This window comes from Leptonotus elevatus, chromosome 15, assembly GCF_054856555.1.
Source record: "Leptonotus elevatus isolate MCC_2025b chromosome 15, RoL_Lele_1.0, whole genome shotgun sequence".
Lineage (NCBI taxonomy): Eukaryota > Metazoa > Chordata > Actinopteri > Syngnathiformes > Syngnathidae > Leptonotus > Leptonotus elevatus.
Genome location: NC_141253.1, coordinates 6808839 through 6924549, shown reverse-complemented (window position 1 = coordinate 6924549; position 115711 = coordinate 6808839). Strand labels below are relative to the sequence as shown.

Below are 115711 nucleotides of genomic sequence, written 5' to 3'. Positions count from 1 at the left end.
CTAAAATACATATTTCTAGTAAACATCTTTTCCACTTTAATGTTAACAAGATTATGAAAATTTACAAAAAATATTGGATTGTACATCTAGAACAGATATAACAATTTTGATAAATCGTGAGTTAACTATTGAAGACATGCGATTAATTATGATTACAATTTTTAATCGCCTGACACCCCTAATATATATATATATATATATATATATATATATATATATATATATATATATATATAAATATATATAAATATATATATATATACACACGTGTTGAGAATTTTAATCTAAAATGGCTGTTGTGATATAAAAAAAATCACTCACTCCCTCACAAATCTGCACACACTTCAAAAGATAAAAAAGCAAGCATGCTGAATCCTTACATTGACAGCTTTCAAAGAAAAAAAAAGTTTTAGCATTATAAACATCCATGCAGCAATATTAATAAATAATGGCAGCAAATAATGAAGTGGTTTAAACTTAACTTTTGAAGAGCTTCCCAATAGTGGGCAGCCTCGGGTGCCTCCGGGTGGGTGCTAAGAGGCGTCTGTCAAACTCATTTAAATGGATATTTGACCAAAATAAAAGCCCTTTTCCAACTCAGTCCTTTTCAATTCGGCTCTCGAAAAGTCTCTTTCTGTCTTCTCCATTACCTCGCACAATGCCTAGGGTGCAACCAGTTTTATAAGACTAATAGCAGCCAGGATATTGAGCAGCTCAGCAGCGGGACCTGAGGACAAGCACATCATCTGGGGACCAGCAGTGTCATTATTTCGACCAAGTCCAACAGTGTAATATGAGGATGTTTAATTCGAGTCACAGTTTTCTTTGGTCAGAGGAAGCAGGTAAAAAAAAAAGAAAAGAAAGAAAAAGACAAAAAAAGACAAAAAAATAACCAATAACATCCACCATTTATCCAGAGCAGGAACCCATGCACACATAATTGCTTCACGTTTTTTAAATGGCAACCCAGGATTGCCAGGGTCAGTCAGTCAGTTTTATATGATAGTTTTATATACACATTCCTGTTCTGTCACAACACGTTGTAAACACATGTTTTTAAAGGTGCAATATGAGTGTATTAAGTGAACAATTAAGGGTCTGGAGTTCACCCGTTAAGTGCTTTAAATGATCAGGTATGATTTGATATGGTTGGCCGCAATTTACAAGTGAATTTTGCCCTTAGAGCTTCTGTTAACTAATTCACTCCCAGCAATTTTTACTGAAGCAACCACCTTCGCTCTCAGCTGTTTTACTGGATTTTGACTGATTTTGCAAGGTCCACAGAATATTCTGTTCTATTGCTATAAAAAAACATGGACCAAAATAAATATTTTGTATCTGTTTCCATTTTGCAGCAATTAGCATTACATATAGCTATAGCTTTCATCATTATTGAAAACACTGTCAAGAAGAGCTTGTTGCAACATGGCCATGGCTGATCTCTTATACTCTGCTGCCTGTTTCTTGTAATAACTAATGCTTTAAGCGACCTCTTCATGTCAGAAGCTGCATCAAAGCCCTCTAGTTCAGTGTGCTCTAGCATTAAAAAATATATATATTTATTTTTTATTTTTGGGGAGTCAAGGACAAAGTATTAAAAAACGTATTTATATGTTTTTGGGTTTGAATGAGTTAAAGCCTCACATCACGTTAGAATTTGACCTGGGAAAAAAACGCCAAAGAAACTACAAATAAGAGATGAATGAGCAGACAAACCAACCAACCTGCACAAATAGATGAAGCACAATATTCCGCGTTACTTTCATTTGCGTACACGAAAACAATGGCTTATTCTTTAGCTCAACGTGGATAAAAAAACTTTTAAATAACCTTGTCCTCTCAATACACATCCACCTTGGTATACAATTGATTTTGCTAACAAGTGTTACAGAAATCTGGCATTCCCCCCCCCCCCCCCCCCCCAGACAGATCGAACATTCATTTTGGATCCTGGAACCCAACAATTTCAAGGATGAGGTATCTTTAAGTGTCAAACTATCGAGCTGCAATTTTCCGCGGGCTGTTGTGAAAAGGTCAAACATGAGCTGAATGTTGGGGCTAGTGTTTTAATAAAGATCACCTGCTGCTCAAGCTCAACAAGACTTGCTAAAAAGAGATGAATTGAGGACTAGAAAGCTTTACACAAATCACAGTAATCTACACATCACATGAAATACCGCATTGCACCCTGATGTCTTTTTCTTTAGGCAGCATAGCCAATCTGGGCATGGATGTGTTTTCAGACAATGCATTATTGCCAAATCATTTATTATTTTTAGCATCAACAAAGTACAAGCAGCAAAAACCTTGGACGTGACTCCCATCTGGGGACAGTTGTAGCCGACGGATGAGTTAAGACAAGTGAGCTGTAAAGGAGTTGACACTCTGACAATAGCTGCTAACTGTACGTCCCCAATGGAGCCAAGATTAGATCGAAGGATTTAGGACACAAGTCAATTTAAGGTAATAAACGCTTTACAATCCAATGATGAAAGCCCTCCAAATCCCCGACTCAAAGATAAGAATGGAGACTTGGCACACATTGTATTTTGCGATCTATTTTCAGTCTTTCCATCTAAATAAAAGATCTGTTTGGCCCAAAAGGCTGTCATGTTTCTGGAAGACGATTACAATATATAGATGGCAGAAAAACTTTGGTTTGAATTCTTTATGATCATTTTCTCAACAACAGACAATACACCACTGAGCCCTGGAAATAACTCGGATCTGTTTCAAAAGTCTGAAATGCTTAAAGTAACATTAATATGATAGCGGGAGATCATGTATAAGAGCGTAAAGAATGCAAATAATCTGCGTTATCTGGTTCGACATTGGCCGTGACGTTTGAGGGTCCTTTTCAAGGAAAGCAACTATTAGCTAACAAAATACATACAACCTTCATTTAGGGAAGAAGCACGATGGAGCACAGACAATGACAGAGTGCTGCAATTCAAAGTAGTGCTCCCGGGACAAAGATGAATGTTAGCCCGTTTTGGTGAGATGATCATGGATTAACAGTCTGAAGCGACAAAGTTATGGATGGCTTCGCTGGGCGGGTTCGGACAGTTCAAGTCTGGTGTCTGTTGGTCACACAGATAAGTAGGCAAGGGTTTGTTAGGTTAGTTGGAGTTGGTTCGGCAATGGTTTATCACGTAACTCATTTGCTCCCCAAAACGTATAAAAACGTTCTATTTTTTATATTGCCAGGGTCCCAAAAACGTATTTATATGTTTTTGATTGTGTTTTTTTTTTTTCTATGCTAGAGCATACAGAATGCTTTGTGTTTTCAACAGGTTTGTGATAAATGATGAAACTTAGCTATATTCACATGCTTAGCTCTTCCTTTTTGGACATTTTTAGTTAATTTCTATAACTAATTCTTCATCCACCTTTCATCTCTTTTTCTGACAACTTAATTTTTTTGACTCTTTTTAAATAAATATATATTATATATATATATATATATATATATACATATATATATATATTATATATATATATATATATATATATATATATATATATTATATATATATATATATATATATATACATATATATATATATATATATATATATATATAATATATATATATAATATATATATATATATATATACATATATATTTTTTTAAACCTAAATCAATTAATTTAAAGAATATTTTATCTATAAAACAAAAAATAAATATGTAAAAAAAAAACACACACACACAGGGAGCCACATGAGAGGGACTTTTGGAGTCACATGTGGCTCCAGAGCTGCAGGTTGAAGACCCCTGGTTCAGTCGAGCTGACTTTGTTGGTTGACAAAGACTGGACAGTGGGACAGTAGGTAGGTTGGTATGCTTTTGTGTAGCCAGTCAAAGTATGTTAATGCTGTGTTGATTATGGATGTTTATTCATCAAGATGAATAGGAATCAGATAGGGTAAGGTGGAATTCAAGGGGTCCTTTGGGTTTTGCTGAGGTAAGATCGGTCGCTTAGATAAGAAATTAGGCAGATATTGTTCAATGAACATGGAGGGATCTAAGCGTCCTTCACCGTGGACTAAATGTTTATCTCCCACGTAACTACTTTTGAGAGTCACTTCCCTCGGCAAGACCAATTCAACCACTCACTCTGCCTCTAGTGACTTACATGCACGCAGTCTCTCTCTACGCCTCTTTAAGTTAATGAAGTTGCAAATGTCAGGCACAATTGCATCCTGAGTCGCTTTGTGCAGATGCGATGGGATTACTTTCATTACAAATAAAACTGCGACTTCATATTTGGCCCATGGTTCTACTGTCGAAGAGGGGTATAACCAGGTAAGGTGTGAATTAGGACTTTTTAGGTAAAAGAGCAGGACATGCAGTAAACACACTACTGGGCCCCTGAAGGGTCAATGTTGCTCGTGTTATTCTACTGTTGCCGTTTGGTCTCTGGATAAACGTCCTAAGCGGCTCGGAAGCAAGGTTATGGAAATATTTAAAGAACAACTTAAGAAAACACAAATTACTAAAGCTGTTAAAACTTAGCGAGTTATGTTTTCTAAGAATGTGACAGTGATGGAAACGTATTGGTTTTCAGCATGATAAAACAGTAAAGGAGCAAAAACATTTTTATGGCACAAAGTAATTTCATCAGACACTGTTGAAGGGTTGAGCACTTAAAAGAACAGTCATAAGTTAAAAGTTTGACGCTGCCATAATATATCTTGTTTGAAATAAATATTACAAACCACCCTCACTAAAGAAAAAGCAGACATTATCACATGACTTTTACCTTTTATTTCCAAGTTCCTTGCCATCTCCATACACTTCTTTGACCATTTGCCTCTTCTTGGGAATTCTGTTATGAGAATCTATTAAGAATGCAGAGCAAAATCAAGTAGAGCTGATCCAAGACGAGCAACCAATGTGTTGACCGAGGAACTGCAAGGCAATCTGAGGATATATCTCAAATTCATACATCGGTCCAACTTCAGACACTTTCATCAGCAGTAACAATACAAGTGGCTTCTCTTAGACGTTACAGTTCCCTGAAAAGGTCGAACTGAAGAGGCTAACAAGTAGAAAAGTGACCAAGTATTGGTATGCGGCAATAGAGACTTTGCTGAGCCATCAAGTCCACCAGGCAAGCGGCAGAGGACCTCTAGGTGGTTTTGGATCCCACTTCTACCAACCCTGACTTAACCAAGTTTCAACAGTCAATCCTTAACTTCAGTAAAAATGTGAAGCCAATGTGAAAACGCTGTGTGGACTCCCGTCTTTTCAGCAGGGTCAGAGTTTGTTTGGCATGTTCACATTATGCGTGGAAAAATGCTGATTTAATTGCTTACCTGAGCCAGTAAGTGCGCTGACAAAGCCAGAAAATGGAGTTCAAATCTCAAAGATAACAGGATGTTTTTTTTTTTAATGGACTTGATCTTCACTTTGCCTTCAAAACACTTTTTAACCATGTAGGTCACTGCATCTTATTCATACTTGCAGCTATTATTAGCATGCATTAACATGCCACTTGCATAAACAGGGAAAGTGATATAACTGACACTTTTACCTGTTTGAATTCTTAAATATGGGTGAAAACAGCAGAATATTCCACAAACTTTAGCTATACTTAAAGTGTGTGCTTGTGCTGTATGTGCTTTTCTAATAAAGAACTATGTCTCAATTCCATGCTTAAATCTCTTACTAAACTCCAATAGTGTCATACTTAGGGATTCCTCCATAGTGGCAAACAATTAGCGAGTTTGAAAAGAAGCTGCATAGGTCTCCTTATCAAAGCTGGTGCAGCTCTACGGGCAGATAAAGGCCAAAAATAATCAAATAAGTGCCTTTTCTTTGTATTGGCCAGATGAAGTGCTTGCTGAATTTTTGGCCCACATGCCACATTGCCTCAAGGGAAGTCTCTTGCTGATCTGAAGAGAAAAGCAAAGCAAAAACCTGAACCATTTATCAGCACAGAGCCGGATTAGAACTGCCTCGCCTAACAAATCTAGCAGTCATCCAATAGATGGCTTCATTTGCAACCTGCTCAACCTAGCCATGATAAACATACAGTATATGGGGAAACATTTATGTGTACATTCATTTTTTTGTGCAAGTTTTTTTAAGTAGACTTGCTAACTTTCTTTCATTCTGAGCCCAAACATATAATATACTGTACTATTTAAAATAAATAAATAAATACAGCCACATATACAGTGCACTGGAAAATAAAGCCTTTCACTGCTGTTGAATAAACTGTTTCAATGGTGGAGACTTCTCATACAATAGTTATTATTGCCCTCGTACTTTTCAGCTCACCTTTTTTAACTGATGGGTGGCTTTTCATTTCTTACAATAGCAATGCTTGGAATTGGGTCAAGAACTCAGGGACGCATGGGAGACAATCTTATTCTTAAAAAAAAAAACTGCCCAGAAATGAAAAGCCTTGAAGCATTGTGAGAGACAATAGTAAAATAATAATAATGTAATGGTGAGAATATGCGTATTTCCACAAGCATAGTACACAGAAAACTAAAATCAATTACCGGTAATAGTTTATATAGAAAGTGAAATCTAACCATAAAATAACAGCATGAGGGTATCTCTTGTGTACAGTTGTTCTAAGATATCTGATGTGAACATATAGTATGATGTGAAATTCCTCTCAGGATTCAGTTTTCGAGCAGACAATTTGAAAGTGAAAAAAATCCCTCCATCTTGACTAAAGCCTGTTTCACCGGAGAAAAAGGGAAAAAGCTCAAAATATTGACTGTTGATGATTGACAGACGCTCAAAATTCATTGATGCGTCCACCTCTAGTAGTGTTTGTGGCCTTAACTGATAAATTAAAAAAATGTAATTGAAAGGCATGGTTACACAGAAATTGGTCCAATATTTGTTTACAACTGCTTGCTGAAGAACCATCAATTAATGTGATGTATCAGTGTAAAATGGTCAACAATAATCTCATGATAGTTTAATTTAATAAAAATATATTTTGGGAGTTGTAAAAACAGGAAAATGCCAGTTGCTGGCAGACAGACAGCACCACATCTGTGTTTTAGGGTCTCTTTATGGCTTGTCTATAAGAGAATTTATTGCTGATCATCTTATGGCTCTATGGGGTCTTAAACAGGCTATCTTTCGGAACATTTACTCTTTTATGATCTTATACTCTGCCTGAGGTTGTTGAGGAAAAGTCAGAAAAAGATTTCTGCACCCCGGTTTCACTGCATAGTTGGTCACCAGTGCCATCTTAGACCCAAACACCCGGAGGACAGACAATGAATGGATTGTCTTGCGGGGTTTTATCCCCAACATCACAGTAGAAGTTAATGATATTTAGGTTTAAAGGCAAGAAGACGTTCTTCCATCTTAGTCTACAGCTAAATTAAGGGCAATGAAGAAACCAACCTGTGGTTCGGTTATTTGAACACGTTCCAGCTGCTTGATATAAATAAGGACAGCAAGCAGCCTTAACAACAATTAAAGACAGTCTGCGCCACACAAAAGCCTTTAGTTTGGGTTGGCATAAAGAATGAAAACTCACTTCAAAGCTGGGCAATGACAATAATCATTCAACTTTATTAACAGTTTGGATCAGGAACAGAACTACAAGGCCACGCAAGCACTGATGGTAAGTATAAAATTAAAATATAGAAAGGTATGTTGTGGAAGTGACAGATGTGAATACCTAATATCCTTCATGGAAGGAGCTTCACAACTTTTGGATAAATTCCAACGCAAGTACTTGCAAAAGAACAAATTTATTTGATACTGGGGGGGTTGAACTGTGGACATGATCCATCATCGGCTGCTGAGTCGCTTTCGAAAGTAGGCGGTCAAACTAAATACTTCATCTTCAGCAGGTGACTGTGGGCAATCTGACTCTCAAATTAAGATGAACAAAAAAAAGCTCAAACAGACTCCAGCTGCATAATTTCCTGGAAATTGATGAGTGTTCTCGGTTAGCAGACGTCTTCAGGAAGTGGGAGGCTGGAAAACCTTTGACGAGGCAAGCATAGCACGTACTTTTGCCATTAGATCCTAAACACAGACGAACAGAAACAAAACAAGGTTTAGCTCAGTGAGGAAAATGTCTCCAATAGCCTTGGCATGGTTATTTATAATGAGGGCAAAATAATGATGTGTGCCTTCTGGGGCTGGCTTGGACCCTCTTACGCATCTTTCCATTGTAAAAGTATCTGCTCTGCTTAAAACTGCTCTCCTCTATTGATGCTTTCCAACTGCTGGTTTGTCAATCTATTTGCTGTTGTCGCAACATTTGAAAATTTGAAGATACAAGATGATGCAAGAAATTAGAAAAATGACCATTCATGCTAACGTGCTAGCTTACCCTGTTGCTGTGCCTTAGCCTTGGACGCTGCACTCCGCAGTCTTCATTTTTCTGCAGTGGTCCATTTTCTTGCTGCACTCATATCTTTCTAACCTTAACCAACAACTACGTGTCGAGAAGAAAATATAAATGGTGCTCCTCCCTTGTATTTTGTCTCTTCTCTGGACAAAGCTTTGCGCAAGCTAACTGGGCTTTTACCAAAATGGATGTAAAGGGCAGAAACACTCATATTACAAACGTGCGAAGCACTTCACACGCCAATGAGAGACATGTTTTTACAGATGTTGCATGGCAAGGGAGCCCATTTCTTCTATTGTAATGTACTTCCTGCCTTTTTTGAGGCACACACAAACATGAATTATGTTCCCAAACCCTTTTATAGATGGCTAACACATCCATGGCAGTCAAAGACTGGCTTTAGTTTGCGCTTTCATTTCCCTTCCTCCGGGGATGCGCTAGCTCACTTCCCGGGAGTGATTAATTCATACATGGACAAATATCCACCCCTGAGCTCTGCTGACAGAAGAGACACATTAACAGCTGTAATCACACAGGGGGTGGAATTGTCACATCACATCACTCAAACGGCTATTTCATTTCATTTTTGCCCCCCCGTGACTAGAAATGTACACTAAACACACACTTGTCAGTGATGTCTCGGGCTGACATGGTGACTGTGCAGCGCCTGTAGCCACACTTTCTTCCTCCCAGTATGAGAGCTCGGTGTCGAGGTGTGCACGAGTCAGGCCACCAGCCACCGTTAGTCTGCCATAAAGAGCTGCTTGCAGGCTTTTATATTCTCATTCCTTATTCTGCCTTTGATTATCATTTCGCCTATGCCTGCAGCTTGCGCCACCTCGACAGTCGTCTCATGTCACGCTTCAACCTTCTTCGCCGGTTCCTGGAAGATCTGATTTATATTTGCTAGAATGCTTGAACTACCTATTGTTGACACAGTTTAAGACAATTGTTGAGACCTATTACGAAGTTATTAGGCTATAAGGCAGAGGTCACCAACGTGGTGCCTGAGACACCAGGTAGCCAAGGAACACTTGAGTAGCTGGCCAGTGATATTTCCTAGGAATGTTATAAAAGTGATCATTGGAAAATCGGCAGATTTAAAGAAAAGTGTTGCATATTGATATTCATCTGATCATATTATTGTGAGGAAGCATTAACATTATCAGTGTCTTCACAAAACTGAATATCCTTAATTATTAATAATAATACATAACATAATTAAAGGTAATTTGAGCAAATCAAACTGGTGGTAGCCCTTCACATTAAAAGGTACCCAATAAGTAGCCCTAGGTTTCAAAAAGCTTGCTGACCCTGATATAAGGGTTACCACGGCCCTTTAGAGGGGCAAGGAATTTGGTTCCTAAAACTCGAGTCACTATGGGGCAGAAGAAGCCAATTGCCAATATATGAGAAAGACTAGGGATGGGTGAGTACTAGTGATGCAACGGATCACAAAAGTCACACACACACAAAGATTACTTGTGGGGACCCTGTAAACTCTGCTTATCAGCATGATTAATAACTAACAAAACCACAAATTCTGTCTAAAAGGCACAGGCGAATAAATGTCGGCTCCACTTTTGCGTCTCTCGTGCCAATTTGAGGTTTCTTTAGGGTATAGTTGTACTACAACAACCGAGACTCACTTTGTGATAACGATACATAGTTTGTACACCAGCCCAGTTCCTTCTCAACTCATTAAAATCCTGTCAAAACAGCACCGCCTTTTCCCGTTCACCAGCCTGGCCTTAACCCCAGCTATGTCAGGGATGAAAAATACTCTAAAAAGGAAAAAAAAAAATATAAAATTGATTAAGTGCTGTGCATGTAAGACAAAATGCTGCAGGATGGGTGCACAACACTGCATATGAAACAAACTAACAGCAGAGAGGATGAGCAGAAGGGAAAGGAACGGCAAGCACGACAGCGACCAGGCAGGCAGGATGAGCGACTAGCAACAAGGCTATTAGAAGGTGTTGAATTATTCAGGGTGTGTTTGTAAAACATCACAGGTGGGGGTTTAAGTTGTAATAAGTGACTGTGACTACAATCACTTGGCAGAGAACAGCAGGAGTTAGGAAGCTGTGGTGTGATACAGGCAAGAGGAGCGGTGGGTTGGAGAAACAAACAAATGTGTTTTGCCTCCATCAGTAGGCCTGAAATGTGTGGTTTTGTAACAGTGTTGCAGCTACGCAGTCATCACCCAAAACGGCGACATAAACGCCCAACTAACCAGCTAACCCTTTCTCCCCAGCACGCATTCCACTTTATAGCCTTCTACAATCATACAATACAGTTTTCTTTCAGGAACGATGCGTGCGTGCGCATCCGATTATGGGAAGCAGCTTGATGAGCGCCATAAATTTGACACTGTAATGTTAAACAGGGCGGAGAGGAGCGAGTGTTGACCAAGGTCAGAGTATATTTGGGTGAGTGAGAGCACGATTACACTGACTAATGTGCTGTGCTTTCAGAGAAGGACGACAGTGAACATTACACGTACACACAGAAACAACACTACCCAGTGAGTCGACAGTTCCACAATTTAAAAGATGCCCGTTTCTAACTGAGCTTTTCCACCGGACCGGTTCCACGCCGAAGCGGCATTTTTGTCTCTGGATGTTCGCGTCTCTATGGGACTTTTTCAGGGCCGAGCGGCATTAGTGAGGAACTCCCCAGGTGATATGTTTTCCTTAGTGATAGAGTGGTAGCTGAATAGTCGGCCACCGAAAATGTTCGGTCGAAAATGGCAAAAATGTGCATTTTCGGCATTTGGCCGAAATAAAATTCAAGCCGAAAGAATATGTCTGAAAGAGGATGTTGTGGTGATGTAAGGAAAAAACAAAACAAAAAAAAAACGCCGCTGCAAGCAAGTGTGTGTTTGAATTAAACACCAAACATGGGAGTGAGTGCCCGCCCGCCTTGCTGCTCGCTGCCGTTTGTGATTGTCATTGTGCACACAGGAGAAGAAGAGGGTCGCTTGATAAACTATGTCGAAAAAGCTGCCGAGTACTGCACTACAGGTGAGCCACTCTTTCTCCTGTAGTGTATTTTTTCTTTGAAGAGATCCCCTCGAGCGCTTCCACTTTTCCCCTTGCATTCTGGTGGCCGTGCTAAAAACTTTAGCTAATGTTAGGACTATTACTATCAACAGTTTTAAACAACTAAACACTTACCACTGTCTACGGGTGACTACAGATCTGTACAGGACGTGTAACTATGCAGTCCGTTCCAAAAGCCGATTAAGCTGGTACGAAGAAATGTATTTATTTTTAAACGTTGGTGAATATGTGAATGTGCCCATTTTAAGTGCGCCGCCCAGTGCCCTGCTCCAAATAGCCTACAAATGCGTCATAGGACTATAGGAAGTGTAAGTGTCACTCTTGTCACTATTCCACTGAAAGCAATGCCCTTGATAAAACCATTCTATAGGTGATCAAGATTTATGTGAAGCTTCGTGCCACTAGATTTAATCAAACCAAGAGAGAATCCTGTCCAAACTCTGTTCAGCTTTTTTCCCCACAGCCGAGCTTCAGCAAATTTGTAGAAAAGGACTTATGAGTTTAAAAATGCTCCAGATTGAACCAAACTGGATGTAAATTAGAAAGTAAAGGTAGGTGGCCTAATTAAGATAAGAGCAAGGAGCACAATACCTGAGTAATTTTGGACTGTACAGCAGATACTATGGAAGAGGACAACACAGGCTCCTTCTCCTGAGAAGCACCCCTGCAGAGAAACAAGAGGACAAACGGCGTTCAACAAAAGCAAAAGCAGAGCGGGGAGGAAGAAAAGGAAACCAATCGGGTTAACAGGAGGAGTCATACAATATTCATGATATGTTCTCAAATGTTCAAAGCAATACAGGAATCTGGAACAGTCAAATGAGGAGACAAATAGTAGAAAGAAAGTATCAAACAACACTCAGCAGCAATCACATCAATAGTGGTCAACCTTTCTCAGAATATCGCCACACAAGCAGTAAAAGTGCAGATAATTGTTGAGTTTCAAGAACAGGAAAGTGCCGTGTCTGACAGTTTAAACTGATTAGACCAGTGGTTCTTAACCTGGGTTTGATCGAACCACAGGCGTTTGGTGGAGGTCAAGCTTCTGAACTATACACATCTATACATTCACAATTACACTGCACGGACCACATTTATTTGTTTAACTATTTATTTAAGCTAGCAATTCCACTCAAATCAAATCACGATTGTTTTTACACTGCATTACAATAACACACCTATAGCAGAGTTTTGTCAGATAAACCAACAATAATCCATTTATAATGAATTCACTGGGATTAATGAGAGAAAGTATTTTGTTTATAATACAGACTAAACTACGTGCTCACCTGGACTGGGCGAGGCTGGAGGCAGGGCTTGGTGATGGTGACAAAGCTCTATTGGGTGATATGTAAGGAGAACCAGAGGAACCTGCCGTCTTCTTGGTTCCTAAGGACATGGAGCTCTTCCTTTTTACAAGTGGAGACCTGTGTGACATAATTGTGACACATAGAGGGCTCTTAAACATTTTTGAATATAGACAGCAATAATTCATCTAGGAATACAGATCGGTTTAAATCTTCAGGAGACTGTTGCTTTCTAAATGAATGCTAGGAAAAACTGTCAGTTCTAGTTTGCATCAAAGTCTTGTTAGTATGTTGACAAAAGCACATTACACAAGGCAATGTGTTGCGAATATGCACTAATAATAGCTGTCTGTCAAACATTCCCATTATTTCAGTAAAACCTTGACAAAAAAAAAATAAAAGATTTATTATTGAGCATCTGCTCATGACACTGCTCCCGCTCTCCAGAAAACAGGAATCTGTCTACCACTGTGCCAAGGGCATACATTAATAAATACTTCATATGAGGCACTCTCATTGGTTTGACATTTGTAGGTAGTTGGGATGTTGTTGTCATGAGCTGATTGTTCCATTTCCTGACGAAAAAGAGCTAAGAGGGTTGTACGAGTGACTTAATTCATCTACACTTGTGATTGAAAGCGGTTTTAATTGATAAACTGACCCCTTCATTCATTGGTGCAGAAGGCAACCCTAATTAGCAATGAGAATTACATGCATCATTAAAAGACCAACAAAACCCTCCCAAGATCAATTGACTTGCCAGAATGAAGGTTTAGAGATAAGAAATCCATCTTGTTTGGCTTTAGGATTGAGATGGCCCAGCCTGAAAACATTTGGACCAATGACTAATCTTTCCTTTCTTTACAGCAGTTTAAACTGCAAAGGCAAGAGCACCATAGCACAAGTGCAATCAGACTTTATGAATCAAGAAAAAAGTGTGTTGTTTTTATGGTAATTACTCTACTCCCAATCTGCCTCGCTCACTGCTGCTATGATTTGACGGCAAACCAACAAATAAGAAGACGTCATAAAATGACATTACCACGCCCGCATAGTTACAAAACAAAGCAAATGCTAATTATGCATATTGCCTCATGGCCTCATTTCCTTAGCTACGATCGAGAGCACTTCCCTTTCCTCCTTTTATGCATGGTTATTAAACTGAAACACTTGACGGCAAATGCTAAATTTTGACACACTGTCACCATGCCAACCACCCGGAGGTGGACGCACACTGATGATGCAATGACTCTTCAATCAGATCCTGAATTAGTAGTTGAAAATCACTCTCGTGCAAAAATACATGCTCCACCAAAGTGGGAACATTAAGTAAATGAATGATCTTCCCATTTTAGGTCATAGCGCAAAGTGCCATTATGATTCTGGGAGGTGGAGCAGTCCATTGAGAGCATAACGACACAAACGCCATTTTTCTACAGCACAGTACTGACTCAGCTCCATTTGCCTCAGTTTGGGGTGGTTAATTTCCTCTTACAAAACATGCTGCACTTAGCACCAGTTGGAAAAGACACGACACGCTAACAATAAAACATTTCCAAGGATTTTTTTGTTTGAAAATGGCATGCACAGTTTAAAAACCAAAACCAGATTCAGGGAAATCATTTCATTCATTCAACACAAAATATCTGTTCCACTGGTGTCTAGGTGGTCAAAGGTGTTTGTATGGTAGGCCTGTTTGTACTCTTCGGTGGTGGGATTGTTGCATGGTAAGTTTGTTGATCTGATTGGCCTGTAATCGATGTGCCAAACATAATCTTTGTACTATTTCCTTTCCAAGATTCTATACAGATTGCCTGCCTTTCTTTCCCAAACTGTTTTTTTTCTTCCCCAGACTGGAGAAGAAAGGAACCAAAAGAAACTTTACTGCAGCTTGTCAGGTTAAAATACACCCCCCATGGCTGCCAGTTGTTTCAGGCAGGGAATGATAGGACACATCTTTGCTCCGCTGATGAAAGTCACAACGGAAAGTTACGCTTATTATAGAGCTGCCAGGCATTGAAAGAAGTGTATCAATGTCTTTAAATGGGACACCCAAGGCTACGTTTGTACAATTGATTGCTTCTATTGATTTACTGTTGATTTTAGCATGAAGCTAGTTTCCCCTTTGAATTAATTTGATGTGACTGTTACAAAGGCAAGGCAAGGGGTACATCAGTGCAGTCTCTGCAGTGTTTAATTACCTTTCACTCTTGAGGTGTCTAACAGTCAGTCAGTTGATCAAACAAAGGATTACTCATGAGTAAACATGTAGCAAAGCATTACTTTCAACGTTACAGCGAGTCTACAATTGTCTTGAAGGTGCTAAAGGGGTTTCCGTCCATTAAAAATGTGTAAATGACATGAAATGACTTATGCTAGAATTGGGTGTCTTTTCGGCCAATGGAATGACAAGTTTGCTCTATATTTGGTTGTTACTAACATAACTAAGATACATTTTTCAAAAATCATTTCCAGTTTACATTTTGTAGAAACTTAATTTGGACGTACGCCGCCACTGTTATTTACGTCGCAACGCATTCAGTGCGTAGTGACAGAATGGCGGCAGGCTTTCTGCCGAGCAATGTGAAACGCCCATAAAGAAAGCAATGTAAGCCCCTGTAGCGTTCCTAAAGGGACGATCAAAACTCTTGAACACGTCTAGTGAATGACGAAGAGCACGGCGTGGGGGAGGGTGACTCTCCCGATCGCATGTTGTTTCTTTAGGAACGTAACGAGGCTTACCTTGCTTTCTTTATTGGCGTTTCACATTGCTCGGCAGAAAGCCAGCCGCCATTCTGTCACTACGCACTAAATGCGTTGCGACGTAAATAACAATGGCGGCGTACGTCCAAATAAAGTTTCTACAAAACGTATTAAACTGGAAATGATTAAAAAAAAATTAATCTCAGTTATAGTTGGTAACCACAAAACAAATAATATAGAGCAAACTTGTCATCAGAGTCGGGGTTCCTTTTAAACCCTTTGTTGTTAAAGGAATGAGCATTTTTCAAACCATGAAAAGCCAAATTACAGCACTGACTATATAGAGCCCCATCTAATAAATTGTTCAGGAAGTGTACTGTATGTGTAAACTTTAGACAGTAACCTCACCTGGATGTAGAATGCTCCCTGGGCAGGCTGGAGCAGCTGCTGTGATGATGGGAGTGGCGATTCTTGACACCACGACTCCGTTCTGGTGATGGACCCTCCCGGCGCCTTCTACTCGGGGAGTGTGAGCGGGATCTTGTCAAACACACAAAGACAGTGTAAGATAGAGCTCAGGAGACACTCAGGGCGGAAAAATACCCCCAAAGGATTTGATTAGGTGGCAAGAAAGAGGCTACGAGCAAGTAAGAAACCAAATATACAGTACATTTACGAAAAGTTAGTCATTTGCTTTGAGAATCTGAGGGTACATAATAAACTGAAAAAGTGAAGAGCATATTACATAACAACATATTCTCTCAAATTATGGCCATTAGTCTAATGGACATTGTGCCCCTATCGTTGGGTGTGTCATTATTTAAGACAAAAGCCTCACTCAGCCTCAGGGATTATGAAAAATAAGTGGTAACAATTATCTCAGTTCAAAGTGGCTACTGTTCACACACAAGCATTGGGGAGTCAACCACTGAGGCTATTTGAACTTTGCAACAAACCTAAACCGCAGGACCTGCCGATGATGGTCATTCAGCGGAGACGCCATCTTTTCCAATGATTAGCATTGTGGTAGATATTTATGTACCGCAGTAAGGTTCTGTTCTTGCCATTTCTCTGCATTTTTCCATAACAGTGCTTATTATTTTGTTGTAAAAACGACTTTTAATTGCTTAGTTGGGTCTCTGGAGTGCCCGCTCATCAAGTGTGAAATTACAGCCAAGTGCCTATTTGTGTCTGTAAGCATACGGGGGATGTGTCCACTGCAAGCAGATCCTCACACTAACTGACAAGTGTAATTTGGCGGCTTGGTGATGAAGCGAAAAACAATCAATTTCTTTATGGGCCGCCTTGAGTGCTTGTTACACTATCATTTTCACCTGAGAAAAATTCTGCTTTGTTGGTCAAGGTAAGGTAAATCTGTTCTTGGTCATTGGTTTAGCATGCAGTAAAAGGTATGGGGTATGTGGCTTACCTGAATGAGAATTTCTTGAAACAGTCTGATTTCAAACGGATTATTACAATTCTTGACTATGGGTGTTTTTTCTCTCTCGTCAACTCCTTCAGCCTCTTTAAACAAAATTAGTTCTAATTGGTTTTCGTCTCTGGCAGACATTTTAGTCTTGTTTTTATTCACTGATGGAATAAGTCCATCTACTTAGTCAACGGTATAGTCGTAAGTTATCGTTTGAATTAGTCAGGGGGAAAAAGTCATTGACTACAAGCGTGATTAATATTTTTGGCAACAAATATAACATTGGTGGTGGCGAAACTTATATGGAGTGATTTGACTTAAGACAAATAAATATGTATGCAGAAAGTAGATGAAGGCCAAATCCAATGGTCTTTCACGTTCCACAAAATATGAAGAACAATAAATAAAGTCCAAATAAATGAATTGAATGCATAATAGAATAATTTTAATGGCGCTTACCGTGACCTGTGCGACCTCCGACGTGGCCTTGACGTGGATCTCGACCGTGACCTCCTTTTGTGTTTTTTCTTCCTTTTGTCTTTTTCCCTTTCCTTGTCCCTATTTCTGTCTTTCTCACGCTCTCGATCTCTGCGTCTCTCCCGATCACTGTCTCGGTATCTTCCTTTTTTGGAGTTTCTGTCTGTGGCTCGGGATGTAGAGTAGTGTGACGAAGACGGTGCCTCCCTGCTGCGACGGCTTCCTCGACTCTCCGTGTGAGACCTTTCATCCTGAAGATATGCAGGTATTGCAGAGGACGTTTGTGACAGCGGTACATCAGACAGAACAGAAAGTGCCTCTTGCATCTAGAAGGACAACGAGAGCATGTAAATTCAGTAAGGGAGTGCTCTATTTGAGTCACAATTGCTTTGAGTTATTTTAGTAATTATTCAAAAGATGAAAAATTACTTTTCATTGATTGAATTCAACAGTCTCTCTGTCAATTTGATGTTGGGCAAAGGGAATTAATTCCCAGATGCCTTATTTCTCTGTATACAATCAATAACAGGGCCATCCATTTAGCAAGATGCAAGAGATTAGCGTAAAAAGAGTGTCTGTACAGTGTCTATAAGACCCTTTACACGGTAGGGACACAGTCACAGTCATCCAGTGCAATATAACGTGTAAAGAAGCAGTTCTGTATAAGTGGGACAGGCAGGATAACAGGCCAGCTTGATGTAGAGAGTGGTGTTATTAGAGGATTATCTCAAGTCAAATGCATGTGTTAGTTATGGTTTCACAAAGCCTATTCAAACGAAATACATGCCATACATACAGCTGTAGTCAAAGCCATCATTATCAAAGGTATCATGGACTTGCTGTTTTAGGATTTTTCCTAGAGAGTCTACATAATACACACATGCTTGAATGTATACACATATATTCACCTAAATATTTTAGTAAGTGGTGTTGAAGGTTCCAGGATGCCTTAACTTGGCAGGGCATAGCCCTCTAAACTTCAGTGCCCATGCTTGACTGCAGAACAAATTCAGAGTCTTTTGGAGCCGTTTGTAAACCAGTGCAGATTCTAGCTCATCAGTCCATATGACATCCATGCTCATGATGAGTTTGGCAACTTCTCACCAGATCTGTATCAGTACAAGGGAAGAATAGCTAACATCTCCTGTTTTCATTTGAGCTGTCAGAGCCAAAGATTGAGCACTTTGCAGCACTACAAATGGAGCATGGATATCAAATGATCTAGTTAAGACAAATGTATAACTCCAAGTGTCCTCTGTAACCTCTGACCATTGTTTACAGAACAATTTAATGGAGTTGCCTGGCTAAGATGCTTCTAATAACCCCAAGTGTCGCCGTGTCTGTTCACATTAGTTAGCATGGCTGTGGATGGATGCTGAAAAACTTGCCTCAGTCCATCAGTGGATTAAACATGACCCAAAATCTTGCAAGGTCAAATTTCATCTTTCAGGGTTAAGGCTTCAGTTGCTATTGGGGCCATCCCATTTCAGAAGTGCAATCTGAGGGCACTACTACTTCTCCCACTACTTTAAAATTTAAATTTAAATTGTCCACTCCTTGAGTCAATTACTCTCTCTCAATCCCCACTATTCCCAATCTGGTAAAATACTGTACAGTGGAAAAGGAGAGAACATTAAACAATAGCACGGAAAGGATGAAGGACAACAGAAGAGATGATGAAGAAAGCAGATGAAAGCAGCAGGCAAATGAGATAAAGGGGAAACCTCTGCAAAGTGGAGTGCTGGGCGCATAGGACAATCAATAGCTATTTAAAAAAACTGTCAGGAAAGTCGGGAGAAGAATATTTATCACACCTTTCTGTTGGCGCGTTATCGGGAGTCAGTGCTAAGGCAGAGATAATGAAATGACGGGACGCAAGGTTTGTTTAAAATTAGGTCTGACTTATGGTAAGTTTATCCCAACACCAGGCTAAAAAATGTCAAGTGTCTCACCTGCTTGGGCAAGATATACTTAAATTTGAACACTAGCAAGAGGAACAATAAATAATGAATGTTTATGGTAAGTATATTATTATAGATTTGCAGTGTCACAGCCTCAAGAACATATGAAAACATCGTAGCTTCATATAAAATACTATATGGTAAAATAAAATACAATTCACATAAAGATTCACAAATCCTCAATCACACACTAACTTTCTTAGCTTTAACATTTGCTATTAACGTCCATTTAATCAATTTATTACAATCCATTACAGTTGGCATATAGCTCACTTTCAACTATCCCTCGAGAGAAGTTGGTAGATAAATGACACGTATCTTAGTACAGCTTACAATACATTTAAAATTTCTGAAGGACTTGGCAGGAAAAATGGATGACAGAGCACATCATCCAGTCACTATGGGTTCTACTAGCTAATGAAAGTTATTAAACTTACATGTCAAAATAGCTAATACTGTAAGCTTCATGAAGGCTGGAGGAACATTTTTTAAAGTAAAGTACAGTAAATATCAACCACGAGTTTAGACTGTCTTTATCGTTGACAGATGCAGGGGAAAAAAAGGCAAATGATTGCTTCGTTTGTTCCACACTGTCTAATTTGGCAGACAAGATTGTTATTAAAATTGGCTTGATTAGGACAACAGATGCCACTGAATGCTAACATGTAGATAATAGCATACTATAGACTGCATCTGCGCCTCCACTTTATCTCATCATCTATTGATCATTCAAGTTTTTGATATATTCAGGATCCAAATAAGAAAACAGTCAACCCAGTTAACTTATTAGTATTATGTTTCAGTGACATGCACAAAACTCAGCCTCGAGACTACAAGGTCCTTGTAAAAAATTAACAGATGGAGCAGTTCTGTGGGAATCTTCCATTAAGCCAGAAGAGCATTTGCCACATCAGTCTGCATGCACAGTAGTTTGCTCCAAAAGGTGTTTGATCGGTTGAAGATCACAACTCTTGTTTGTGCGACTTAAGTGTTTTCACACCATACTCATCCAAATTGTTTTGGTGCAACTGAAAAAGGCCTTCGCCAAGTTGGAAACAGACTTCTTCCACAAGTCTCGCTATGCAGACAAAATAGGTATGAGTTTTGAAACACTAGTTGGCTAAAATTTCGCACATAGCAAATACATTTTCACAGTGGCTAAGTGGATTATTTTTATGCCTGCTTTGATGGCCACAGCAGAAGTCACTGAACAGCTGTTGAGTTGCAACAGAAATTGCACCATAGTGACAGAAGTGCCCACACACACCTGGCCTACAAGGCAGCAAGCCAGCTTTACACACATGCAAACCAGTGGACTCACACCAGGAACTGTCATCCATCAAATAAGACAATTTGCACATCAAAAGGCTGCCACTAATTGCATTTACTATGGTCAGGATTTTCAGTTTGTTTGACTGCTTTTAAATTTCAGAACCATTTCAGCACTCCTATGAAAACTTTATGACTAAGAACAGAGTGACCTGCTATTTCGACACCATTGTAACTATAAAATGTATACACTACCTTCAGTTTGAGTGTTCCTAGTATACGATTGACTGAGCTAGTTTTCTTAGTAAAATAACATTTTTAAAAATTCGGCTATTAATAAATAACATGAACTCACCTCAGTTTTAAATCATTTTGGATCAACTTTTTACTTAGACATAAAATAAGATCTTCCCACGGGTACTATTGATCCTAACAAACCAGCTGGGGCTTTCTGAACAATTTAACGCATACAATTGATTGGAAGGTAGTTAAGCAAAATAATGTATTTTTTGTTGTTGTTGTTGTTGTTTTTTAACTTTACATTAAGAACTCTAGACAGTCTTAGAGAGGAAGCATGACTGAAAAGTAATCAAGTACCTAGTCAGAGTTACTCAAAGTCACTCTTTGGCTATTTCCACTTTAAACACACCTATTCAACAAATAATAATTTAATGAAAATGTTATATAGTTAATAGACATGGTTTGGGAGATTGCAAGCTGGGAGTCCTCCAGCCACTTGTGCGAGGCATTAACATGGAGCCCCAAACTGTCACCACAGCTGCTTGTTTCAAATGTTAAGTGGCATGCACTAGGTATGCCTGTCACACCAAATTATCTCTGCTGAATTTTGCAGAGACAAACATGCTAATTGAAGCATAGTTTTGACCCCCAACTGAAGTGTTTGTTAGGTAGCTGAAACCACTGTGGAACCTCAACTCCTGAAGGGGCAGAGTTTCCAAACTTTCCATGCCAGGAAGGTATATCAGCTGGATCACTCACTGAGATTGTGTGCTGACTGAGTCAGTTTCCAAATAGACTAATGATTGTCCCAGCCTCTCAACCACTACTGCTGGTCTCAGACATTGCTAACTTTGCTCTAATCACGGCTCTGTACTTAAGTCAACCTCAAATCCATGAAAACACAACAGATGGCAATAAAAACAAGCTGTTAATGAATACTGCTTAACTCATCTTTCTCCACATGGTTTGTGTCACACACTCACAAAAATTAGCAATATCACATAACCGATAAACAGGCCCTTTATGTTACTGTCCTCTGCCATAAACACAGTGACAAAGTGATGTCTTGTTTTCCAGCTGCTTGATCCGCTGCTGTACAGTGTTGTTTGCTATTTAGGTCTGCAATGAGGAGTGTTAATCATGTTGATTTGTGAGGTACAGTCCAGAGGTGTCTGGGGACAATAAAGACTAATGAACCATTTTTTCTGCATCATACCATCAAAATTAGGGTTGTATCATAAGAATATTTGGGCTTTGTCAGCACCATATCCTAATGATTCATGCATGTCTTTGCTCACTGAGAGACTTTTTTCCCCCCTTCCAATGTTTGAATGTGGACAATGGGTGTATTTGACTTGCATTTTGTACCAAACATATCATGCCATTTATTTAATTTTAACAGTGATTGATTACATTGGGGAAAAATTGGGTTTTTGAAAAACGTTTGAATTCTAGAGCTGATGACTTGAAAATTATGCTGAGTGCCATTACATAAACTATTTCAAAAATTCAGAGAAAAACATCATTTGCATAACGCAGTGTATTTGACGTGCGAAAGAAATGTATGGCGGCACAGGAAGAAAATAACTTTTTCCCTCCACGTGTACTTCCGTAGGAACAAAGAGGCATTATGTGAGAAGATGGACTACCACTGGTTCATTCAGGTGCCAACAATTTGTTCCTTTAAGAATTGCTTAGCCATGATTTCAGGAAGGGTGAGTAGGTTAATGGTCCAGTTAAATTATGTACGAACATGAACACAATGACAATTACAGAAGCTCCTTTATCAAACATTTATCTACCTCAAACTGTGTGGATAAGTCTAGTTCAGCTCTCTTGGCCTCTGGCTCCCCCGTTAATGGGTTGCGTAGAGTTTGGAGAAATAGCGCTGCCTTCCTCTTCCTTTCTGCCTGTAGCTGTTTCTCTTTGGACTCTTTGCATGCCTGCGCCAGCTTTTCTCTGGCTGCAGCTGCTAGACGATCTTCCAGTTTCTGTTTGGCTGTAATGAAAGGGCGAAGACGGTTAAATTTTCACAAAATCGTTTTTTTCTCTGCACTGTTAAATACATATCTGTTAAATGTTGGTGAAGGAGGACATAAATAAGACACTTTTAATGCAACCTTGCCATACCGAGAAGGAATGATGAATAATGAACAACAGGAGGATTGTTAGCTGCTCTGAAAAAGCAGGTAAAAGCGAGGAAAAGACACAAATAAGTAACAATGTGAAAAAAACACTAAAAAGAAAATAATAAGATTTGTTTTCCACACTCAAACAAAAGTTGATGTTTCAGTTTGATCTTTCCTGCTCTTAATGATAAGAAACACCCTGCTGTGGTGTCAGATAATCTGAAGCGATTTCAGATGGCGTATAAAACGAAGAAGTAGGCATGTGGGAAGAGGCGCGGATAAATCTGCATGACAATGAGGGTGGAATAAATTCACAGCCTCGAGAGCTGAGAAAAGGAGACAGAGTGACAGAAACTGGTACAAGACTATGTGAACAAGCTCAGAACGGCGAAAATAAGACAAGACAGAAAGGGATAGAAAAAGCCCATGTGGAAAAACAAGCGCAAGTTATAAAATGTTAAGGGTACGCTTATCAAAGAAGAAAATGGGCAAGTGGATCCAAAAACTAGACAGATAATGATCTTGGTGGACTGAGTTATACTTACAATGGAGCTTTGCAGCTGATGATAATAGTTATGACATGATCAATGATGGCCAAATAGATAGTTGACAAAAAAAAAAAAGGCTGTTGTAAAAGCACAGCTTGTTTTATACAGTGGGCCCTTTGAAATTGTACGCAATGCATTTCAGGTGGTTGTTTTTACTTTAAGAAATGCTGCACCTGCAGTACATTACAATTTTTACAGGGATCAAACTATCATCAAAAATCTATCATGGATGGAAATAACCGAGGTGCAATTCTAAGCTGCTTTAAGCCATATTTTTACCGTTTACATGGAAATTGCATTTGTATTTACAGTGTACAGACTAAATGTTGTCTCTAGCAATCCATACTGAGCTATTAAGAACACTTCTATTAACTATGCAGTACTACGGCACCTTCAAACACAGTGAAACACATGGACATCTCAGGGAAATACTTGCAGTCCAAAGAATTGGAAGTACTTATCAGTGGAAACCACTTTAGGTACATGTGGCTGTTTTCCAGCCCACGATACCGATTAGCATTCAGCTGTCTGCCATTGATTCGCTTGTTACAGTATCTGATCAAGTTAGGCCCGCTGACCGACGACCACTTTGCCATACCGCCAAGCAATTTATTAGGGGTTTCAAGCCTCTTTCTTTGGTGGTCTGTCAGCCCAGAAAATAGACCATTGCACTTTTGAGGCTTGTCCGATGAACCTTAAGTGGACCTGTCAGCTCCCTCGATGTTGAAAAGTATCACATTTGTCTGAATGGTCGGTGTGTTTGTCTTTCCAGGCTCTCGTTAGCGTTCGTCTTTATGATCTAGGGCAGGTTATTAGTCTCTTGCTCTGCCCCTCGTTATCTAATAAATTCTAAAAACAGCCTGTTTAACTATGTAGACTGTCTTTAGAGACACTTAAATCATTCTCTTCTTGCAAGCCATCTATTAACTGTGAATAATTATATATTTATTTAAAAAAATACTAGTTCAAGCAGAGAATTGCATTTAGTACTAAAATATTAAATGTCAATAAACATGTCTGTACATAGCTTAAATATATATATTGCCAGTCAGTGTCATGTGGCTGTTACAAACAGCTACGCCAGCGATACAAAATCTGGCATGAGGACTATTGACAAGAAAAACTGTGTCTTTTAATTCATCTAAATTTTCAAAATGAGTATTAATTAAAAAGGACATTTGTTTCATTGTTGTCCAAATTGTTTCCATTTAATGCATACAGTACAGATGTACTGTATGTACTCTACTGTAGATGTACTGTATGTTCAACATTAAGACCATAATTAGAGATTCTGCCTGGGATATGGCATGGCCCCTGTGATTGTACTGTCATTCTAAACTTATAAAACATTTTATCTTTAATGATAACTCCAAACAATACATATTTTCAGACAAAAAAAAAATTGGCTTCCTGTTTTCTTGATAATTATCAATATTAGTTGAGTTCTTACCTCAATAGCTATGTATGGAAATGTACTGCCAAAGAGTGCTTTTAGGCATTCCATGTTTTCTTGTGTCTGTTATTCATATGATACACGTTAACAGCCTTAAACCTAACCTCAACATTATTATTACAGTGGATTTTATCATTTCATATTAAACACTGATGCACATAATAGTAGATTTAGTACTACATAATTGTAAAAATAAATAAATGAATAGAGTACATTTCAAACGGTTTATTTTTATGTTACCTTGTTTTGCCTCTAGTTCTTGCAAACTGAGACATCTCTTCTCCTCTGGTGCACTGACTGGTGGAGGCTCTTTTTCAACCAGTTCTGAACCATCACCTACCACTCCTTGGAGTCTCTCACTTTCGAGCAACTGTAAACACACGTTTATTTGTTAAGGCAAACTTCTTCAAATCACACAGCATGAAGGTTTACATTTCTAACCAACACAGAACAAAACCTTGTCCTCATCTGAGTCGTCATCCAACCTCACTCGGTTTTTCTCCAGTGGCAGCATTTCAGTTTCCTTTGGCTTAATGGCAAAACAAATTGGCGCAAAAGAGGCTACAACAGAAAAGAAAGACAAAAGTTATTAAGAACATAATTTCTTCCACTTATTATAATGCCAATATAAAAAAAAAGAAGCACTCAAAGGGTTGGTTAGCAAGCTTTAGTTATTTTTAATCAGTTACATTTAAATTTTAATAATTTGATAACCAATTATTTAATTAAAATGTTAAATTCATATGTATAATAAATTAAAATGATCAAATGAGGAAAAAATTAAAATAAAATAATCAATATGTTTAAATAAACCAATTTATGGTAAAAACATTGACATTTATGTAACAAATTTTACAGGACATTGAACAAGAAAATGCTAGGTGAGCTAGATTAAAGTGAGTAGCATGCCGCATGTGGCCCGAGGGCAGTAGTTTGGAGTGTTGTGATTATTACAATGGAAACAGAAAGACAAACAAGAACAAGGCCGAGAAACACAATCATTGACTTTTGTTCTCAAAAAAGAAAGTAAAGCTCACACAAGAAGGAAACTTCATATAAGACCTTAATGGTTCCTATGTAGGGTTGGTCATTCTCTTTTTATTATCATCAGCATTACAGCTATTCATATTTGCTGGCCTGCTAACGTGGCCTGTTGCCTGTTGATAGCCTTTGTGAAATACTGTCTTCATTTGCAACACGCATCAAGTTTTGGCCGACTCAAGACATTTTTACCCTGATACTACTAACAAAACAAAACAAAAACACGTGTGTATACCAACTGACTTATGGAAATACAAAAAAATATATATATATACAATGAGCACAATCCTACTTACACGGGTAGAAATGGTAACAAGGAAATAGCAAATACCTTTGTTTGTTTTGGAATCACTGCCAGACTCATCCAAATGGAGATTCTCACCTTCAGCCATCTAAATACGGGACATGAGCAGTCGTAATTACAAAATTGTTTTACAATTTTCATAATGGGTAAGAATGTGACAGATCTCAAATGTGACTAAGCAAATGGCTGCATCATTTTCACGACGACAAGTCGGAATCAGTTAAACACCAATATGCAAAACTCTGTATTTTTAAATAAATATCTGCAAGTGTTTACATTTTTAAGCGATCATTTCTAATCATTAAGGAAATCACAATGTCCATCCCATCATTGGTGTGATATTTTAGGTGTTATAAGCTTGACATTCTATGTCATTGAGGGTTTAATTCAATGTGGCAATGCCTGCCTTGTAACTTTACTTTATTGAAATATTTTTAACTGAAACTTTTTTTCAAAGCCGCCACCTGCATCTTGGGTTCCAGAAGAGTTACACAAGGCCTACAATCCTCTAATGTAAGTGCAAGCTGTATTTTATTATTAGAAGTTTTTCCCTCAAGTAGGGCAGGATGTTTTTTTCCCAGTTTACTGAAAGTCAGAGCATATTTTAAGATATTCAATTTCATCACAAGAACACTGACTACACACACCAAATCAGCAGCAACACAAGATACATTTCAAGTAAATTAAACAGTTGCCCCTGCCCCCCTTAAAAAGTACTTAAAAACACCTGCCCGAATGTGGTGATACCTGCAGTCAAATGCACACCACCCAACCTTGTTTACTGACAGAATAACAAAGCAGCTGCATCCTGACTTCTGTCATAATGGATCACACTCCTTTGCACTCAGACAAGCTAATGAATTAGATTAATCAAAAGGCGCCATAGAAAAACTTTTATTCACTCCTACCCTTCTTCCCCACTACAAGATTAACACATGCATAATGAACACTGCAAAGGTGATGTGCTCCTGATGAGCAATATAGAATAAACAGCAGGGAGGTGAGGGATGTATGTGTAGGTCGCTTGGCTTGAAGGCATGAACACTTATCTTGGCTGAGGGCTGAGACTTTTCTGTGTCTCGTACCAACTAAAGTAGGCAACAAGCCAGCCTGTTCTTAAGTCATTTCTAATAAATATAAGTGGAATTACATTTTTATTCTAAATGAGGAAATACAAATAATGTGATACTATGCTGGTTGCAGAAAACATTTTTCATTTTGCTCATCTGCACACAATCTAACAAATTCTGAATAATAAATTATTTCAATTCAAATAGGTCTTTGGGATTTTAAGAGTTTTAAGGATGGTCTTCCTTAATTGTAATAAATTGGAAAACATCTTTGAAGACAACCTTGTTCATCTAATGTCGAGAAATTTGTCAAAGCATTAAAAGGTTATTTTAGTTAACGAAAAAACAAACTAAAATTAAAAAAACATTTTTGTTAAAATAAAATAAAAACTAAAATGTTTAAAAAAAAAGAAAGAAAACTAACTGAAACTACATTTTATGTTTACAAAATTAACTAAAACTAACTATAATTATAGCGAAAATGTCCTTCGTTTTAGTCTTTGGTAATTAATTTAATACATGAGCCTTTGGGGATAATTTTAAATGTGATTTTAAGTATATCTATTTCAATATTAACCGAAATAAAGACGTTTACAAGGGTGTCACGCTGAAGTGATGTTTTCATTTTACCATCGTGTTTATTAAAAATGTGTGCACAAATAATACACATTAAAAAATAAAACTAATACTGAAACTAAATACAACTAAACGAAATCTAAGCATTTAAAAAAAATTATAATAATAATAAAAAATAACCACACTGAAAACTAATTAAAGCTAACTAAATTTAGGTAACAAAACTATAATAACCCTGATGCACTATGCGATTATTCTGAAGCAAAATCGGCTTAGAACAGCTGATAATTCCATTACTAGGGAGAGAAAAAAACTTTTCATGCATATACTCTTTAAAATGCTTATCTTGTATGAGAGTCACAGCAGTCACAGAGTGTGGCTAGGCAATGCCAATGGTTACAGGTCAGTAGAGAGACAGGGCGGACACAACCACCAACCACAGATATATTTTTCCCCACAAACATGATTTATGTCGAGGAAAATAAATGAATTAAAGATTCGGAATGCTTCAGAGAAATTGCCTCCAGTCTGGTGAGTGGCAGGGGTTGCAAGATAGTTCAATACATGACTCAGCATCCCCTACCATGTTTGCTATACAAAATAATTGCCTGTTGCAGCCTCTGGGAAGTTTAGTGTGTATGTGAGGTCGTTAGAGGGGGGATACGGTCTTGTTGATTGTACTTGGACTTTTAATCCTGGTGAGAAATTGGCTGCTCTGCTTTAAAGTGCACAAATGGTAAATGCCAAGCCATCTGGGGTTGTGTATAGAGGAGTTGAACAGAAGTGTAGGCCCTTCTGTGCACATGTGGAATTGTAGACAGATTGTTTCAGAGGATCTGAATGCGAAACAGATATTTTTGAGTTTTACCACAAAGTAGAGTTCATGCGTAGTTCATTCTTCTGATACCAAATATGCATTTCGGTTATGATGTTTACCCACTGTTTCCTCACAGCGGAAACAACCATATAAAATACCTCACTCACAAAGACATTTTCAGAAATAGGCAGATAGCTAACGATTAACTTGACTGTTTGATTTCTCACTTTGTGGGTGGGCAGAAACACGAGAGATCAAATAATTTGCATACAAACATAAGAAATTACATTCTCCATAATATGTCCCCATTTAAAATAACTCCACTTAGTACGAATCTGTTAAAGAGAGAGGAGAAAACAGAACACCCACCCGTTTGCAATGTATTATCTGCAAACAAACAGATGGACAAATATGGTCTTCAGTATTGTTTTCTTGACTTATGTTAACAGTAGGGACTTGTTCGAGGTCTTTCTGGTTGTGCCAATCTAGTTGTGTTTTGTTTAGATGCAATTTTAGCATTTCCCCCCCAAACCAGTATCTATCACAATATCAAGAATGACTTGAGATAGACATAACTGAAGTGTGGAACTTGTGACACACAAAGATACATGCATTATAGGCAGCTACGTGAGGGCAGAATTGCTGAGTGGTTTGACACAGCTGAAAATGGGACTTCTTTGTAAAATCATACACCAAAGACAAGCAGTCACGTATAAAGCTTATAATACCTCTGACAAGCTTTTTCCTTCTTTCTGCATGAAGTAATTCTTCTTATACTCATAATAGGTGTTGTACTGATGCCAAGACTGCAGAAAGTCAAACCTATAGTGGACAGAGTAAAGAACACAATTTCATTGTCTTGAAAAAAAAACCCAGCCAAAGCGAAGTGCTTTTTCGTTATGAGAAGGGAAAAGCAGTAAAAGCAATAATGTTTACTTGTGGTAAGCACACTCACCGTGGATCATTTTTGGCACGGACACTGGATTCGAATTTGAGCCCGTTTCTGACAACGTACTCTGCCAGCTTGTCTATGACGGCCTGGATGTCCACTGGTGGGGGGATTATAGCGGGTGATGTCGCCGCCGTGGCAACTGGAACTTCAGCCTTGAAATTACTTTCAGTAGAAGGGAAAGAGGTTGAACAAGTTAAACCCATTAGTGACCTGCGTACCTTAAGCATATCATGACTCAATCTAGACACACATTTATAATCAAACCAAGGCCCAATTTATTTATTAGATCGTATCATGAATGTTCTGTTGTAGATGCAATCGATCATACTCTACCTGATTCCTGTAATGGCAACAGAAGCAACAGAGGTGGTGACCTGAGAAGGGTCAGCAGTTGGTGATACCATGGCAATGTTTTCCGAGATAGTGGATGTCGCTGAATTTAGAAATGCTCCAGAAGCAGTCGCGGGAGTCATCCCAGATGAGGACACACTGCTATAGTAGGAGCTGGCATCTACTCCTGGGGGAGGTGGGGCTACGCAGTATGTCCCATCAGGAAGCATGTAATAGCCATAGTACACGGCAGATGCATTTGCTGTAAACAAGGGATGAGTACATGTGAGAAAAGTGGAAGAAAATGCAGCTATGTCAATAGTCAAAAAGTCAACTGTCAGCACTGTAACGGTAATGAATGTTTACAAGAACAACAACAAAAAACTCATCAATTTCTATGCAGTGCAATAATATACAATGGCGTATACGGGCCACGTATAAATGTTTTTGTTTTTTTAGAGGGCGGGGGCAATATTCAAAGAAAAAAAACCTCTCAAATTTGCGACTTTCCAAAGTGGCCAATTTGCGAGAAAATAACTCAGAAACTTACAAGAAATACAAGTAGCGTACTACTCGCATGTTTGTGCCAAAACTTTTCAGTCTGGTTTTCAAATAAGGAGATAGTAATGGCTTTAACCATATCATGTTAAAGCATTCACACTTTGAAGCGTTGGATGCTGTCAGTGACGACGACGCCTCACTTTGCGAAGGTCCACACCCTGAGGATCGAGCATTTAAGTTAATTTGTTAAAATTTATATATACATTTATGTTTCCAGAGTTATTTACACATTCATACATTCTGGTATTTTTTTGTACAATAAGCCAAGCTGTGTTGAATCTGCTGCTCTCCGTCATTCACTTGTAATTACCTAAAGTATGCTAGCTTCTGATTGTTCAGTGTTTAGTCTGCTGATAAAGGATCAGGAAGTGTTGTCGCTCTAGCTGCAGTGTATGACGAGTAAAGTTTAAATAAAAAATGAATCTGTCTCCATCCTGCCTTTTCATTTTATAAACAGTGTCGCATTAACCACCAACGAATCCTCACATTAGACTATAGCTACGCTACGTGTATTTCTCGTTAGGTTTTTTTCTCACAAATCTACCAAAAGTCAAATTTGCCACTGTATAAACACGCAAATTTGCAAGTCCCCAACCCCAAAATTATTTATACTAAAAAAATATATATATATATATTTATACGTGGCCCTAATACGCTGTCGTAATAATCTGAATTGTTGACAACATTATTTTACATAGAAGGACTTTCTGTGCCCCTGCATTTATGCATTTTTTTAGTTAGTTAATGCAATTTAAATCTTGATGCATGGAAACAACCACAAAATATTAGATGAGACTTCATGAGCCGCAAGTAATATTTTGCGCGTCCCAAGTTTTTCACTCATTCAGCTCTGATGTCAGGAGCAGAAATGTTGCCATGTATGAAAATGCCGCGGCACCTCGAAGGTCAATTTGTTAGAATTTTAAAAACAAATTTCACCAAAGGTAATAATGACATAAAAACAATCTGTTCCAGAGTCACACTGGGCCATCCAAAACCCAGTTTTAGCAAGGGGCCAAGAGTTTGAATCAAACTGCAGCGTCATCTTAAGATTTATAGTTGTTTGGTAGATGGCAGAGAGCATGTAAATGGTGCTGATCGTAATGGAGTCGAGGCGGTCGTGTGAGCAGCTGCATTCAAATTGGTCTCCTGTGAACAACACATCAGTACGCTGCTTGTGTTCAGCCCTCAAGAGTAAAAGCAAAGCAGAGGTGTTCATTATGAGCCTGTGATATTTTCACTATTGCCGAGGCTTGCTTTGTGGGATGCGTTTTATTGTTCGTTGTCATGTTTTTTAATAGTTTCACAAATAAATGACAGCAACAAGAACTAGTTTATATACAAAAAGGTAAGGAACTGTGACTTAACATGCAAAATGTGCCTCATCACCCTTGTTTTCCTGAAGAACGTGAGAATGAGGAGTGGGAGAAGGAAATTCATGGTCAGTGTCAAGGAGGGTATGGTGATATTAACACATTAGTCACTAAACTAGTTTACTTTAATGGCAAATCCAATTTTCTCTAATCAGAAAATGGAAAAGCAACACTACGAGACGTCATTAAAAAAAATGTGTGTGTTATTGGTGAGATGAAGACTTTTATGGTGAGGAACAAAAAGGCCAAAAGGGATTTCGTGATTGTCTGGCCAAATAGATACGGCAAAATGGAATACCTCCTCAGCCGAGCGGTAAATGAATTCACTAAACTTCAAATTGCATGTAAATGCTTAGAAATTCTGTCACCAAATCTGATTCCTAAAAACTGTTCAGAAATCACAAAGGAAATTAGTAAGGAAGTCCTGAGATCCAGATTTGAGACTCACACGGGCACATCTCAGTACCCTGGTGTCTTGAAGTACTGTTTGATCATAACTGCATGTAAACTCTGTGCAAATGCCATACTTTTCTGATGTAAAAAAAAAAGAAAGAAGACAAGGATAAATAGTTTCAAAACCTTTTCCACCATTAATGTGACCCATTATCTGTACAACTTTAAAAAAAATCTTTTTGAGAGGGGAAGTAAAAATAAACAATTGAAGCAGTACGTGTACACCCTCTAACTAAAGATATGGCCATGTTCAAAATAAAAAAAAAATCAACCAAGGACATGACATAACCATAGAAATAAATATTAATAATAAGACTCGCTGTATGGCGCATGCTTAGAACTGTAATATTTCAACAATTTTCTGCTTGAATACAGAAAACGAAAGACAATCACTGAGCTCAAGAAAGTATTTCTATATTCCAGAAATAGTTCACAACATGACAAACTTGCATTTTATCTTTTGATAGAATTCTGAGCAAACCACAGACCACAGTGTTTATTCATCATCTCAAAATCCATTCAGAACCTTAGGGTCATAAAAGCAAGTGGAATAAGGCTGGGCTATTAATAAATTTAATCAATAAATTCAAATTTACGGCACCGAGTGATTTGTTTAACAGCTTCTGTGGCTCAAAGCGTGTCATCACTGATGTGCATTGCACGCACGAAAAACAGCTGCAAACAGTATAGATGTACACTGACTTGACAAAATCAACATCACTGATCACTGCCTAAGACATGGGGCACATTGACACGGGGCAAAAGCAGGGATTTGCCGACACGTAGTCATGTCTGCCTATGCGCGCACAAGGCCGGGGTCTGGATTTGCATCCTGAATTTATTTTTATCCAGCACATTTTGTATATCACGATACATATATTGATTTATTGCTCAGTCCTATTGTCGTCCATTAATCAAAAACTTTAAACATCACTATGAGATGTGATTAGTCACACATTTTTGCTTTTATCAAAGGCATATAATGCAACTGAGACAAAGTCTCAAAATAGCATTTAGTACTTTCTCAAGTATATTTTAGGCTAAAATATAGACCAACAGTGTTATTGCTTCAGACAACAGTGCAAGTTACGGTAATACTCACGGTCAGTTGTGTACTGCGTTACTGCGCTGGTCACTGCAGGATCTGACACTTCCTGAGCACTAGTTTGTAATGCGGCCAAACCATTTCTTTCCTCTTTGGCTTTACGCACCAATTCTGCAAGGGGATGGTCTGGGTCCATCACTTGAAGTGGCTGCAAAAGGGTCAGTTATAACAGTCAAATTGTCAGCTAAGACAAACATTTGACTCTTCCATCAATACCCCTGCTTGAGGGAGACAATGCAATCCACAACCTTTTAACATGAGCTTGAACGTGATTGGTTAATTCTGAACACAGCCAAATTCCCAGTTATAAGAGGGAGAAAACACTTACGCAACCACATGTAACTATAACCTTCTCTGAAAGAGAATTGACGCACCGGATGTGGGTGAGTGGAGAAGGTTTAAAATGATTCATCGTGAACTCATTTTTTGTCATAAAAATCTGGGATTTGACAAAATTATGTTGACTATGTCCACTGTTTGTCTCTAATTGACCAAAATGTTTAAATCGAGTTGAAACAATTTGATTATGCTAAAAATAAATACATAAAAATAAAGTCAACTAATTAGATTATTAGAATGCCTTTAATTAATTTTTAAAAAATTACTCAAAATTAAGCGTTTTTATAAAATGTCACACTTTGTCACATTCATAATTACCTTCATCAGCTCCTCCAGGCGCGAGCATTTTTTAGGTGCAAATAAACTGGGATGAAGGTAGTTTCCATCCCCATCGTCATCTGAATCATCAGAATTGGACTCTGCAGCAAAACAGTGACAAGAATAAAATTGGCATCGCAGTTTGTCCAAAAGTTGAGCTTGCAATGGGTGTTGCTGGGAGACAGTATATCTCACCTTCTGGCTGCTCTTTTTTGTTGGTGGAGGCCACATTGTACCGACCTTCCTTCATGGCCCTCAGGATGTGTTTGTAATAAGGGTTCAAGTAATGGTCAAAACGAAGAAAATCAAACTGGGAGTTACCAGACTGCTTGGCTTTCAGCACGATCTCAAACTGAGCGCCCTGCTGAGATACAAAGGTGGCTGTCCGCTCCATGATGTTATGAGTCTTGATAGTTGCCGGCTAAAAATAATAATAATTTTTTTTTAAAAAACATAAGAAAAGTCCAAACAAACAGTTGTATTAAATTCTGAAATTGCCAACCTACATGAAGAATTATAACAAAAAATCCTTGGGTGGTTGATGTCTATGAAAACCTTGTACTGATATCTCCATTTAATAATGATTTTGAATGTAATATTATGAGTTCTTTAATCACCAAAACAATCAGGCTGCACTGGCCGTGACAGAACAACAACACTTAATATCAAGGACATAAGCCCTTTTTATCTCCCAGGCATTGCCATGCAAAGCTAATTTTGATCACATACATTCTCGACACACATGGGGTGGAAATCAGTGGAACAAGAAATGGTCTATCATTAATTCATTATTGTTCCCCATGTGTGCTTTCAATGATTAATCTTTGTCATTACCTCGAGAGCACATAGACATGCAGAAACGTCCGACAAGACACATATCTCATTGAGACGAAAGCCATAATAAATACAATTAAAGACTCCGGCCAAAAAGATGCCAGGGTCAAACAAAGATAGTCAATTATGGTGCTCCGAGCTGCCAATGATTTTGAGACCTAAAAGGACCCTACATAATCTCATTTGTGAACTTTTGCCAGACGCAAAAATGTGTTCTCATACTCCTACAGAAATGCTTACGCAATATACAGTACACCAAAAAAACTATGCCTTTCTAAATACAAAAACAAAGGGCAACATATGACTAAAATACTAATAATAATCAATTGTTAATGTAGTTTCAAAACCACGGCAGGATGTGTAAATTGTCTTGAAATTTGTTTTGGAGTCATCCATCTTTTTAGTCACATGGAACTCAATGGCAGGTAATCTATCAATTTTAACAAAATGAGCAATAACATGATCTTTCATGACTCATGGCTCATCAACCATCCATAAAGAAATTATGTAGGTAGGGCTTGCAATTATCCACAGGAGTTATTTTCTCGTTTATGTTCAGAGCTAGACAACCAACTAGATTGCAAATTTGATTTACCAATTGGCAAACTATTGTTTTTTATTTTCCTGAAAAATATATATAATAAATTAGACAAACCAATAGCAAAGCTATATTTTAGATTCCAAATATAATTCACAAAAATTCAAACGCGAGTTAAACATCAAATTTCACAACTTGTTCACTGAGAAATGGATAAAAAGCTTACTTTTCAAAGGGGGCGTACTCAATTCTATTCAGCACTGTATACTAATTTACAGTAGTGCCTATTGCAAGAAAGCAAGCATCAAATTTGATGTACAGTATGTATACCAATCTTTTGATGGTCTCCCAGTGAGGCATGTAATGACAAAAATGCTGCAGAATCAGTTTCAGTACAGCTTCAGGTCAATTAATACAGTCTGGTACTGGGTTTACGCCCATGTTTTAAAAAAATTACAATTACTTCAGTTGCCTATTTTGACAATTCCAATGGGTTTTACACAAGAGTGGGTGAGTGTTATACTGTATTGTTCATTGTTAATATGCAAACACAAGAGTAAATTGATGGGGTTATATTTAATACTCACCAGTTCTACATCAGGTGGGATCTCAAGTCCTTCGGGAGCAACAAATGGTTCCTCACTCTCTTCAGGCTCCGGCTCTTCTACTGAAGTTCAAAATGTGATTAGTTCTTGAAAATAGGTCACAATCATCCTATATTACAAATTGGCACTATATATTACGCCATTTCGACTCTGTAGGGAGATTTCACTGTAATTAAGAATACACTCAGTAGGATTCTCAAAATTAAGAAAGTTGTAATAATGTAATGTGACATAATGATCTAGAACAGAATGCATTTAATGTATTGAATTTGTGAAATACAACCAAGAATTTTACAATCTAAAAACTATTTATTTTACTGCTTCGCAGCTCATCAAGGGGACAAGAGGACAGACAATCCTCGTGCAGTGACTAATGTTAATAATAAATGGAGGAGAATCAGTAAGGGCAACACAACCAACATATGACATGTTTTGACAGATGGCTGTTAATTATACTGGAATTAACCTTCCGGCGATATGAGACCCTCTCCAATTTACCTGCAATTACTGGTGATGACAATTTGATGCATGCCATTAAAGGTGTGTGCGAATGTCAGACCATTTTTCTCCCCATCATGGGCAATTCAACTTAATAGTGGTCATGTGTTTATTTATTTATTTTAGTGTCTTTGTATTTGTTGACAGGTTAAAGTACACTGAGTACGACAAACTCCTGATTTCTCACCAGTGCGCTTGTTAGCATCTTCTTCCTCTGTGGGCTGGGACGGGTCGTAGTATTCCGCGGTGTACTTGAAGGCCACGGCATTGTAGGTACCTTCATCGGCTAGTGCCTCACTCAGACGTTTGTATTCCTCCTCTGTGGAAAAAAACGGCCATGTCAAGAATCATGGGAAATTATATTACAGTTATTTACACTGAACCCATAGAAGTCAAATAGTTCCGAAAGTCACAAAGTCCAGAACACCAACAAAAAGGGAACATAAGACAAAGCATTTAAAACATAATTATCTATTGTACCTAATCTCTCAGGCAATCTTAAATTTTTCCCCAGTATCTTGTGTAGGCATAATCATTTCATAATGTAAAGGTAAAAAAGAAAATGGGCACTAATGCTAGAGCAGGGGTGTCCAAATTACATCCTGTTGGAGATTTGTGGTCTGCAGCATATTTGAAAAAGAAAAGGAAACAGCCCGCATCAGAGCATTATGAAGGTGGATTACAGCCACACTGGGGGGAAAAAAGAAGAGGAAAAAAAAGATTACGAGAAAGACTCTAAATGTCACAAGAAAAAGTTGAAAGGTTAAAGATACTGGGCTACTTTCTTAAGAAAGAAATGAGAAATAAACAATAGTAAATAATCATGACTGATTTGACCTAAACATTGTTAAAGACGCAAGGACAAAATTCCCACTAAAACTATCAATATTGCTAACGCTCCAGCATGGTCTCTTTAATGGCCAGATGGGTAATAACCTGAATAAATGGGAGTCAAACTCCCAAATTCAAGGTCAACCCAGTCTTAAGGGATGAACCCATACATATGAGCGAGTGTGACATCAATCGTTAGCAAAGTCATTCTGTCCTGTCAGTTTTGGGCATAGAACACCATATTTCACTCAATATGGTGGCTTATTCATTTAATTAAGTCACTCGGTATGACTTTCAGAAGGGTGCTTTGTCATCAAAATACCGTTTCATTAGAATGTCAAATGAATCAGATGTGAGAATTCCACTCAAAAGTGATTCCTATAGAAATTGCTTGTGAGCTGCATTCCAATTTAATTATATTTGACTTTCACAAAAAAAAAATTACATTCTTAGAAAACAGAAGCGTTCATGCAAAATTATTTGAAAATATATGGTTACATATTGAGAACTGTATAGATTTGGGCATCGGAGAAAAACAACAACAACCCAATTTAGCCTCAATTCAGCACAACAAATAACTGAAATTGCACACATATTAGCATGAATATCCAAATCACCATTAGAGAAGAACATCCCCATTTTTAGTGGTCTATAATAACTAGAATTGTTTCATAATAGAGAAACAACAGCTGGACGTGACATCAGGACATTTGCTTAGACAAAACACCATAATGACCGCAGCTCCTCATCATCCATCTAGAATATATAGACAGTAATGGAACTATTATGGGCACAAATCCAATAAGTCAAAACAACAGTTGCCATGTTGTCATAGAGCATATAAATAACTGATTATATGAGCAATTAAAAAAAATAAAATAAGAGAGAATGTGTTGTTACTAAAGAATTATTAGCAGCAATGTTTGATGCATATTGAGATGGTCTTCTATCACAACTTGAATGGTGCCCCAAAAAAGAAGAGGGGTGTTGACCTTGGGAGAGTGGTAATTATCTGTGGGGATTTTAGCATTAAAGGAGTAAATACATTTATTTGTGGAGGGCCATCTGCTATAATTAAGCCTCACTTCCAACAAGTAGAACACTTTCATGTCTGTACAAAATCTTTTGCATTGTTAAAATGCAGCTATGGCTATGTATAAGATTGGGCAATTCATCCATTTTAATTTATGTATTTACTATTTTTCCGACTTCAAGTCAAACTTTTTTTCATAGTTTGGCTGTTCCTGCTACTTATACTCAGGTACAACTTGTCCAACACTGGCATTGGGCCAAAACCATGTACCTCTAAAATCGTCACTTTTCAGGAGACACCAAAAAATGTTTGTTACATTGCATCATCAAAGAGAGCAAGCCATTTTCAACACTTTAAATTGGTCAATTATTCGTAAAAATGACACCCACACACGTGGACCGACCATAATAAAGATTTTGACAAATTACGAAATTTGCTACTTATGAGGCTTCGGCCCAATGCCAGCAATATTAAAATGAGAGCTTAGACTGGCACCGAAAAACCCCGTTCCCTAAACGTGTTGACTTTCTTTGGGCCGTTGGCAAATACTTTTGTTGCATTGCTGACGGTGGCCACCTTCTTCAGCATGCTGAAGAAGGTGGCTGTAATGCACCAAAAATATTTACTAGAGGTGTCAGTTTATTTTTTACTTTTAGTCATGTATTTATTTATTTAGTAATTTATTTATTCATTTAGTCATTTATTTATTTTTTATTTCAGTTTTGGTCCATACTGTCAGGACAAAATGTTATTCAAAAGAGGGGGCAGTCCTAAGCGTGTCTTGGGTTGGACTCTGTCGTTGCAAGCTGCCATTCATTTGTCGATTGAGCGTGTCGGCAAAGAAGGAAGTCTCGCCGGCTTGCATTGGAGAACTCCAGCAATGGACGACTATCTTGTCCACTGTCACCACAACTTGCGACTTGAGTTGCTCGACAACAAGTCGAGGTGACAGTGGACCAGATAGTCGTCCATTGCTGGAGCTCTCCATTCAAGTCGGCGAGACTTCCTTGTTTGCCGACACGCTCAATCGACAAATGAAAGGCAGCTTGCAATGACGGAGTCCAACCCAAGACACCCTTAGGACCGCCCCCTCATTAGAAGGAAGACCACATTTTCCATGAGGACAAGTGCATTGCGTCGAGTTTGAGCTCATACACATTCAAATTGACTTCTTTGTAACGAATGGGGGAAAGGGGAAGTGATGTATTCCATAAAGAAGTCAGCACATTTGTAGTTTTGTTGTGTGGCAGTGTTCCTACCATCCTCCTCAAAGTTGCTTATTGCCAGTAAAAATGATACAGACCCCTTCGGGCCCTGGCAAATGTACCATTCAACTAGTTTTAAGTCGATGTTTCATCAGAAGAGTTATGGAAATATTTTATTCAGGTTGAAAAGTTCCTTAGTGCTTAAAGTACCAAGTCAACACAAAAGCTTGATAGGAACGAGTCCTGTTTTGTCGTAACTTCGGGTATAAAGCGCATAGCCTTGTGTCTAGAAATCTCAATTGAGACTCAATTCAGCTTTACTTTACACAAGAATAAACAGAAGACACAAGGCAAAATACTGTACAAGGTCTAATCAACAACACTCAAAGCAATTATCATAAATTGATTAACTCCTTGTCTATGTAGAGTATAGCGTGTCCATGCCTACCTTGTCTCGCCTCCTCTTCTAACATGTCAGTGTGAAAGGCCAGATATCTTTCTTCGTCGCAGAGTGCCTCGATTCTGGCCTCTTCCTCCGACAGCTGGTAGGATGTGTTCCACGACCCACTGTCATACTCTGAAAGGTCATGTAAGTGACCACGCCCATCATATCTGTTGAATGAAATGACGCATTAGTGAGAAGGAATTTGACAAAAACTTTTATCTACATAGAAGGCCTACTTACCAGGGGCGGGTAGTCTATAACACCCCTAACTATTATACAAAATATTCTGGCAGCCTGCTTAAAGTGAATGTGCTTGGAAAATGCTACAATGTTCCTCTGAAGGCTAACAATATAATTAAAACCAAAAACCATACATCAAAATAAAAGCAACTCCCCTTACCTTACAGGGTTCCCCCTGTAACACTCATCAATACTTCTAAATCTGTAAAGAGAGTTACATTCACACAAACCCGGATACATAAATACCTATCCGCAAGAACGCAAACGGACGACATTTTCCTGGGTTCGTCCTTCTACTCCATCGCTCAGTTGTAGTTTCTTCAGGAAGACAAAGAAATGGGGTGCTGAGGTTGGCTTTCAGGGTTTGTCGGGACCCCTTTAGCCTACCTTGCTGTGGAAAGAACTGGGTTATGTGATTAAGACACACATACAAAGGCTGTACAGATGAAAAAACTTGGGCCACTGTGGGTCAAGGTGATTCAAAAGAAAGGTTAGAGTGTGTGTGTTGTGAAAGCCTCGTAGGTAGGACATGCTCATTGACAGGTATTTTAGGTAGAATTTAATTGGGAAAAGAACAAACAAATTAAAACAGTCACAGTTTTTACTACATCATATTCAGCGGAAATATATGCAAGAAGAAGTTAACATTTCCAGAGGAATTTAAATTCCACCAAGCCAAATGTAAAGCCCAATTGATAGTAAAACATAAAGAGTTGGATACCAGAAGTATAATTATTTGTTTGAGACAGGAACAATAAAATAATTGAGGCGTTTACAAGTGAGCGTCATAGGAGCTAGCAAAAAATAAAAATAAAAAGGTGGGATTTTCACATCAATATGTTACTCTGGAAATGTCGTTTCCTTTCTTATAAACGCACTGAAGAACGTCCAAAAACACGATTGCACATGGAGTAAACATTCTCGACAGTTTCAGGCATCCCCGGGCTTCTGCAAGACTAACTCCAACCAGTTCCGTCAACTTTGAAAAAGGCTAACGGATCGGATAGACGGTTAGCATAGTGTTTCGGTTAAAGTGTTCAACCGACCTATCAATCATGATGCTCTTGTCCCCCATCCATGGAATTAGATGCTTTCCACGTTCGTGGTAAAGAGCCCTTTCGTCGTCTCGGAACACTTTACAGGCGTAGCCGAACACCAAAAGGTCGGCGTATTTTTCACTGTCACTAGCTTCTGTCGCCGGTTTGCTGTTCGGGTCCTTCTTTGATGTCCCGCGACGATACATCTCCAAATAAATGTTAAAAATAGGTAATATATGTATCGAAGTAGTATTTAATGAGAAACAAAGGCTGGCAACGGGACCAGGTGAGAAGCTAATCAGTGTTTCTCGGGCACAAAATGCTAGGTAGCGTCGGTCGCCATGTTGGAAATAAGTAAATGTAGCTTCGTGCCTTGGTCGGCACTTTCGTCATATCTTTGAACGCCATAAAATGCGAAATAATAATCACATTTGGATTTAAAAAAATATATATGTTTGTAAATGATGTAGTATGATTGATCAGAAACGACTATTAACCGCACATATATTTTTTAATGTCTGTTTTTATATGTGGCAAATGTGCGAGTAGGAAATCAAGCAGGCTGTTCGAATCGACTGTGCGTGTGCGACTGTACGTGCGTGTGTGCTGTAACTGCGCTGAACCGTCTGATTCTTTTTATTTACAAGTTGTAAGGATGTCTCCATATACACTACTTCCGTTGAGGTGCATTTGTGCATTCTAAAATTAGTGTTGATTTAATATTCGTTATTGTACAGATTAGTTTAGAATTCTTCACTGCTGTATGTACATTGTACAAAGTATATGTACCATATTAACATGGATTTATTTATTTAATGAATTAAAAAAAAAAGGAAGAAAATGCCAGAACTTCAACCACACTGCATAAACACACTTCATTTGGACCCAGATCTCAACTATACTTTTACAAACACTTACATTTTGAACATGATGTAACAATGTAATGTTTAAGGCAAGTAGCACATCAAGGTTATAGAATAAATTGAATAGAGTCCATAGTCAAAAATGGAGCAAAGCTTTGTAAAGCTTTTATCTCAGCTTCTATTATTTACTCGCTTTGCTCATGCTTTGTTAAAATCTACCCATAGGCAAAGGCTTAAACCCTCATTCATGAAAGTCGTGTGAAAACAAGGTGCGAAGTGACTCCGATTTTTTTTCTAAGTCTGCCTTATTCAAATGCATAGTGACTCGGTCCGTGGCTAGAGTATGCTCACAGCTATAACCAGGACAAATGACACACTGTATCATAATATACTCTGCTAAGTGAGTTGCCTGTCGCCTGTTGTTGTACCGTTGCAGTTGCTCATCAATAAAGCAGGTTTACAGAATGAAATGGGCTGTTACCGGGCCATTAAAAGGCTGTTATGAGTTGTAATCAGGATAATACGGTACATATGAGGCAATGGGGCCTATAATATAATGTAAACTCCACACAGAAAGGCCACAGCCAAGATTAGAACACTGACCCTCAGAACTGCTGTCTTCGATGTAATATGTTACATATATTTACGAAAATGTTACGTAACAGAATGGAATAGAGTAACATTTAGTCCAGTGACATTTGCTTAATAGGTTAAGATTTTTGACTAATTCAGCCACCCAACCCTTGAGCTTGTCACCTAATCACAACCACTCTCCAGGTTGTGTAAAGCTGTCCACTGTGAGACTGTTGTTGTTGAATCAAATAAAACCTCATAAACAGTAAGCCAAAGAAAAGCAAAACACATTTTTTCAGGTTATTTTGTAGAATCTGACTGACACAATATGCTGACGTACTGTGAAGAATGTGAATGTCTTTAGTGCAATATAAGAGGAAAACCTCTCTTGATCAAATTCTGACTTGTACAGTCGCAGCAAATCAACTTCAGAGGTTCCATTTTATACATATGCCACACGCAACATCTTACAAGCGCCATACAAAGTTTGCCCTCAAAATTGCCGGATGAGAAATAAATGGGCCCTTGTTACAGCTTTGGTAATAACGGATCATTTCACCTTTACAGGCTCTCATGGACTGGTACCGATATCGAGTTTCCCTCAAAGGCATCGTAATACATCAGGAGTTAGTAGGAGCCGACTGCCTGACTGAAAGCTACACAGCAAAGCCCCCTTATGCCCAAGGCTTTTATGAGTATAATTTATGTCTCTCCTGCTGACTGCCACTTTTAATGTGTAGATGTAGGTGACAAATGGGTCTGGCCTGCACGATTATAATCATTCTAAGGTAATTATTTTACACACTTGAACATTTCTGACATGTTCGCCTCCCACGCACATTTCTATCCATTTTACAAGAGGCATAAATATGACGTCTTCCAATAGTAGCCCGTTAGATTGCCTGAAAACAGTCAAAGTTTTCAGTTGTATTTTGTTATACTCTTTTAAGAAGTCTGTACAACCAACGTCAACAAATTAATGATAATATCTGATGCTGAGACATTGGTGTAATATAACTTTATAGCTTTTAGCATCACCATGCGTTGTCACTCGTTATCAAAGCTAAGGTAAGACTGTTTTATTGGTCCGCAGTTAACATTTATTTATTTTTCTCACCACAATGAGGCTAATAGGAAAATGGATGCAGTAAACTTTATGCAAGAAGGCACTGAACACATGCTATACAATGTTTTTTAGGAGACAATTTTGACTGTCTACAAAACTGCCATTCTCACCTTTGACAGTCACGAGCCAAATAACATTGTTACAAATGACCTCCTCAACACCTTTACACAGCCGGTGGACAGGTGACACGCGAAAGGTTTTCTTCAAGACGAGTTCCATACAATCAGTTTTGGCAAGCCATCTCTTGATTGGCATTTGGGATAGGATGCAGCCAACAAGCACAAATGCCCTGCTGCTGCAACTGCCACCATTATTTAAGAGCAATACAAATCAAGTTTGACTGTTTTGCTGAGGGAAGTCCATTTATTGGGATTAGTCAGCCTCTTAACAGGACCAAGATTTCAATTAGCAATTTTTTTTTTTAGAGCCCAGTATATGAAGCATTTTGAGTTTGGTGTCTTTATGACTGTTTATTTACTGTTGTACTTCAAGAGTCCAAACCGAGGATTTACACAATCTGTTTCTGTTATGCAGCAGGTCGTCATATCTCTGCGTGTCTTTACGGTAAATTCAATCCTCCAATCTGGTTTACATTTAATTCAGTTCATAGTCATTTACAGTTCAATGTATTGAGACTTGCAGCTCGATTGCAGCTATAAAACTGTCTTGTGCTTAATATGTAATGGATCAATATGGTTTGCAGAGAGTAGCAAACAAAGCTGGTCCTGTTTTTATGTAGCACCATGTTTAAAAAGAAAGAAAGAAAGAAAGAAAAATCCATCCTTTGGACACTCAATTCCCAAATATCATATCTGGAGTTGAATAGATAAATTACATTACTGTAAATTCTCCAAAGTTTACACTAGTTCAGTTCATCACGTTTGGCAAAATAATCTAACCTAACAGGTCAGGGTCTGTACAAAAATGTGTTTCTTCCAGCCCGGCAATCAGCCAAGTTCTTTTACAGACTGAGCTACGATTACTGTTAATTGGTTGCTAATTGCTGGCATCACTAAAAGCGTGCTTTTAAATTGCGAAAGGGCTTTTATTAATACAGTGATGCTACAGTATATTATCCAGTTTGTTCTCAGGCCAAAAAGTCTTTAAAGACTCATTAGACACTTTCTCAACCACGGCGCCGGTGGAGACAAACAAGACCCCTTACAACACGTTTTCCATCAACTCCAGTATAAGCTAAAGCACCATAATACTTTTGTACAGTATGTTTGCCATTTCTGTATACCTGGAATCCAACTACAATAACTTATTCCGCACATGTTCATTGTGTGAAGATACAGTATTTGTATGTACTGTATATCGATTTTGTTGATTGTTCCTCTTATTTGTTTGATATAAACAGCTTTACCTCTGAGGATATTGGTATTTCGTACTGTTGTAAGAATTTCCTTACACTTACCAAAATAACACATACACATGATCTTAAATCAAAATTTGGGTTTTGGGAATGATAAAGATCTTTTATTTTTTTGCAACCATTTACATTTATTTAATCAATAGAAGCTTCCTTTCAGTAAATTGACCTTTTCTTATGGCCCCTTCACATGAATAATAGATATATCAGGAGTGACAGCAGCTCTTGGCAGAATTAAATTAGTGTGGCATGGAGCCCATTTTCTTGTGACCACTGCCTCGGAGTGTACATGCTTTCATGAAGGCCCAGACTTGGCATTTTACTTGCTGGGCTGCAGGTTCGAACTATTCAATCACAGAAAGTACCATTGACGCCTCGACTGAAATCACTGCATCTGAGAGATTGTATTCTCCTCTCTACAACATTAGTTGGACATAGAGTTCATGTCTAAATATAATATCATGCACAATTTGTTTTTCTTTTAACGATATTTGGTATCAACATGTGGGGAAAAAAAGTTTAAAGTCAATATAAAAATATATGACCAAGTGAAGATTACATTTTTAGAGGTATTTACCTATATGTGCCTTGCGACCAGTCCAGGTTGTAACCAGTCTCTTGTCAAGACAACACAATTTTGGATGTAACATTATGAAGATTAAAAATGAGTAGGTTAGGTTATTGAGGACTCTAAATTGCCTGGAAGTGTGAATCTGAGTGTGAATGGTTGTTTGTCTTTTTGGACCCCGTGATTGGCTGTCGACCAGTTCATGGTGTACTTGACCAAAGTCAGCTGGTGTAGGCTCCAGCACACCTAGTGGGGATAAGCGATACAGAAAATGGATGGATGGAATTCAGAGACACAAAACAGAACAAGAAACAAAACCCTTATGTCCCTGCTGCACTTGTCAATGAGACGAAAATAAAAAAGGAGAATGGCGAGGACTAAGAAATAAAAAGAGAGAAATAGCAAGCGACAGGCGGGGAGATGCCAAAAGCTGATCACCAGTCTGAGACAAACCAATAAACGGGGAGACAAACAGCCGGTGGACAGATCTAAGGGAAATTTGTTTTTTCCCCCCTGTGGGGAAATCTTTGAAACGTGTGAACCTTTCCTTGAGTAAATGATGTATAGCATCATTCAGTGCCAGTGACTGTGGCTGTGGTCAGTGCAAAGCAAAAGGCTCATTCATCTTGGGAGTCGGTAATGGAAAAGCAAGCTAAGAGACTTTGACGGGTAGAATACATGAGGGTAGACCTGTCGGGAAAAACCTTGTGCCGGACATCAGCGTGAATAATTAACATATCCTGTTCATGGCTTCGTCAGGTGCAAGATGACATCACAGCCAAGTATGCCACAATCAATCGAATCAACTGTTGGTTTTGCTGGTTTCAAATGAGCATGATTTGATTAAAATCGTAATGCACCAATGGATTGGTCTGATCAATAATGGCGACACATATACTATCTCAGAGAATGATGTTGGGACAACCGACAGACTTTTTAATTGAAGCATGCTGTTGTATTAAGCCTGAATAATGGATTTCTGCTCATGATGTCACAAGCGGACAACTTCTTGACCCACTTCTAACCGTTTCTGATCAATTTAACAATTTCTAATGTGTCCCGATATAAAGACTCTCAAAAAGTTTACAACTTCAATTTAGGTTGTTATACAAAAGGGAGGAAGCTGAAGAAGGAAAATGTAGCCCAAGAGGTTAGAGAAAATTTCACCCCGTAAAATATAATATCACAGGAAGGCTTCGCTCTAAGGATTAATAAATGAAACAGCATCTTACACATGGCTCTAAAACAAGCAAAAAAAATGTTTGTTTTCTTGGCATTCGTAGCTATTCTTAGCTATTCTAACAGCTGCGTGAAGTTCTGATAGATCCAAGAACGTGTTTGTGGTCTTTCACAAAATATTCAAGTATGGAACGATGTCCACACTGCGCTCTGAGCACCATCACTGGAGTGCAAGCCAGCCTGTGGTGAAGAACGACCTAGCTGCATCCAACATCGCCACGAATAGAATAGCAATGAACTTGTCTACACAGCTGAACCACCTGGAGATGATTGCTCGTCGGAACGCGGCGATGAACAGAAATCGAGACGAGGAAGAAACCGTCTGAGGGGCGTGGCTGGATGCGGGCTGCCATTTATCCTTAGCTATCCGATGCTACTGGACCAAACTGATCAAACAAGAGAACGAATCAACGTTTTGATCAACAAAGAATATTGGGAAGACGAACTTTTGCATCAATCAACAACTTGATAATCCACACAACTAGATGACGAATTACCACTTTGATTATCTGCATCCTATTGCATTCTGGGAACGTGAATTAATAAACTTCGGCTTCATCCCGTCAGCCCTTTTTCTTTTCGGGTATAATTGTATGTGAAAAGTGAAGAAGAAGATACCCAAACTGTTCACTTTTCTAGTAATTACATTGCGGTCTTAAATTCGTGCCCGTGTCATTCCTATTGTGGTAATGACTGACATATCTTATTCAAACACTCATCACCATCAGTTGCTACTAAGTTTGAGTCCAACACCAGCGCAAGCTTCTGTCAAGGGGAAATCACCCTTTAACATACCTCACACCACAGCTGATTAAAGAGACATATTTTCTTTCAGAAGAGAGCAATGATAACTGCGGCAAAGTAGAGATGCGCAAAAACATCTTGGTTGCTAAGTACCCATCAAAAGATCTTTCTACTCTTACCGTCTTACACTTAAAAAAAAAAAATGCTGCAGAGTGCACATGTAGACTGGCAGTGAGGAAAAAATAATAATTAAGCCTGTTCCCATCAGGAACTTAATTAGGGGACAATATATTCTCCCTGCTGCATCCTCAAAGATTTTCTCTTGAGTTATAGTTAGCTTCCTTGATGTAAAAAAAGAAAAAAAAAGTTTCCCTCCAGTTCCTATAATTAAATATTTGAGCTCCACAGTGTAGAATGATGTTTGAAACAAGTTTGGCATATGATTTAACATTACTTGATGTCAGAGTAAACTTTCCCTGACTTTCAGTGGAAATGAGGAAAGGCCTTGAAGCATGACTTGTAATGTCACAAATAGTTTGGGTGCCAATCTTGTTCAAATATAAGCATTCACATATGAGATGAGGAAATTTGATGCCTCCAGCTATATCCTGCAATTTTCACAAAGGAAATGTTAAGTAGATCCCGTGCATGACTTAAGACTGAAATACTGACTAGTATTTATAGCCTCTTTAATTAATCATGCTATGATCGACCGTCGCCCAAATAGCCTTCAAATTCTTGTTTTTACAAACATGAAATGGGATTTTTCTTCTTCGTCCTTTTATTTGCAGTCTGCAAGCTCCTTTCATCACTTGAAATTATATTTTTTTTGCTCCGAAACTTCCACGTTTCAATGTTTCCATGTTCATGAATGCTTGGTTTAGAAAGGACCACAAGGTTGACCAAAACGAATGTCAAGCTGTCACAAGATTGAACCAGTAACATCTTCATCGACCTATATTGACCTACAGTATGTTCGAGCTGTCTCATCGTGGCGCATGATTTGTTTAACAGCTTCATGTTTCCTGCCTTTGTGGCCTGCAATATTTATCTCTGTGGGCTGCGTGTGTGTTGTTGATAGCATAAATTCATTCATCCAACCCCCTTGTTCGTATCGTCTTTGCTGTGTTTTATGTCTATTCTCCTTGCGGTATAATGTTAAATAATTCAAGGCATCGTACTGCAGTATATCACCAGTGATGGTATGTAACCCATAGGGGAAGCCATCAATCCCACTGGAATTGTTTTTGCTGTAATAGAGGAAAGGACATGAACTCTTCGCTATTCCATTAAAGTCTCATTCAATTTAAATCTCCAAAATTATCCTCCAATCACATTTCTTGTTTTGTTAGCATATGAACTTTTAATAGTCAATGACAAAATAGAGATGTACAACAGTAACACTAGTTGGCGTTAGGTATTGTTTTCAAGTTTTGTAGCTCCGAGGTCTGGCACTGGTCTGAATACAAGGGAGACTTGGTGAGTGTTTACAAGTTCTCATGTTGCTCATTTAGCTGATCTGTATGCTCTCTGAGGTTGTTTGAGCTCCAAGCATGTGGGTTTGCAACAGCAACGCACATCTGGGTCTATCAAAAGGAGCATGTGAATGTTGAAGAGATACAAAAAAACTGGTGACTGAAGGGGGCATGTTGCTGGATTCATTATTTTGTCTCTGCATGGTGAAGACAAGTACTTTGTTTCGCTGGTGTTGAGGTGACATGTCTCAAAACTGCAGGTCCAAATTTCGTAGAGTTAGTTCAACACATGTAGAGCTGTCAAAATTAATCGACAGGTGATACAACTATTTTAATAATCACATAATCGTTTGGAGCCACAAATCACTGGTTAATAAACAGTAATCAGGGGGAAAAAATGCTTTTGTAATGCACTTTAATGCAAAATTAAAATGAATCCAATTAGTCGATTCATCGATTGAATAATCGATAGATTAATCGCTTCTAAAAATATTCGATAGTGTCAGCACTAAACACATGTACTGTATTCCAAATGATATGCAATTTAGACTGATTTGCAGCTTAGTGTGAGGCTGCTGGGAAGACAATTCAGCAACTCCAAATCAGATGCCGTTGTTCTTGATGAGAAAAAAAAGTTGGCTTTATCTATTTGGGAGTGAAGTCGCGATGAGGAAGATGGCAACCAGAAAGCACAGCTCCAAATTTAATCTTTGTCGCCACCCTCACCTATTGTCACAGGCCGGGTAGCTGTGTAGTGGGGAAGAAAAGACAGAAGAGAGCCAAAATTTAGTTTCTGCCACACAGTAGTTACTTTTCATTGTAATTATCGTCCAAATTTCACAAGACAAGCAATGGAAACAAAGACATACGGAAGCTGGAGAAGACCAGCAACATTTTTTAAATTGCTCACCTCTGATATTCCCTTTTTTTTCCGCAAACTTGACTTAGACTTTTGACAAAACGTGATCCCACACGACTCCAATTGGATTAGATATATTCTCACGGCACTACCAACAGTCTTTCCTGATCAATCATCTGAAGCAGCCGCAATCAATAAACGTGGACTCCATAGGCTCTAGTAGTTCTCATCCCCAGGTCAAAAAAATGCTTGGCTGTCAACCGTAACTCGTGGCTCTGTACATATGAGCGAGCATATGTCTGAAGGTTTGACAAGAAAAATGATGGTTATTAGGTAAAGAAAAGTGCTAACTTTGAGCCACGGGGTACAACGTTGGAAATACTCCATGCAGTAACCACACAACTGTCCGGGGTGACTGAGGCTCCTCTGTTCTCAACGTCATCCATCAGCAGAGCATCCAATACAAAAGTGTGTCATGACATTAGAACATTACATCCATCAGATTGCACTGGTTTTCTTTCTGGCTGATAAATCATTTACTACAGAATAGTTATTCAACTGTGAATTGAGAAAGACCAAATCTCACATTCCTTAAGAGTTCGATTTTTGAAGGAATGTATTTGGTTTATATGACTACCTGTTCCTCTCAGTTCACTATCCAGGGACACAGCGTTGTGTCAGCCAAGTGGATGTGACTGGCATATGACTTTGACCTTTTGGCCGAAAACGATTATGTACCACAAATTCTTAATGGCAGCGTGAAAGCAAGATGGTTAACAGCCATTGACGGCTATAGACGTCAAAAATTCATTTGAACTATTTCTATTAGTTTAACATTTTTTCCCACTTTTGTTAACAAGAGTATGAAAACCTAGAATTTTTTAAAATTGTACATTAAGAACAGATGTAAAATGTGTGATTAATCGTGAGTTAACTAGTGAAGTCATGCCATTAATTACAATAAAAAATTGTAATCGCCTGACGCCCCTCATTTTTTATAATCTTTTCTTTTTTTTCTAATTGCATCAGGTGACTAACATTTTTGATTGTAATCAATCACAAGACTTTAATAGTTCTAGGTTTTCATACTCCTAGTGGAAAAATGGCAGTGAATGAGTTAAAAGGTAATTTCAGTTATGAAAAACTGAAGGGAATTGTCAGTGTTGCGTGTACTGTATTCCTATAGGAAGAGAAATTAGAATACAAAAAAGTCAATAAGAAAATTATCCTCATATTTTCAGTAACAACACTGTCCACTTTACACTTTGAAATTACAATTGGCTTCCCGTTGTTGAATTTGACAAGCTTAATAAATCCTCCTCCATCTTAATCAAGGTGAGAGGGAAAAAATGCAGACGGAAGCTTACATACTGATAGAAGGATTCAGAGGACAATTGTATTAAGGAACAACATGGTTCCTGTAAAGCTGGGTAGGTCTCTATCATGTTGGGCCTCCGTTTTGTGCTGCACTGTTATTAGATGGTTTGGGATCTGGATTTGTTAAAGATCAATTGCAAGATTTGAATAGTGGTATTTTGTGGTGGACAGTGGACACTACTGTAGATGGCTGAAATGTAACAATTCAGACCAAGGCAGCATGGCGGTGTGTCAGCACCACTGAATGAACTGTCCAAGATTGTTTAACACTGTATACAGAATCTCCTTTATACCTACTGATCTGAATCACAGAGTACTGTTTGGTGGAAACTTGGCGTGACACTCAATCTTTATTTATTTATTTATGTATTTATTTTAAGGGTGTCAAAATTAGTGCGTTAATTTTGAGTTAATTTAAAGTTCCTTTAACGCCACACATTTTTTAAAACGCGCAACTAATGACCAATAAGGGTTACAATTATGGTCATATGGACAACCTAACCCCATTTTATGTATTGTAATACATCTTTGTCCTTTCAATGGCTTCTAATGGAGGAAAAAAATTGTATTGTGGACAACATCAAATTACACACGCTTTCTGGAAGACTTTACTCCCCCCCCTCCCACCCCCCCCCACCCCCATTTTTAATTAATTCAATGATCACGGCCACATAGCTGCATCACATGAAATGTGAGCACTTAAGACTTTTCAATTCAGTTGTTTGGCCTGCAGCTCCATTGATTTTGTAAGGGCCCCTGAGAGTGGCATAGCAATGCACCAAGTAGAGACATTTAAAAAGAATTGAACTTGTCACTTTTGATATGCTGGTGATTCTCAGTACTAGGACGAATCAATAGTGGATTCAGGGCAAGTAAAGGTTCAAAAACAAATCGAGCCGTTAACATGAATTTCACAATTTCGCTCTATGTAACTAAACAAGTGAATTAATACAAAACACTGGAGTTGTACTTGCATGATCTTCAAATAACTATTTTCTTGCTTACATAATCAATTGCTGCTTAAACTTCTTTCTTTCTCCATTTACTTAGTTATTAGGTGTTATATCCTAAATGTACAGAAAACAACCAAGAAAGAAAAACAACGATATTATATCCTGTTCACAAATCAGAAAGTAATTGTCAACAGTATTTCCACCTGTTTGCTTTTATTCACTTCTATTGCTCAGACCTCATTTTTGAAAATTATTCAACATTCGCAAATTATCTTTTTCTGCGCCTCCGCAGCAGTCTAATAACATCTAATTGGATAATTAGCACCACCTATTGCATATTAATAGTTGCTAGAAGAGATGAAACACAATCATGATGGCTGATTCAGATGTGTTGAATTCTCACTAGAGCTGTCAAAAGATTACATTTTTAAATCAGATTAATCACATATTAGAATTTTGATTAAAATGGCACTTTTTTCAAATCATTTTTTGCCCGCCAAATTTGAAGAGCACCTGTTATGTGTTAATTTTTTTCTACATTTAATGTTATGAGGACGCCTTCAACATTTTTTGGTCCACTGCACGCTCTCATCCTCCTTTTTTCTAATCAGTTAATCCATCCATCCATTTTCTTAACCGCTTATTCCTCACAAGGGTCGCAGTAGGCGGCGTACTCCCTGAACTGGTTGTCAGCCAATCGCAGGGCACACAGACGAACAACCATCCACACTCACAATCACACCTCAAGACAATTCAGAGCGCACTAATCAGTTAATTAGGCTGCGTGCATAATAAAAATTAAAAAAAGACCGCAATATTTTGACATTAATAACTATTTTGAATGTCATACACAACCATTTATTAAATGCGATTCTCACCAATTTTTTAAATAGATTTTCACCAATCCATGTTATGAAACCAATGACTAGAATTAAATTTGTATTTTGAATACGGTGTACTATTTTCATACTTTTAATCGATTTTTATTTTCAAGTTTACTATGTAGTTGCTTATATATTTTCACATAAATGTCCTAAAAGTTCTGGAATAATTACCAGAGTCAAGCATGAAAGCTCTAAGGCGGCAGAGGTGTGGTTTGCATCGATATTTAGTTGTTATTTAGTCAGCAAGATTAGGCACAGAAAATAAAAAATTCCTGACACGCTGGGGATCAGTGGCACATATAACAAGAAACATTTTGGTGCACGTCGGAATAACAAATGGATGGTTCCTTCTTTGTCCCAGAATGCAAACAAACTGTGGTCACATTCACAGCCCGTGATATTCATCACAACTTCAAAAAATATATAATTATTATTTATTACATGAAAGTACATTCGTTCTAGCTGTAAAAATGTTTGACCATTTATCCCTGTCCTGAATTTGGTACAGTCACGTATAGATTCTACACCAGCTTCGTGTTGATATGCAGACAATCTTTCCACCTTGGCACACGTCTTTGCCCTCTCTTGAAAGCCTTTCTTGTTTAAAGGAATACAATACTTATGAAAAACTAACCAGCAATTCTGTGAAATTGTTATTTTCAACTCTTCCCTGAAAAAAATGTCAATTTGTGTTGAGCGATTATTGTTTTAAAGCACTTTTTATGAATATTTTTGCATGAAGTACAGTATCGGCCATTTTGGACAGTCACGTGATCACCGTGCGTAAAACGCGCATATATGACAAGGCCGCTAATGACAACAAAGTCACTCACGAGTAACTATTGCGTCCCACGGCGGACATCAAGGGTGGAATTACTTCCTATAGCAAATAAGCTCTTCTTCAAAACAAGTGCAGCCACGGAGAACTCGCCAAAGATTTGTATCCAGCCGAAAGCCGGATGAGAGAAGCCGACTCATTCATAGCGAGTAGGAGTTGGGGACCGTCTGCAAATTGCTTGTTACAGAGGCTCAAATTACCAGTCAAGTCCCCATTGACATTATTCACTCTGGAAATGTAATTTGTGGACGTTCCCTAACCTGGACTGTTAACATCCGGGTGACTCTGCTAGGCCAAGCAACATGTTGCGTTCTAAGCACGCTTTTGCCCACGTTAAGAGAGACCATCCCACCTACACACGGAATGACATGAAACCTGACGTGCTGAGGATTTTACTCTGATCAGAATTGGCGCAGTAATTGGGATAGAAGACGGCCTTTTCTTGCCCATTACGTCATCAAACTCCCAACGAAATGAACGAAGACGGCTTTTGGTTACGCACGGGATACGTCATCACGATCACGTGACCAGGATAATGGCGTTCATCACGGTATGTTCTTATTTTGATACTTAATTTGTTTAAAAGAAAATTCAGGGAATAAGATGCCAGATAATATTTGCATTTGTACTCTTCATGCACAATGGCTAATCCAATACTGGAAAATGAGTTACAAGTCTTGTATCTTTTTAAATCGCTCCCGTTTTTGTATTCTCTCCACATCCCCGTAAAACAGGAGCACTTACAGTAAATTACAGCTAGTCACAACTGAGTGACTCCACGACATCTTTTAGCCATCGGTTGTCAACGTGCACCACGTTTGTCGTGGCTGAGATCCAGTATCGATGTCCAAGGGACTCCCATGTGTTTTTTGGGCATGTTAGCGTGGAAATTACAACACCAGCATCCGACCATAGTGTTGGTTCTTTGTAGAGGTTTTCAGATGTGCACAAATGGGCACAGTGAGCACAGAAAGTCAATACTTGTACAAGACGGAGCGGTAAAAGCTTTCACAATGAGGCAGGATGAGTCTCATTAAAAATACACACCGCAATCTGTTGGTCTCTGTCAAGATTTGTATCTGCGTGTCCAATGGGGTTGTGTGATACATGCAAAGTGGTGTTTTGCACATTAGAAAAACAGCTTATTTTGTTGTTTTCGTGGACTTAATTGGACAATGTGTATACCTCTGTAATGTACATCTAAATTATTTACCCGGCTTCTCACACATTCATTGCAATGATCTACCTCTACCCTGTAACTTTTGACTGATTGAAATTCTGCTGAAATGTTACTTTAAAAATGATTGCAGATGTTCTGCATGAAACGACTAAGCGCATATATAAGGAAACAAATCTCCACGGGCAGCTCGTCTATTGGATGTCCTTCACACATTGCTGAGTGAGACAAATGGGAGCATCGACGGCAAAGTCATAAATCAAAACCATACTATACTATAATACTTTCAATGCAGGTCTTCTTTTTGGGGAGCGGAGAGCATAAAAGTAATACATCCGTAGGAGTGACAATGTCAATATGTAACTTTTATCTTTCTTGACAGCCTTTTGATTAATTGCCAAATGAAATCTTTGACACATATCCATAATTCCAATCACACGACTCATGAGATTAAAGTAAATAAAGAATACAAGGTCAAACGGTTTCAAGTACAGTGAGTAGTTGACATCTGGAGTTATTGTTGTAGATGTCAATATTGTCTAACCAACAAGTTAATTACATTTTTAATTAGGGTTGTGCAATTACTCAAAATTAAATTACAATTTCAATCATTACACTCCACAATTACAAAATTAGCATAATCATCCAAAAATGATTATTAATACTCATTTTAAGTTGTTTGAGTTGTTGAAATTGATAAATTTTAAAATAACTAATTTAATACATTTTGTTTAATCCAAAAGTAACTTATGGTGTTTCAAAGAATTGTATTTGTCTTAATAATTTTTACGTTTAAAAATGTTCTTGTTTTGTACCAAAAATAAATGATCGTCCTAATCGTGATTTCAGTTATTACCAAAATAATTCTTGCAACTTTCACTCAAGATAACTGTAAAGTAACTGTGATTTGGCAAAAACGATCTCAGTGCCTTGTCAAAACTGAATTACAAATATCTGAAATATTATTTCACCAAGGACAAATAACTTTTGCCATTCATTTTTTTGTGAGTTTTTTTAATGGCACAATTTAGTTGCAGTTCAGTCGATTAATTAAGTATTTTTTTTCCAACACAATATTATGGTCATCGACACAAACCGGTTCCATGTAAAAACATTGAAATGAATAAAAACGAATGATTAAAAACACAAATCACCATTTTGCTGAATGTAGTTGCTGGGAACAAAATGATCTTTTAAATGTATGGATTCATTTATAGAAATTCATGTTTTAGTAACACCTGTTCCAGGTCTCATTTTGGTCTACTGCAAAAAAAAGAAAAGAAAAGAAGAAGCTCTGAACCACCAGACTGCAACTGTTATTGAACACAGATGGTGAGCAAATTACATAATGGCATGCAGAGATGTCTGCAGGCTTCGTACAACATGGGACATTATTAGCCCATTACTCCCATCACAGGATGCTTTTGGCTCACAAGAAACGTTGGATGCGGCAGGGCTGTACCATCGGCAAATGCAAAAGAATGGATACAAACATAGATGCTGACACAAAATATACAGAGAGAATACCTACAGTCACAAGGAAATAATTAACATTACTTTTGGCTGGAAATTTGGAATTTTAGGATTGGACCTGGAAACAAGTACTGTAAAAAAATGTTGTTGTTTTTTTTTAAATTCCACAACTGAAGTGATACATTCTCATTCAACACTTTAGAGGGTTGAGCTTAGAATATTTCAAAACACTCGGTAGTGCCATGTGCCAGTAAATGTTTGGCAAAAACAATGATTAGCTCCCAGGATGTTTTAATAAATCACATTCTATGTAAACAACCTTTGACTGAAGAGGGTTTTTAAGTGAGTTTTCAAAACTCAATATGCTGAGGATAAAACGTAACTAAGACATAATACAAATTTTGGTATTTAATATTGAGGACCGTAGAACTTGAATGGTTTTGCAGTTAACAAATTGAAATCTGACCACAAATTAGAAATAAAATGTGATCCAAAACAAACATTTAGAACACAAATGAAACATGATCATCCAAAGTCTCCTACATTTTGTCTTTTTTTGTGTGTGTGTTTTTTGTGCGTGTATTATTTCAAATTGTTGTCAGTGAAGAAGTTATAGCGAAAGAAAAATCTGGCAATGAAGGCATTATACAGTAACAAAAACAATCAATACATCCATCAACCAGACTCTATGTAGCACTTTTTGTAAATAAAATATAGCACAGAGTGTTTTATGCTAAAAAGAAAGAAAGAAGCAAGCAAAACAATCATAGATACTGTAAAGTAGCTAAAAAAATATATATAAATAATATATATTTTTGGGGGGGATTACTCAATAAACTAGTTTAAAAGGGAAATTTTCTTTACAATAATATGTTGTTTGGGCCCCCACTAATCTGAACATGGCGTCCTGATAAATATTGCATTTGTTGACTATGAATTAAGCAGCAAAATCCACTGTTTTATTCTTCTCATTGGGCGGCCATTTTGCCTTTTGCTGTCACTGAAAATGACATCACAGTTGCTGCTCAGGGATCAGGTAACAAACAATCACAGCTCAGCTTCAGAAAACAGGTGAGCCGCGATCGGTCGTTACCTGAGCGAGCTCACTCAACACTTGGCATGGCGCATATACGTTAGGTTAACAGGACGTGACATAACTACATGCAAATGAAGAACATTTTTTCTTTCTTTCTTTCTTTTTTTTTTTTTAACTCTTTGATCTTTTCCTCACTGTTAGTAGCTGAAATAAATCACTTTACACTTTGATTCAATTCTAAAAGAATTGGGCTACACTACAGGAAGGGGCAGGGCAACTCATTACGACACTGAATTAAAGTGAAAATTCTTATTTTGTTGGTGAGGCTCACTGCTCCACCTGTGCTAAACTAAGTCTGTCAAAAACATGGAGTCAATATTGTAATCTAAAATCAGGACGAAAGTCGCTACAGCAATAATAAATGGCTTGTTTTTAAAGCGACCTGGCATTTAAAAAGGCCATGTGCAGAGTTCACTTTTCAGGGGGATGAGTAGTTGGTCGGTGAAGCTGGACTGGTGTGGTGATGAAAATGACCCACAGGGGTCATTTTGTTGATTTCTCTGGTGCTAATTATAACCGGGATTGACAAGGCCATCTTGAAGTTCAACGTATTGACTGTAGGGGGTGCTGTATGGTGACAATGAATCTAACATGCATTATTTCTGGAATGAAAACAGAGAAAATCCACGCAAGTGATGGATACAAATCCATTGTCAGCCCTGCCGGTGACTTGTTCAGCTCAATGTCCCCTAATGAGGACAAGCGCTATAGAAAAATGATGGATGGATGAATATTGTCAAAACCCTACAAGCTGTGAGGCAGTCCCAGGTGGGATTTGCACCAGGCTACGCTTTCAGGTCTATTTATTTTTTTTCCTCCCAGGTTCAGCTTCTTTGAATCCGCGGATCTTCTGTTGCGGTCTGCCGGCTCACACGCACATATGAAGGGTTACTATTTAGAGTCTGTGCACTGAACTGCAATGCACATGTGGGAGGCGAGAGAGAGATAGCGCAAACAAACAGCGGCAATATGCTCTACCTTATATTTTAGTATGTTTTCTTCATGGATCCTTGGGTAAATGTTCTCTTCCTTCAGGAAAACCAATAAAAACCAATGTATTTCCCAGAGCATTTCAAATAAACAAAGATGGTCACCAACCTTAATTAGTTGTTAGTAAAAAGTTGTTTAATATTATACATGACATTAAAGTTGATCAATTGAAAACTCTGAAAACAAAACAAAAAAAAGTTTTTTGTCGACCCAATTGACTTGTATTCCATTTTTTACCCAAATAAGGTCACAAAGTGACAATACAGAATTGTTTAACCCACTCATTTCCTTACATAGTGCTTTGGGATAAATGGTGGTTTCCAGTATACCAAATGGATACAATTATAAATAATTAACAGATGATGATCCAGCGATGTGCCACCTACCGCAGTGTAGCGCCAACTACTGCCAAGGAGGACTTACTCGATGTCAAATTGATGCCTTTATGCTCGGTGGCTGCTATCAACAGCCTCGCAATACCGTAAAACAAGGCTAGTATCGGTACTCGGCCATCCCTAATACCTCAACCTCTCAAGGGTCTTAACCTGGGTTCGATCAAATCCCAGAAGTTCGGTGAGTCGGTCTCAGGGGTTTTGCGGAGGTCAATGCGATGATACGCCCTGCTTGGCTGTCATTGGCTGCAGGTGATCACGAAACTCGGTGCGCTCAATAGTTGACTTGTGGCTGTTGTGATGGTATGTCGTGTGATTTCGTCATTATTGTAATCCAGACTAACTATGTTGGGTAAAAAAAGAAAGAAAGTGGTCAGACAAATATGTGCAATATGAATTCACATGTATAACGGAACATATGGTGTTCAATAAGGTTCAAATCTGACATGGATTGGGGGTTCGGGGGGGGGGGGGGGGTGATGTCTAAATATTTCACATCCAGAGGCTCATAAGAGGTGAGGCAGCATCTGTGTAAAAAGTGAATATTGGATCTTCTGTTACACTTCTGGTTGCAGCATCCCTGTGTAGAATTGGCTACTATTTTGGATTTTTATTAAAAAATGAAACCTTGTGGCTCCATACAGCAAACTAGCTCCAGCTCGTCAAACTACAATGCCAAGAAGCTGAAAATTGGGTCAGTATCCTGATATCCCTTTGTTTGCCTACCCACACAGGCTTTCCAGTTATTGTCTGATGTCAGTTAGGTTTTATGGAATGTCATTTTTGTGCACAGGACTGCAAATGCAAGTGCTGCTGCTCCTTTATCCTTTGAGCGCTTCTCTCTTCTTGCTATCGTCGTAAATCTCCCTCTCTCTTTCAATCTGCCCCACAAGATGCTATCTTGGACTCCTTAATCTCGCTACCAGTCACAGTTGTTTATGCTCCTGGGGGAGGGGGGGGAGGCAGGGTCTTGTCAACTGTCAGGACACATTGTTCGACCTGCGAGGAGGCGATGAAGAGATTAGAGGGTGGCGCTCACGGTGTTATACTGAGACTTTAGAACAGGAGGAGCGATAAGGGTGGTAGGACAAAGAGTCGGCAAATGGGAAGCTGATCATGGATTTTGCCTTAAAAATGTATGAGACCACCACAATTGGTAATCCAAGAATAATTTGAGAATCTTTCTGTGATGGTGAATTTGCTGTATGGTGGCAGTGAACTATTCCTAAACACAGTGGCTTCAAGCTGTTTACTGCCACTCGCAGTTGAAGTTTAATGTCAAACTAATCATAAATCAAAGATAATTGCGCATGTATTTAAAACGACCACACAGCTTCGCAGTGACGCTAAATGTATACAAATATGAAAGAAAACAACAAAAGCGCTGCAAGCCATCAAGGTAGCACATAAACAACCCAACATGACATGAGAAACTGGAACACAGACACTGCCAAATGAGTTGGCAGATCAATTTATCACCAAGTGTGTAACAAATTTGCATTGCTGCCATATTTAATGTATTCACCAGTGAGCAGATCAATTTTTCATCACTGCTCCAGTGTGTAAACACCTTAATTCTTCAGTTTGGATTCCTCAACCGTCAAACTCATATCCTACCACCTGCTACCCTCAAAGCAAGTTCAAATTTAATGGTCTCCCAAAAGCCCGAGACTCACGATGATGCGGTTCTGTATCTGTGCTGCATTTACATTGAAGTCGAAATAAATTATTTTGGGCAGGACAGAGGAAGTGATAAAAAAAAACTGAAGAAGTTGTGTTGGGCTGCAATAAAAATAAATAACTAAATATTTAAAAAAAAGAAATGTATGTGTACACACACACACACACATATATATATATATATATATATATATATATATATATATATATATGTTTATTTATTTATTTATTGGCATATATGCATAGCAAGCTAGTTAACTGCATCTGTGAACCTAAATGAGGATAAGCACAATAGAAAATGAATGCATAATATGTAGCCAAATACTTCTACTCACATTCTCTACCATGCTCCAATAAGTATACAGAATGCACCTGAGCAGAAACTATGGAGGGAAGTTTAATAAAGCCAAGTAATGTAGTGCCATAAATATGAGTGTTAATGACAGCCGTGTGTGTATCGCATAACAGGCACCGCGAGAATAAACAAAAGCAGAATGATGAAGACAGGAGTGAGAAGGAAATGAAATCCAGAAGCAATGACTTCTGCTACACTAAATTTCTTCTGCGCATACTTTTTTTCCCTCTTCCCACTAACGGCTTTTGTGGTGTTCATTTAGGCTAGGTAATATTCCTCGAACGGTAATCTGAGTTTGGCAATAGATGCTTCCCTCTGCTTGCATTGTAAATATTTGTTTTCGAAGCAACATTGCGTGGCACAGGCAGCAGTTATCACCCGTGAATCTTTAAAGAGCCATGTAAAAGCATGCTACTGCAGTGGCCCGAGGGCACGAGGAAAGATATTTATAATGGGACAAGATTGATTTATTCAAATGTAAACAACATTTTAAAGAGTTGCCTCTGCTTTTTCCATTTCGTTCCCACAGGAAATAGTCACAGAGTATGTAATTGAAGCTAAACCTAGACGTCACCAATGTATGAATTATTCATCTACTGTAACTAAACTGAGAGCTGATGAGATTTCAATTACATCCAAAGTAAATAAGGGAGGCAGGGAGGCAGTGTTTGTGTGTGGGAAGTAGGGTGGCAGGACAAAGTGGGAAAAAAAGGATGAAATACATTGGAAGTAAAACACAATCTGTTCCAGAATGCGGGTTGGGAATACATTTGATTAGTCCTTTTTCAAATTTCTCCATTGGAAAAATACAGATGAGCAGGAACTTTATCCGCCATCATCCACCCATCCATCCAACCTCTTGGATGTGTTTTTTTTTTTACAGCTGTTCCCACTCAGCTCCACATTCACAATCGTCCTTTAATTGATCGGCGATCAGTCCAGAACATAGCCCTACGTCAAGCAAGGAAATATTACAGTGACCCTGAACAGTATAAGCAGCAGATAAAATGGATGGGAGATTAATAGAACCTCAGGATTAAAATTGCCATCCATCTATTTTCTTTCCGCTTGTCCAGAGTCTGGTTGTGGGAGCAGCAGCAATAGCAGAAAAGCTCAAACTTTCCCGCTCCCGAGCCACTTCATTAAGCTCTTCTGGTGGAGATGTCAAGGCGTTCCCACGCCAGCTGGGGAACCCATTCTCTCCAGCGCGTCCTGGGTCGTTCCCAAGATGGAACACTTCACCAGGGAGGCATCCAGAAGACACCCTAACCAGATGCCCAAGCCACCTCATCTGGTCCTCTCAAGGCAGAGGAGCAGCATCTTGGATGACCAAACGTCTCGCCCTATCTCCAAGGGACAGCCCGGACACCCTGTGGAGGAAACTGGATCTTGTTTTTTCAGTCATGACCATAGCTGAGGGTAGGACCGCATCGACCTTTTGGCTCTGTCGATATCCTATTTTATTCTTCCGTCACTCTGAAAACCCCCCAAGATACTTAAACTTCCCTTGGAGCCAGTTCTCATACCTGACCTGGAGACTGCAATTGCACCCTTTTCCGACTGAGGACCATGGTCTCAGGTTTGGAGATGCTAATTTCCATCCCAACCGCTTTGGACTCGTTTGTGAACGGCTCCAGTCATCGTTAAAGGTCACAGATTGACGAAGCCAACAGAACCACATCATCTGCCAAAAGCAGAGATCGACTGTGGCCACCACACTGGACCCCCTATCCTCCTCGGCAGTGCCTACACAATTCTTTGGTATCTTTGGCAGAGTCCAATCCACATTGTCTTAGTTTTTTGTATTGTCTACGAAATAAGAACCTAGCAGTGTTAGTCTCAAAGACTAGCCAACTGAATACAAGACAAGCAGAGAACCAGATGGGCACCATCAAGCGATGTATAATTTTCTTTGTGACAATGATGAAGGGTTTCATTTATTTCAATTTCTTCTCAGAAATTCAGTGTTATCAATTCTGCAGCACCATGGCATGTGTATGTTCGTTTGTGCTCATGTGTGCTGCCACTATTTGCTGTAAACGTCTGTGGGCGTCACACCTGTTTTCTCACCTCACTTGAAAAATAAGCCATTTTCCAATGATTATGCGGTGTCAATCATACTGTGACAGTGTGTGTGTGCGCGTTGTGTCTGTGTGAGAGAAATTATATGTAATGGGCTATTACTGCACAAGAAGCCATCTCCAGCAGTCAGCCCATGGGATATTCACCAGAGAGCTGGGAGATTGGCAGAAAGATGCCTGGAGGAAATCAGAGCTGATGAAAAAGGCTCAGGAGACATCGTTACAAGGATCAGCTCGCCTTTCAAGATTGGAGGCCGGGGAGGAAATACATATTTGGTGGCCCTCTTATGTGTTTTGAGGCACAATCTCTTGATTTGAACAAGCCAGAAATAATCCTCAAGGTTTCAAGCTTTGATTAACACGTTAGCTCCTGACTGTTGAAAAGTTTTACCCGTCTGGATCAAAACTATCAAAATGGTGTTCAGCGATGAACTTTGAACTGAAACTGGCACTGAACCACGATTCACGTCAAATACAGCCACTTCCATCCAGCCGTCTATTTTCAAACTGTTGGTCCTCATTAGTCCTCATGGGCGAGCTGTCGTCTATCCCAGCTGATTTGGGATGAAAGGCTGGATACACCCATGATTTATTGCCAGACAGTCGCAGGGCGGATACTGACAAAGAAACATTCATGCTGGCGTTTTAAATGGACTCTATGGAGTAAATTATGAGCTTTAAAAAAAGAAGCAATGGCCACTACAGTACTGTATTTCTCGTGTCAATCAATAGCAAATAAACAAGAATGACGAATATTTTCTAGGTCAGTTTTTCACCTTTCATATCTTTCATTTTGTGTCCATATGCTCCAGTTTTTCTGTTACACGCTATATCTTTTGGCTGTTTTGGTAGGCTACTAGCTAGTACACTAGCCCAGCTGCACAACTTAAAGCGCACTGCCAACTTTTAATATAGGTTCTCATGAACAATACCTGAACTGGCTTTGAAACAAGTCAACTTTTATCAGAAGCGTTCAAGGACCGGCTAAAGGTACTGTAAGCTTATTCCCTACTGGTCGTAGCCTCAACAGCTCAGTATGCAAGGTTCAGTATCCAAACTGTTTTATGCAGCCTAGACTTTCTGAGGTTGAGTTGGTAGTTTAAGGCATATTTTTGTGGGGAAGCATTCTTGGTTTCAATTGCAGCTACTCGGCATGCTACCATTTTTTTCAGCTTTGTTTTGACAAAATAACAATCAAGTATTATTATTATTATTGTTGTAAATTTTTTTTTAAATGTCAAATTACAGAAAGCAGCAGCATATTGAGAAAATTGGATTCTACATGTGAATATTGTCCTAGAAAATGTTGTCTACTTTGTTTATGCCATTTTTTTATGCAGACCAATGTAATGAAATAAAATGATTTTAACATTTTTCTTTAAGATAAAAAGTCAATAATGAAATGTTCTGTTAAACCATATTCACACATAAAAAAAAATTCCAATTTGATATACATGACAGTATGAATTAAAAAATCAACCCAATTCATCAGGTTGGCCCATTTATAGTAAGAATGACTAGATCAGAATAAATAATCACAGCCAGTTGTAAAACTGTTTATCTTTTCTTTTTGATGTGGCCCTGAAAATGTAAATTTTTTTTTTTAAGTAGTTCACCAACGCACAAGAATTTAACGAACCAAAATCCAACAGCATTGTATAATTTTCCATTCGAGGCAAAAGCAAAGGTGACAACGTTTACATTTTGCACTTAATGGGAAAGGCTGTGTGTGATATTTGAATATTGCATGCCTCTTGTCTCTTATCTCAAGCCATTAAACCAACGCCTCACATGGATAAAACAGCTGTACAGAGAGAGAGAGAGAGAGAAAAAAAACCTTTCTTCTTTAACATTTTGAACTGAGGAACTCCAGCCGGCTCAAGTGGTGTAGCGTCCTCTTCATGTTCCTTCCTGCTGGTGTGATCCGGAGGTTGAATCGGAGATGACAGCAAGAAACACACTTTATAGTGTGTTTGTGCACATGCAGGGGCCGTTTTATCTCGGTAGCAAATGAGATCAGCAAAAAAAGAATAGGAGTTGAAAGCAGAGACCTCATCTGACCCCATCATGACCATACATGGGCTTGTGTTTATGCCACGGGGTAATAGTAACATTGTTGGGGGCGTTACTTCGAAAAATGTAGTTTGTTATAATATTATTAGGAACTGATAATTTAAAGGAATTTGTGATTAGTTTGAATATTGCTGTCTCTTTGTTGTCACTTTTCCAAAATGGAAAATCTGCCTCACTGCGCTTCTCTTCTAAAATCTCTTTTCTTGGCTTTTGACTTTGCCTTTATTCGTATTTTTTCCATTCATCGCATTCCTTTTGAATTTATTGCCTATTTTATGACGGACATTTGTGTCTTTCAATTGTATCCATCTTTGTGGTTTATATCAACCTCTATTTGCGGTGTTACGTATTTATCGCTTTGCACTGCACTTTGTTGCACTGTGCCTGCTTTAAAAATGCTTAAGAAATAAAGTTGTATTAAATGCTACTTTTGAGCTACTTTAACCAAAACAAACAGCGGAATGACCCAACACTTCAATACACCAATAGCCTTAGTAGAGGACACATTATGGAGAATAAACTTTTTAATTACTTGCATACAAAAAGTCTCCGGAGTTCCTGCCCACCCATCAAGTGTGAAATTAAACACGTGAATCTTTTCTTATGTGCCTATATCTTAAAATGTGCCTAAGAGGAACAGGAACTCACTGTTATGTAAATTTGCCACGTTAATTGGCAGTTCTCTGCCCATGACGTACCCAGCTCGGCCGGGCAAAGTGTCATTTGGCAGCTTTGGTGATGAAGTGCTGCCTCCGTAAGGGAAAACACAATTGAGTCTTTATGGGCACTTGCTCAAAGAAGGGGATATGGTTATATTAGCCAGCGGTGGCTATGGGGTAAACATATCTTTAAAAGTCTCAAGCTGTCACCAATAAAGACTCAAAAAGTCGTCGATTTCTTGCTAGTCGCTATTTTAGAAAATGTCACATTGAGTTGCCCTCACTTGGTCGCCACAACATAGCTCTGCCCCTTTTTATTTATTAACATAAATTGCTCTTATGTTCCTATTTTTCTGTCTGCTCTTCCTATTTTTGTTTTCTATCTTTGCAGTTCCTTGCTGTTGGTAATTATGCCAGCCAGTATTTAAACCCACGTTTAATGGAAGGAATGTGCCGGATTATTGCATCAGATTACTTGTCACCTTTGTCACTACTGTTTGTATTTAATTGCTTCCCATTTTATTTTATTTTATGTCTGCAGGTCTCCCTGGTAATTTATGCTGTAGTTCTGTTTTCTCTTTGTCTACCTTGTGTAGGTTAGGTTTAATTTCATAGCTGTGTATGTTTGCCCCCGTGAAGGTTTGATTCAGTTTTTTTGTTTTCTTAAAATTTGTTTAGGTTACCTTCCTTTTGCCATGGCTCCACCCACCTACTTTAGCGCATTAATATACCTCAATTTGGTTTATCCACCGTCATCTTTTTGGCACGTGCGGTGTTAGGACCCAAATTTTGTTTTTTTTGTTTTATTCATTTTTTTCCCTTTCGGACACATTATTACAGGTTATAACGATCACATCACATCATTTGCAACATTGGCATCCGAAAGAAGGGCTGACGGGTAGAAGCCATGGCTTATTAGTAACCCGTCCCCATCAATTTTTACTAAACACATCAGTCATATACATTGATTATAAATTCTGAAAAGACTCAGAAGTTGAGATACTCTCTGAGACGCTGAGAGACTTTATATACAAAAAAAATAGATAGTCTTATATGATACAAAGTAAAAAAATAAATTAAAAAAAACTGTATTCAGAGAGCCTTGAGTTCTGGATACAGAACACAGACAGCTAGAAAATTATTATAATGACGCTATGACCCAACTCAAAACACAGTCATACCACTTGTTATCATTAGTTTCCATTATTGTATTGTTATATTATTTGTATTTCACGCCTAAGTGCTTCCTTTGTTTAATTAAAAGCTGCTGAATCTCTCAAGGGTTTTTGGGTCTGCTTTGGGACCCACCTGGCAGCTGATGCCAACCAGAATCATTTTTTTATTCCGTCAAAAGGATGTTTGACCTTGACAATAAATCACATTTATTTGCCAGATGTTAAATGGCTTAAGATGTGCACACGCTGAGCGGCATCGCAAACCAATCTGCCGTTCTGCTATAATGATTGCTGTCAGTTACGCAGTGATGGAATGACGGTTACTGGAAGGATAATGGTACGGTAGATCATGCAATTAAGAGGAAGACGGGCTGAGTAAATGGAAGAGAAAACAAATCATGTCACCTCAAGGTTCAAATGCATTGTAACTCATGTATGTAAATGAGATTGTCATGGGGTGTATCATTGCCGATTGTGTTACTTATGCTACACTAAGCACATAACTAACCATGTTAATAGGTTATCTTTTAGTTCATCATCCCATTACATTTATCCACATTACCTCCCTTCTTAGGGACGCAGCTTATGCAGTAAGAGAAATGTGCAGCCATGCCAGCTTGCTCAATAGCTAAATGCAAGCTCCTGGGTGCTTTGAACCAAATGCCAGTCTTGACTCATTTGAATTAAAGCAAACCAATGAGAACCACTGAACTATTTCTATGTTCTTCTTTCCTATATGAAAACAGGACTTGAGATAGCACACATTTTTGTCAAAAGCTTTTTGGAGAAGTGTTGGAACTCACTTCCAATCACTTCATTTTCCTCACTTTTCACTTATCAAAGATGTTCAGCCCTAGTAACGAGTGGCTATGCCATGTTGTTCATTTGCAAATAGTGAAAAAAAAAGGAATAGTGCTCGCCAATGTTTTTTACGAGTTGAATTCATTCTGTTACATTTGTGAATCAAAAAGCACACCGTGGCCACCAGGGGGCAGTGTAATGCAGTCATACAGACGCAGATGAAGAAGAATTTTACAACTATACGACTGTATGATGGTATAATTTTTAGTTTTTTTATGCATAACGTCACCACTTAGATGCTATTCGTTAGCACGTTTCTGACATTTTGCATTGTGTGTTAGCACTAAGATAGCAGATGATAAAAGTGGTGAGTTTTAAGTGTCCAACTGCTGAGTGTTTGCTGTCACTATCTAGCGTTTGAATATCAAATTTTTGCTGGTAAGTCAAAGCAAAAAAAAAAAATCATCCCATTACATTTATCCACATGAGCCGCAGCTTATGCAGTAAGAGAAATGTGCAGCCATGCCAGCCGCTCAATAGCTAAATGCAAGCTCCTGGGTGCTTTGAACCAAATGCCAGTCTTGACTCATTTGAATTAAAGCAAACCAATGAGAACCACTGAACTATTTCTATGTTCTTCTTTCCTATATGAAAACAGGACTTGAGATAGCACACATTTTTGTCAAAAGCTTTTTGGAGAAGTGTTGGAACTCACTTCCAATCACTTCATTTCCCTCACTTTTCACTTATCAAAGTTGTTCAGCCCTAGTAACGAGTGCCTATGCCATGTTGTTCATTTGCAAATAGTGAAAAAAAAAGGAATAGTGCTCGCCAATGTTTTTTACGAGTTGAATTCATTCTGTTACATTTGTGAATCAAAAAGCACACCGTGGCCACCAGGGGGCAGTATAATGCAGTCATACAGACACAGATGAAGAAGAACTATACGACTGTATGATGGTATAATTTTTTGTTTTTTTATGCATAACGTCACCACTTAGATGCTATTCGTTAGCACGTTTCTGACATTTTGCATTGTGTGTTAGCACTAAGATAGCAGATGATAAAAGTGGTGAGTTTTAAGTGTCCAACTGCTGAGTGTTTGCTGTCACTGTCTAGCGTTTGAATATCAAATTTTTGCTGGTAAGTCAAAGCAAAAAAAATTAAAAATGTGTCTTGAGTGATGACGAGTCATGTCACTTTTAAGTCAGGGTATTATTGTAACATTAGCAGAGCCAATAATCTACCACTTGGTAAGAAAATAAAAATATACTATTCAGGGCTGAAGTTACGAAAAATGTTGATAATTGTTATGCTGCACTTCATATTGTCTTCATGGAGAGGTCAGCATCTTTTTTTCATCAGAGGCTCCTCATGTGCCTAATTAATTAGGCTATTGTATTACAGTTACATTCTGTATATTTTAAAGTTATCTCACGGAAGCATTGAGGTTAAGAGCTCAGTAATCAGCTATTTTTGTCTGACTAAACCAGAATACAAAGTGTTTCCGCGGATCGTGTTGACGGGGCCATCTTGTATATGCCTATTTGCGGATGTTTCTGTCACAACTTCCGCGTCAAGTCCAGGTTACTTATTTGCTCAGGGACCACCTTTTTAGCTCAAAATAAACACCTACTGTCAAAATCAATCAAACAAAAAGAGTAAATTCCAACTTTGTGTTGTATCAACTTTGAATGTCAAGTCAGAGGTAAGAACAGCAAGCAGGGCCATTTGTAACTATTTTAAAACACACTATTCAAAGTATCCTAATATTAAGGGCCTTTAGGGGAGAATATCAACATGAGGGACAGCACACTAAACAGAAAGCAAAATAAAGACACTGCAGAGAGTGAAGTTGACAGTGAATGAAAGAGATGCCTTTATTGCCATTGCTACAGAAACAGGACACGTTAAAATCCTTTTGTGTCAGATTTTATGTAACTGCTCTATAGAATAAAATATAAGGTAAGAGTTTGGGCCTTCATGTCCTCTTCAGATGTTGATGATAAAGGCTTTTATATACGCCCTCTAGGTCCACACAAACCTTTCGTTGTATAAAAAAATTAATAAAAATTGTGGAGTGAGACTGACCGTCTTTGGACGATATCAGACCTGAGGGGATTTGAAAAAGGGCATTGGTGAGTCTACTTTAAAAGGCAATGTGTGCTGCGTGAGTGCTCGGCGCTCTGCATGTGTCCTTCATACTAGCCTTTTTTGTCTGTGAATGTTTCAAGAAACTTTTGAGCTTTATTTGAAATCATTGCAAATGGGTAAAAAAGTAGTTAAAGTTAACAGCGTTGAGTTGAGATGATTTTTGACAAGTTCACTATCTTGATAGGCTATTTAAATGGAATTACATGCGGCTTAATAGTTAAATGCCAGGCCCATATAGAAAAATGGAAGAATACAATTTTTTTACCTTAAATTATTAAACACACTGAAATCAATCAATCAATCAGGAAAGCAAATACATATTGTTAATATTTTGTAGTTATTTGTGAAAAATGACTACAAGACAGCTTTCTGTTAAAAGTGACGAGCCAAATATACTCAACAAAAATTCAAACGCAACACTTGTTTTTGCTCCCATTTTTCATTAGATGAACTCAAATATCTCAAACTTCTTCCACATTCACAATACCATAATTTCTCTCAAATATTGTTCGCATGGTGAGCCCTTCTCCTTTGCCGAGAAAATCCAATCCAGATCACAGGTGTGCCATATCAAAATGCGGATTAGACACCATGATTAGTGCACAGGGGGGCCTTAGATTGCCCGCAATAAAAGGCCACTTTGAAAGGTGCAGTTTTGTTTTATTTGGGGGGGGGGGGGGGGTTCTGGGGACTCAGATACTGGTCAGTACTGACAGGTGTACTGGTAGGATGGATTATCTCTGCAAAGGAGACAGTGAGCACGTCTCTGTGCATTTGAGAGAAATTATGTTATTGTGAATGTGGAAGAAGTTTTAGATCTTTGAGTCGATCAATGGGAGCAAAAACAAAAGTGTTGCGTTTATATTTTTGTTGAGTATAGTTCAGGATTTTCAAAAAAATGTCTGTGCCCTAACGAAAACTGTAGTAAGATGACCTTTTTTAAAACATTTTTGAGGATCACTTATGTTTATTAATCAGACCTTGACACAGAGCAGAAAGTGGAAGAAACAATCTTTGCTTAAAAAATTAAATTTTTTAGTATATGTCTCGGGCCGCTGACAAATTAATGGCGGGACACAAATGGCCCCCGGGCCCTATTTTGGACACCACTGCTGCCAGACTAATCTTCACTTCGGACCCCAGAATGTAGCCTGATTTTTGTTTTTGCCTTGCAATCCTTTTATCCTTAGAATAATGAGTAGGCGACTGACCTGTCAGTTATCTGTTAAAGAGGTTCTTGACCAGATTTTAGACAAGACGAAGAGCACACTGAAAGGTTCGGGTTCCCACAATACACACGTATCGTTTCTTGAAAGACTAGATTGCTGGAGATATCTTTTGTGTTCACTCCTGTTGATTTACTCTGATAAATAATTGATGTACGTCCAGCAACAATAATGGAAGAAAAGTGCTGCATTCTTTTGTCGGCGATGAATATGGAACAAATGTTGCTTTGTCCAAGATTTGCAGACGTTTGTTTTTCCCCACAGCATAAATTGTTTAGCATGTAAGAAAGTTTGTGGTAAAGGAATGAAGATGCAGCACTTTGTCAAAGTTAAAAATAAGGTACTGAAGATTGATATTTAAGGCAGAGAAAGTTTTCTCTCTGTTTTGTTTTTCCTGGCACCACCATGTCCTTTTAATGATCTGTTTCTCCTCAGAAGTGTCACGACTTTTCACTTTGTCAAAGGTTGCAAACAAGTCTGCACAAGTTTTAATAACAGTGAGCAAAAAATAATGATTGAAGTTGCTTTTGGCGGGAAGGGGGGGGACCACTCACTTGCACTGTCTGAAATATTGTTATTAATAATATTATCAGTTTTTTGGAAGAGATCTGTAATCATTGAACACAACATCGTGTGTGTCGGAAATGTCAAAATGCTCTCAAATTGCTGGCGGCGAATGAGTGTTAATTGAGTCAGATCAACCCACTGTATTTTGTGGAGTTACATCCCTTTTCTCAAGAATAACTCTTGATTGAGCACAAAGCATTGGAGGGAGAAGAAAACTGGGTCATTGCAGGGAGTAGAAAACACACAGGCAAGGCTGCAGCAAAATTTACATCATTTAAATAATAAGATATTTAGAAACAGATGCACAGAAAATGAATGCAAAGCATGCAGTGGTGGAAATCTAGGGCTGAGGCGCTTCGGTAACCGCAACATAATCCCCACCAGGGATGCTCCGTTCTGTTGTTTATGCTACTAAATGTGTATATGTACCGTAAAAGTTATTCTTTTTGTTATTCACCGATCCTGTCCGGGTGCTTGGTCATGCAGAATGGAGGATGCGTATAGCTTTGTATACCCTGAAACCATTTTTCTGTGCAACCGGGAAGTTTGATGTACTCCCCTGTTGGCTACTTGTATCGGGATGGATATTTGTTGGAAAATGCAGTCAGGCAAAATGAGGTTTGAAAGAGGACAGGCTGAGAGAACGGAGAAAACAACAGGAACCAAGACAACCATAGCAGCATAAAACAGTATGACTGGAACAACGTTACAGAGGGGTCAGGTTCTATTGATATCATATATTGATATGCTGGAGGGGGCCCACAATTTTTAATCAGCGCTACTCAGGGGCCACATAGATCCACGCACTCTCCTTACCTGATGTGTGACAAAAATGTTATTTTAAATAAGGACAAAATATGTGCATATGTATTTTCATTTTTTTTATAAAACATTTGTCAATGGATGTATAACAGATCCACTATCCTAACACAACAACAAACAATTTGAAACAGCTTCTTTTTTTTCCCAGTGCAAAGTTCTGTCTTGCATAAAAATTACCATTCAAGGACGGCACAAAATTTCTGAGCAACATTAATTGCAAGCAGTGTTAATTGCTTGCCGTGTTAATCCCTCCCCACCACCATTTTTTTCTGGATTTTTTAAAAAGTTTTTTATTTTTATTTTTTTTTTACAAATTACACATACCTCCATTTTCCATGAAAATTCTTATTATATGTAAATAAATTATTATATGTACATACCTCCATTTTCCCTGAAAATTATTATTATATGTATATAAATTATTATATGTTCGTCAGCTTTTTTGTTTTGTTTTTTATTTTATTTTGTTTTTATTTTTTGGGGTGTTTGTAAAAACAACAACAACAAAAAACAAGAAATAAATAAATAATAATAAAAAAAAATTCCATGGGGTGGCTATGCTATAGCCAAAAACCTGTAGAAACTGAATGCAAATGACCCACGCCCAGGCCCCTAGGATTTTCCGCAAGCCCCACTGAAGTGGAGGACATAGGAACCACCAATCCCGCCCCCCATGCCAGTTGTAGGAGTCATTGCACAATCACAATCATGAAGGAAATCAAGAAACTGGTTGTGGTCCAGTTTGCCTACCAGCTTCACATTAGCGTAAATAATGCTGCCACCTATCTGATGCATCTTGCTCACTCACATCTGGATAGTAGCCGAGGTATTGTGAGTCATGTTCTTAGACGTCTTTAGCGCCTTTAACAGCATCCAACCTTTTATGTTAGGTGAGAAGCTGCTTCCGAAGGGTTTTTCATCATCCAGCGTCTCCCGGATCAATGGACTACTTATTGTAGCCAAGTAGTGTAATAAGGTTTACGGCTTGATCTATTGATGTATCTATCAATCTCTTAAGAAAACAATCTTGTTCCAAAAACTGACAGTGGAACTACAAGAAGAACAGTTCTACCCGTGTTATGTCTGTGATACGACTACTTGTTACACACTCAACACAATTTATGAGGTGCAAGCTTCACGTCTGTTACTATATATGGCTATTGTTCTTTTTCACTTTACTGATAATCAGGCATGAACTGAATTTCAACACATGGAAAGAACAATGCTCAAATTTGCCGTGATTTTACAGCGTATGTACTGTATTGCTTTAGATGTCCATTGTGAAAGAAACTGAGGAAGTGGCAGACAAACAAGGCTTCACTTTTAGGTCAACCTTGGTCAGTTTTTTCTCGGTAAAAATCAATTGCACTTCACTTTGCGATAACACAACTCTCAGTGGGGACACTCTACAATGAGATCAAGCAATCTAAAGACACCCCCCCCCCACCCCCCTTTTTTCACTGAAGTTGAAGTCGGCGTGGGACACAATGACTGACGCGACGAGCCAAAAATGTCAGCGCCAGGAGGAGCCAAACACAAAGTACTACCTGCCTAAAGGTTCATGACACACATAAACATTATTTTAAATGTTAAGTAAAGGTCGGAAGCGCATGGCACCAAAAGGAAAATAAATAAAGGGCTGCTGAATAATGTGAGTTCCAGGGACTTGCTTGGTTGTGAGATGAAATCACCTTTGAAAGTGCATATATACGGCAGTGCAAGAATCCAATTCACGACTATTTCATCCTATGTCTATTTTCCGGTTATCAGCAAATTTCATCCAGTTTCAATGGTTCTTAACCTACTGAACCCCATCACCTACCCCTCAGGGGCAGCAGATATGATGAAAACAGCAGAGGAGCCAGAATTGAACCCTGTGGAACACCATATGTTGTTATATTGCACACATTTGTCAGACCACTTTTAGTTAGTCAGTCAGTCACAAGTTGACGACCCTGCAGCACAGATGGGGCCAATCAATATAGCGTGATCACTTGCAGCCAATGATGGCGCATCATCACGAATAATTTTAGGCCCTGTCCACACGAAAACCCGTTTCAATGTATCCGCACAAGTTTCTTACCATTTGGGCAGTTCGTCCACACAACGGCGCCATTTCCGAGCTTGAAACCGATCACTTTTGGAGTTCAGGCAGTTACTCATTAAGGCAGTGGTGTCAAACCTACGGCCTGCGGTCCGGATCAGGCCCGCAAAGGGGTTTAATCCGGGCCGCGAGACCATTTTGTAAAGTAAAAAAATATTGTAATGTCGGACCAATTAATCAGCCGGCCACAATCAAAACATTTCACAAGCAGTCCTCAGATGAGCAATGCAACTTGTACACAGAATCATCCTGGATGTCATTATTTTACACACAACCTAAAGTTACAGTTTGTTTACAATTAAAAAAATAAATAATCATGGACCAACATTAACGTGTTAAATACGACACAAATGTAATCACTGGTGACACAAATACATATGACAAGGATTAACGTCCTTATAACTTCATTAACTGCGCCACACAATGCATTCTGGGAACAATATATATGCAAAACAGGTCGATTTTACACGTCCGCAACGCATACAGGCGAAGCGTTGCCGCGTTCCATTTGCATTCGTGTTATTTTTTGGGGAACAATACGATTACAGTTGAGCTCCGTAATTTAGGGCTGACCCACAAATAACGACAATCTGCGTATAATTGACGGCAATTGTTTTAAAGTTATATATACCATTATATTACCGATCCGGCCCACTTGGTAATATATTTTCCTCCATGCGTCCCCTGAGCTAATATGAATTTGACACCCCTGCATTAAGGTCTTTGCAATGGCCAGTTCAGTGCGATATTGATCTTTTGCATCTAAATGACTTCAATTAGGGAAGCAGAGGAAGAAATTCAGATAGTGTAATCATGCCACAATGGACACAAGCAAAATCATATATAACAGCCTAGCATTTAGCAAGTAGAAAAATACTTTAAATACACTATACAATATTAAATGCAGTGAAATAATTGGTTAACTTGATCAATCATTCCACCCTCACTCCCCTCTCGAATAAAAAGAGTTCAGCCAAGCTGGTGGAAATGTGGCCTCATTATGCGTTCAAATTTAAAGTCTTAGGTTTGGGTAGTAATGGACATACAATAGTTTGTGTAAATGACTTTTGGCATTTCTTCAGCATCTTGGGTCTATAGCAAAAGGTGCAAAGAGTTGAAAGATTCTCTATCGTCTTCATTTCATGCAAATACACAGATCTAATTTATCGAGCTCAACCTTAATTGTCTTTTCTGGACATTTGTTTTCATTTGGGGCACAACTACAATTATTATCACGTTTTTTTGCCCTCCCTTGAGTTTTGATTCTTTTTATTCTGACTGCTCAATGACTTGCTCCCCTTTTAATAATTCATGAAGCGTCGAAGTTGGAACCCAAATGGAATTGTTTCTTTATCTGCGGTGTGTGTTCGTTAGCACCGCACAAGTGTCAGGCCATGTGAAGCTACCATTTCCTTTTCTTTTTCACAAATTGGCGTTGAATTTGGATATGTGAGGAGAATACATTTGGAGAACGGACGCCTTTGACAAGATAGACTTCATTCGGATCGCATATAAAGTATTTCAGTGAAATAGTACCCAAACAGACTATAATGAATATTTAATTCATAAGGAAATGATTTGTTATTTCTACCTGCCTATGAGAAGTCACTGATGATTGGTGAATACGGAATGCATTCATATGTGCCGTAAATATTTTACACGCACCATAAATATACTGCATAAATATACTCAACAGTGGGGTGTGTCCTCTAAGTAGAATAAAAGCCTTTTGTTGAGTGCTCCGCCATAAATAACAATAGTAAAGTAGAAAGGCGGCAGAACCACTCAAGAAAAAAAAGTGTATTGTCTCCAAATATAGTTTGTGTTTCACTGTTCATCTGCCCTTCCTGGCCCATATTCCCTTTTAAAATAATGAAAATTGTGTTTGTGAGTGTATGAGTCATAAGACAGGGAGTAAGGCATTTATTTTGCTTCACTAAGTAGGAGGAAAGTTCTTGCCTAATTCAATAAAACTCATAAATGTCTGGGTGTGAAACTTTCAGGCGTTAAACATTTATAAAGGAACCTCTTAGGTTCCGATTTTTTTCTGAATCTAGAGGCAAATTGTCCCATAGGAAATAATGGAAAATGAATTCACTCGTTCTTCAGGCAGACACCATTCATCGAACATTTGCATAAGAGCATGTTCATTTTGCCAATACTAGAGCAAATTGTAATTGCACATCCACTACAGTAGGTGGCAGTGTCACAGTGGCAGTATTAGTTCCTCTGCAGAGGTGTATGCATAGTAATTTGATAGATAAATTTAGTCACGGCGAAGATTTGAGGCGGGGGAGCACACAATATTTGGTTCCTCCTGTGCATAACAAAAAATAATTGATAAACAATATTCTAACCACAAACCTTGATGATGAGTGGCAGACATAAATTAGGCGAGTATAGCGGGGGAATTAGTGCGTAATCTTTTTCAATTATTACTCCAGTATTTCACCTTTATATGTGCTCTGTGTCTTCTTTGTGAAGCACTCAGTCTTGTCTAACATGCTGGCCCTGCACGTGCTTCCTTTAACATGTTTTTATGGAGACCTGTGGCGGATGCGAAACACGTTGCATTATTGATTGCAGCTATGGAACTGTGAAGTTGTTAATGGTCGTGATGGTTGAATAACCATTCAAGTTGTAGATCAGGGTGGGTGGGGGAAAGGATGCAAAGCAACCACAGAGGACCTTGACAGGAATGGAGATGGCAGATGGTAGTTTATGATTGAACATTATTTCAAAGCACCAGAGCCGCATAAAAACACTGAAAACTTGCCAGATGCTTTGTTCTGAATGGCTTCCAAAATTGGGATAATCAAGCATATTGTGATATTCTGTCCTTCAGTGTTATTTACATTAGAACGTTAGTTCAGCAAAAAAAAAAATGTTGCACAGTGATCCGAAAATGATCTGGGTGCCATATTGAGCCAGGGACCTCAGATGTCTCGTCTCCAGTCACCTTTTTTATTTTTTTAAATAAAGCGAAAGTGAGGCGTTGGAGAAAGAAGCAAGACCTTATAATATGACTTTGACAGCTATAGATGTCAAAAATCCATTTGAATTGTACTGACAGTGTGAATGAGTTAAAATGTTCCCTCTGTGAAGTCTTGATTACGTCGACATTACACCACAAAAATGTTTTAATTAAAACAAAAAAATTCATTAATTTTTCCTTTCGGACATGTTATTATAAAAGCTTCCAACATAACATATGGACAATTTCTTAAAACTCATTCACTCTCAGCCATTTTCACTGAAGCAACCCCCTTCGCTCCCGGCTGTTTTACTGGATTTTGCAAGGCCTACAGAATATTGTGTTTTATTGCCTTAAAAACATGGAACCTAACAAAAGAAAGATCAGAGTCTCTTCTTTCATTGGAAAAAAAGTACATTTCTATCTGTTTCACAATTAGCATTAGAATAGCTAAGTTTCATCATTATTCACAAATCTGTTTCAAACACTTGCTAACAGAGCTTTTTGCAACATGGCCCTAGTTGATCTCTTAAACTGCTGCCACCTGCTGGCAGTTTTTATAATAACTACCATTGCTTCATGCATTCTCTTCAGTTCAGAGGCCTCATCAAAGCCTTTTCTATGTTATAACATAAAAAAAAAAAAAAAACGTAAAAAGTGTATCAATATGTATTTGGGAGCATGGTAATATTTAAAATAGAACGTATTATAAAGTTTTGGGAGCAAATGAGTTAAAATAATCGCCTAGGTCATTTACTCAGGAAGCACTTTTTTTTTTTTTTTTACCATTTGTATTATGAGGAGAAGATTAACGCAAAAACAAATAATTTTTGCAAAAAAAAAAATTACTTAGGCAATTATTTTTAAGAGGGTGACAATATACTACATTCATTTGCTACATCCGAAAAGGGCTGACGGGGTGAATAGTTTTCAATTTCTCCATGTTTTCTTGTCTGTACCTTAACAGAAGCCAATAATAGTTTATTATTACTATTATGAAATACTGGAGTAGTACAATAAAGTAGAACTTGTGTGGTACAGTGAATCCTTTTGTGTGGATTTTGATATTTAATATCATATATATAAATACATATGATATATAATTATATATTTTAATTTTATATTTTTCAATAAAAAAAAAAGTAATTTACCTCAGAGAATTTTTTTAATCTATCAAAGAACTTTGAAATACTGTTTCGATTACTATACTGTATTTTGTTAACGGAACAACAAAAAAAGAGATGTGTGGCGAAATTGGTTCTTGTTCATAAACTTTATTTTTCCCCCTTCAGTTTTATTAATCATCATTTCCCTCCCTGATGTGATTGGTGTTGGAAGAGATGTCGGCAATTTCTGCTGATCATTGAATTTAATTATCATAAGGATCACAACATGCTAGAAAGTTTCCGATGGAACATCTTGACACTGTTCCTCTTGCTTTTAGTTGATTGACGACAGCCAAAAAAGAAGGTCGTGATCACCAACTGGGTGTAGTGTCAATCTTGGAAAGGGTTCAATAGATGCTCTTAAAATTCATGCCCATGCGTCCTTCGCTGTGTTGCTGGAAATCATTTATGTTATTACTAAAGGTGATGCTCCCCTTTATTTAATTCCTTCAAGTGCAGCTTGCAGACGCCACTCATATCACTTCCAGTAAGCAAACCATCTTAATCACGCATCCCGTAATATTTCTGTGTAGTGAGTGGCAGCACTGCAAATTTCAAGAAAGACAGCCAATATGATCAGGTATGATCTTCAGGTAGTTTGCCATTTGGAGATTGTTTTTGTTGTTGTTGTTTTTTGTTTTGGGGATTGATTGAAAGGATGTTTTTCACTCTGGACATTTGCCATTCTGGGGAATGAAATAGATTTTCTTTCTTTTCAAAATGAATTCTTCCTCATCAAAGGTTATAGATTTTTGGCGTTGTAGTTATTGTGTCAAACAAAGACAGCATGATGCCACAAGAGGATGTGCAAACATGCAACGGTGAAAGCCGTCCAGCCGTCCATTTTCTTTAGTGCTAATAGGATCTGGCGAGTATTTTATTCTGAAAAGTAACCGACATTTTTTATTTTGAAACCGCGTCGCTCTTCCTGTTCCGCTCGATGTGTTCTGTGCTAGTTTGCCATTTGACGGATGCTGGCAAAAATAGAAAATCTGTCTATCTTTGCGGCGGGCTTCGGCGCAACGCAGCTTGTCCTCAGTCGATCCACAGCGTACACGCAGCCGGTGTAATTTGAACAAGCTGATTGAATGGAAACAAATCGGCTGCGTTGACGGAGCGGAGAGGAGAAAACAAAAAACGATATAACTTGGCATTTTCGTTGCTTGATTATACAGCAACTATGTTTTGGAAAATGAAAATGGAAACTTAAGTTTTTTGTTTTTTTTTTGCATTATAGTTTCTGTATAAGCACAAAGCATGTCCCGACTAGTTCTATCACTATCGAATATTTTTAGAATCGATTAATCTATCAATTATTAAATCGATTAATCGACTAATCAGATTTGTTTTAATTTTGTATTAAACTGTATTCCAAAATTATTTGACTACTGATTATCAACAAGTGATTGTTGATTATTTTGTACTTCGTATTTGCATAGGGATTTAAAAAAGGGGGGGATAGATGTTGTACTATGTTACCGGTTCGGTCATTGTTTTCCAAAGCAAAAACAGATGTTTGCAAATGTCTTATTTTGGTTAAATACAGAAGATAATCAGTCTTCTTTCATCAATGACTTCATAAATCAGTGAACAGCTATATGTTGATATGCTGTAATCAGAGCATTTGGACAATTAAAAAAAATGGCTCCAAGAGATTACTCTATTATTAAAATAGTTGTCAATGAATTTGATAATCGATTACTTGTCAATTAATCGACTAATTTTGACAGCTCTAGTCCCAACAGATCATATCTGAACGAGATCTGTTTGACACTTTTAACTAATTAATCGCACAATTTTCTGTAATTAATCATGATTAATTGCGATGAATCACATTTTCTACTTCCGCTTCTACTTTTTTCTTCAATTCTTGTAACAGATTTGTAAGTATTTACTCAAGTAAATACTTGAGTAAAACGTTGGAATTGATGTAAAATCTTCAAATCGAAAGTTTTAATAGCTTTCTTTGGCCCTTGAATACAATGGTCCATTATTTCCACCTCCTCAGTCTGATTTGCTAAAAAAAACACTCAGACTTAACATCCTGTAAATTGTAAACTGAGATGCCATTTTTGTCCAATCATACGGAAACAAGATTGAATTACAGTATTCTAAACCTAATAAAGAAATGCTTTGCTGCCTCCCATTTTCCCTAACCTCCCCATCAACATTTCTTTATCCCCATTTACATTTTCTTCCTCAAGCATGAAGGCTGTGATTGGAAGTTCATTTTGCAAAACAAGACTCCTCTCAGGGGGAAAGAAGTGACATTAAGAAAGAAGAGGGCAAAAAAAACAACTCCTTTAGTGTTTTTAAAAAACATTTTTAAATAAGGCTTGAGCCAGCATTTGTGTGTGCCCGACCCATCTACCACACAGATCCACGACCAATTTGTTCATCACGCTTTTCACTGGAAATAATGTGCAAACTGAAATAATCTGTTTAAACGTCTCTTTCGGTTCGGTTCTTACATTGCGAAACAGAACAGCTTCTCCCCAAACGTGGGATAGAGATAGTGTTTGAGGATTTATTGCACAGTCCAGTCCTAAGGGGAGATCCGTCTTATACGAGCATTAAAATATGTATGAAGGATGAGTGCGTCATTGCCTTTTTTTTCTCACCAGACTTTTATTTTCTGTCAAACTCAATCTAACGTCAAATTCACGCTCAGCGTGTATCTGTTCTATGACCCAATTATCCCTGTTGGGCCTTCATCTTATCGAAACTTTGTAAGCCGCTGAATTGCTGAGAATAGAGGTCAAACTGTTTCCAAGCGATGTGCTCGGGGCCGGTCAAAAAAAAAGAAGAAAAAAATCACAATCCACAGACAATCCACATTTTTGCGAGGAGATAAAAGCAGCAGCCAGAGGCTTTTGATGTCTTCAAAATTAAGCTTGTAAACAATGATGGCTCCTGAAAAGCAATTACTGTTGAGACGTTTTCCTATGTCAGGATAGTTTTAATGAGTTGAATGATTAATAACCTGGAGGGAAGTGTTTAGTTTCCACGTGTGTGGCAGGTCTTTTGGGTGTAGAACAACTCCACAGTCCATCATTTTAGCCGAAAAAGACTGTACTGATCAATCAGCTGGATTCAGTCTCGGTGAAGATCTTCAATGAATCTTTGGAACTGTGTGAAGTCCTCTCTCAAGAGATTTACTATTTCTGAACTCATTGATTACAGGCCTGTCACTCTGGCACCCATGGTCATGAAAGTCTTTTGAGCACCTCATGATAAGCCACCTGAAGAGTGTCTCAGAATCCCATCTGGACCTCCTGCAGTCGTCCGCCTCGCAGGCAAACAGATCAGATCTGCTCATTGCACTTTACGGCCAAAAACGATAATAAATGTCTATTTATGGTAGCGAGGACTGAAATGACCTCTACAAACGCGCAACATTGGCGAATAGGAATACTTAGTTCTTTGAGCGTTTGTATTAAAAACAACTCTGTCACAGACCAGTTCTGTGTACTCTGTTTGGAAGCCTTCAAGTGGGTAAGCGACGAAGTCAGGATGACAGTTGGAATAAGAATAAGAAGAAATCGAATAATCAATATTGAATTATTTTTTGATATCAATTCATAAAACCATAAATCGAATATTTTAATATCTCTTTTTCACATACATTCATAGGAAAATAGAATTTTAAAGGCCCATATTTTTTTTATCTTACTTTTTTCTTGAAAAATTACTGTTCACATAAATACAATTTAAAAGTATTTTCTTACATTTATGAAAGACATTCAGATATTTTTTTAAAATTTATATTTAAAATTATTGAATTAGAATTATGAAAATATTTTCATCTCATCCTTGCTGATGTCAATGTTTGTGTAACAGGTAAGTCATTATATTATACGTGTTAATTTCATTTATAAAATAAATCATTCATCCAGTTACAGGACGAATTTCGACTTAAGTCGGATTTCACCGGTAAAGTTAATATTTACATCAAAATACATTGTACAGTAATAAAAAATATATACATATTTGCGTAACCCGGAAGAGCCGGAACCAACATTTCGTGTTTCCGCACGGACATTCATTGCAGTGAAGTGAATCGAATCGGAAAAAAATCTAAATTGAATCCAACTGAATTCTTGTGAATCTAAAGCGAATCGATTCAGGAAATTAGAATCGATACCCAGCCCTACTGACAATATTCCGAATCACCGTTTAAATGACGAGAAATTACTACTGATCGGATTGGGAAGAGGAATATTTGGATTTGGTGCGTTTATTCCTATTGAGGTGTTTATATGGAGCATTTTGATTTGGTTTAGCGTTCTAACCCAATTCTTATCGGAATACAAAGCTCCATGTAAAATCGCCCCTTATGTTATGTTAAACTAGAAGAGCCTAAAATGAGGGTTAGATTTGAGGCATAGTAAAAGTCACAATTTATTGTATTGAGCTTATACATGCATTTGACAAAGAATTTTGTTTCCGAGTTTGTACTTTGACAGCTTGTGGAATGAAGCCAGTGTATTGTGCTTACCATATAGGGCTACCAATTATGCAGGAAATGAGAATGCTGAATCTCAGCCAAATGGCGTCATTCGCAGACTCTCTTGTAAGGCTTTTAAAATCTCACTCGCTCTTTACATTGCCGCGAGCAGTGATTCGGCACTAATCTGAATCCAGCCCATTATAAAGATTGGATTTTTTGACGTAAAGAACTCGGCTTGAAAAGGACATTCCGGCGGCAGCAAAAACAAAAAAGCAAGAAACTTGTTTTTATTGATGTCACATGAATGAAATAGTATGTAAGGTGAGAACGATATGGATGCAGGTGGCTGTCCCGACTGGCGAGAGGTCGTTCATTTTCATCCAGATTGTTCAGTTCTGCCTTTCAGTTCCCCACAAATCCGGGACGGTTGTCGAGTGACAGGTCAAGACGTTGATACCTGCAGATTGAAGTCAAGTGGCAGCAAGAAGAGGTGAGCAAAAAGAGGCTTGGAAATAGATGAAGCGATGCAGAATGAATGTGAAAGTGTAAAATCGAGAGAATGAGAGTGGCGGGGAGGGGTTGGGGGGGTGAAAGAAATAAGGCAGGGAAGGAGATGATGACCATCCATCACTGGGAGGTACTCTCAGTGCATTATGGGGCCGACATGAGTGATTACAAAGTGTGTCTGAATGCTGTAGACTCCATCCTCGTTTCCTCCTCTGACGCTCCTAGGCGTGAGCGATGACGGTTGCCAGGAGGCTGTGGGGGGGGGGGGGCAGCGATGGATAACAATGACCTGCCACCTATGTCCAAGGCTCTGCAGTATGTAATCAAATGTATAAAAAATCATCTTAATTTTGATGCACGGTCCCAGTGGTCTTCTTCAAACGGTTACAGGAAAGCAAATCTTCCAGCAGGATGCTTATTTTTGTTAACAAGCCTTAGTTATTATTTTTTTCGTGTGTGAAAACAACTTTGTCGCCAAAAAATGCCAAAATATTACGCTGAGCAAACAGCGCATGTTGTAATTATTTACTTAATGATGAAGCATAAGTGCTTCTCCCTGCGCGCTGTGTAGTGTGTGTTTGTGTGTCTAAGACGGGTACAGAAGGGAAACAAAATCCTGATTAAAGAGTGCAAAATGTTTTGGAAGAGCCCCACTAATTAAGTTGTTCTCCTACTGAGCCCCCCTGACTAATTCATAACTTAGCCCGTGGACGTCTCACAGCTAAATGCTAGAGACTAAAGTAGGGCAGTTAACAGCAATTTACTAAAACCGAGCATGGGAAAATGTGCTGAGATTTATCAGAAGAGAAACAAAAGGAAGCCAGAAGGGAAGAAAGCTTTTTTTCTTTTTACTTCTGAGTAAAACTTGTACTCCCTTGGAACTTTGTATACTCCTGTACGGGACATGTCACTGATTTACATGCAATGGGTGTAAGGAACATTGATGCCACCTGTCATTTTTGAATCAATCTGTTACATACTTATTGAGCTAAAGTCTTACAACATGTAAACTAATATATAGTAAATTTTGTAGAGTAAACTCTATTTAGAGTGGGACCAAATAGACTTAGTTTTAGAGTAATATTTACACTTGGAAGAGAGTAAAATAAAGATTTTTTTTTGGGGGGGGGGGGGATAAATAAAGTGAAGGAACAAACTCACAACCTTCAGCTTGGGAGACAGCCGATCTACTCCCTGAGCCATGTCAGCTGGAATCTTCTTAATTCCAAGAGACCAAAAAACGATGTCTTTGGTCTCTTGGAGGTAAGCAAACAGTAGGAGGGGCATAGCTCAGGTGGTAGTGTGGCAGTCTCCCAAGCGGAAGGTTGTGAGTTTGTTCCTCGACCCTTGAGTGACTTTTATTTGTTTATTTATTTCCAAATCTTTATTTTACTCTCTTCCTAGTGTAAATCGTAGCCTACTCTAAAACTGAGTCTATTTGGTCCCAAATTTACTCTCCAGAATTTACTGTGTAGTCATGCTAGCTTTTGTTATGCGATATATCATTTATTCAAGTTTTTGGGGAGGCTTTATGTGCATCTTTTTCTTTAGGTGCAAAATGTTTTTGTTTTTTTTACATCATAACCTTGCATTATAGTAAATGGAGTGTGCAATAAAAAATACGCTGGTGCTTTGAGAATTGAGTTTAATTCGTTCCGCGTCCACGCTTGTAACTAAAAACAAATTTGTTGTCATTAGTTTTTTTTTGGGGGAAAAAAAGCAGACTATCGTTTCATAGTTTAGAAACGCTGTACATACATGTGCACCTTGGCCACAAGGGGGCAATATAAGGCAGGCATGCAGACACAACAAAGAAGAGTTTTACAACTACTGTAACTGACTCAACTGCAGTAATATTAGTCCAATCACACAAAGCCAGCAGAGACTCTACCTGTGACCCGAATGAGGTCAAGCGCTATAAAAAATGGGTTGGATGAAAGTTCATTTTTATGGTTAGCTAGACTCGCCGTCTAACGAGTTTAAAAAAACACAAAATATCATTACAAAAATGCAGGCCAAAAAATATCAGATTTTCTTGTTCTTGTTTCTTTCTAACCATTCCTTTGGATGAAGTCCAATGTATTGTCTGTACCACTCAGACAGATAATTGGCTGTCTGCTGTCTCCCAAAAATGAACTGTGCTCAAAGCCAGAGTGATGAAGATATCAGAAGGCATTGCATATTAATCACTTCACGCAGATTTACAGTTGCAGATGTGCACTCATGATGTTGCATGCATCCTCAAAATAGAATCATGCCTTGACTGCTCATTTTTTTGGTCTCATTGTGCAATTTGACTACAATGAATACAATGCAATCTCTATTGCTCGCCTGTAGAGAAAAAGCCTGCAGATGTAAGGAGAATTTTAAATTAGTGCAAACATTTGGGAATCGTCTTAATCCAGATGGAGCACCCGGGTGTTGATTGAATTTTTCAGCAGTCTACCTCGGGACTAACAAGCTGCCTTTGGCTTTCGACACGTTTCTGTAGTGATGTTCGTTGTGTGGTTTGGATGTTATTTCTTAAGTCATTCACTGTCATTGACGTCTATAGACGTCAAAAATTCATTTGAACTATTTCTATTAGTTTAACATTTTTTCTACTTTTGTTAACAAGAGTATGAAAACCTATAATTTTTTATTGTACATTTAGAAGAGATATAAAATGTGTGATTAATTGTGAGTTAACTAGTGAAGTCATGCGATTAATTACGCTTAAAAATTGTAATCGCCTGACACCCCCATTTTTTAATAATCTTTAAGTCGCGTGAGGCGATTACATTTTTTAATTGTAATTAATCGTATAACTTCAATAGTTAACTCACGATTAATCACACATTTTATATCTGTATTTCTAAAAAAAAAAATCTAGGTTTTCATACTCTTGTTAACAAAAGTGGGAAAAAAATGTTAAACTAATAGAAATAGTTCAAATGAATTTTTGACGTCTATAGCCGTCAATGGCAGTGAATGAGTTAATGTCTTCTATGGTTACATCTTGTTAAATTTCTATTAATTATTGTGCTGCTCATTGTCATTGATGGTCATGTCATAAGTGGTGGCACGGTGGTGTAAGGGCGAGGTAAAACAATGTCCCAAAAAAGTTTCTCTTCATAGGGGTCGTTTATGTTATCTATATGTTAATTTAAACAACAAATCCCATCCCCAATCTTTATTTTCCATCGGCTATTACTTACACAAACACATTCAAGCCATTTTAAAGAGTGCGTTTATGTGATGAATACGATTTCAAAATGAATTTTGAGCTGACAATATTCTCAGCTCTGACTCACAAATTCAATTTAATCTTGAAAAAATATATTTGGGGGTCATCAGAACATCTGGTCACAATGCTTTAAAAAATATAATAATAAACAGATATATCTAACATATTACTGTTTCCAAAAATCCGAAAGAAGATTTCCCACTATTATGAAATATATGTGTCTCTCCTTTCTCAATTAGGGCGATCTTGCAAGGTCGCTGGAAAAGCCATCAGCTGGGTGATACTGCCCTCTAATGGATTATCCGTGCAATGCATGTGTCAAATCATATACATCAGGGTTTTAATGGGGGGGAAAAAATATACTCATGAGCGCTCAAAATGTCTTGTATTTAGTACAAACATGCTCTTGCCCATGCTTATGTGGGCCATTTTTTTAAAACTAACTTTCCATCCAGCGTACCATGCGTGCATTAAAAATATGAATATAGACAAGGCCACACACTTTTTTTTTTGTCTCAAAAGCTGCCATTTCACATTTATTCGACGGCGGCACTTATTCACACATTCAGGAAAGCTGTCAGCATTTCCACTTGACATATTTTCACACCTTAATACTAACACTGTTCTCTGCTTAACTCTTTGTTGATCATAAACGCTATGTTAGCGGCTAGCAAGCTAAGCTAAGCTCGCTTGGAAGATTTTATATATATTGCATATATCCTTATAAAATTTGACACGCGCGATATCAGTGTGTTATATCCTAGTATCGATTAAGTTTTAAAATGTTTTTAAATCAATATGTTTCGTCCGGAAGGCAAACTTTCATACAGACTGTCGAAAAACAACCGTTCACATTCACACCTTGAGACATTTTAGAGCACAACCTACAACCGTTTTAAAACTGAGAGGTACTTGGGTACTGATTAATTAATTCTCAGCCTGCCACATTCACTCAATTTAATTTAAGAAGGGCTTTTCTTTAATCTCTTGTCCTTGGACATCTCTTGGCTGTTTTTCTAGTTTCCCTATTTTGTGGCAGTTAACAGTGATTCGGCATCCTCGCTTGGGAAAGAGAAATCTGTTTATTGTTGGAATCGCTAGGTTATTTGCAAAATTACTTTTAAATGACCCATTTGTGTTTCTGTGTCAGTTGTCTCATTCACTTCCGCTCCTTTCTCTTTCTCTTTCTCTTCTCACTTCCAGGCAAGTTTTTGTGTGGTTGTTTTTCTATTAATGTCCAAAGAGCTCTCTGTCATTGTTAAGGTTGTTATCAATAAATCGGAGTGCTTCAGTTTCTGTCTGCCTTCTGGGATTGATTCAATGTTTGGGTCGGCCCGCCTCTGCTCCAACCCTTTGGAAATTTCTCTTGACAGTCAAATTCAATATCTCCTGAATTTAAAGTCTTCTTTAAAATGGAAGTCAACCTTAAACATTTGACAATAATATGTTATATGTGACCTCACTAGTCAAAACATGACATTCTGATTAATATTACATTTTTGGAATATGAGTTAAGAAGCAAAATCCGGCCTTTTTTTATCCATCTCAAGGGGCGGCCATTTTGCCACTTGCTGTCGACTGAAGATGACATCAATGTTGCTCAGGTGTCAGGTAACAACCAATCACGGCACAGCAATACCATATTTAGACTAGCTGCGTAGAATATATTATTGTCAAAAAATGTTAAGGGTTGACTTCCCCTTTAAATGTATTTCCGCTTACATCTCAATAAATTAGAACATGATTAAAAACGATGTATTTCAAAAGTAAAAAAACTACATGATAAAATATTTCAAGACTTTATTTTTTGCAATTTTGATGACAAAATTCACCATTTAAAAATTGTAATTTCTTAAGAAAGAAAATGATTTTTGATACAAATATAGAACAGATATAAAATGTGTAATTAATTGTGAGTTAACTAGTGAAGTCATGCAATTAATTATGATTACAAATTTTAATCGCCTGACGCCCCAAATTTGCAATAATGTTTTCTTCTTTTTTTTTTATTCATTCATTGCCATTGACGGCTATAAACGTCAAAAATTTATTTAAACTATTTATTTTAGTTTAACATTTTTTTCCACTTTTGTTAACAAGAGTGTGAAAACCTAGATTTTTCTTATTGTACATTTAGAACAGATATAAAATGTGTGATTAATCGTGAGTGAACTAGTGAAGTCATGCGGTTAGTTACAATTAAAAAATTGAATCGCCTGTCGCCCCTAATTTTTAATAATCTTTTTTTATTTATTTTTTATGAATTTATGGCAGTGAATGAGTTAAAACAGGAGAACACGTTGTCCTGCCATTCAACTTATACTCTCAGATGGTTTTCCATTTCAATGTATTTTCTTTGTTCTCTCTATTCAGTGTGTATTGGTTAAACTCTTGATTTATGCGACTTGTTTGTGACCTGCGCCATCTCTCAGATTGCCTTCACGGGTTGATTGCCCTGATTTATTACACTTGTCCCCAGTTGATATGAATACGACGCAGGTGATTTCTGTGTTTTCTCCCTGAAGAAGGCACTTAGTCAATTGTTGATCTTTAATCTTGAGCTGACACGTTCGGATTGGCGGATATGTCATCATTCAGAGTATGCGGCTTTTCTGGCTGATAGCTACCGACACAGTCTTCTCTCTATTTAAATAATTCCTATAACAGACGCAAAAAAAAAAAGAAGTGTTTCTCCCGTGACTGCCCCCCCCCACCCCCCTCACTTCAGAGGACAATATGTCTTGTGCCAGTGAGGGGACGCCTTCAGTCACTTTGTTTTTGTAAAACCCTCTTGGTCTTAGTGAGATAGGTTTTTGCAATCATCTCAGATTCAAGATGTTTTTTTTTTGGCAAATAAGTCCGAAACCCTATTCAACATTCCGTATCACCGCTTGAAGAGGGAACACACCTGCAAGCAGATTAGATCAACCCCAGGCAGTAGAATAGACTGTTGACAAATAGACACGGCTCATTATTTGTCAAAGACAAACAGGGGACCAGGAGGGGTGTTGACGTGTCTAAAAATGACACATTGCATTGTGGATTTGTAGCTCAGCATTTCAAATGTGAAGCGATTACAGTTCCCCTCGCAATGATGAGTGCTTTGCCTACTATTCGTAAGTGTTCTTTTTTCTTTATTTTTTCTTTTTAGCTTCTGCATGTTTCATATTCACATCAAATTTACAGTCAGGCATGAATGTGGAGTTTTTATATGAACGTCATTGTTGGAGCACCAACGATGACAACAATGGCACCCATTTTACATTTGAAAAATCTCACTGCCCACCACTAAACAAAAACGCCACAAGAATATGTATACTGTTCTGCCACACCGACGTAGATAGATGAACAAAGATATCTTTGTCATTGATAAATAATATCGTCGGTCACTTGACTCTCAAGTAACGCCAAACCTCACACGGCAGTCCAATCTTCTTCATTTAATCTTTCAGCATGCGTAGAACTCAAAAAGTTTAAATGACCCCTAATAAAGTATTAATGCACTGTGGCCACTTTGCACATTGTGCACCCTATAATTATGATGAACTGTGTATATAAACACAGGCCGCTCAAAGTAAATTTTGCTCCAGACCAATGTTGATGTTTGGCAATTGATCCTCAACAACTCAATTAAGGAGTTGTCCCACAATAATGAGGTGGGTTGTGCAAAGGCGAATGGGGCTAATAAGCGTTAATGACTGCGTTTATGATGGCCACAGTAACACGGCTGCCTTTCCCACTTTGCGTTCCCAAGTGCACCATTTTTGGACTTTAGCGTAGGGTGACCAGATGTCCACGTTTGAGCCTTGTGTCCCGCATTCCAACCCCATTATTTTTTACACTTTTACGGAGGTCCTGTCTCCGCGTTCCTTTTTTTTTTTTAAACGATAAAGCAATTAAAAATGAATTTAACTGTCAAATTCGTTCCTATTTACTTTCACGTTCACATTTGCGTTCTCATTCGCATCTCAAGTATGTTTTCGTCACACCGAAAATAGAACTACTTCCTGTTTCTGTGTCTAAGAATTATGGGAATTGTAGTGTCGAGGTCGTTAGTCAGACCCAACACAAGCTGAGCTTTTCGGGCGACATATGTTCGCTGTTACACTGTGGGACCGGCTGACAAAGTTAGCAACACGGCTAGCTTAGTGCGTAGTAGTTTAGTGCTGTTAAACTGCCAACTAAGATAGTATTTAGCATTAGTTAAAGAAAAGACATAACCAGTGGTCACCGAATTGACTAGCGATTAACTCATTCACTGCCATTGACGATTATAGACATAAAAAATGTATTTGAACTATTTCTATCAGTTTCACATTTTTTTCCACTTTTGGCAACAAAAGTATGAAAACCTAAAACAATTTTTTATTGTACATTTAGAACAGATATACAATTTGTAATTAATCGTGAGTTAACTATTGAAGTCATGCGATTAATTACAATTAAAACCTTTACTCGTCTGACACCCCTAATTTTTAATAATTTTTTTTATTTTTTTTGTAATTAATCACATGACCTCATTAATTAACTCAAGAATAATCACAAATTTTATATGTTGTAAATGTACAGTACATTTTTTTTTTTAGGTTTTCATACTCTTGTATGTAAAACTAATAGAAATAGTTCAAAATAATTTTTGACGTCTGTAGCCGTGAATGGCAGTGAATGAGTTAATAGTTCCTGGTGAGAATTAATTATAAATTGGATCTTGATTTTCCTTAAAGCAACTCAAGGAAGATTTGAAAAAAATTGTTTCACACTCCTTGCCACTAGTTTGCGTCGTGGTGTAAGAATATGTTGACACGCTCGGTATTCAACTTACAATTTTTTTGTTTGTTTTATATATTTGAAGTGTTCTACATGCAAATATTTACTAATTCATTCAAAACTGTCTATTCTTCATATTTCGTAGCGTTTCTCTTGGTTGATCATAGCAATCCGATTTTAGCATCGATGTCATTGTTCAGCATCAGTCGTGCTGATTGATGTTAGCATTGGGTCTGTTTCTTCAACCAATCAGAGCCCTTGATGACATCAGCATTTATTTGTTTGTCCTCTGATTGGCCAGACAACTTTGACTAGCACCTGAACACATGAATACATTCAACAATCAGTTTCTCCGTTGAGTATTTTGTTTATGATTTTGTCATGCTGTATCGTATGCAAATATCGATCGTGAACTGCTCCGGAAAAGTGACCACTCAGCAACTATCCCCCAAGCCTCCTTTGCTTCCAGTCACATGACAGCAAGACCAATCTATTTATTATTTTTCTACTTCCTTTCCCTTCTTCCTTACTGAAACACCCAGTAGGCTCCTCTCCTCTGCATTTCTTTCTTTTCTTTTTTTTCATCTTCTGCTCTCTCCCGCAGCTACCAGGGAATTATTCTCTTTGTTGTTCATCCTCCCACATCCTGCTACCAGCTGTGGGTATTTGCCTCCCTGCGCCGTCTCCTATTCTCTCTGACTGACTCCGCCGTCTCACTGCTGAACTTTTCCCTCGTCTGGTCGCTTCCCTCGCCGTCCGACCCGCTTCTTTTGGTTTTATTTACCGGCCAATACACAGCAATATTGTCTCCTAACGATCGGCAAAATGGCGCAGTGGGACAGATACAAGTTATGTTTTTGAAGGAAGACAAACAGGGACATTAAATGAAAATGAGATTCGGGTTCATGCTGGTTCACTTATTGCAATGCCGTCTTTTCGTTGTGCATTTGGGAGTGCGTATTTTGGGTTCAAAAAGTAAAGCAAAAGCCTTTTTGGGGCTGAATTCCGCACATCAATCTTAGATTATTCAGGGTGCATAGAGGTGGCGGAGTGAAAAGGAGGTGGCCAGACTGTTGCGCCTCGAGAGCAAGACAAGAATTTAAGCGGCCCGAGGAACTCGGCGCTACACTTCCGTCATTGGAAACAATTACAAGAAGCGCGAGCCAACTGTGAATCGATAATCTCTGTGAATAATTCAGTGTGAGGGGCACTTGTTTTTTTTTAGCAGGTTAGCACAGATACAATTGGAAGAGCCCATGGGCTTTATCCAGTATGACAGCATGAAGCAACACCTGCGACCAGAATACAATAGCAATCAGTAGAGGGCAGACCTCGGAACAAGGCCGAACAATACTACCAGCTTTATTCTGGTCGTTCCTTTGGACATGCTCAAACAGCGCCTTTGTGGTGTTACAGGTGGCTTCATTGTCCTCACTCGGCAGCGGGATGCGCAGAGCACCAAGATCCACTTAGCCCGACACATCAGTAAGCAATGAAGGACTCCTTGATTTTAGGGTGGAAGGGGATGCATTCAGTACAAATATGTCTACTGCTAAAGGATTGCCTTTGTGCTCCAGTCTGTCTTGTATGGAGGTAAATATGGGGAAAAAGTAACTTGTACCTGTAAAAAAAAAAAAAAAATCGTTGGAAACAAAACAAATTGTAACTATATAAAAATATATAAATTTGTATCTGTAGACGGAATTGTTTGTACCTGTAAAAAAAAAAAAAGTGTCCTTGTAGAAAAAAAATTGTGATTTGTACATAATTTTTTTTTCAAAAAGTACACATTTTTTTATAGGTACAAATTATTACTTTTCCAGATACAATTTTTTGGGGCTACAACTATTTAGTACAAAAAGAAAAGTATGAATTTGTATCTGTAAATGTCGTGATTTGTTCCTGTAAAAAAAAAAAAATGTTTACAGGTGCAAATTATATATTTTTTTTAAATGGGGAGAGGGGCTACAACTAAATTTTTACAGGTGCGACAAGTCACTTTTTGCACCACATTTACCGCCATAGTCTTGAGTTGTTTCATACACAGCAACCACAGTGTTTTTCCATTCATCTCTAAAAAAATTCCCATTCTTCAAGTCAGCCACACCCACCTCATCGCCACACAGGTGCTTCAAATCATCAACCAGCCACTAATTGGGCCACTCCTGCTAACTCATTTTTTGCCAGGTTGTTCTGGTAAACACCTCAGGCTTTTGCCCCAACTATAAGTTCTGCTAAGACACTTCCTGTTGTCTGTTTGCCTGTCCCCGTGGCTGCTCGGTATTGTGCTGCAATATCACAGTGTGAGGCTGTTAGTATCCCATTCAATCTGTGGAGGAACTCAAACGTTTTACGTTCCCCTTCATCTGATGATTAGCGTGGGTCTTAAACGTAGGTGGCCAAATCATGCCTAATTAAAATTAAACCGCACTAATAACGCTGCATTATTTTAGTTTTTAAAATATTATTTTTTATTATTAAGATGCATAATAGCTAATAAAGAAAAGAGAATACCTTTTGTAGAAGGCTTATTGTATCTATACCATCTATAACTGGTTGGATAGAAACAAACAAAGTCAGCAATCAGAAAATTGCATAATAATGTAAAGCCCGGTGGCGCGTTTTTGCCGCAATGCACTGGTGCACTTAACGTCCCAACAATTGAGTGAAAGAAATTGAATTGTGCGGTTCAGTAGGAACTTCAACTTGGTGGACCTGATTTCAGTTAGAAGTGAAAAGTATGATTAAATTTGACCTGTGCGTACGTGATAAGCAGGTGTAAAAAAATAAAATAAAATCTTTAGCTTTGGCTCCCATTTAGCTTGCCAGAGAGAATTAAAATCGTGTGCAGTGCCTGAGTCAGGCCATATAAAAAAAACATGAGCTTGTCTACTAGCACTGAAAAATTAATATTTGTGATAAGAGCGGCTTTAATTAATATGACATTACTTCCTGTGTGTGTGTCGCGGCTGGCAAGGTGATGCTGTATGTGGCAGTGGCTAGACTACCTAATGCAAGAGAGAGGGAGAGAGCTTGCAAAGGTCGAGCGAGGAAGTATTACAAATGCTGGGAAATTTTGATTTATTTTGTCCAGCTGACTCCACGATGACTCATGACTGTTCAGAGGGTACAAATGCATTGAGAAAAGCAAACATATCATGAAAATGAAGATATATGAAAACGGAGTGTCCTTTAAAAAAAACTATACAGCAGAGCATTACTCTTCATTGACAAACATAAGTGTTCAGGTCATTTACTGTGAAGGTCGAGATTGTGACAAAGACAGCAAGCATCGGCCCTTAGGCCAAAGTTTCGCTTGTGAATTCCGCATTTGCATATTGCTGTAAAACTGGATAACGGAAGAAATACTCCACAGTTGTTCCGTGACAGTCGTTCCGTTCCAAGGAGCTCTTATTTCAGGACACATCATCCTGTGGGAAACAACATAGAGAATTACAGGCTCAAGCTTTCACCATCATTAAATCTATCTATATTAACTAATTCACTGCCATTGACGACTATAGAGGTAAAAAAAAATTATTTGAGCTATTTCTATTAGTTAAAAAAAAAATCCACTTTTATTAACAAGAGTATGGAAACCTAGATTTTTTTATTGTACATTTAGAACAGATATAAAATTTGTGATTAATTGTGAGTTAACTATCGAAGTCATGCGATTAATGACAATTAAAAAAAAAAATTCTCTGATGCCCCTAATTTGTCATAATATCTTCTTCTTTTTTTTTTAATTAGGGGCATGAGGCGATTACAATTTTTAATTGTAATAAATCACATGACTTCACTAGTTAACTCAAGATTAATCACAAATTTTATATCTGTTCTAAATGTACAATCAAAAAAATTAAAGGTTTTCATACTCTTGTTAACAAAAGTGGGGAAAAAAATGCAAAACTAATAGAAATCAAATGAATTTTTGACATCTATAGCCGTCAATGGCAGTGAATGAGTTAACTATAACTCTACAGAAATGTTTCTTATCGTACAAGGTGAATTGGACCACTGTATACACGCTTAAAACTAATAATAATAATAACAACATTATATTTATTATTATTACAAAAAAACATTCTTACAAAAATAATCATTAAAAAAAAAAGATTTGTTTTCTACAACCTTGAATTACTTGCTGAGTAGTGCTAGTCACTCTCATTTCATACTGAAATACATCCCTATAATTGGCCAACCCGTTTACTATAATTGAAAGTGAAAATCAATTGCACAAGAGACAACTCATCCTTTTATTCCCATTTAAGTGCCTTTGTCCTACATTTCTAGAAGACACAGACAGCAGGGCTGCAATGAGCAGTCTGGACAAAAACATTGAGGAAAGACGTATCGATTACCTGAGCAAAAACACAAACAGCAACACCAATACTAACATATAGCGTATAGCAATCATATATATATATATATATATATATATATATATATTTTTTTTTTCAAAGAGGTTGATGTCATTCAATCGCAAAATCAGACAACTCTGAGAAAATCGTTCAAAAACAGTCCAAAGTTTCTAGATACGGTAACAACCGTACAAAATTATGCTTCGTGAATAAAAATTCTTAACATTTGTGCATACTAGAACTACAATCTCTTGAACTAACTCTTATCCTCAAATGAAATTAATCCTTACTTCTAAGATAACCTGCCAGGAGGTGTGCCGCTCTATTTGAGTCTGAATGGCGTTTGATGACTTCAATCAATTACAAAACTTTTTTTGAGGCGTGTCAATTACTTGTGGATTTTGTGTATTCGCGTTAGCGGTCTGTCCGCTGGTAATGCATGCCAATTGTTGGAGCACGTGTCTGTGCAGTGCTCAGTCGGTTCATTAAACTGCACTTAGCAGTCACTTGATTTCGTAGCGCATGGGGAGTAAACTCTTAATGCCATCCATACAACTGCTAAATGTTCTTTTGCTGCTTCCATTGCGGTTCGAGCCGAACGTCCACATTATGTCTGCAGGTCTTATAGTGCGCTCCTGTCTCGACAGTACAGTGACCTGTGCGAAACCTTCTTTTTTATTACTTGTACATTCAGCACAGGTGCCAAGTCGGCGCGAGGTAAGCCAGGGCAGTCTCATTAATATCAATTTTGTCCTACTCCTCCAGTCTTCTTATGTCAAAAGGGTGGCTGTGATGTTACATTGCGCTGAATTGCTGCAAAACGTGCCATTTGTAGAAAAGTCTTGCAGAGGTCTTAAATACATCAGAGAGACGCTAAAATGCCTGCAAACGGGTTCCCTGAACCTCAACTTTGCAGGGCAACTACGGTATACCCTGGATAATATAGCCGGGAGACATCAATGGATTTGTCAATGTGATTATAAATGAGATGATGGATGGATGTAGGGCTGTGCAATTAATCTAAATTATATTCCAATTTGAATTATTACACTCCACAATTACAAAATCTGCATAATCGTAAAAAAAAAAGATTTTTTTTGAGTTGTTTAAATCTATACATTTGCACTTTTTTTTATTTTATTTTAAAATAACAAATGTTATTAATTTTGTTTCATCCAAAAGGAACTTGCATTTTATAATTATAGTGTTTTATTTGTCTTAATATTTTTGTATTTGTTTAAACATTTTCTTGTTTTGTACCCAAAAAATAAATGATCGTCCTAATCGTGATTTCAATTATTACCAATATAATCGTGATTAATATTTTCTTCATAATCGAGTAGCCCGAGATGGATGGATGGAGAATTTTGATTGATTTTTGACTTATATATTTATTCTTGCAAATTGTCCCGAAAGTATTTTCCTCACACCCACTAGGGAAAGTCTATTAAAGTGAAAAGTAAAAGGCATTAAAGATGACCAAAAAAACTGTTTCTGGCAGCCAAATGGTTCACATCGTACCTTTACAGACAGTACTTTTATGGTAGGTTTGAAAACCTGCTGTTTTAGGGTCCATAGAACCACGTGTGGTGTGCCCCAGGGTTCAATTCTAAGCCCAGTGCTTTTTAGCCTTCTTGTTTTATAAAAAAAAAAAAACTTTGATTGATTGATTGTGAACGATTGTCCATGGAGAGGGGTTCGCTCAGTGCTGCTTGCTACCTCACTGATTCAAACGTCTCCATCTTCAGCAGGTGCAAATTATCTTGTCAAAATATGTACGTGTCAAGAAATGCTCCTCTTAAAAATGTAAAAAAAACTGTAAACACCTAAGGGCACCCCCCCCCCCCCACCCCCCCACCCCCCACCCCCCACACACACACAAAAAGATTGCTTTCCAAGTTGCATCACACGCTGTGATAGAACACCTCCCTATGCAATTACACACTCCCGAAACAGGAGATATTCTGTTTTTACAATCGCTGCACTCCCTTGGAACTTGATGTTCCGTCATGAATGGGCTTTTATGTCCCACCAGATGACATGCGGCCACGGATAGCAGATCGAACGTCTTTACAGTTTTCCCGGAAGCGCTGGAAACAGGTTGTTGGAAGCAAAGACAACATTAATGCAATGAAAATCATTTACTGAGCAACTGCACTGCTTTAATTAATCATATCATGAAACAAGATAAAACTCTTTCCAGTAAAAAAAAGTTTTTATTTCACCCCAGCTGTGATTTGAATGTTGAACTTCAACATGTCAGACCGGAGATGACATTGTTAAATCGTTTTTCGACACTGCACACTAAAGACCTTCACCCTGACACCATTTTGGCAAGAACCAACAGACACTATTTAGAAAAGGGCAAATACTGTCAAAATCACTTTAAGAATATTAGAGATCAACTAGATTAACAAGCAGCGAAGTAAACCACATTGGGCAAACTTGACAAGGGGCCGTGGCCTGCTGCTGACCCCGGGAAAGATTTGCTATTACAGTAGAACAAATATTCTTTCTATCAATAAAAGCCTTTGGTGCAGCTATTTGGAAAAAGTAATACATTTTAAATGGGCCGCATTTGTACAGTGCAATCCTACATTCAAGATAATTCGACACAAAATGGTCTCATTCGATCAAATTTCCACACAACGATGACAAGGAAAGCTGTCACGGACAGAAAGTAAATATTGCTAGTAAAAAGCATATTGATCAAGGCTAAGTCACGTCTTCACTTCGGGGACAAACAATAAATACAATTCAATTAAAAATGTTGGGCTATATAAGTATTTTTACTGTAATTATGATGTCACGAGAAAAAATATGTGTATGTATATATTTAAATATGTTTTATCGAGGGGCTGCTCAGAGTTCTTGCGGGGCTTCCAATTGCCCAACCCTTCTCGAGATGTGGAAAATGCATAGTGAATGTTTGTCAGCATTTTCTTTTTCTTTTTTTCTTTTTGAAATTTGGGGGTTTGTATTAAAAAAATCCCTCATAAAAAAAAAGTTGTTTTTTATTATAATTTTATTATTATTATTATTTATTTTATTTTATTTTTTATTAAAAAATTTTTTTTTTTTATTTTTATTTATCAAAGGCCTCAGAGTGTTGTCACCAGTTGTCCATCCTTGTACTATATCATAAATGGAAAAGGAAGTGGCCATCCACAGTCTTCTTTGCAAATATTACTACATTAACTGAAGGGCACTCTAATGCGAGCTTTTTGGAAGCGGCGTGAGTTTTACAGCAAAAAAAAAGGAGACGGGCACACTTTTCTTGTGGGGCTGGCGAGCAACTGGAAATATAGTTTGCAATTGTACAACCTGCGCGCCTCCGGAGGTCCTGCTTTAGATAACACTAAATGGGGACCAAACGGCAACAGAGCTCGATCCAGAATGAGAACAACAAATGGGGGAAAAAATGAGGTAACGACAACAGTTGCTCTTCAGGAAGGAAAACAGGTGGCCGTGTGTCATTGTTTGAGCAAGATAAACAACTGGCAGCGACTCCGGGGACGAGACACAGCTATGACAAGCAACATATCTGTCACTCTATTAAGTTGATGTAGTGTTTCTCCTTTGGAGCTGCATCTTGCAGCAACCATTAGTTCACCTGCATAGAAATGTTTGTCTCGAGAGGACACGCTGAGGGCATCTGTGCTCAAATCGTTCGTACTACCAAATAGAAATTTGGAATTTTGGATTGACTGCTCATTTGAATGTCTACGGAAGAGGATTAGGGCCAGTGAAGAGGAAAAAAAAGGTTGGCAGGATTCTGACTTCATTCCCAGCATTCTGACTATAATGGGAGAATTCTGACGTTAATCTCAGAATTCTGACTTTAAAGTGAGAATTCTCACTTTATTCTTAGAATTCTGACTTTCTGACCCCCCCACCACACACACACACACAATTCATAGCTCTACGTCACAAAATGATAACGTGAGAATTCTGAGAATAAAGTCAGAATTTACTTTAAAGTCAATCTTCTAAAAATAAAGTGACAATTTTCACTTTAAAGTCAGACTTCTGAGAATAAAGTCAGAATTCACTTTAAAGTCAGAATTCACTTTAAAGTCAGATTTTGAGAATAAAGTGACAATTTTCAATTTAAAGTCAGAATTCTGAAAATAAAGTCAGAATTCACTTTAAAGTCAGACTTCTGAGAATAAAGTGACAATCCTCACTTTAAAGTCAGACTTCTGAGAATAAAGTCAGAATTCACTTTAAAGTCAGACTTTGAGAATAAAGTGACAATTTTCAATTTAAAGTCAGAATTTTGAAAATAAAGTCAGAATTCACTTTAAAGTCAGAATTCTGAGAACAAAGTGGAATTCTGTGAATAAAGTCAGAATTCTCACTTCAAAGTCAGACTTCTGAGAATAAAGTCAGAATTCACTTTAAAGTCAGAATTCTGATAATAAAGTGAGAATCCTGCCAACCCCTTTTTTTCTCTTCACTGGCTTCTCTTTTCCCTCTTCCGCTCATTAGTGCCAATCTGCAATAAAGTTTCGAACTGTTAAAAATAAAGCAAACAAACTCTGTCGTGGTCTGTTAATTAACACAAGATGACGGTAGGGGTCCTGTATAGAATGCATTAAGCTCATTATACAGTAATTACATGCAATTTGCAGTCTATTTCACAGCTGAGCAGGCCACTAAACTTTGTGTCTCTATTTGCAGTTTGTTGTTTACCATCGCAGAGCACAGCTATGAACTCTGGGTAAACTTTTGTGCAGGACACACTGAGGTGAACATGAATGTATAAATATCTTTGTTTATTCAGCGTTTGTTGACAAACTGTGGTATTTGTGCCACGGAAATGTCAATAACAAAAAGATAACAGGTGAAGGTGACATTTTAATTTCAAGAAATTGGATACGGCCGTTGAGGGGGGCGTGTTGATGCCGGTGTGTGCGCGCGGTGTAGATGATTACACGTGTGACAAATCGATCAAAGGAGGAGCCGTCACTTTAAATTAAGTGGAGCGAGAAGACTCGACATTTCATTTTACACGAGATGAAATTTGATCAGAAGCCACACATCGCGGCTTTATTCCTCGGTAAAGTCTAACTTTCAAACCCTGAAGGCATCGCAAGGTTTCTTCCACGCAGTCATTGTGTGCAAGTTGGCCGAATTCTTACTAAATACTTGCTATTCTATTTTGATAACATTATTTCTGTTAAAAAAAAATGACAACGAGAAAAGCCGAGAGATGTAATCCGCATTTCTGCCAGAGTGTGCTGATGACAGATAAGTCACACTCAGCGTTGACTTTAAGAATTTAACGTTTGCGTCATTCATCTCGAGTGCTTCATCTCTTCCTTTTGAGATGCGAGTCACTAAGTTGTACCGTTTGAGGCACCCAAACCTTTTGGATCGTTACGTGTTGAATTTCCCTCTTACACATCCGAAGCAATTCAAGAGCAGACCCAAGGACAACAATAGGAGACATGAAAGCAGTCACCGCCTTGTCACAGGTGGAAAATCGGGAATGACGCCCATTTGGATTGCAGCGAAGTGAAGTCGTCCGCGTCACAGCCAAGAAGCCGCAGCCCAGTCTACTCGCGTCCCATTCCAGTCACGGGGACCAGTCTACTTGCGTCCCGTCACAGTTGTCCTCGTCACAGCCAAGAAGCCATAGCCCCAGCCAAGTCAAGTCACTCCACATCAAGTCGAGACAAGGCAAATCAGGTCCTGTCATATCACGCTCATTCCGGTCATGGCGACCAGTCTACTCGAGTCCTGTTCCAGTCACGGCGACCAGTTTACTCGTGTCCCGTTCCAGTCGTCCCCGTCACAGCCAAGAAGCCGCAGCCCCAGCCAAGTCAAGTCACTCCACATCAAGTCGAGACAAGGCAAATCAGGTCCTGTCATATCACGCTCATTCCGGTCATGGCGACCAGTCTACTCGAGTCCTGTTCCAGTCACGGCGACCAGTTTACTCGTGTCCCGTTCCAGTCGTCCCCGTCACAGCCAAGAAGCCGCAGCCCCAGCCAAGTCAAGTCACTCCACATCAAGTCGAGACAAGGCAAATCAGGTCCTGTCACATCACGCTCGTTCCAGTCACGGCGACCAGTCTACTCGCGTCCCATTCCAGTCACGGGGACCAGTCTACTTGCGTCCCGTCACAGTCGTCCTCGTCACAGTCGTCCTCGTCACAGCCAAGAAGCCATAGCCCCAGCCAAGTCAAGTCACTCCACATCAAGTCGAGACAAGGCAAATCAGGTCCTGTCATATCACGCTCATTCCGGTCATGGCGACCAGTCTACTCGAGTCCTGTTCCAGTCACGGCGACCAGTTTACTCGTGTCCCGTTCCAGTCGTCCCCGTCACAGCCAAGAAGCCGCAGCCCCAGCCAAGTCAAGTCACTCCACATCAAGTCGAGACAAGGCAAATCAGGTCCTGTCACATCACGCTCGTTCCAGTCACGGCGACCAGTCTACTCGCGTCCCATTCCAGTCACGGGGACCAGTCTACTTGCGTCCCGTCACAGTCGTCCTCGTCACAGTCGTCCTCGTCACAGCCAAGAAGCCATAGCCCCAGCCAAGTCAAGTCACTCCACATCAAGTCGAGACAAGGCAAATCAGGTCCTGTCATATCACGCTCATTCCGGTCATGGCGACCAGTCTACTCGAGTCCTGTTCCAGTCACGGCGACCAGTTTACTCGTGTCCCGTTCCAGTCGTCCCCGTCACAGCCAAGAAGCCGCAGCCCCAGCCAAGTCAAGTCACTCCACATCAAGTCGAGACAAGGCAAATCAGGTCCTGTCACATCACGCTCGTTCCAGTCACGGCGACCAGTCTACTCGCGTCCCATTCCAGTCACGGGGACCAGTCTACTTGCGTCCCGTCACAGTCGTCCTCGTCACAGTCGTCCTCGTCACAGCCAAGAAGCCATAGCCCCAGCCAAGTCAAGTCACTCCACATCAAGTCGAGACAAGGCAAATCAGGTCCTGTCATATCACGCTCATTCCGGTCATGGCGACCAGTCTACTCGAGTCCTGTTCCAGTCACGGCGACCAGTTTACTCGTGTCCCGTTCCAGTCGTCCCCGTCACAGCCAAGAAGCCGCAGCCCCAGCCAAGTCAAGTCACTCCACATCAAGTCGAGACAAGGCAAATCAGGTCCTGTCACATCACGCTCGTTCCAGTCACGGCGACCAGTCTACTCGCGTCCCATTCCAGTCACGGGGACCAGTCTACTTGCGTCCCGTCACAGTCGTCCTCGTCACAGTCGTCCTCGTCACAGCCAAGAAGCCATAGCCCCAGCCAAGTCAAGTCACTCCACATCAAGTCGAGACAAGGCAAATCAGGTCCTGTCACATCACGCTCGTTCCAATCACTGCGACCAGTCTACTCGAGTCCCGTTCCAGTCACGATGACCAGTCTACTCGAGTCCCGTTCCAGTCACGGCGACCAGTCTACTCGCGTCCCGGTCCAGTCACGGCGACCAGTCTACTCGCGTCCCGGTCCAGTCATAACTGTCTGCTCACCTTTCTCTCTATGTTTCATTAAAGTTCCTCACATTGCACTTCATTCCTGTCTCACTGCCTTGCTTCCCCGCATTTGGGACCGCCATCCCTCAACCACTCACACCCACCCCGACACAATGTTTGTCGTTACTTTGCCTCACTTTTCTTTGAATGTCCTGCAAAACGCATCCCAAGACAACACCCAGCTTCTTCTAATCCGCTCTCAGCTGCTTAAAGTTTTTTTTTTTTTTTAATATGCAAAACTTTTTAATGAGTGTAGCATTTCTATGCTATCTGTACATCAGCACTGATGTGTGTGTTTTGTGTTGCGTACACACATGCACTTATTAGTAACGAGTGTGGTGTGATGATTAACATAATCACCAGACAGACTCTCGTGTAACAAAGCACAAGAAGAACAAGCTAATTACTTTCTCATCATCCCGAAGAGGAAAACTAAACAGTAGCTAAAATTATGTACAGGAAGCGTGCATGGGATAAAGACAAATAACGAGTGAGATCAAGAAAATATATGGAAGATGTACCAAGAGAGGCTGCAAAAGCAAAACAAAACACTTGTTTTTCTTTTCATCAATATCAGCGGCCATTTTTGTGAGTAATGCATTCAAATAATTACTTCAGTGTCATTATACCTCAATGTTTTTTTTTTTTTTTAATGATGTGACTCAATAGATTTGCACCCTATTTAATATGTACTGCTTGAAGTATCTGCTCTTCCTTAATGTTTTGAAATTGTAAATTTGAAGCGGACTGAGGAAAATATCAACGTGCATAAATTGATATGCTAATCTGAAATTATTCATCGGAAGCTGTTTCTGCTGAGGCACACGAACCGCACATCGGTTGCAGGCAGTTTGCATTTGGGCCATTTTATTTATTATTACACATATATAATTATTCGACACACACACACACATATACATATATATATGTATATATATATATATATATATATATATATACTGTATATATAAATGGTCTGTCCACAAAACGTTCTCCCAGAAGGATTGAGGCTTACTCAGGTACATTTTTGCAATCTTCAGTCAGCCCTGGGGTTCTCCTTGATCTGTTGCCATAGGGCTTCTTCTCATACAAATGGCGACGTATGGGCTGACATTTCTACACCCAGAGTCTGCAAAACAGCTTGAAATTGTGTGGAAGTTGACAGAAGTTGTTATCCACCATTCGAACTAACCTGCATTGCATCCTTTCATAAATGTTTATTTTTCCGTAGGAAGATTGGCCACAGTTCCGTGGGTTATGATTTGCTTGATTAGAGAACTTCAAGATCTCTGGAAATAGTCTCGTATCCTTGAGATTGTTTATATTTTTCAACAATTTTGCTTTCAGAAGTCACTTTTCTAAAAGGTTCTAAAAGGGTGCCGACATTTTTGTCCAGCACAGTTTTTGCATTCTGTGTAAAATTGTGTCAATTTAGTCTTTTTCCTTCGTTTTTTTTTTTAAATATTTTTATTTTATTTTTATTTTTTTCTCATTTTATTTTTGTATTTTTATTTTTTTGTTTAGTTTTTTTCTTCTTTTTCTTTTGTTCTCTTTTTTTTAAAGAGCTCAGTATTGTTCATTCGGAAATGTCATCATCATTGCTCTTTATTTTTTATTTTTTATATATATATATATATATATATATATATATATTTTTTAAATATTTTTATAATAAAGGCATTGATACCAAAAACATTTGTAATTGCAACAATTTCTGTGAGAAATGGTGTATTTTGTGGAAAATTTCCAGGGGTGCCAATAATTTAGTCCATATCTATCTATCTTTCTATCCATCCATCCATCCATCCATCCATCCATCCATCCATCCATCCATCCATCCACTTTGCCAGTGGCGATTTGGCCCGTCGTGGCGCCTCATGGTTGACGTTCTCTTGTCTTTCAACACCACACGGCCGCAAAGAAGCCTCCTTTAAAATCCGACGTCAGAATAGTCGCGAGCATGCGTGTGCGTGTTTTTGTGTCACACTGACAACTTCTTTCTTTCTCGTGGCTGACTCAAAATAGGATGCGTAAATATTAATGGCGCAGGAAGTGAAGTGAAACGAGCTTCTCCTGTCAAGCTGCTGGAAATGTATAATAACATTAGATGTGGCTTCTTTTTTTTTTTTTATTGAATACATTCACACTGAAAGAATTAAAGTAGGCAGAGGAAGAATATGGCCTTGGGAAATGATTCTACACCGCAAAATATGTGCTTTGCTGTATTCAAAAGGGAGTATTTTGAGTATAAACATAGAAATGTTATTATGTGGATCTGTTTCTTGGTGTATATAAAAATGTAGAATCAAATAGGGACTCCCTCAGATGTACATCCGGGTCATTTGTCAGGTAAAGGATTTAAACGGCAGCACGTCTTCCTAACAGTTCTGACATTCGCGCTTTGAAGTTCAGCTCAAGCATTCCTGTGCGCAATTTGCACATTTTCACTATTCATTCATTCACCCTAATAATCACCTCATCGTATTACATATTTGACACTGCATTTGATTATTATAAATTCTATGAACAGAAGTCAGAAATGGGATTATTTTTTTTTCATTAAATAACGAAACAGCCATTTTCACTGAAGCAACCCCCTTCGCTCCCAGCTGATATACTGGATTTTGACAGATTTTGCAAGGCCCACAGAATATTGTGTTCTATTGCTATAAAAACGTGGAACTTATCAAAAGGATGATTAGAGTATTTTCTTTCATCAGGAAAAAAAAATTATGTTTACGTTTTGCAGCCATTAGCATTAGAATATAGCTAAGTTTCATCATTATTCACAAATCTGTGAATATCCAGAAGGGGAAAGAGAACACGGCTGATCTCTTATACTCTGCTGCCACCTGCTGGCCGTTTTTGTAATAACTACCATTGCTTCAACCGTTCTCTTCAGTTCAGAGGCTGAATTAACGCCTGCTGTACGCTCTAACATAAAAAAACAACAACATAAAAACGTATAAGTACGTCTTTGGGATACTGGCAATATTTAGAATAGAAAGTATTTGAGCAAATGGGTTAATGGCTATGTTGCCTCATTTTTAAACCTGTCGCTAGTGATGGACAAATGAAGCTTCATGAAGCACTTGTGATATTTTTTTACTCCTCTAGATGGCACTATTGGTTTAAAAAGGCAGTGGAAATGTAATACATTTTCATTGCACTAGCCTTTATATTTGAACCAAGAGCACCATCGAGAGGTGTAAAAAAAATTGTAAAAGTGCTTCATGAAGCTTCATGAGGCTTCATTTTCCCATCAAAACTACTGATACTGTCTCGTAAATGTTTTTGTTTTAAACGTTTGGCCTTACCCCTTTTTTTGAAGAAGCTCTCCAAAAACTTTTTTTTAACGTGAGCTTTTTCCTGAATATTACAAAGCAGTTTGACAGAAGCAGAAACACCTGGTTTTCAAAATAAAACACTTATATATTTGTTTTCAGTCTTTCTTTTTTTTTTTTGTGTCATTGTAAAAAAAATGTTTTTGTAAATTTCAATCACTCACCGGTACTCCCTCTAATCACGCAACGGCAAATGGCAAAATGGCATTAAGCTCAACAAAATGTTGCTTTTTTTTTTTGGGATCGCGCTTAAGTGTGTGCGAGCAAGGTTCTCGATATATGTGTGTATTTAGTTTCACGACCAACTGACTGTAGATGGTATGATGAACAATAACAAAAATCATAAAAACTCTCACGGTCCACTTCCTTCTGGACCTTGTGCAAACAACTTGGCAGCCTTGAGAAGAATTGCCACTTCAAATTTGTTGGCCTCCCGCTTAATACCGCACTGATGGAGAGAAAAGAGACAGTCAACAATCTGGCAAGAAGAAAAAAAAAACTGACAGTCAGATACTATAAGATAATAACTCTCTTGAAACACTGTCATCGTGTCAGCAACGCCGATTAGATCCCCCCGTCGCCGTTGCCGGTAGCCCGCTTGAGCGTCGGCGCCAAACAGGCGAGCCTGTCGGAAAAATATCAAGGGACGGCAAACGCTTTCGTTTTTTTGCTCTCAGTGTGCCGGTGTATGTAAATGAACTTGACGCCACCTTGCTTGTCACAAGTGTAATTGGGAATTTGCATCGGCTGTTACGCAGCATCAAGAGAGTCAATATCGCCTTTGGAATAAGTCTTACACCTGTTGCCCTCAATTTGTTGGATGAATTCATCGTGGGTCAATGTGGCATTATTGGAGCGCGGCTACCCGTTTAAAATGTTTTATACGAAGTGCAACGCTGTCGGAATGATTTCGATAGCCACGGTCAAGATTGCTTTTTTGGTTCCAATGAGGTTACAGGACTGTGATGGGATTTCCTGTTTTGTGAGAACCTTCTACACACCGTTTGACTTTATCAACTCAAAACACTCGTTGGGTATGAAAGAATGGCGGTAAAATGATCGCGGCAATTGTTCAAATAAAAGACAACCACGATTAATCCTGTCAGAGATGTTTTTCCCTTCGTTTTTTACATTATAGAAGGAAAAGTAATGTTACCAAAAAAGTTTGTGTTATGAGTAGTTGTGTAAACAAAATTAATAAATAAATAAATCAATGTTGCTAAAATATATTTTAGACGCCATATATTGAAAGAAAATAAGTTTATTTATTATTAAAAATTAATACCAATATGATTCGTTAGCCCATCCGTGGCATTTCCCGTGAAAATCTCATTTTTTTCCCCACTATGGCATTCATTACTTTAACTTACTTACTTTTAAAAATCAAGTAATCAGTAGATTTGTTTTTGTTTTTTTTACTTAGCATAATTGTTTTTATTTATTTCATTATTTATTTAAAAGAAGTCTTCTGGGTTTCACTTAGCGTAAATGGGCTACAGTTTTTTTCTACATATAAAATAAATACATACTTTTTGGATTAAAATATAAAAAAAAGAAGTCTTTTTTTTAACTGACATATTTAACTATTAACACTTGTTTATAATAAGAATATAATTTGGGGACTCACGAAGTCTGCTCAGACTTTCTGTGTGAGTGTTTTTTTTTTTTTTTGATGTAGTGTTAATGAAGCGAGATAACTGTCGAGCCTTGATATTTTCATCTTTAGCTGACAAACTCAGCATACATACTTTGAAGAATGAAAAATGAAGCTTCATAAAACACTTGCAATGGTTATTCAAGCCTCTAGATGGTGCTCTTGGTTTAAAGATCAAGCCTAGTGCAATGGAAATTGATTAAATGGAAATCAGTTCAAACGCTAAACATTTACATAGCCCAAAGTTTTAGTCGTTGGCCTCAGACTGCCTCCCGCTATCTGTTCTATTTGGCGGTATATTTGCTGCTTGCTATGCAGGAACTGTTTCTGTTTTTGGCCTCTTGTCACCTTCATGACTTTGATTCATGCAGTAACTTTTTTTTTCTCTCAATTTTATCCACTTGTCTACCTCTGCCCGTGAGTCCAAATGTGTGAATGTAGGGGAATCTTAATGCATTTCTACACATGCGAATATGCCTACAGATGAGTTTGAGGAGAGAACGTTGTTAGGAAGCTTGTCCCAAACACGGCATGCTCAACAGCTGCCAGCTTTCCCTCCAAAGATTGAGGATTAACAAATCCTAAACTGACTCTTCGGTTCTCAAGGCAGAACTTCTCACTAATTGTTAGCATTGGTTGGCTGAACTTGTGGTCCGTTTATGCAAATGTTTTGGCTTTTGTGGAACGAGCTGTTTCAGAACCAGCTGTGAGTAACCTGAGACCCACGCACAAGAACACATTGACTACATTGACTGTAATAGATAAATACATAAATAAAATGAATAAGTAATAATAATTATAATTATAATTATTATAATAATAATAATCATCATCATCATAATAATGTTGATAATTAGGGATGGGCGAGTACTTAAAAGGAAGTTGTACAACTACATATTTTGATTGGGACTTTTTTTTTCCGGCCAGCGGATTATATGTTTCATCTTATTTATGGAATTATTAAATGATTAATTATTAAATTCATTTTATTGTGTGCTCTATGCAAAATGACTTTTATGAGCAAGTTATTAAATTAATTAATAATTAAAAATATGATTGCCATTAATTTCATTCAATTTTAATTTAATGTTCTATAGTTGGGATATATATAAGGCTTTTTTTGTTTTTTATTATCTGTCATTATACATTTGGAAATTGTATGTATCATAAGCACTAATGGTATCGGCACTTGGTATCGGTATCAGTGAGTACTAAAGATTTGAGTATCGGTATTCGTCTAAAAAAAAAAAGTGGTATCGAACATCTCTAATAATAATAACAATAACAATAATGCAGTACGTGTGAAAATCATGTCTCATGCACGACTTAAATTATTAACATTTACCCAGATGTTTTATCATCACTTTTATATTATGCGTGTGTGCGCGCGTGTGTGTGCGTGTGTTTGTGTGTGTTTGTGTGTGTGTGTATGTTTAAGCAGCAGGGTGTGGAGAGTTCTTTCAGCGGTTGGCTCCTCCAGACAATCCTCTGCAGACGGTCTTAATAATAAATGCAGCTCACACCGCCGCGCTGTTGGAGAGAGAAGAGTCTCCCCTTGCAACAAACACAAGAGCGCATGCAGTTGACTCCTCATTGCTCATTAAAGATAATACTAATAGCTCAGCCGCAGACGGCTTGACAACGTCATTCTGAACTTCGGTTCATTAGCGCACTCTAATCAAAGCATTCGGCTAATTGGCTTGACGATTATTGGGCTAGTCTTTGTATTGGACAATAGTATCAGCCTGCACTCTGTGACTCAGAAAATAAGAATGATCGATTCTAAAGCATATTTAAAAGGTGTTGAGGGTGTGGATGGTCAAAGTGATATTATTTCATCTTTTGAATAATTTTGCTGACAGAAAATGACCAAAAGGGAAAACAATTTTAAGACAGTTGAGCAATCTTTTCATGAGATAGCAAAAAAATGCAAAGTATACTTATTAGGTTTTATTTTTTCGTTTTTTTTTTTTTACATTAAAAACTTTAGTTGAAAGGTCCTGCAGATGGTCGCATACGGAAAATCGTGGCGGACAACAAAAGCATTTCGAAGCAACATTTCCTGATTCTTTTTCATTGACTTTGTTGAATACATGGAGACTGTTGTTGTCAATAAAGTTTATTTAATTAAAAATTCTGTTGTGTTGTTTATGTGCTATTGACACTCTTCACTGCCCCCTATAAGGTTCTTAATTATTTTATTATTATTTTTAATTTAGTGGCATATTTGTTTATTTTTATTATTTTTCTATTTGTTCATAAATGCTACGTTTTATTTTTTTTTAATTTTTATTAGTTTTAGTATTATATTTAGTTTTTTAATTATATGGAGTGTTTTTCTAAGGCAATTTATTTTTTTAAGTCACAAAACGTTTGTTCTTCTGTGGCTATGAATTTACAGCAGAACCAAAATACAGTATTTTATTTTATTTTTTAAGTACTCACTTTTTGCTATAATGATAGTTTTAGCTATTTTTACTAACTTAAAATAAAGTTCCAGTTATATTTTGTATTTTTTAAAAGCCTTTTCATCGTTATTTAACTTCATTGATTTTTTTCAATTTTTATTTGACTTATTTCGTTAGTTCTCGTTAACTCTAAATTGTGTCGCACTGTCTGCTATCAGGCCTTATGCAGTGAAAACCAGGATTCATCAATCAACGTGAGCATTCTCAATTCAAGTCGGTCACAGCGACATTCTTTGGTTATGCTCACTGATTGTTGTAGCAGCTGTCCGGGAATATAAAATATACAAAAACAACCATTCACACCTTAAGGCATTTTTTTAGCATTCACCGAAGCTCTCCGTATCGACTGTGAGTCAGGAATGCTAACCGCTAATCCACAGATCTGCCCTGTGAGTGTGTGTGAATTGATTGCAATGCTGTTGTGAATGTAAATTATCTTTCTCAACCCTTCTATGATGCTGAAGGACTACAGAGAACAAACTAAATATAATCAGTGGGCGTGGATGACGCTGCGGGAACGCATTATCTTGTTTGCTAAGCCTGCTGTGAAGTATCTGTGTGGTGAGTAACTTTGTGTTACACACACATTTTAATTTGGCATTCTGTTGCCGTGCTGATGCGGGAAATAGAAAAAAAACAAAAACAAAAAAAAGCTCATGTCGGGAGTTGTTGCCTGCATGCGAGTTGAGAATTGTAAGCAATTTCCCTCCTAATGAAACATATCCCCATGAATGGCGATAGAAATGGCAAATCAATTATGTTTTTCTGGCCTCGCCATCCCTTAAGGGTTTCCACCCTCATATGCTATTACGCGTTCCCATTATTATTAAGCTTCTTTACAATGAGTTTATATTAAAAGTTGCGCTGCCTTCATTTTGTTTTTAATTTGCCAATTGCAGCTCACTGCATTCTTACCTTTGTGATGTGAGGTTTATTGACATTGTGTGGAGCGATGGGAAATGTCATTCTCTACTTGAGTAAAAGGAGAATTACTTGTGTAAAAAAAACAACTTTGGTAAAAGTAAAAGTACTACTCACTCAAATACTTAAGTAAAAGTAAAAAAGTACAGGCTCTGAAATGTAGTGATGGGAAAATTAAGCTTCATGAAGCACTTTTTTTTTTTACTTATCTAAATGGTGCTCTTGGTTTAAAGATGTAATGGAAATTGATCAAATTTTTCAAGTAATTAACTCATTCACTGCCATTGACGACTATAGACGTCAAAAATTTATTTCAACTATTTCTATTAGTTTCACCTTTTTCCACTTTTGATAACAAGAGTATAAAAACCTAGACTTTTTTTGTACATTTAGAACAGATATAAAATTTTTGATTAACTAATAAAGTCGTGTGATTAATTACAATTAAAAATGTTAATCGCCTGATGCCCCTAATTAAAAAAAAAGAAAATATCAAAAATTGAGGGTGTCAGAAAATAATTTTTTTAAATTGTAATTAATCGCATGACTTCAATAATTAACTCACGATTAATCACAAATTTTATATCTGTTCTAAATGTACAACAACATTTTTGTTGAAACTAATAGAAATAGTTTAAATGAATTTTTTACGTCTATAGCCGTCAATGGCAGTGAATGAGATAATAGCAAAGTTTTCCAATTAATTGCGAATTATCACATTTTCTACTTTTGCTTCTACTTTTTATTTCAGAGCTTATAACATCTTCGTGCAAGTGGCTAAGTTTGCCTGCAGGTTATAGGTCATAACAGGAACTGAGTTAATGATTTATGTTAACGTTTTAAAGTAGTGTTACACTGATATGTTTTTTTCAAGGCAGATACCGATTATTCGTAGTCAAGGAGCCAGATAACCGGTATTTGAAGTCGATATTCATTTGCAGTAAAAGAGAAAATATTAGCGTCATCACAGGCTGATCCAACTTCTCGTGTCCCAAGACTGTGTGTCTTTATAGTTTGTGTAAAGACTCCCAATTTCTCCGTACAAGTCATCCCAGAACAGAGGTGGCAAATCCAAGTCCAGAAAAAAAAACCCTGCCGCGGTTTGACTTTAACCCCTGATGCCAGCTCCCTAGCTAGCTCCCTAGCTAGCTCCCTAGCAGGTAAACAAACACTATGGGAGCTAGCTAGCTAGGGCGCTAGCTAGCTAACACCTGGGGCTAAAGTCAAACTGTGGCAGGCTTTTTTACTTTCTGGACCTTGATTTGTCACCTTAATTCGACTCTCTTACGTCTGCTCAGTGAACCTGCTCTCGTCTGTGTGCGCTTCGCTTTTTTTCGCAAAAAAACCCAGTGAGTAAACAAGTCGGATATGCAGCTATTATAACAAAAGAGTGAAAAGGGAAGACTGGTCTTGTTGTCACCCGACAAGAGCAGTTACTGCGACCGCAAACACTGTTTCTGTGTCAAAGTGCCATCTAGTGTTCATGTATTTTTAATTTAAATACGCATTGTGCGTTAAAGTCATAATTCTGCAGAGCTACAACCTTTTTAAAAAGTCTGCACGGTTTCACCATTTTCACAACGTCCTATTGTAGGAATGTATGGAAAGAGAGGGCAGCTGATGTTCCAAAGTTTAATTTCAGGATTTTTCTGCTATTTCCACCTCAATTTCTGCTCTGAAATTGATTTGGCCAGCAAAAGGGGCCGAGGCCCAGGTGCTGTTTTTCTCAAACGCGTTATCACCAAGTGGTCCGACAGAACCCCGAGGTGAGGAAGACGGGCTCGGAAGGACTTTACAACAATGTCAGACAAGTGGAAGAAAATAACTTGAAATTTAGTGGCAGTACAAACCACTTCTTAACAAGTGATGCGGTTTGGTGTTTTTGAATTTTAGTCCAGTTTCAATCACACGTGTTAGTTTTTATCATAGTTAGTCAACCTCGTCCTGTTGTTATTTAGTCAACTTTTAGTCGACTATATAAATCTAGCATTTTTGTCTTTATTTTAATCCAAGATTTAAAAAAAAAATGTGTCTAGTTTTAATCAACAAAAACTGTCAAGGTTGTATTCAATCATTTTACTATTTATTTATTTTTGGTCAGAAGATAATGTTGAACATTTCGGATCTAAAACTATTTCAGATACAATTTTCTCCCATCTTTTTGATGAAAAAAAAAACTTAACACACAATTAGGCTACTATGGCTCCATGCTATGAGCTAGTAAGTTAGCCAGTATTAGTTAGCGGTCGGATTAACATTATTGTTGGAACGTTACAGCTGTTAAGTATCACGTAATAGTTTACATATGTTACGTTATAACTATAATTTTTATTTATTTTTTATTTTATTTATTTTTTACTTTTACCGTGAATCCACCACCTATTTATCCCACGTGTATGTGCATTTTGCACTCACCAGCTGCAGATTTGAAAGAGGGTGTGTCACTGTGTGTCACATGACAGTGTCGCAGTTTATCAGAAACGGGATTTTACCAAATATCATTTTCGTCTCGCTTACTGATTTAGTCCCAGTTATTGTTTATTAATGAGGGTTTTAGTCTCGTCTGGTCTAGTTTTAATCCAGTGAAGATCGTGCATTGACGAAAATATTTGTAGTTGAGTTTTCGTTAGCAAAATTAACACTGACGCGGTTTGGCCAGAAGAGAAGCGTATTCCAGCATAATTTGAGTTCAATAGGCACACCTATTAAAAATCGTAATCCAACACTGTAGCTTGATCTAAAATACCACCAGAAGACTTTTGAAGCACCATTTTACCCCTCATGTCATGTAATTGTTCAGCTCCGTTGCTTCTCTTCGGGAGCATTTTCCCCATTAATTATTGCCAATGGATCAACAAGAGCATGCTTGACAGCAAAGTGGAAGAGATGAGAGATGGGAAGGAAAATAATCCTTTAATAAGAAACCATAATTTATAATCCTTGCGTTCCACTGGAGGAGGGATGAGTTTGAATGTGAGATTTGCATCAAATGCCATGACAACACAACGCATTGCTGGTCCATTTTTGGTTTAGATTAACTGTAGTTCATCTTTATTTCATTATGAGATTTGGTGATAGCAACAATAGCACAGTCAAACCTTTCTATCGACATACTGGGTTTCACTGCCATTGACGACTATAGACGTCAAAAATTCATTTTTTCCACTTTTGTTAACAAGAGTAGGAAAACCTAGAAAAAAATTGTATTGCACATTTAGAACAGATATAACATTTTTGATTAACTAGTGAAGT

The 115711-nt window shown here is 38.2% G+C and overlaps 2 protein-coding genes across 5 annotated transcripts; one reads left to right on the top strand and one right to left on the bottom strand.

Annotated features, from left to right (window-relative positions):
- Window positions 1–7532: 7532 nt before the first annotated feature.
- On the bottom strand, window positions 7533–54546 carry sfswap (splicing factor SWAP). Of its 4 annotated transcripts, none has more exons than XM_086096657.1 (19): window positions 54295–54546; window positions 40155–40318; window positions 36825–36956; window positions 36122–36201; window positions 34358–34583; window positions 34163–34263; window positions 33503–33653; window positions 30017–30275; window positions 29687–29845; window positions 29460–29553; window positions 26296–26356; window positions 25381–25484; window positions 25164–25293; window positions 22596–22792; window positions 17306–17649; window positions 15826–15957; window positions 12697–12834; window positions 11999–12071; window positions 7533–8014 (listed from the first exon to the last, which is right to left on the bottom strand). In XM_086096657.1, the coding sequence occupies exons 1-19, from the start codon at window positions 54321–54323 to the stop codon at window positions 7949–7951; spliced, it is 2640 nt and encodes an 879-aa protein (XP_085952783.1). In that variant the 5' UTR covers window positions 54324–54546; the 3' UTR covers window positions 7533–7948. The 4 variants fall into 4 exon arrangements, with proteins under 4 accessions (XP_085952783.1, XP_085952781.1, XP_085952782.1 ...); XM_086096655.1 differs by lacking the exon at window positions 54295–54546 and adding an exon at window positions 41438–41801; XM_086096656.1 differs by lacking the exon at window positions 54295–54546 and adding an exon at window positions 41438–41801 and having other exon boundaries at window positions 17306–17574.
- A 3-nt stretch (window positions 54547–54549) lies between these two features.
- LOC147161789 (uncharacterized) lies at window positions 54550–64186 on the top strand. The gene is made up of 2 exons (XM_086096659.1): window positions 54550–54849; window positions 62539–64186. The coding sequence occupies exons 1-2, from the start codon at window positions 54835–54837 to the stop codon at window positions 63121–63123; spliced, it is 600 nt and encodes a 199-aa protein (XP_085952785.1). The 5' UTR covers window positions 54550–54834; the 3' UTR covers window positions 63124–64186.
- Window positions 64187–115711: the final 51525 nt, after the last annotated feature.

What these genes read in the sequence shown, in the direction of transcription:
- sfswap (XM_086096655.1), bottom strand. Translation starts at nt 41,634, where the DNA reads ATGTATCGTCGCGGGACATCAAAGAAGGACCCGAACAGCAAACCGGCG. An exon ending in AACGCAGTACACAACTGACC is followed by an intron (nt 30,276 to 33,502) that starts GTGAGTATTACC and finishes CCTTGTTTACAG; the next exon opens with CAAATGCATCTGCCGTGTAC. An exon ending in ACGACTCAGATGAGGACAAG is followed by an intron (nt 25,294 to 25,380) that starts GTTTTGTTCTGT and finishes GTGTGTTTACAG; the next exon opens with TTGCTCGAAAGTGAGAGACT.